The sequence below is a fragment of the Salvelinus alpinus genome, chromosome 14 (genome assembly GCF_045679555.1).
Source record: "Salvelinus alpinus chromosome 14, SLU_Salpinus.1, whole genome shotgun sequence".
NCBI lineage: Eukaryota > Metazoa > Chordata > Actinopteri > Salmoniformes > Salmonidae > Salvelinus > Salvelinus alpinus.
The window spans coordinates 31,738,132-31,860,516 of record NC_092099.1 but is presented as its reverse complement, the minus strand read 5'-3'; the positions used below and the strand labels follow the sequence as shown (position 1 = coordinate 31,860,516).

The 122,385-nt window shown below is 43.0% G+C and overlaps 3 protein-coding genes and 1 pseudogene across 4 annotated transcripts; 2 read left to right on the top strand and 2 right to left on the bottom strand.

The window, feature by feature from the left end:
* Positions 1 to 17,762: 17,762 nt before the first annotated feature.
* Positions 17,763 to 27,528, top strand: LOC139538242 (intraflagellar transport protein 88 homolog; annotated as a pseudogene).
* Positions 27,529 to 27,957: 429 nt separating this feature from the next.
* Positions 27,958 to 29,249, top strand: il17d (interleukin 17d). Its single transcript, XM_071341223.1, has 2 exons — positions 27,958 to 28,507; positions 28,593 to 29,249. The coding sequence occupies exons 1-2, from the start codon at positions 28,209 to 28,211 to the stop codon at positions 28,912 to 28,914; spliced, it is 621 nt and encodes a 206-aa protein (XP_071197324.1). The 5' UTR covers positions 27,958 to 28,208; the 3' UTR covers positions 28,915 to 29,249.
* A 14,430-nt stretch (positions 29,250 to 43,679) lies between these two features.
* Positions 43,680 to 97,492, bottom strand: LOC139538786 (exportin-4). The gene is made up of 22 exons (XM_071341220.1): positions 97,373 to 97,492; positions 96,126 to 96,231; positions 91,533 to 91,674; positions 91,281 to 91,419; positions 85,133 to 85,249; positions 84,830 to 84,982; positions 75,764 to 75,877; positions 72,126 to 72,283; positions 71,197 to 71,371; positions 70,871 to 71,047; positions 70,480 to 70,622; positions 66,307 to 66,452; positions 61,268 to 61,445; positions 59,309 to 59,468; positions 56,606 to 56,775; positions 56,246 to 56,420; positions 47,597 to 47,890; positions 47,261 to 47,440; positions 45,780 to 45,914; positions 45,410 to 45,658; positions 45,211 to 45,303; positions 43,680 to 45,083 (listed from the first exon to the last, which is right to left on the bottom strand). The coding sequence occupies exons 1-22, from the start codon at positions 97,436 to 97,438 to the stop codon at positions 44,886 to 44,888; spliced, it is 3,468 nt and encodes a 1,155-aa protein (XP_071197321.1). The 5' UTR covers positions 97,439 to 97,492; the 3' UTR covers positions 43,680 to 44,885.
* Positions 97,493 to 102,871: 5,379 nt separating this feature from the next.
* Positions 102,872 to 122,006, bottom strand: LOC139538783 (serine/threonine-protein kinase LATS2-like). 2 transcript variants are annotated; one of them, XM_071341214.1, is made up of 10 exons: positions 121,887 to 122,006; positions 121,578 to 121,788; positions 115,864 to 116,544; positions 110,965 to 111,097; positions 108,367 to 109,907; positions 107,764 to 108,006; positions 107,287 to 107,626; positions 106,999 to 107,181; positions 106,787 to 106,893; positions 102,872 to 106,662 (listed from the first exon to the last, which is right to left on the bottom strand). In XM_071341214.1, exons 3-10 carry the CDS (start codon positions 116,215 to 116,217, stop codon positions 106,135 to 106,137), a joined length of 3,429 nt encoding a protein of 1,142 aa, XP_071197315.1. In that variant the 5' UTR covers positions 116,218 to 116,544; positions 121,578 to 121,788; positions 121,887 to 122,006; the 3' UTR covers positions 102,872 to 106,134. The 2 variants fall into 2 exon arrangements, with proteins under 2 accessions (XP_071197315.1, XP_071197316.1); XM_071341215.1 differs by having other exon boundaries at positions 121,578 to 121,756; positions 121,887 to 121,999.
* Between the last annotated feature and the right edge of the window lie 379 nt (positions 122,007 to 122,385).

Genomic DNA, 122,385 nt, shown 5'->3' with positions numbered 1-122,385 from the left:
ATCGTGACACTGCTGCCCAGTTGAAGAGCTTGTGATCTCCATGCAGCACAACAGCACCATGTGCATTTGGAAAAGCACCCCTCAGCCTCAGAAGATGCCCTTCTGGAGGCATGCAGCCATAAAGTCATTATACCCTAATGTAGGCCTATTTGCGTACTAGCCAAATAAAGTGCAGAGCATGCATGATATGTGCAACTCATCATTCCAACATATTTGAACATTTAATTCATCCTTCATTCAATTCAGTCAGTCAGTATGTCATCCATTCAGTCATTTGTCTGAGTTGCAATAGGAACTAAATCAAAGAGAATAGAACAGTCTTATCCATATGTGTATTCAAAATTATCTAAATTCTCCAAAGTTCTTTAGCCTATAACTTTAATAATTCAATGTTTAATTTAGTCCTATCCAAATAAAATATAGGCTTTCAACTTATAGGCATTGCAATTTAGGCTATCATTTTAGGTACTGGTGTCTTGCAGAGTAATTGTAGAACTCTATTTGTGTTTTATAACTGTTTTTATTATAGGGCTCCCTTTAAAAAGAGACCCTAGCTCACAGGCCTCTAAATATATCCTCTAAATAAATGTTAAACAAAATAGTTGAAGAAGCATGTGCAGTGGCTGATCGGGAAAACAGATCTGGCAACAGGAATAGGCTATAGATAGTCTTGAACATTTGGTACCCCTTGGCTATTTCGCTCAGGACAAATTATAGCCAAGACCTTGCAAAAGTATTCATCCCCCTTGGCATTTTTCCTATTTTGTTGCATTACAACCTATCATTTAAATAGATTTTTATTTGGATTTCATGTAATGGACATACACAAAATAATCAAAATTGGTGAAGTGAAATGAAAAAAATTACTTGTTTTAAAAAATTCAAAAACGGAAAAGTGGTGCGTGCATATGTATTCACCCCCTTTGCTATGAAGCCCCTAAATAAGATCTGGTGCAACCAATTACCTTCAGAAGTCTAAGTGTCACATGATCTCAGTATATATACACCTGTTCTGAAAGGCCCCAGAGTCTGCAACACCACAAAGCAAGAGGCACCACCAAGCAAGCGGCACCATGAAGACCAAGGAGCTCTCCAAACAGGTCAGAAACAAAGTTGTGGAGAAGTACAGATCAGGGTTGGGTTATAAAAAAATATCAGAAACTTTGAACATCCCACGGAGCCCCATTAAATCCATTATTAAAAATTGAAAGAATATGGCACCACAACAAACCTGCCAAGAGAGGGCCGCCCACCAAAACTCACGGACCAGGCAAGGAGGGCATTAATCAGAGAGGCAACAAAGAGACCAAAGATAACCCTGAAGGAACTGCAAAGCTCCACAGCGGAGATTGGAGTATCTGTCCATAGGACCACTTTAAGCCGTACACTCCACAGAGCTGGGCTTTACGGAAGAGTGGCCAGAAAAAAAGTCATTCCTTAAAGAAAAAAATAATCAAACATGTTTGATGTTTGCCAAAAGACATGTGGGAGACTCCCCAAACATATGGAAGAAGGTACTCTGGTCAGATAAGACTCAAATGTAGCTTTTTGGCCATCAAGGAAAACGCTATGACTGGCGCAAACCCAACACTTCTCATCACCCCGAGAACAACATCCCCACAGTGAAGCACGGTGGTGGCAGCATCATGCTGTGGGGATGTTTTTCATCGGCAGGGACTGGGAAACTGGTCAGAATTGAAGGATGGCGCTAAATACAAGGAAATTCTTGATTGAAACCTGTTTCAGTCTTCCAAAGATTTGAGACTGGGACAGAGGTTCACCTTCCAGCAGGACAATGACCCTAAGCATACTGATAAAGCAACACTCGAGTGGTTTAAGGGGAAACATTTAAATGTCTTGGAATGGCCTAGTCAAAGCCCAGGCCTCAATCCAATTGAGAATCTGTGGTATGACTTAAAGATTGCTGTACACCAGCGGAACCCATCCAACTTGAAGGATCTGGAGCAGTTTTGCCTTGAAGAATGGGCAAAAATCCCAGTGGCTAGATATGCCAAGCTTATAGAGACATAACCCAAAAGACTTGCAGCTGTAATTGCTGCCAAAGGTGGCTCTACAAAGTATTGACTTTGGGGGGGTGAATAGTTTTCTGTTTTTTTTGTCTTATTTCTTGTTTGTTTCACCCCCAAAAATATTTTGCATCTTCAAAGTGGTAGGCATGTTGTGTAAATCAAATGATACAAACCCCCAACAAATCTATTTTAATTCCAGGTTGTAAGGCAACAAAATAGGAAAAATACCAAGGGGGGTGAATACTTTTGCAAGCCACTGTAGCTTCTGCGTGATGGGGTTGTGCAATCAAATGGCTATAACAAGCCTAGATACAGAGTGGAATTCACTAATACAACAGTCAAAAGGCTTACAGTCCGTTCTCTAAAAATACTGGAAAAGTGTGTTTCATTATGTTACATGATTACCACAGTAGCCCCACGCAGCTATAAAAATAAATTATGCAATTATGGCCATTAAATAACACACACAGCATGGCATATTTAGATAGCATAATAGGCCTAGCCTACATCATATTTACTTTCTATTTTGCAGCTCAGGTGGTTATTCTAGACAAGGCTCTTTATCATTCTCACACAAGTCATTTGCTGAAGGCCCAAGCCTAGACTACGCCATCTACTGGTGTAACGTTGTTATTGAATGCAGTTCTAAAACAAGCTCTAGAATTTTATTTTGGCTATGAAACTAAGGTCTGGGCTAGAGTTGCTTGATTGACTAGCTACGTTCGGTTCATGTCCTTTGAAGATGCCACATTACTGACAAAAGTTTGTATGTATAAAAAATAAATGTGACCGAGTAAAGGGAGACAAAGTAAGACTTGAATGTGTAAATGTTCATTCATATTTTTACGTACGATCCTAATGATACGTACATTCAAACTTTTGGCAGCTATCTTGCTCCATATGAGAAACCTGCCTATTTTCCTCTAAAGTACATAATGTCACAATTCTTAAGCTATATGATATTACAGAGAACAAGTTATCTCACATCACAGAAAATATTTGTAATGTTGTACTTCTTGTTCCGGAAATTCATGCTAATGTTGGGTTTTTGAAATAGTAATTTGTTATCTGTGCCCCACTTTACAGACAACACCCCATCCAACAACTGTGATCTGAGGACCCTTTTTAGCAGCAACTGGTAACGCGCTTGGCCCTAACCGCTTCTCCATAATTGCTGACCATCAACCTCCCTCTCCTCATGGTGGGCCAGTTGGGATTGGTACCATGCCAGCCAGGATGCCTGCATGCCCCAGGTGCCCATGTTTTTCAGCAATGTCCGGTACAGACAGGGATGACAGGGAGGGTAGCTGTTGTTCTATCTAAGGTTCAAGGAGACATGCCATTCCACAAACCTGCCCCGGGGACGGTTCCGTAGCCATTGAAGATCCTCCTCTGTGGGCTCTCGGGACAGAGGGTTGTGGTCTTCGGCCAGGTATCACTCATCGAAGTCTGGTATCCGAGGTAATCTGGTTAATGATTGTATAATTGATTAAGTGGCTCTTTATCCTTGTAAAATGTTGACAGTTGTATAGAACACATTTTATTGCTAAGATGCTCAAACTTAACTTGATAGCTACACTCACCGACAAAGGATACATTTTATCCCTCATGCTGGCCCTGGGCAAACTGGTAAGTTTCCCCTTACTATAGCTGCACATGGCCAGACTTATGGTGGTCTTATCCCCTTTTAATAACGCACTTAACCTTGAAAAATACCATAAGGTCTGAAATAGACACCAACGTCGACATACTGTTCAAACAATTATCTAGGCTAAGTAAAACAAAATTATGTTTTGATCTACTGCTCCGCTAACTAGCTAGCTAAAGTGTAGTCAGTGGCTAGCTAAAACAGAGAAAGGGGATGTAAGAAGTTTTTAATAGATTGAACACAGGTCTCTGATCGCGCTGGTGAACGGTAGCTGACAGTGTCGGCTAGAGATGACGTGCAGTAGCTTCCTGCAGGAATTTGTAGTTTTGCTGAGGTCTGTAAGCCTCCACGAAACACATGCCTTATTTTAAGTGTTTCTAAAATCCCCTATGGGGAAAACTTTATAGTGGAAAAACGATTGGAACAATTTCCCTGTTTGACCACTAGGTTTTATGGGTATTATGACTCATACTGTGGTACTCTATTGTATCATAGCAAGGGAATTGGGTGCTCTTATCCAATTGCATTGCACATTGTTTTATTTAGTATAAGCTTCTGTCTTGTCAATAGGGGGGGCGCTGTTTTCACTTTGGAAAAAATCATGCCCAAATTAAACTGCCTCGTACTCTATTCTAGATCGTACAATATGCATATTATTATTACTATTGGATAGAAAACACTCTCAAGTTTCTAAAACTGTTTGAATTATATCTGTGAGTAAAACAGAACTCATTTTGCAGAAAACTTCCATACAGGAAGTGAAAAATCTGAAAACGATGCTCTGTTCCAGGGCCTGCCTATTCAATTGCCTAATTTTTATCGATATGCATGCACTTCATACGCCTTCCACTAGATGTCAACAGGCAGTGGAAGGTGGAATGGGGTGTCTAGCTTGATCTGAGGCCGAACAAGAGCTTTTGGAGTGACAGGTCTGGAAATTTCTTTGTCTTCTCTGGCGCGCGAAGTACGTCGACATTGGCATCTGAAAAGCGTTCGGTATACACGGCGGATATCTCCGGCTCTGATTTTATTTGATACATGTGATAATAACATCATAAAGTAGTTTTTTTCAACCGAGTTGTATCAGTTTATTCAACGTTTATTGGGACTTTTGGAATTTTCCGTTCTTTGCGTCAAGAGAAGATGGGCATGTTCGCGCCACATGGCTAGCTAAGGTTGCTAATTCGACAGGAGAAAAGGACATTCTAAAACCAAACAACGATTTATTCTGGACCTAGGACTCCTTGTACAAGATTCTGATGGAAGCTCAGCAAAAGTAAGAACAATTTATGATGTTATTTCGTATTTCTGTGGAAAATGTTGATTCCTATTCTCTGCCGTTTTGGTGAGCGCTGTCTCGCAATAACGCAAGCTGTTTGTTATGGTAAAGTTATTTTTTTTTAATCTAACACGGTGGTTGCATTAAGAACCAGTGTATCTTTCATTTGCCATACAGCAAGTATTTTTATGTAAAGTTTATGATGAGTTCTTTGGTCAGATTAGGTGAGTGTCCAAAATAGCTCCGGACATTCTGGTGAATCGATGCTACGTATTCACAACGTATAACCACGGTTTGCAGCTCTAAATATGCACATTTTCGAACAAAACATAAGTGTATTGTATAACCTGATGTTATAAGACTGTCATCTGATGAAGTTGTTCAAGGTTAGTGATTAATTTTATATCTTTTGCTGGTTTTTGCGAATGCTATCTATGCGGTGAATAAATGCGGTTGTGTGTTTGGCTATTGTGGTAAGCTAATATAATGCTATATTGTGTTTTCGCTGTAAAACACTTAAAAAATCTGAAATATTGCCTGGATTCACAAGATGTTTATCTTTCATTTGCTGTACACCATGTATTTTTCATAAATGTTTTATGATGAGTATTTATGTATTTCACGTTGCTCTCTGTAATTATTCTGGCTGCTTTGGTGATATTTTTGATGGTAGCTGCAATGTAAAACTATGATTTATACCTCAAATATGCACATTTTCGAACAAAACATAAATTTATTGTATAACATGTTATAAGACTGTCATCTGATGAAGTTGTTTCTTGGTTAGTGACTAATTATATCTCTATTTGGTCGGTTTTGTGATAGCTACCTATGCGGTAGAATAATGGTGAAAATATGCGGTTGAGTCTTTGGCTATTGTGGTTAGCTAATAGAAATACATATTGTGTTTTCGCTGTAAAACATTTTAAAAATCGGAAATGATGGCTGGATTCACAAGATGTTTATCTTTCATTTGCTGTATTGCACTTGTGATTTCATGATATTTATATGCTATTATTTACTTGTGGCGCTATGCTAGGCTATGCTAGTCAGCTTTTACTGATGAGGATGCTCCCGGATCCGGGATGGGTGTTAAGTAAAGGTTAAGCATCCTAAATAATGCCATAGATTCCGTTTTTGAAAAATAGTCAACTTGAAGGCAACAAAAAAAAGGAAGCATGATGTAAGATGCGAACTTGGTATTGCAACTGATTACAGTATAGACTACTAAAAACTACTAAACAATTTACCGCAGCGATACCTTTTAATATATATTGTTTTATCTGGTTAGCGAAGAAAGTATCAAGACATCTTTTCCATTTCATTTAAGTTAACTGTAAGTAGTCAGTATCTATTCGTAATTTAACTTATTTAATGAGCTAGTTAATGAGCTAGCTAGCTGGCCAACTGGTTGATCTGATGAACTGCCATAGTAGCTAGGCTAACTACTATAGTTTGCCTTGTGAGTCAATGCCATTCTGATTCTTTATAGCTACTGTCTGTCAGTCAGTCAGTGTGCTTTGATGTGTGAGGATCTGTGTTTATTGCACTATAACCCAATACTACATCACGTGATTGAATATTAGCAACTGTTGGCCTGGGTGTCTGTGTGTGTGTGCTGGAAGTAACAGTTAGCCCCAGATAAGTGTGCTGGGAAGCTGTGGTTAGCCTTGAGCGAGAACAGTGTGCTTTCTATGCAGGTGCAAGTGGCTCAAACAATGTTACAGAGCTGTCTGACCTCAGTCTCTGGGGTGTGGGAGCGTAATCTACACAGCAACAGCGCCGGACACCAAGGAGCTCCAAGAGGCTGGGACCAGTCTGAGCGCCGGCGATAGGCTGAGCAAAGTTTAAACCACGCTCAGCCTCTACTGTGACGGGTTGGAACTATGTCTATCACCGTATAAGAACAGCTGTTTACTTACATCCTGCCAGTTCTCTGTTCTATCCTGCGAGGTGATACAGAGGTGATACAGAGAACCCGTATATACAAAAATTGCATTTACCATTTATCGCTTGAGTTTAATAAAAATACTTAAAGTATATTCGGTGACTCTGAATCACATGTTGTCCTGATACCAGATTTGAATTGACGCAAATCCCTTATAGATGCAATGCATCAAATCTAAAACTTATTTTGTTGCCCTCCTTCACATAGCCTGACAGATTCGCAGAGGAGATGGAGCATGTGTATCTTGCTGCTGACGAAGAAGATGACCTATACTCGGGCTACAACAAACAATCAAACATTTGATTCGGAGTTAGTTTTTTATTTTATTTTTATTTTTTTATTTTTTTTAAAATTGGGGGGGGGGGTGGATCAGCTTAATCTTGCGGAAAGAATGTTGCTTCCAATGTAATTGTCTGCATCATTTCCAATCCCCCATATTTTTTGGGGTAAATATATATATCCATACACGCATGCATACATATACACATATATACATACACATACCTATATAGACATACATACTTTTTTAAAGAATATACCTTTATTATTATTCCCCGCACCCTACCACCGATCCCCCAATTGGAGTAAACTAATAAACACTTCTGCTTTTACCTTCAATTTATACATCTTATACCCATCTTACAGACACAGTCCACTTTACAATAGTTCTCTCTTATTTGTTCTTAGTCCTTCCTCTATTTCTGTTGTCCATCCAATTTTATTTCCACTTGTAACTGTGCTATTTCACAAAAGCTCCGCACCTATACACATTTCACAGATCCCGTATGCCCTACATTGTTTATCTTGTTATTAGTCCCACCCTTCAGTTCCACTCAACCCCTCCCATCTATCTTCCAACATCATCCATTTTGGATTTTTATTTGCCATATATTTTTCAACTGTGCTGTGATGCTTCACAAAAGACTTGAACCTTCCTATTCTCATAGCTTCTATAGATTGTAAATTAAAAATAAACATTTTTGCTAAAATAATTATTATATTATTGATTGATTGACTATGGCTTTTCAAATCCCCCAGTATTGCTATCTGTAGCGTTAGTTTTAGGCAAATGTTGCAATTCTTCAGCCATTCCTGGACCTGTGACCAAAAACGAGCTACATATGGACAATACCAAAATAAATGATCTAATGACTCTGCCTCCTCACAACAGAATCTGCAGAGCTGGGAAGATTGTATACCCCATATATATAACATTCTATTAGTTGCAAGAATTTTGTACAGTAATTTAAATTGAAAAATTCGAAGTTTTGAATCCGGCGTTGTTTTGCGTATCAATTCATAAACCATGTGCCATGGAATGGGTACATCGAAAATCTCTTCCCAACTATTTTGCAATTTATATGGCACAGCTGTCAGTTTTTTGGTCCTTAAATGAAATTGGTATATGTTTTTATTTATCACACTTTTCTTTAACCATTTATGTTCTTTAATACAGGGCCGACATACAAGTTCCTTACTTTTTTCCCCTTCTACTTGCCTCTTCCATTTTTGTGGTAATGCTGCAATTAATTGGTTGTAATTTTGGGTAGAGCAGACATTTCCATATGTCTGTGTTAGCTGCATGTGTGACATAACTCCACCAGTCCTATTTATGACATCATTCACAAAAACTATACCTTTTTTAAACATTTCTTCAATAAATACAGTTTTTTTATCAATTACTATATTTGAATTTAACCACAATATTTGTTGTACTATTTGTTCCGTCCTTTCAGGTGGATTAAACTGAAATTGCAACCAACTTTCTAAGGCTTGTTTAAAAAATAAGGATATTTTGGAGATTATTTCCTTTTCAAACAACCGAAAGTGAGCATGTGTAATCTGAATAAAGGGGAAAAGGCCCTTCTTGAATATAGGATGAGACATTCGTACCAATTTACTAGAGAACCAGTTTGGATTTAAGTATAACTTTTGTATGACTGATGCCTTTAGTGAGAGGTCTAATGCTTTAATATTTAATAATTTCTGCCCTCCGAATTCATATTCGTTATATAAATAGGCCCTTTTAATTTTATCTGGCTTGCCGTTCCAAATAAAATGGAATATTTTTTGTTCATATAATTTAAAAAGCAGGTCACTAGGTGTAGGCAAAACCATAAGCAAATAGGTAAACTGTGATATGACTAAAGAGTTAATCAGGGTGATTTTTCCACAAATAGACAGGTATTTTCCTTTCCATGGTAGCAAGATCTTATCTATTTTTGCTAACTTTCTATAAACATTTATTGGAGTGAGATCATTTCTTTCTTTTGGGATTTTTATACCGAGTATGTCCACATCTCCGTCAGACCATTTAATTGGTAAACTACATGGCAATATAAAATGTGTATTTTTTAGTGATCCAATACGTAATATGGTACATTTATCATAATTTGGTTTTAATCCAGAGAGGATAGCAAAGGTATCTAGATCCTCTATGAGGCCCTGGAGAGACTTTAGTTGTGGTTTTAAAAGAAAACATGAATCATCAGCGTACAATGACACCTTAGTTTTTAAGCCACGGATTTCTAATCCCTTAATATTAATGTTTGATCTAATTTTAACAGCTAACATTTCGATGGCAATAATAAATAGATATGCCGATAGTGGACAACCTTGTTTTACTCCTCTAGATAGTTTAAAACTTTCTGAGATGTAGCCATTATTTACTATTTTACACCTAGGGTTACTATACATAATTTTAACCCATTTTATAAGAGATTCCCCAAAATTGAAATATTCTAGGCATTTATATATAAACTCCAGTCGTACTTTATCAAAAGCCTTTTCAAAATCAGCTATGAAAACCAGGCCTGGTGTCCCCGATATTTCATAGTGTTCTATTGTTTCCAGTACTTGCCTTATATTATCTCCAATGTATCGTCCATGTAAAAAACCTGTCTGATTAGGATGAATAATATCTGACAAAACTTTTTTTATTCTATGCGCCAAGCATTTTGCTAGGATTTTTGCATCACAACACTGAAGTGTAAGAGGTCTCCAATTTTTTAATTGAACTGGATCTTTATATATACCACTTGGGTCCTGTTTCAGTAATAACGATATCAGACCTTCTTGTTGCGTGTCTGATAATCTACCATTTATATAGGAGTGGTTAAAACAAGCTAATAATGGTCCTTTGAGTATATCAAAAAAAGTTTTGTATACTTCCACTGGTATGCCATCCAGCCCTGGAGTTTTCCCATCTTTAAAGGCCCCAATTGCATCAAGCAGTTCCTCCTCTGTAATTTGGCCTTCACATGAGTCTTTCTGTACAGATGTTAATTTTACATTATTAATAGGAAAAAAATCCATACAATTAGTTTCAGTTAGTGGAGATGGAGGAGCCTGAAACGAAAACATATTCTTAAAGTACTTTACTTCCTCTTTCAAAATATATTTTGGTGAATCATGCGTGACTCCATCATTTGTAACAAGTTTTAATACATTTTTTTTGGTAGCATTTCTATATTGAAGATTGAAAAAGAATTTGGTGCATTTTTCCCCATATTCCATCCAGTTCGCTTTATTTTTATAATATATTACACTGGATCTTTCTTGAATAAGTTCCTCCATTTCTTTTTGTTTTTCCTCTAACTTATTCTGTGCCTCTATGGTACCGTTTTTATTGCTATCTAACTGTACTGTTAGTCCTTCAATTTCCTTTGTTAATATGGACTCTTTTGATCTAAATTGCTTTTGTTTTATAGATGAGTACTGAATTGCATGGCCTCTAAAGGCACACTTAAAAGTGTCCCATACAATAAGGGGATCTGCTGTACCTATGCTATGTCTGAAAAAGTCAGTTATAAAATCTTCTGTCCTAGTTCTAAACAATTTATCATCTAGTAGACTTTGATTAAATTTCCAATATCCTCGCCCACGTGGAAATTCTGTAAGAGAAATATATATGCCAATTATGTGATGATCCGACCGCATTCTATCCCCTATCAACACTTTTTTAACTTTTGGTGCCAGAGAGAATGGTATAAGAAAGTAGTCAAGACGACTAGCTTGATTCAGCCTCCGCCATGTATATCTCACTAAATCAGGGTATTTAAGTCTCCATATATCCACTAATTCCAATATATCCATGACATTCATGATTTCCTTAAGTGCCTGAGGGTGATAGTTTGTAGTGTGATTTCCTTTCCGGTCTATAGAGGTATTTAAGACCGTATTAAAATCTCCCACTATAATAATAGAGTCTAGTGTTGCTTGTAGAGTTGATAAATTCTTATATATATTTTCAAAGAAGCTTGGATCATCATTATTCGGACCGTATAGCCATATTTGTTTATTGTCCAATAACATGTTTAAAATAATCCATCTACCTTGAGGATCTGTTTGGACAATTTGCACATTTGGATCAAAATTATTGTTAATTAAGACCATCACCCCTTTTGAATTTCTTTGCCCATGGGAGAAATATATTTTGCCCCCCCAGTTCTTTTTCCACAAAACTTCATCTAAAACTGTTGAATGGGTTTCCTGTAAACAATAGATATTATAATCCTTCTCTTTTAGCCAGGTAAATACTGATCGTCTTTTCTTATTATCTGCTAAGCCATTACAATTGTAACTGGCTATACTTATTTCACCACTTACCATAATGAGACACACCTTTCATTCTTTTAATCAGAATATATTTTTGTAAACGTACTATTAAAAAGTAACATAATGATTGAGTGTCTATATAGTTGTACCATGATATTTGCATTTCTACTAAGTAAACCTCCAATTGGTCCCTACTATTCCACCCGCTAAAAGCCCTCCTCAACCCGAGTTGGGTTGTCATCCCAATGCCCGGCAGACCACCCTCGACCCCCTGTATCCCATAGCCCTGAACCGACTGGGATCCATCCCTTGAAAAGAGCATACAGTGCCATTTACCGGATTGTAGTAGATCAATTGCCATATCCATTTCCATCGCCCTCACCTCTTTTTGTATTATATATAGCTGTGGATCATCCTCTATTGTCCCTAACATCTTTTACTTCTTCCTTCGCAACAGTTGTGGGATACACACATACACTCACACACACACACTCAGCCCTTACCCCCACACAACCATAAGCTCACTTTCTCAACAATTGCACCATCCCAGAGCCCAACTCAAGATGGGTCATGATTTACAAATGTTACTGCAGTTGCAGCTGCATGAGAAGGCCTGCAAGACCGCGCAAAATAATGAGCAAAAATTTAGAGATTTATTTACCATTGTCACATCCTAGATAATGGTGGTCAAATGTACACCTTATTCCTGAAACACCCACAATACGGCCACCCGTCATGACCATGTCCCCACGCATCTCCATGCAGTCTGACTTTGATTTTGTGCCGCCAGGGCCACAATAATATACCCCCTCTCTGAATGTCCGAGTGTGACCCCCTCCCCATGGGTTACTGCAGCTAGTGTTGCCAGCACTGCCACTGCCTGGGTGGGGGCACCCCACCGGAATCCCCACCGGCTAGGTACAAGGTCGTCAAGGTTCTCATTAGCAGCTTTGAGAATTTCCTTGTATATTATGCTCTCCCTTTAGGGGGCTTTGGCTTTGCAGGACCAACCCTGCCAAGCAGGCTCAGAATCTTGAGGGGGCAGTGCTGCTCTTGGTCTCTGACCTCATTTTAGCTGCATACAGACCGCTTACAGCGAGCACATAAAACAGTTAGGGACTTCTCCTTAGTATCTGGGTCATTCAGGTGGGTGTCTAGGGTATAGGGCCATGGACCGTACCATTAAAATAGGATAATAAATAATTAGATATAATTAATTAAAAATTAAAAATAAATGTAGTTCTCCATGATAGGACAATAAATAAATAAGACGTATAATTCATTATAAAAGTATATCCATCATCTGAACAACCTTGAAATCCCTCTCATACCCGGCTCACAGCAATACATTGGCTCTGGGATATGCAACCATTTCATTACTCACTCACTCAACTTTCCAAACATAACAAATAAAATAAAAAATAAACACAAACCATACCATCCACACATACTGTGCCTTCTGTTTACTTAGTTTTTATCTTCACTATGTAAAAATAGTGCTTGTGTGTTCAATTAGTTATATGTGAAGATTTATAGAAAAGCTATATATTTTTGTTGTATTGTTACAATCAGTAACCGGGCTTGAATTGTGTTTATTTTCCTCGTCTATGAGAACTTTGTAAATTTTAAAATAACCATGGAGTAGTCTTTGTGTCTCTGAACAACTGGTTTTCAATATATAGTTTATCAACGACGAGAGCTACTCGTTTCGCTTTTAATCTATTTTCTTTGAAAATTGGATACAGAACTTTGCGCCGTTCTGCAATTTCCTTCGGAAACTGATCATTCATGACAATTTTGGTCCCAGCAAGTCTTTTACCCAGGCTTTTAACCATTATTTTATCTTTAAATGAAGCAAATTTGGCAACAATTGGGCGTTCGTACCTCTGCCCTCTCTGTCCGAAGCGGTGAACACGTTCAAGTTGGACCCTGTCGACAACCTCGCGCGGAATCTGAAGCGCTGTAAGGAGGAACTCTCTAACTACAGATTCAGGAACTTCTCCTTCTTTTTCTTGGATACCTGTAAGTACCAAATTCTCTCTCATGGATCTAGTTTGTATGTCCAGTAAGGCTTCCTTCAGAACGGTGTTCTCCTTTTTAATTCCATTCATTTCGGTTTCAATCTTATTGACTGTCCCTTTTAGCTTGTGTGTTTCTTTCTCCAATGTCGCAACTTTTTCATCACTCATCTCTAGGCTTGCCTTCAACTCTTTTATATCCTTACTAACTAATTCAAGAATACCCAGTTTGTCATTTATTGATTTTAACAGATCGGTTTCGACCTTTACCATTCCCGGTGGTGAGAATATTAAATCATCAGTGTCTGTAGAAGAGTCACGTTTACGTTTTGTAATCGGTTCCCCTGTCTTACTCTCCGTCATGTTTGTTTGTTGCCTGTTTTCGTAATATTTGTCGATAAATGTCTCTAGTTTTAGAATTTGTTTTGTGTTATTGTCCAGATTGAAGGTTATCACTCACCAGATTATGTAGTGCTAATATTTTAGTCTAATTTAGCAGATAATTCGAATATTATGTTTTATCTTGAGGTGCTCTACATAAATCCCTTCAGCCCGCCATTACCCTTACGTTACCTTTACGTCATTCACCTAGTAGGTACTAGTTTTAGCAAGCCTCGTGTCTTTGAATTAGAGTACTGCCTCATCTTCACTCTTGTTTCATACTGAATTTGTGATGAATTATAGTATTGTTGAGTTCATATCTTGTGTTTAACAGGAGCTTGACAATGATGCTGGTTTTCAGCAAGCAGTCAGGCCAGCCATGGGAGAAGGCCCCATGTGAGTGTTATAACAGTGTAATTTACAGTTAGTCGAGATATGGCATAATTAAAGCAATGTGCTAATGGCAATAAAAACTGAATTGAGTTCTACATTATTTGTGTTTATTTTCTAAGATGACTGCCAAGTTTCCTGGCATTGCCATTGGAGGACAGGCTTTGGGAACCTCTTTTGGAGTAAGTATGGATTGTGTAAGATTTGGTTTACTTGTTGCAGCATGTTGATTGTAAATCAATGTTTCAGTGATGGGTAGGCTATAAAGTAGGTTTAAGATTGAATTTTGGTACTGTGATTCTAAGTATGGGATGCAATCAAATTGTTCACAGATTAATGAAAAGAAGGCACATAGAGCCAATATCAATTTAGAAGATATAGAGTATTTTATTGCATTTGAGCATGTTTTGAGATTTCAAGAACAAGGTTTGGCAGTGAGAGCGGGCTTCTGAAGGTGAGAACTCGGGTCATGGTATACTTGCCAGCAAGTGAGGTGATGTGAGGTTAAATGTTAGCTAAGTGTTGAGACAGGGTTATATAGCAAACACCTGAACACATAAAGCCATGATTTTAAATATGTTTTTAGAGAAAATACCATGTCTGTAAAAAGTAATCTGATTATTTAGTAATGAGTTGATGGGGTTTTATCTTTTTTTTTAAACCACGCGCTATTGCATAAATGCATGTTCTAATTTGTAAATCTGTCTTTAATGCTGTGACTTGGAGTCTAGGATGCAAATGGCCTCACCTATGGGCAGACCCATGACTGGAGCTGTACAGGTGTGAGCATCAGTATTCAGTTCCTCTAGTTTTCCTACTGCCCACTGGGCACACACTGGTTGAATCAACTTCATTTACACGTCATTTCTATGACGTTGAACTAACGTGGAATAGATGTTGAATTGACGTCTGTCCTCAGTGGGTGGATTCTAATATCTCGTGAACAGACGCATGTAACACTGGTATCGTAGTGTCAGTCAACAGACTGTGGGATAAGACGACTAACAAGGAACTTTATTCCGGTGCAGCTAGGCCTACAGTATGACTGCAGTCAGACTAACAAGGAACTCTTCAGCCATGACCAGAGGGGAGTTTACCAGGGAGGGAGAGGGCTGTGTGTTGGTCACATTCACTAGTTTATTGGAGACCACAAGTATAGAACGTAATATCAAAACCTGTTTCTTATATTTTCAGGTTCTGCATTTGACCCACTGGGTCAGTCCAAAGGACCAGCTTCTCTGTTGGAGGGAAAAAGTGAAGATACGTAAGTGTTTGTTTCTGTCTCTGCTGCTGACCCTCATTTCAATATGCGATTCTCAGGATTTCTCCTGTGATTCTGTAGGATGATGAAGGTATAATGATGGTTAGGATGATTGAGGTATATTGACGGCCATGTTGTTTTCAGGCCAGATAAGAAGGCGAAGGTCCTGAAGAAGGTGAATGACCTGATAGAGGAGAGTTGCCTGGCGCACAGCTGTGGAGTCCTACAGTTGGTCAGTGTACCCCTGCCTCATATCTGTACAGAAGGACTTAGAGACATCACAGACTCAGGAATGTGTAATGCTTTACCTCTAACATCGTTATTTCTACCATTGTTATTACAGTCCCTAGATCAGCGGTTCCCAAACCAGGGGTCACGACCCCATTTGAGAATTTCCAAAATCCTCGTAAAAAAAGATATATATTATAATATCATCTTTGTCTCTCAAAATCATTTAAATGTGGTTAACCTTAAAAATATAAATTAAAATCTAAAAGTAAAAACCAGAGAGCACACTTAGATCAGGGAAATGGTCGCACTTGACGGTTGGACTTGATTCATTCCCACAGTGAATGGCTAAGCCCAGTACGCTATAAAACCACACGCTATTGCAGAGACTGATATGGTGAAAACAATGTGTGGAGAGGCAGAGGCACAGAAACCCACATCAATACCTTTGTCAGATAACACTGTGAAACTAAGAATTGATGCTATAGCTAGCAGTCAGGAGGAAACTCTTGACTGATGGACTCAAACTCCTCACCTTATGCCCTCTAAATTAACGTTAGCTGTGAGGGCCGAGACGCATTGACTTATGTCCGCTACATGTCGGGGGATGCTATTCACAAGGACATATTGTTCTGTCTCAAGATTCTCGAGCATGAAACAGTACAAGGGATGCGTGGCTATATTGACGAAAAACAGATTCCATGGGATCGAATGGTGGGCTTCTGCACAGATGGGGCTCCATCTATCACCGGACGGCGGGCAGGCCTCTGCACTCTAGTTATGAATGTGTCTCCCTCTGCCATGTGAACGCATTGTATGATACACCCACTGAGCTATAATAGATACCCCGAGAGCAACTGGCGGCAGAAGAGCTGAGCGCAGAACTCGGAAATATGCAGTACAGGTAAGTGCGGTTGTAAACTAAATCGCACACGCCTGTTCGCAAAACTATCAGATCATGACAATGTTCTATTTCATACCGAGGCTTGGTGGTTATCGAGGGGGAGTGTTGGAAAGATTTTTCGAATTGAGAGAGAAACTGTTGTCATTCGCATTTTTAAAAAATTAAAAAAATATATAATTAAACAGACTTACACTTTCTGTGTAATGAAAATAAAATGTGTCTCCTTGCCTATCTAACAGATATATTTGGAGAACTGAACGCAAGCATGCAGCGGAAATACAAAATAATTCTACAGATGAGTGACCGAATCAGCAAAATCTGTTTGACTGTGATCCTGGCTCAGTTGACATGCAGGTAAATTAAGTCGATCAGCTGCTCGAGCTGACCGAATGCTGCAGACAACGCATTCACGTGCCACTATTGAGGAGTTTTGGTTCCCGATTCAAGGGAAATACGGTGCTGTCTCCCTCCGAGCATTACAACTCATGGTACGCTGATTCAGTGCTCTTATCTGTATTAAAAACCAATATTGATCAAGGTTGGATGTGACAGGAGAGATGCCCCCCGTACTTCGAGAAGCTCCAACGCGATATGCATCAAGGACACCCATCTCATTAGTGGTGGTGAGATAAGAGAAATTATGTCAGACTAATTTGGAATTGACTGTCATAGCCCCACATTAAAAGTATATGATGGTGAGTTGAGAATACAATCAGAAATACTGTTAGAATGTTTTGCAATTGATTGCCATGGCCCCAATTTAAAAAAGTAATCATTGGCTGTTAATTACATAATTATTTTTCCACATGGTTGGGGTCACGAGAATTTTCAGGTATTAAAATGGGGTCATGGGCCAAAAAAGTTTTAGAACCCCTGCCCTAGATAGAGGCAGGGTGGAAGGACAGAGCATTGGTGAGACAGAGGGAGCAATCAGGCAATGCAGACCACATCAACCTGGACCTTACCTGCTCTGTGAGTACAATAACAACTGTCAATAGAAATACTAATCAGTACACATCACCTGGACCTCACATGCTTGTGAGACGCAATGTATTTTAAGGTAAATTTTGGTCTGATCACAGGGATCAGAGTTGATATTTAGGTATTTTATTAACTTGGAGACTCAATACACTAACAATGACATGTACGCAGAGGCCCTGAACACTTACCAGGTCATCGTAAAGAACAAGATGTTCAGTAATGCAGGTGGGTGGGAGAAGGATGTCATATTTTAGATTAGCCACTGAAATGACAGACCAGCACTGATGAGCATTACTGGGCCAAACACCTGTTTGTCAGAAAACTATTTTTTACTTTCTTTCCAGGAAGGTTAAAAGTGAACATGACCAACATCTACTTCAAGCAGAAGGATAAAGATCATGCAGAACATCAATGTGGTCTTCATCCCCATGGGCAAGTACTCTGACGCCCTGAGCGAGAGCCCCAACAGCTTTAACTTGATCCTGTGTGTTACCACGCCATTGGAGACTTAGAAAGGATGAAGAAGGCTTTTCCGAAGCTCATCTGTGTCTTCTGGGGGATCGACAAGTACATCCCACCCAACGTGAGCACTTCTATTCTATTCTCAAACTGAACATAGTCAGCACAGTGAAGTGTACACTACACTATGAGTCCAGTCTGCACGCTTCAGCACATGGAAAGTTCTAGGCTCTATTGTAGTACGACTTACTGCATGTTATGCTTCTCAAGTCATCTACGTTAGTTTTGTTTTCAGGATGACACCCATGCCAACCTGGTGATTGAAGCCATCAAGAACGACAAGCTTCACCAAATGGAGAGAGAACGATAACAGTCTTATTCATACATTATACAAAACATCACTGTTCATCTGTATGAAATTTTTCAGCCATTGTATTTGGCCGCTGGAATCTGTTCTCTTGACTGCAGGAAAGCCCTGGCTGAGAAATTCATCATGACATGAGCCAAGCTCATCTCCCCAACATTCGCTGCTGGATTTGACTAGTGTTTTTCCAAACCTCAACACTAGAGGGCAATACAGGGTAAATGTGGGCTGGCGTCCCCTTGGTACAGTAATGGCAATACTCTGTGTGGTTGTTTCTGTAGGTGTGTGAACATGGTGAAGAGTTTCCAGTATAACGACCTAGAGATCACCAAAGCCATCACCTACCTGAGACAGAGGGACTTCAACCAGGTTGGTGTGTGTCACCGACTATGAACAGTCTTCCCTTGTACCACATGAAGGAAATTGCATGTTTTTCCTTTTCACTCCATCCTGTCTGTATGTATGTACGTTGTATTTTCTGTCTATGTATCAGTTTCTCCCTTCAGCTGTTTCACCACAGCTTTTCTCCTCTTCACTCCCTCCATTTTGTTTGTTTTCCTTTTCTCCATGACTCTTAAGCTCAAGGTATGTGTTATACTCATTTGTTTGTATGTGTAATGTCCTTGTCAGATGTTGTGAGGTGTGTGTTTGTATGCTATATGACTGTGTAAATGGTATAGTGATGCTAAGTGATTGGGTTCCTTCTACAGGCTGAGGAGACTCTGAAGACGTTTGAGAAGAAAGACAGCAGAGTGAAGAGTGCTGCAGCCACTAAGCTCTCCTTCCTCAACTTCCTGGTAAGACCCTCTCATTCTGATTATCGATATTATATAGTCATATTAGGGAAATACTCCTATATTCAATCATCATTAGCGTACTTCCTTGAACTGTATGACATATGTAGATCTCTTGGTGAGATTACCTCTGACCCATCACAAGAAGGACTATGACCAGGCTGACCGCTATACTGACCTGGCCATGACGGCCGACCGCTACAACCCAGCGGCGCTCATCAACAAGGACGATACAGTGTTTGTGAAGAAGGACTATGAGAAGGCTACAGAGTTCTAAAAGGAGGCTCTCCGGAACGACTTGTCCTGCACTGAGGCCCTACTGTATATAACCTGGGTAAATAAAACAGTCAGGACTCAGCAAGATCATTGGGAGCTCAGGGATCTGTTTAATATGCTATTATTAATCTTGCGCCGTAGTCTTCCTTTTCTCACAGAATGTGCTTTTTCCTCAGGTCTGACCTATAAGCGTCTGGGGCGTCTGGAGGTTTCCTGAAGCTCAAAGCCATCCTGAGGAACAGCGCTCAGGTCATGTGGCAGCTAGCCAATCTGTATCCTCACAGAATACTGGGTCTTTGAGCGTTGCCTAAAAACAATGTTATTTAAGGAGCGCTTGTCTACAACTTAGAGCGTTATTATAATATATAGAGGGCTACATGTTTTGCGTATATGTGATCCTTGACTGCAGCTCAGCTTTGAGATGTTGGAGGACCCCCATCAGACCATAGAGTGGCTGATGCAGCTGATTCGTGTGACACCCACAGACCCCCAGGTGATGGCCGAACTGGGAGAGCTCTACGACAGCGAGGGAGACAAGTCTAAGGCCTTCCAGTACTACTACGAGGTCAATCTCTCTCAACGCAGTACTGGGATTTTCTATCATCAGATAATCATGATATACTTCTAAGTTTCAATGCTTATCACAATGTATCTGTATATTATTTTGATTCACAAGTCTAAATTGTAGGAACTACTGTAGTTGATTACAAAAATCAGTCGCATGAAGACTTTGAGTGAAATCTGAACTGTCTCCATGGTCTTTGTTCTTGTTCAATCCTTGAGGTATTCCCCCTCCAACATTGACGTTATTGAGTGGCTGGGGGCCTACTACATTGACACTCAGTTCTGTGAGAAAGCCGTCCAGTACTTTGAGCCACACTAATCCAGTAAGTCTGTAGTCCTCATCTCACTATAATATTGCTGTGTATGTGTCTTGAGTTTGTACATCATAATGTAACAAGTGATATGCTTTGTTTGTTGTGCCTCTATTCTGGCATATCTGCCCAGTAGCCTGGGGACAAAGTAATGTTGTATCATGCCCCTGCAGTATTGATAACTTGTCAAGTCGTTTCATGCGAACTCAAGTCTTAGGCCTTAGACTCCAGTACTTTGAGCCACACTAATCCAGTAAGTCTGTAGTCCTCATCTCACTATAATATTGCTGTTTCTATTTCGCAACAAAGCCTCCTTCACTCACGCCGCCAAACTTACCCTAGTAAAACTGACTATCCTACCGATCCTCGACTTCGGCGATGTCATCTACAAAATAGCTTCCAATACTCTACTCAGCAAACTGGATGCAGTTTATCACAGTGCCATCCGTTTTGTTACTAAAGCACCTTATACCACCCACCACTGCGACCTGTATGCTCTAGTCGGCTGGCCCTCGCTGCATGTTCGTCGTCAGACCCACTGGCTCCAGGTCATCTACAAGGCTATGCTAGGTAAAGCGCCGCCTTATCTCAGTTCACTGGTCACGATGGCAACACCCACCCGTAGTACGCGCTCCAGCAGGTGTATCTCACTGATCATCCCTAAAGCCAAAACCTCATTTGGCCGCCTTTCCTTCCAGTTCTCTGCTGCCTGCGACTGGAACGAATTGCAAAAATCTCTGAAGTTGGAGACTTTTATCTCCCTCAACAACTTTAAACATCTGCTATCTGAGCAGCTAACCGATCGCTGCAGCTGTACATAGTCCATCGGTATATAGCCCACCCAATTTACCTACCTCATCCCCATACTGTTTTCATTTATTTACTTTTCTGCTCTTTTGCACACCAGTATCTCTATTTGCACATGATCATCTGATGATTTATCACCCCAGTGTTAATCTGCTAAATTGTAATTATTCGCTCCTATGGCCTATTTATTGCCTACCTCCTCATGCCTTTTGCACACATTGTATATAGATTCTCTTTTTTTTTCTTTTTTCCCCCTACTATGTTATTGACTTGTTTATTGTTTACTCCATGTGTAACTCTGTGTTGTTGTCTGTTCACACTGCTATGCTTTATCTTGGCCAGGTCGCAGTTGCAAATGAGAACTTGTTCTCAACTAACCTACCTGGTTAAATAAAGGTGAAATAAATAAATAAATAAAAAGTGAAGTGGCAGTTTATGGTGACCAGCTGCTACAGGAGAAATGGTGAGTTTTTCATCCACGTCAAAGTGAGTTATTATGTAAATAAAACATTTTGTCAGAATGAATTTGTTATCACCCTTACCGAGATAGAAATAATTACATGTGCAATAACTTGAACACTGCTGCTCCTTGTTCCTTCATCCTCAGGAAACTACCAGAAAGCCCTGGAGACTTACAAAGACATCCAACGGAAATTCCTGGAAAACGTTGAATGTAATCCACCCAATCCCTTCTTGCCCTCTCAGCATTACTTCTCTAATGTAATGGTTTATAAACAATTATGTATTGATGCTGACATCTCTATGGGTGTGTGTTTTTCCCATGTCCCCCTACAGGCCTGTGTCTTCTGGTGAGGCTGTGCACAGACATGGGTCTGAAAGAGGTCCAGGACTACGCCACCAAACTGAAGAAGGTGGAGAATATGAAGGAGATCAGGTACTCTACTTACTAACTACACTCTTGTCTAAGCCTACTGACAGTGACACAACACCATTTGAAGGCACTAGAGACTTTGGCTTCACTGTGTCTTTCCTATGGAAAACAGACAGAGAATACCGACATCTCACTGAATCAGAACCATCTGCTCCTAAATCAGCACTGAGATTTTCTTGGATCAGAACGGTCCTTCTAAGGAGCGAAATCTCATTCCTGCTCTGTTGTTAACTGGCCCAAGCTTTGCTGACATGATGTCTGTGGCTGTTTTTGCTCTCTGCAAGTCTCTTTGTTTTCACTATAGAAACCAACAAACAGTTGGATAAATCAGAGAGTGTCTGTGTTGTTGTTTTGGTTGATGGTGGATTTGAACAGAGACATCTCTTTCTCTCTACACTAGCGGGTTAAGTCGCCAAGGGAGGGCAGTGCTAGAGGGGCCCGGAGAGAGGGCAGCGCCAGCAGTGGTGATTGACCCGGCTCCAACAGGACCCTGAACACCTCCATATGTCTACACACATCTCCAACCCTGTTTAGTTATATATGGATAGTATTCAATCATAAAAATTCATTTCACCAATTATCTATTTTCTCTTCACTGCTGTCTTGAAAGTGGGCACCCCGAACCCTGTCCGCACCCCGCCTAAGAAGGCCATTGGTACGAATAGACATTAGATAGTAATAGAAAAAGAGCTGTTTCAGACTTTCAGTATGACATGATGTTTATCTGTCTAATCCCACTGTCGCTAATCCTAACCCAATACATTTCCATTACATCTCTGACCCGGACTTTCTCTTCTGATAGTAACCCTTTCCTACCTATTCAATTAACCTTTTATAATCGCTCTTTGCCCCACTGCTGTACCTGGGTGTGTTTCGACAAGGGGTACTTCTGACCCGGTCCGCACCCCACCTAAGAAGGCCATCGGTACAAGTCTTCTCTGTGTAGATACAGTATGTGCCCCTTTCCAATACTTTTAATCCAGCTGTTCCAACTGCTGTCACTTTTCTGTACTAACTAGAACAAGTTAAAACAACATTGTTATTCTGGCTTGACCATGTGAAAACAATTATTACTACGAAACCGTCATTGGCACATAAAGGGTCAAAGGCGTTTGATTGACTACATACTACTTGCCCAAAGAATCTCTGAAATTTGTCCATGACCAGTGTCACGTTCCTGACCTGTTTTATGTTATTTTTGTATGTGTTTAGTTGGTCAGGGCGTGAGTTGGGGTGGGCATTCTATGTTTTGTGTTTCTATGTTTAGGTCACTTGTAATTAGCCTTATATGGTTCTCAATCAGGGACAGGTGTTTGACGTTTCCTCTGATTGAGAACCATATATAGGTTGGCTGTTCACACTGTTTGTTTGTGGGTGATTGTCTTCTGTGTCTGTGTATGTTGCACCACACGGGACTGTTTCGGTTTGTTTGTTCGTTTGATGTAGTCCGTTCCTGTTCGTGAATTCTTCGTGCATTTATGTAAGTTCCATGTTCAGGTCTGTCTACGTCGTTTTCTTATTTTGTAGTTTGTTGAAGTGTTTTCGGTTTTCGTCAGTACTTTAATAAACTTCATTATGTCCAAATATCACGCTGCACTTTGGTCCAATCCCTACTCCTCCTCTTCGTCTGAAGAGGAGGAGGACACCCGTTACAACCAGACTAGTTATTGTGGTTTCCTACACTAGATATGCTCTGCCATTTTATGTTATAATAGTAATGGCTTAGTTCTACAGTATGCAGTATACTTGCTGATGTTTTCAGTGTTGAAGCAATAATTATCATGCCATATTCCATGTTTTTAAAAAACACAGCTAATCCTCCATCAGCACTCGGTAGTGAAGTGGCCTGTACAAATGTTTACACAAGCTTAGTCTTTCAGTCATTTACTCTTTTTTATTCTCTTATGGCACTTCAGAGATGGATAACAAAGCAGATGAGCAGGACAGTGGTACACTTTGTTTGTGTGGCAGATTGGTCTGGTATTTGGTGTTTTATTAGGATCCTCATTAGATCACACAAACAGTGTGCTAACCCTTTACACAAAGACACACCACACTATTTACTCTCCAACTGCCATTTTAAATTCCCTTTGTGCTCGCTTCATGCTGCTCTAGCTTGATCCTTTAAACTATCCTTGTTCTTCCCTGTCATTCTTCTGTCTTCCTTTGCTCTTTCCACGTTTTTCTTCTGGATCTGTTCTCTCTCTCTCATCCAGGGCCTAAACACAGTCCTCTGCTGTGTTGGGATTAGTTACTTTAAAGTTATTAGTCGTTACATTTAAGGCATTATTTATTTGTGTTACTTTTATGAAAAATATCTGTTTGTTTGACTGCTGGAGGGAGCATGGTGAGCTGCGCGCTCTACCAAACAGGCTACTTACTAACTCAGGTTTGAGCATCAATGTCTTTCATCTGGTGCACTGCTTTCCTGTGATAGCGCAGAACTTGTAGACTATCTCATGGGCTACATAATTAGCCATATATACTGTAAGCCAAACATCTGTACAGATTTCCTATCTTTTCATTCAAAATCTCTCTCGAGCTGCCAGTTCTGGTTATAAACTGCATGTACACGGACTCATAGAGATGTATAGAGGGCACACTTGCCACTAGATGGGGGAAGCCCTCTGTGGGCTTTGCTATCACAGAAGCGATCAATGGCAAAGATCAGAGGTGCACCCTCCTATACATTTCTATGGACAGCAGCTGTCATGACATTTCTCCAAACACCCTTTCTCCGCTCCCCCGAGAGCTAAATGAGGAACAAGTCGAGATTGGATCATGGAAACTTGCCCGGTAGAGATATGATTCTGAAAGTAACGCACGCGTTGTTTGACAAAGTAACTGTAATAATGCTACCCAATTTGAAAAAGTCACGCATTACTTTACGCCATTTCTCATGAAAGTAATCTGACTACATTTTTTTGTCGTTTGTCAAATACACTAAGCCAGGTGAAAGTGTTAAGGTATAAAGTAACTGTTTAGGTAAAAGTAAAGGAATAAACGTTTTCCAGTATGTTAGAAAAAGAAACACAAACATTTGAATTCTCAATTTCAATGACTGAACTACAGTATAGCTCTACATTCCCAATTCACAGCGTCCAAGAAATCTTCTAGCAGGCTGCTGTTAGCTATGTATGCCAGGAATGACTCCCTCCTGTAACTCGCCACCTCAAGAGAATGTTTGCACTGATCACATTGCAAAGAGAGACCTGAAAATACTCTCAGATATTTGAGAGAACCTCCCTTCTTGCATACACCCCTAAGAGTTTCCCCTCTTTTGACCCTCTTGACTACTAACTCGGAATACATAGTGCTTATACATGCACATTTTGGAGTGGTCGTTATTTAGAAACTGGGGTTATTACGGTTATTTTACTTCAGCAAAGTCATCTACTTATGACTACTCTGTAACTGAGGATCCAGTATAGTTTAAAAGCACTTCTCAGACACTTCCAAATCAATGGTGCCCTTTGATCTAAATGTGTAAGCTGCCCTCTTCTTGCGCAGGGAGGTCTGATCACACCAACAGTTGACAGCTGACCCTTTGACAGGGAAATACATAGCTAGACACTCATGGTATGTGCAATACATTTTTTTCTCAGTTTTGAGGCAGAAAAAGGGGTTGCTTTTCCACTAGAAATCTCACTGCATTTTTTTGGTGAGTGGGGCCTTTGAAAGGCTGTGATTTGAGGATTGTGAGGCCCAACGGAATATTGGGCCTCCTCCTCTTCCTGTTTTTGTGGTTGGAATTGTTTCCATGACTACCTGGTTGCCAGATGTGAGTGTCTCTTGCCTGTCCCCCACTTTTCTGGACCGCCATACGGACCTATCATCTGAGCCTAGAGCTGCCACACATTCCCTCTCCCTCCTTCTTTCTCTCAAACACACACAGAGGAAAGAGAAGCATGTGGTATTAAACAGCCTCTCATTGTTTATCCCTCTCTAACAGAGTGTAACAATCATTGCTAAATGTGATCCATGCAGTTACAGGGTAATGAAGGGGCCAGTTCCAACAGTAGGCAAGCAGGTTCATCCTGTGTCATTTTCTCAGACAGTGGGCACCGCAGCCATGGCACCAGCGCCAAGGCTGAGCGCAAAGATGAAGGCACTGCCTGGCACCAACGAACCCTACGAGGTCAGCAGCCAGTGAGACATACACACTGCCTCCCTCCACCTTCAACAGTGAAGATGTGCAGTGTAGGTTTTTTGTCTTCCATTGTACAACTCTACCACAGTCTTTCAATGGTGTTCCAACTCTTTCCTCTCTGCCATCATTTTCACATTAGGCCCCTGATCCATCTTAACACCTTGTGGACAGAAGCATTACAGAGGCCCAGACTAAACAGACAGACTTATAGAGAGAGAAGCAGTATACCATCCATCTGTCTATAGGCAGTGGACCATAGACCACACACTCTACCTCTCTGTCAGCACTAACACAGCTGTCACCTTCATGAAGTAACTTACCCTCTCTTTCCTAACATTGATTTTCAGGGGATTGGTCTTGTGTTCCCCTTACAATATTTTTAGTCTGTGCTGCTACGATAGTTTATAGTGTGGTACACAGTTGTGTGGTACAGAGTGTGGTACACAGTTGCCACATATGGCGAGTGATCATGTGTGCAATATGATGATCAATAGTAACTGAATGTGTTTGTGTGTGTGTAGATGCCTCCTATGTGGATCCACCAAAGACTGCATCCAAGAAGCACATAGAGGATGACGACTTTGCTGATGAAGAGTTGGGAGACGACCTACTACCGGAGTAGCCAGTTCCAAGTTCCCCTGATTTCCTCCTCCCCTCCTTGACAGTAAGGGTGTTTTCACATATGAAATTCGGTACACTGGTTCAGTTTCGTGGAGCGTTTGTGAGAATTCTACAGAATATGTTTCGCTTTCACAAGACCTGAAAATAACAGTTTCAGGGTGCGATTAGCAAGCCGCACATTTTACATGATGTTAGTGAGCTAGCTAGGTAGCTTGTTTACAATGGGCAAAAAGGTTCCATGCGACTCGCGCTGACGCATTACAATACCTGGTACTCTGGTCCTGGATCTTGGACCCGCTACTATAGCATGGATCCGGATCATAAGGTTATTTGTGAACAACAAGTTCAAAGAATCTATACATCACATTCCACCAGAGTGGTGCAAACTGAGATGATTATTTTCCCATATGCTAGCCTGGATGCATTTTATCACCTGGAAACTTTCTGCGAAAATCCATTGTTATTAACTCTATGGTAACCTCAGGACAGTAATACAGTTTTAACCCAGTTTAGAGGCTCTTCATTTAAATGTATACTTTATAAAATATGTTTATATTGCAAAGCACTATTAATTGTAATTCGCAATTCTTCCCTGGCTTTTTGTGTTCTGACTGAGGCAAAGAAGTGCATATATGCATCTGATTTGTCTATTTTCAGATAATAAAAAAAATGTCACCATACATTGTTGCTCTTGTTAATTTTGGATGCATGGGTTTGGGTGTTGAAAATATTAATTATAAACCAGGTTGTTCGAGCCCTGAATGCTGATTTTCTGAAAGCTGTGGTATATCAGACTGTATACCACGGATTTGACAAAACATTTATTTTTACTATTCTAGTTATGTTGGGAACCAGTTTATAATTGCAATAAGGCACCTCTGGGGTCTATGGGCAATATACCACATTTAAGGGCTGTATCCAGGCACTCCGCATTATACAACACAACTCCACCTTTAAAATATTGCATTGTAGATACGGACAGTTGAAAGTATGAACCTTTCCCGAGCGCAGGTGGATGAATTATTGTGATAATCAACCGAACATTTCCTATTACGGCTCTCCGTGCCAGCCAATCTGTTCAACATTCTATCCCGAAAATATTTCAGAGTGGAAAATAGCTGGATGAGTACCTGCAGTTCGGCAACCATTCGAGTGACTCAGAGCGCAGTGCAATGTTTCCATCTGCGCAACAAGAATTACATGGGAGGACCCGACAACAGACTGAAGTTTTCGCAGACGTCAAAAACTATATAAGGGGTTCTAACCCGATGCTGTATAGCCCGACAATACATTTTATTTTTGCAGTAAAAGTTTACTATTTCGTGTCCAACAGAAGTGCGCAACGATGTTTGGTGGAGTATCTTTCGTGTGTTTGCTTCTGGTGCTGTTATGCGATATGGCATCGGTAGCCAAAGTGTCCAAGAAGTCCACCCGGGGTCGGCAGTGTTTGGACTTACCGGAAGAAATCCTCGAGCAAATGTTTGGGCGGCTTTCGGTGGGCGTCCTGAGTGCGTTCCACCACACTCTGCAGCTTGCACCATTGGAGCGGAAGAATCTCACCTGCCCATCAGCGGGACGCCCTGTCCCCGACAGGAAGTCTCGGATCCCCGTCAACCTTCTCAGCCTGTCTCCCTGGGCATACAGGTAGGAATACCTGGGTCTAAATGTCAAGAGGGCCACAGTAATTATGAATGGGTCAATATAATTATCTATGGTTCTCCTTCAACAGGATCTCCCACGACCCCGCCAGGTATCCCAGGTTCATACCCGAGGCATATTGCTTGTGTAAAGGCTGTCTGATAGGACCGTTTGGTCAGGAGAGCGACCAGTACCGCAGCACCCCTGTGTACATGCCCTCCGTCATCCTGCGACGCACAGGGTCCTGCGTTGGGGGGCGCCACTCATACACAGAGAGCTACGTATCTGTGGCCGTGGGGTGCACCTGTGTTCCCCTGCTGGAGAAGGATAGGGATGCGCAGAGCAGCAACCAGAGCCTGGAGAGAGAACACACAAAAGCTGACGAGCTCAGCTCCAACGACAAGAACATATAAAACATCCATGGAAAGCAAGGCAATAGAATAAAGGGCTGTATAATATGTATGAATATGTATGAAAATATATGGTTGGCTGTATAACACAACACGGTGTACCTAGCAGCAGCAGCTTTTGAACAGTAATTTAACTCTAGACACACACTGCCACCTGCTGGTGAATGGAATTATATTTCATGATCATCTAAGCATGTTTCCAGGCCTTCATAACAGTTTTTATTTTCTGTGTGTGTATGAAATATTATTTACACTGAGGTCAAGCATACATGAATACCATTATTCACTTCATAATTCTGTCATAAGGGATAAGAAATCATTAAAAACCATCTCCCGAGTCTTTGTTATCATGGTCCCCAAAATGAAACGTTGGAAGTCTGACAGGCAATGGACATTGCCCAACAAGTTGGCCTTCCTTGCGACAGTCACAGACAACATCAGTCAAGTCAGTTCTGTGGGATGGATGAATGCCAGACATCACGCCAGTAAGGACATTTATAAACAAAGGGTTGTCTCGGGACAGGAGTGCGCTCAGACAAGCTATCCTGGAATATGACATCACAATGTTAGCATGTGTAATTGCGGTCAATGTGCTGCGAACAGCTTAGCTTCCTCCACTGTCCCATACTGGATTCGAACCAGTGATCCTCTGCTTCGCAACATACCTGCCCGCCCTCCTTGACAACGTACCAGACGATTGAGCTAAGAAATAAGGTAGCAATTGGAAAGCCTCTTTGCTCCGTTAGATCTGTACAGAGATCTCCCGTCACTGAAGACGACATTCTGTACCACGAAATATGTTTACCAGTCCTCTGGTTTACCTATTTGAGAAACTTTTCCCGTCACCAAAGGCAAATCTATAATCCGGAATGCCTTACCAGTAGGGTTGGCCGATATTACGATAGTATCGTCTATCGACGATGATTGACAGCCATTGTCGATGGTGACGACATAGTGATGTAACAGATGATGGTTTAGCCTATTTGATCTTTACTGGCGCAGCGCAGTAAAAAACAGAGTCAGCAGTGCACAGCAGGGCAGCACTCGAGTAATTTTCCTATTCCTATTTCAATAAATATGTTATATACAGAACGCAAGAGAGGAATGTAGTCAAGACAGAGCGGATGCATGGGCCTCATAGCCTAAACCTATTACTAATTATATTGTGTCTAGTGGTTTAAAAAAAAACATAGGCTATATTCCCTTCTCTCTCCATTTGATAGGCTTTGTATGACTTTTGGCTGCATGGCTTTCTCCTGATAAAACGATGAATAAAGAATCCATCTCAAAACATTGTTTGAATAGCCTAAAAACATAAGGTAGCCATGGAACTAATAACATTAATAGCCTATAGAAACATTGAATGACAACTTTAATAAAGTTTAAGCTTATTAAGAAATAAATGATCCGTGCGGGGCGGAAAAACCTTGACCCTCCATGCGAGGTTTAAAACTAAATGGCCAATAACCTATCCTCCTACTAGGCCTATCATAAAAGCTTTAAGACAAGTTAAAATTATCAACAATATCAATCAATTAATCAAATGTATTTATAAAGCCCTTTTTACATCAGCAGATGTCACAAAGTGCTATTCAGAAACCCAGCCTAAAACTCCAAACAACGAAGCACGGTGGCTAGGAAAAACTCCCTAGAAAACCAGGAACAAACCAAGAGAGCAACCTGGCTCTGAGGGGTGGCCAGTCCTCTTCTGGCTGTGCCAGGTAGAGATTATAAGAGTACATGCATTAAGGCCAGATTGTTCTTCAAGATGTTCAAACGTTCATAGATGACCAGCAGGGTTGTAGAGGGTGCAACAGATCAGTAACTCAGGAGTAAATGTCAGTTGGCTTTTCATAGCAGAGCATTCAGAGTTAGAGACAGCAAGTGCGGTAGATAGAGAGAGGTTCGAAAACAGCAGGTCCGGGACAAGGTAGTGCGTCCGGTGAATAGGTCAGGGTTCCATAGCCGCAGGCAGAACAGTTGAAACTGGAGCAGCAGCATGACCAGGTGGACTGGGGACAGCCAGGAGTCATCAGGCCAGGTAGTCCTGAGGCATGGTCCTAGGGCTCAGGTCCTCTGGGGGAAGGGGGGTAGACAGGAAGAGAGAGAGAATTAGAGGGAATATTCTTAAATTCACACAGTAGAACAGATAACACAGGAGAAATACACCAGATATAACAGACTGACCCACTTTGCCAAAGCACAGCCCCAACAACACTAGAGGGATATCAACAGACCATCAACTTACTACCCTGAGACAAGGCTGAGAATAGCCCACGAAAGATCTCCTCCACCACACAAGCCCGAGGGGGCACAAAACCAGACAGGAAGATCACGTCTGACTCAACCCACTCAAGTGAAGCACCCCTCCTATTTTATTTATTTTATTTTATTTCACCTTTATTTAACCAGGTAGGCCAGTTGAGAACAAGTTCTCATTTACAACTGCAACCTGGCCAAGATAAAGCAAAACAGTGTGACAAAAACAACAACACAGAGTTACACATAAACAAACGTACAATCAATAACACAGAAAAATCTATGTACAGTGTGTGCAAATGTAGAAAGAGTAGGGAGGTCAGGCAATAAATAGGCCATAGAGGTGAAATATTTACAATTTAGCATTAACACTGGAGTGATAGATGTGCAGATGATGATGTGCAAGTGGAGATACTGGGGTGCAAAAGAGCAAGAGGATAAATAACAATATGGGGAGGAGGTAGTTGGGTGTGCTATTTACAGATTGGCTCTGTACATGTACAGTGATCGGTAAGGTGCTCTGACAGCTGATGCTTAAAGTTAGAGGGGGAGATATAAGACTCCAGGTTCAGTGATTTTTGCAATTCGTTCCAGTCAATGGCAGTAGAGAACTGGGGCTTTACCTAGCAAAAACTTATAGATGACCTGGGGCCAGTGGGTTTGGCAACGAATATGTAGTGAGGGCCAGCCAACGAGACCATAAGGTCGCAGTGGTGGGTAGTATATGGGGTTTTGGTGACAAAACGGGTGGCACTGTGATAGACTACATCTAGTTTGCTGAGTAGAGTGTTGGAGGCTATTTTGTAAATGACATCGCCGAAGTCAAGGATCGGTAGGATAGTCAGTTTTACGAGGGTATGTTTGGCAGCATGAGTAAAGGAGGCTTTGTTTCGAAATAGGAAGCCGATTCTAGATTTAATTTTGGATTGGAGATGCTTAATGTGAGTCTGGAAGGAGAGTTTACATTCTAAACAGACACCTAGGTATTTGTAGTTGTCCACAAGTCAGAACCTTCCAGAGTAGTAATGCTAGCCGAGCGGGCGGGTGCGGGCAACAATTGGTTGAAGAGCATGTATTTAGTTTTACTAGCATTTAAAAGCAGTTGGAGGCCATGGCAGGAGGGTTGTATAGCATTGAAGCTCGTTTGGAGGTTTGTTAACACGGTGTCCAAAGAAGGATCAGATGTATGCAGAATCATGTTGTCTGCGTAGAGGTGGATCACCAGCAGCAAGAGCGACATCATTAATATAAACAGAGAAAAGAGTCGGCCCGAGAATTGAACCCTGTGGCACCCCCATAGAGACTGCCAGAGGTCTGGACAACAGGCCCTCTGATTTGACACACTGAACTCTGTCTGAGAAGTAGTTGGTGAACCAGGCGTGGCAGTCATTTGAGAAACCAAGGCTATTGAGTCTGCCGATAAGAATGCGGTGATTGACAGAGTCGAAAGCCTTGGCCACGTCGATGAAGACTGCACAGTACTGTCTTTTATCGATGGCCGTTATGATATTGATTAGGACCTTGAGCGTGGCTGAGGTGCACCCATGACCTTCACCCATGGAGAAGGTACGGTGGGATTCGAAATGGTCGGTGATCTGTTTGTTAACTTGGCTTTCAAAGATTTTAGAAAGGCAGGGCAGGATGGATATAGGTCTATAACAGTTTGGGTCTAGAGTGTCTCCCCCTTTGAAGAGGGGGATGACTGCTGCAGCTTTCCAATCTTTGGGAATCTCAGACGATACGAAAAAGAGGTGGAACAGGCTAGTAATAGGGGTTGCAACCATTTCGGTGGATCATTTTAGAAAGAGAGGGTCCAGATTATCTAGCCCAGCTGATTTGTAGGGATCCAGATTTTGCAGCTCTTTCAGAACATCAGCTGTCTGGATTTTGGTGAAAGAGAAGCGGGGGGGGGGGGGGGCTTGGGGATGTTGCTGCAGGCGGTGCTGAGCTGTTGGCCGGGGTAGGGGTAGCCAGGTGGAAAGAATGGCCAGCCGTGGAAAAATGCTTATTGAAATTATCGGTTGTGACAGTGTTTCCTAGCCTCAGTGCAGTGGGCAGCTGGGAGGAGGTGCTCTTATTCTCCATGGACTTTACAGTGTCCCAAAACTTTTGGGAATTAATGATACAGGATGCAAATATCTGTTTGAAAAAGCTAGCCTTAGCTTTCCTAACTGACTGAGTATATTGGTTCCTGACTTCCCTGAAAAGTTGCATATCGCGGGGGCTATTCGATGCTAATGCAGAACGCCACATGATGTTTTTGTGCTGGTCAAGGGCAGTCAAGTCTGGGGTGAACCAAGGTCTATATCTGTTCTTAGTTCTACATTTTTTGAATGGGGCATGCTTTTTAAGATGGCGAGGAAAGCACTTTTAAAGAGCAACCAGGCATCCTCTACTGGATGACGTCAATATCCTTCCAGGATACCCGGGCCAGGTCGATTAGAAAGGCCTGCTTGCTGAAGTGTTTTAGGGAGCGTTTGACAGTGATGAGCGGTGGTCGTTTGACCGCGGACCCATCACGCATGCAGGCAATGAGGCAGTGATTGCTGAGATCCTGGTTGAAGACAGCAGAGGTGTATTTAGAGGGCAAGTTGGGACAGGCAAGTAGGGGGCAAGTAGGGACAGTATGGAAGAGCACTAGTAAGCCAGTGACTCAGTCCCTCATAAAAAAGGCAGAGAATCCCAGTGGAGAGAGGGGAGCCGACCAGGCAGGGACAGCAAGGGCGGTTCGTCGCTCCAGTGCCTTGCCGTTCACCGTCGCACCCCTGAGCCTGACTACACTCAATCATAGGACCTACTGAAGAGGTGAGTCTTCAATAAAGACTTAAAGGTCGAGACTGAGTCTGCGTCTCTCACATGGATAGGCAGACCATTCCATAAAAATGGAGCTCTATAGGAGAAAGCACTGCCTCCAGCTGTTTGCTTAGAAATTCTATGGACAATAAGTAGGCCTGCGCCTTGTGACCGTAGCGTAAGGGGATGGTTGCCATTTTACGGGCTCCTAACCAACTGTGCTATTTTGTGTGTTTTTTTCGCAACTTATTTTGTACATAATGTTGCTGCTACCATCTCTTATGACCGAAAACAGCTTCTGGTTATCAGAACAGCAATTACTCACCTCGAACTGAACAAAGATTTTCTTTAAAGAGTCCGATGCAAAGGATATACTGTTTTTCAGAGACCAGGCCCAAGTCCCCGCCATTCACGTGAAGAAAAGACGGAGGTACAGGAGGCAGAGATCGGGGTGCCTTGTGAGAATTTGTCGGCGAGTGGGTAAGCCGCCTCTACCATCCGTTCTATTGGTCATGGTGCAATCACTGGAGAAAAAACTGGATGAGCTCCGTTCGAGACTATCCTACCAACAGGACATTAAAAACTATAATATCTTATATTTCACCGAGTCGTGGCTGAACGATGACACAGATAATATACAGTTGGATTGGGTTTTCCATGCATCGCCAGGACAGAAAAGCTATGTCCGGTAAGACGAGGAGTGGTGGTGTGTGTCTATTTGTCAATAACAGCTGGTGCGCGATGTCTAATATTAAGGAAGTCTCGAGGTAGAGTACCTTATGATAATAATACCACAATATATACCAAAAGAGGTTATCTATATTTTTCGTAGCCGTCTATTTATCACCACAAACCGATGCTGGCACTAAGACCGCACTCAACGAGCTGTATATACAGAAGCGTCGCTCCTAGCGACGGGGACTTTAATGCAGACAAACTTAAATCTGTTTTATATCATTTCTACCAGCATGTCACATGTGCAACCAGAGGACAAAAAACTAGACCACCTTTATGCCACACACAGAAGCATACAAAGCTCTCCCTCGCCCTCCATTTGGCAAATCTGACCATAATTCTATCCGCCTGATTCCTGCTTTAAAGCCAAAAAACGAATGCAGGAAGTACCAGTGATGACGTGGATGCTACACTACAGAACGTTTTTGTTAGCACAGACTGGAATATTCTCTGGGATTCATCCAATGGCATTGAGGAGTATACCACCTCAGTCACCGGCTTCATCAATAACTGCATCGACAACGTCATCCCCACAGTGACCGTACCTACTGTACATATCCCATCCAGAAGCCATGGATTACAGGCAACATCCTCTTCAAGATAAAGGTTAGAGCTGCCGCTTTCAAGGAGCGGGACACTAATCCGGACGCTTATAAGGAATCCCGCTATGCCCTCCGAGGAACCATCAAACAGGCAAAGCGTCAATACAGAACTAAGTTCGAATCTTACTACACCGGCTCCAACGCTAATCGGGTGTGGCAGGACTTGCAAACTATTACGGATAACAAAGGGAAACCCAGCCGTGAGCTTCCCAGTGATGCAAGTCTACCAGACAGGCTGACAGACGTACTACCCCCCCTCAGACACTGAAGCATGCATGAGAGCACCAGCTGTTCTGGGCGACTGTGTGATCACGCTCTCCATAGCCGATGTGAGCAAGACCTTTAAACAGGTCAACATTCACAAGGCCACAGGGCCAGACGGATTACCAGGACGTGTACTCAGAGCATACGGCAAGTGTCTTCACTGACATTTTCAACCTCTCCCTGACCGAGTCTGTAATACCTATCTGTAATACCTACATGTTTCAAACAGACCACCATTGTCCCTGTGCCCAAGAAAGCGAAGGTAACCTGCCTAAATGACTACCGCCTCATATCACTCACGTCGGTAGCCATGAAGTGCTTTTAAAGGCTGGTCATGGCTCACATCAACATTTCTCCTTAATCCCGGAAACCCTAGACCCACTCCAATTCGCATAGCGCCCCAACAGATTCACAGATGACGCAATCTCAATCGCACACTCCAATATGTCCCATAAACATCACAAATGGTCCTTTTGTTCGATTAATTCCGTCGATATATGTCCAAAATGTCCATTTATTTGGCGCGTTTGATCCAGAAAAACACCGGTTCCAACTTGCTCAAACATGACGACAAAATATATCAAAGGTTACCTGTAAACTTTGCCAAAAAATGTCAAACTACTTATGTAATACAACTTTAGGTATTTTTTAACATTAATAATCGATAAAATTGAAGACGGGGTGATATGTGTTCAATACAGGATTAAAACGATATGTAGCATGCCTTCTGTTTGATTGAAACGCATGTCTAGGACACCAGGAGTGCCTCGACTTCAAGATGGCCGTATTTCTTCATTACACAAAGGAATAACCTCAACCTATTTCTCACGACTGTTGACATCCAGTGGAAGCCGTAGGAACTGCAAGCAAGTTGCTTAGAAATCTGGTTTCCCAATGAAATCTCATTGAAAAGACAATGACCTCAAAAAATTAAAATTTCTGGTTTGTCCTCGGGGTTTCACCTGCTAAATAAGTTCTGTTATACTCACAGATATGATTCAAACAGTTTTCGAAAATTCAGAGTGTTTTCTATCCACATCTACTAATAATATGCATATCTTATCTCCTGGCGATGAGTAACTGGCAGTTGAATTTGGGTATGTTTTTCATCCAAACGTGAAAATGCTGCCCCCTACCCTAGAGAAGTTAACAGCTTCTACCCCCAAGCCATAAGACTGCTGAACAATTAATCAAATGGCCACCCTGACTATTTACATTGACCCCTCCCCCCCTTTTGTTTTTACACTGCTGATACTCACTGTTTATTATCTGTGCATAGTCATTTTACCCCACCTATATGTACAAATTACCTCGACTAACCTGTAACCCAGCTAATTGACTCGATACCGGTACCCCCTGTATAAAGCCTCATTATTTTATTGTGTTATTTAACTAAATGTTTTATATTTGTTTATTTAGTAAATATTTTCTTGAACTGCATTGTTGGTTAAGGGCTTGTAAGTAAGCATTTCACGGTAAGGTCTACACCTGTTGAATTTGGGGCATGTGACAAATAAAATTTGATTTGACGAGTAGGTACAGTTGAAGTCGGAAATTTACATACACTTAGGTTGGAGTCATTAAAACTTGTTTTTCAACCACTCCACACATTTCTTGTAAACAAACTATAGTTTTGGCAAGTCGGTTAGGACATCTACTTTGTGCATGACACAAATAATTTTTCCAACAATTGTTTACAGACAGATAATTTCATTTATAATTCACTGTATCACAATTCCAGTGAGTCAGAAGTTTACATACACTAACTTGACTGCCTTTAAACAGCTTGGAAAATTCCAGAAAATTATGTCATGGCTTTAGAAGCATCTGATAGGCTAATTGACATCATTTGAGTCAATTGGAGGTGTACCTGTGGATGTATTTCAAGGCCTACCTTCAAACTCAGTGCCTCTTTGCTTGACATCATGGGAAAATCAAAAGAAATCAGCCAAGACCTCAGAAAAAAAATTGTGGACCTCCACAAGTCTGGTTCATCCTTGGGAGCAATTTCCAAACGTCTGAAGGTACCACGTTCATCTGTACAAACAATAGTACGCAAGTATAAACACCATGGGACCACACAGCCGTCATACCGCTCAGGAAGGAGACGCGTTCTGTCTCCTAGAGATAAATGTACTTTGGTGCGAAAAGTGCAAATCAATCCCAGAACAACAGCAAAGGACCTTGTGAAGATGCTGGAGGAAACAGGTACAAAAGTATCTATATCCACAGTAAAACGAGTCCTATATCGACATAACCTGAAAGGCCGCTCAGCAAGGAAGAAGCCACTGCTCCAAAACCGCCATAAAAAAGCCAGACTACGGTTTGCAACTGCACATTGGGACAAAGATCGTAGTTTTTGGAGAAATGTCCTCTGGTCTGATGAAACAAAAATAAAACTGTTTGGCCATAATGACCATCGTTATGTTTGGAGGAAAAAGGGTGAGACTTGCAAGCCGAAGTTCACCATCCCAACCGTGAAGCACTGGTGTGGCAGCATCATGTTGTGGGGGTGCTTTGCTGCAGGAGGGACTGGTGCACTTCACAAAATAGATGGCATCATGAGGTAGGAAAATTATGTGGATATATTGAAGCAATCTCAAGACATCTGTCAGGATGTGCCAAGAGTGCCAAGTCTAGGACAAAAAGGCTTCTCAACAGTTTTTACCCCCAAGCCATAAGACTCCTGAACAGGTAACCAAATGGTTACCCGGACTATTTGCATTGTGTGCCCCCCCCAACCCCTCTTTTACGCTGCTGCTACTCTCTGTTTATCTTATATGCATAGTCACTTTAACTATACATTCATTTACATACTACCTCAATTGGCCCGACCAACCGGTGCTCCCGCACATTGGCTAATCGTGCTATCTGCATTGTGTCCCTCCACCCGCCAACCCCTCTTTTTACGCTACTGCTACTCTGTTCATCATATATGCATAGTCACTTTAACCATACCTACGTGTACATACTACCTCAATAAGCCTGACTAACCGGTGTCTGTATATAGCCTTGCTACTCTAATTTTCAAACTGTTTTATTTCTTTACTTACACACACACACACACCTTTTTTTCGCACTATTGGTTAGAGCCTGTAAGTGAGCATTTCACTGTAAAGTCTACACCTATTGTATTCGGCGCACGTGACAAATAAACTTTGATTTGAAGTTAAAGATTGGTCGCAAATGGGTCTTACAAATGGACAATGACCCCAAGCATACTTCCAAAGATGTGGCAAAATGGCTTAAGAACAACAAAGTCAAGGTATTGGAGTGGCCATCACAAAGCCCTGACCTCAATCCTATAGAACATTTGTGGGCAGAACTGAAAAAGCATGTGCAAGCAAGGAGGCCTAAAAACCTGACTCAGTTACACCAGCTGTCAGGAGGAATAGGCCAAAATTCACCCAACTTATTGTGGGAAGCTTGTGGAAGGCTACCAGAAACATTTGACCCAAGTTAAACAATTTAAAGGCAATGCTACCAAATACTAATTGAGTGTATGTAAACTTCTGACCCACTGGGAATGTGATGAAAGAAATAAAAGCTGAAATAAATCGTTCTCTCTACTATTATTCCCTACAACTCATCCAGAACGCCGCAGCCCGTCTGGTGTTCAACTTTCCCAAGTTCTCTCACGTCACCCCGCTCCTCCGCTCTCTCCACTGGCTTCCAGTTGAAGCTCGCATCCGCTACAAGACCATGGTGCTTGCCTACGGAGCTGTGAGGGGAACGGCACCTCCGTACCTTCAGGCTCTGATCAGGCCCTACACCCAAACAAGGGCACTGCGTTCATCCACCTCTGGCCTGCTCGCCTCCCTACCTCTGAGGAAGTACAGTTCCCGCTCAGCCCAGTCAAAACTGTTCGCTGCTCTGGCACCCCAATGGTGGAACAAACTCCCTCACGACGCCAGGTCAGCGGAGTCAATCACCACCTTCCGGAGACACCTGAAACCCCACCTCTTTAAGGAATACCTAGGATAGGATAAAGTAATCCTTCTAACCCCCCCCCCCCCCTTAAAAGAGTTAGATGCACTATTGTAAAGTGGTTGTTCCACTGGATATCATAAGGTGAATGCACCAATTTGTAAGTCGCTCTGGATAAGAGCGTCTGCTAAATGACTTAAATGTAAATGTAAATGTAATTCTGACATTTCACATTCTTAAAATAAAGTGGTGATCCTAACTGACCTAAGACAGGAACTTTTTACTATGATTAGATGTCAGGAATTGTGAACAACTGAGTTGAAATGTATTTGGCTAAAGTATATGTAAACTTCCAACTTCAACTATATGTACGGCAGGACCAAATCGGAGAAATGCTTTGTAGGTTAACGCTTTGTAGGTTAGCAGCAAAACCTTGAAATCAGCCCTAACCTTAACAGGAAGACTAGCATTGGAGTAATATGATCACATTTTATCGTTCTAGGAAAGATTCTAGCAACCGTGTTTAGCAGTAACTGAAGTTTATTTAGTGTGTTATCTGGGTAGCCAGAGAGTAGAGCATTGCAGTAGTCTAATCTAGAAGTGACTAAATATTAGCTTTCGTCCATCATTTTTGGACAAAAAGTTAAAGATTTTTGCAATATTCTGAAGATGGAAAAAAGCTGTCCTTGAAATATTCTTAATATGTTTGTCAAAAGAGAGATCAGGGTAACGCAGAGGTCCTTCACAGTTTTATTTGAGACGACTGTACCATCAAGATTGTCAGATCCAACAGCAGATCACTTTGTTTCTTGGAACCAAGAACTAGCATCTCTGTTTTGTCCGAGTTTAAAATAAAAACATTTGCCACCATCCACTTCCTTATGTCTGAAACACAGGCTTCCAGTACAGGCAATTTTAAGGCTTCGCCATGTTTAATCAAAATGTACAGCTGTGTGTCGTCCGCATAGCGGTGAAAGTTCTGTTTCCGAATGACGTTACCAAGAGGTAGAATATATAGTGAAAACAATAGCGGTCCTAAAACGGAACCGTCCACAAAGACGAAATATATCTTTCCGACAGATAAGATCTAAACCAGGCAAGAACTTGTCCATGTAGACCAATTAGGGTTTCCAATCTCTCATTACTGGCTTCTGGGTTTAGCGAGCATTGTGTCAAGAAGCAGTGTGGCATTGGCAGGGTCATATTTTGGAGGATGCATGGCTCCCGACCTTCGCCTCTCCCGAGTCCGTACGGGAGTTGCAGTGATGGGACAAGACTGTAACTACCAATAGGATATCACAAAATTGGGGAGAAAAAGAGGTAGAAAGTAGAAAAATATATATATATAAAAAATACACAAGACAGTCCGTTTGACTGACACTTTGCTCCATCATGGCATGTGCTACATATAATATCTGTAGTAGTAGTAGTAGTAGTAGTCTTCTGTGGACTTTGTCAGTTGGCAACCAACTTTAAGGCACATTACACCCAACTGGACTGGAGTGTGGACCACAGTTCATCTTTCAATCACCCACGTGGGTATATGCTCCTAAAAACCTATGAGATGGGTGTGGTGGGACTTGCAGTGCTCGTTGATGCGCGCGAGCATAATATGGCAAGGGAAGCCAGCGAGCATGAAAGAGACGAGGATGGCATTGGCGTTTCTCTACAAGTAGGTTGAGTCAATATGTTTTTCTACTTGCACGAACGCAGACACATAAATCAGAACCATGGACAGCCACATATTAAGCTTACGTTGATTGGACCAAATTGATTTAGGTTTCTTTGCAAGTCCTGCCTCTCCCATCTCCTCATTGGTTTATAGAAGCAGGTACCCACGTGCCATCTCCTCATTGGTTATACCCACGTGGGTGATTGAAATACGAACTTTGTTGCCGGTCGTTGTGGTAATACTATGAAAGTTTAGATGCCAATCACCATATAAGTTCAAAGATGAAAAAGCCTGGAAGGAGGAGAGATGACTAGAAACGATTCGGTTGACCGTTTTATGTGTTGATTAATTGTCGGAGTAGAGGACCTTGTGCATTTCAGGTAAAATAACAACTCAATGTTTATATCCCAGGACAAATTAGCTAGCAACAGCAAGCTAGCTAAATAAGACAAATTAGCTAGCAAGTGCAAGCTAGCTAGCTAAATTGCCATACATGTTTAATGCTTTTCGACCTATCCCCAAATTAATGTAATTGGTTCAGAGTTTGTTTTGATATTTTAACCTGCGTGTCATGATCACATTTGGTGTAGGGGGACATAAATGTATGCAGGATGGAGCAGCCGGTTTGTGTTCCGTGTTAGACTTATTTATTTGCAAACAGGGACAGTTTTGTTGCAAACAGGACACACTGATTTGGTGTTGGAGATAAGATGAACACAGGCATATCTATGTTCATTCTTAGCCTGTAATTTGTGTGGTATTAAAAAAGTGTAAAATGACTAGAATTGCATTTTTCCACCCTTACTCTTGTTTGTCCATGGTGGTCTGTGAACCAACAACCTTCTGGCCCACAGCGCTATCAAAATTCCTGCGTTGCCATGTAATGCTTACAGGATGAAGAGTTTCTAAAACTTCATATGGCTCTGGTCTGTCCAAGACGTGAGGATAAATGGTAGGCATGTTCTCTATCCACTTAATTATTGTTTAATATATAGGGGAAGTTCACTTTTAAGAGTTCAGGGAGGACTAGGTTAAATATATTTTGCTGAAGGGAGGGCCATACGTTTTCATTTCAGGGAGGTCCGATTTTCTCCATGTAACAATTTTAAATAACTTTCACTTTAAAGGAGTAGTTCACTATTTTACAACTCGATGTTAGATGGTCCCTCCCCCTGAGAAACTGTAGTCCATGGTTCAGTTGTCTTTAAACAGCCACTACAAACTAAAGCTAACATTAGCCATCACATGCTAACAATCAATGGAAGTGATAATGTCCAAATCACTGAAAATCTATTCAAACAAACTCCGTATTTGGTTTGATGTTACTTAAGGTGATTTGGCAACTTTAAAAAAAAACATGCTCATATGCCCCCATCACTTCCATTGATTGCTAGCTTGTGTTGTGGTGGCTAAAGTTTGTAGTGGCTGTTTAAAGAAAACTGAACAATGGATTATAGTTTCTCCTGGCCCATAGACTACTTTCAGGGTGAGGAACCATCTAACATCATTTTAAAATGGTGAACTACACCTTTAACACGTGCAGACGGGCACTGGTACTGATGATTGTCAGTGTGCTTGTAAAACATTTTTGGGATACTACTTATACTTTTCACATTATAACCATATTAGAAATCCCAATGCATTTCAGGGGCCATATACTTTAATGGGGAAAATTCTGGTCGTCACTAGTCTGCAACTGTTGGAAGATGGAAATGCCATTTAAACTATAAAACGTGCAGACTGGTCTGGAATGGTGTGCTTGTATACAGCTTACATTTTTTAGTATAAAGCTACATAAGTATTTGGATTCACCACTTGTGTTGAACTGTTAAGGTACAAACTCCAAACCAACTTTGACATGTACAAACTAACAACTTACATTGAAGGTCAAAAGATTTGATTCCATTATTGAACTATAACTTTCAAATTAGCATAGACGCTCCAGACTTCAAAGGCTAAATTTGTATTCACCATTGATTATTCTTAATGCATTTCACCTACAGAGACCACCTCAATGTTCACATGTGCAGACTGACTCAACTTAATGGCTTCACAGGTTTTCTACCATTCCTACTTCAAACTATAAAGCGTGTTGTATCCCCATTCATTTCAATGGCAGAATGCAAGCTTCAACATTCTAAACCTAAATCACCGCCACAAAACATTCAGAATGTTCAAAATAAAACATTTTGAAAGCTTAAAAACATATGGTTTATGATAGTACTCTCTAGCCTACTATACTAGCCCACTATAACCACCTTAAAGTAGGTCCTATAACAAACAGCCTACAAAAACTATTACTACCATTTCATAACCATAAATACTTCAACACTAGCAAGCACACCACATTTACTATTGTAAATGTCATTTTCTGAAAATAATTTCTAATTTCAAAATGTTTTATTTCAGAGATATTGAAAGCAATTTTGGGTTTCATGTGTGGAACTTGTTTGCATATTCTGTAGAACAGGACATTGAGGAAAAAAACTTTATACAGAAGAGGAAAAACAACTCCATATTTTATATAATAAGTTTATGTACACTTTTACATTTCAATACAATTCAGTCAGGCATTCCAAAATAACCAGGGTAGTGGTCTAAACAGAGGAAGGGCAGCGAGTCCACCTCAAATGTCATGGTTACAACAAGTGGCTCGGTTCCTTTTTTGGTTTGTTATTGCTTCCATTCAGTGTGTTTTGAAATGGAGATAGTGGCTGTGACATAGAAAAATATAACTAGACAGAAGATTGCTAAACTTCAGGGGCCCAAACTTCCTAAGGCCTCCAATTTTCTGGATATTGGCTGTGGGCAGTCCGGACTGAGACAAAAGGGTGGCAGAGAATAAAATTACAATCTAGAACAATAAAGAAATCAAAACAAAATCCAAAGTTTTCAAACTTGCCCCCTTTTTCTTCAAGTGATCATAACCATAAAATTTCAGCTCCTCTGCCATCTTATAAAAACTTTTCAGTCATTGTTTTAAAATTTCCCCCACTTTTTTTGGAAAACATATATACACCCTTGATGACGAAGTGAATCGTTTTTTTGTCCAGTTAACAGGTTCAGCAACCTGAAGGTGGTGGGATCTAGCCTCTCGTGGTCATGGAGATGTGTGTGTGTGTGTGTGTGCTTCCACTGTGTTTTTGGTGTGTGTGACAGGCACAGTTGTTGCTGTAAGACACCTCTCAGCTTGGCCACACAGACACACTGGAGTCGACACAAATAAGAAAACCAAGGCACTCTGGGAGGGGAGAGAGGGTATGGGCATGGGGAGAGAGGGAGGGGCATAGCGTTCTCAGAACAGATTGGCACCTCCTGTGTTCATCCCAACCCTCCCACTGGCAAACGTAAACAATGATTGGATGATGGGACAGAGGGGTAGAGCGGGCAAGTCCATCCCTCTCTGACCCCCCCACCACCAAATCTTAATCCCAGAAGCCACTGTATGTTTGCGCTGGGGGCATTTGAGGAAAAAGGAGGGGTTAGGGGCAGGAGCGGGTGTGAACCTGCCCAAACCACACCCTAGTCCAGGCCACACCACAACTCCCGTCAGTGTCTCAACCTCACCTATTTTTTTCCACACAGTCTAACAGTGCAGCTCATCAGCTCAGTCTGTCCGTCTTCTCAATGGTTTGGCTTGGTCAGATGTGGTCAAGGTAGGTAGGTAGATCATCTGTGAGCGGGTTGGATATAGAGGGGGTAGGAGGGAGGGGAGCTAATAGTTATTTGACACAAAGTAGCCCCCCTACATTGGACACAAACTCCTCCAGACTCTTGAGGAAGGCCACCTTCTGCTTGCGGTCCATGCTGGGCGGCGTGCTGCTGGCTGTCAGCTTGTTGAAGGCGTCGGCCAGTCTCTGGTAGATGACGGCGTCTCTCTGGGTGGCAAGCAGAGACTCCACCAGCTCCTGGTACTCCACCTGGAGAGAGAATAGGAAATTACATCATCATATGAGGCCGACAGGAGGTACAACATCCAGATCACCAGAGCCAATAAAAAGAATGAGATGCATGTGTGCAGGAAGTTTAAAAACAAAGGATACTCACTTGATGCAGGCACACTAGTGTATAGAGAGCTTCTCCCGCTGCCACTGTGATCTCTGTGTTGTGTTTTTGCAGTACCAGCATGTCAAACACCAACTAGAGAGGGAGAGATTTTCCATTACAAAACATTTCCTCTTTTTGAGCATAATGGAATGAAGCAGACCTTGTAGTTAGGAGGAAATCCCAGGAGGGGGTGTCTCACCTTGAGGAAGTGGCGTGTGGCGATGAAGAGGGGCGTGTCTTTCTCCTGGGTCTTGGCACACTGCTCGGCCAGGGGAGACAGAGCCTCCAGACACAGCTGGCTGACCTCTGAACTCATGGATGTCATGCCCAGCTCTAGGGAGTACATGAGACTCTTAAACAGCTCCTCTGGTAACTGGGGGATCTTCTCAGGGAAGATCTCACAGATGAACGTGATAAGCTTGTAATACTGGTTACACAGAGACGGGAACTGAAAACACAGACAAACCAGTTTAACAACAGTTTGTAGTACAGTGACAATGTACATCAGTGATTACTTTGAGGAAGGAAGAAGCATTGTTTAAGTATTGAGACTGGGCCCTGGGTCTTACCTTGAGTAGGTCCTGAGACATGAGAGGCAGAATGATGTTGACCCCAAACAGAACTACGTCTGCAGCCGACACCGACCGACCTGCCGCTCCCGAACCCTGCTCCTGCCCCCGGAAAACCTCATCTGTTCCACCATCAACACACACACAAACCAGAGGATTCTGTAAGTTGACTATAGCTCAGCCTTCAACACCATAGTACCCACCAAGCTCATCAAGCTCAGGGCCTGAAATCCACCCTATGCAACTGGGTCCTGGACTTCCTGACGGGCCGCCCCCAGGTGGTGAAAGTAGGAAACACCTCCAATTAACTTATCCTCAACACGGGCCCGACAAAGGTGCGTGCTCAGCCCCCTTCTGTACTCCCTGTTCACTCTTGACTGCGTGGCCACACACGCCTCCAACTCAAATCATCAAGTTTGCAGACGACACAACAGTAGTACGCCTGATTACCAACAATGACGAGACAGCCTACAGGGAGGCAGAGTGGTGCCAGGAAAACAACCTCTCCCTCAATGTCAAAACAAAGGAGCTGATCGTGGACTTCAGGAAAAAGCAGCGTGAGCACATCCCTATAAACATCGACGGGACCGCAGTGGAGAAGGTGGAAAGCTTCAAGTTCCTCGGTGTACACGTCACTGACAATTTGAAATGATCCACCCACACAGACAATGTGGTGAAGAAGGCGCAACAGCGCCTACAGCTTAGCCCCTAAGACCCTCAGAAACTTTTCCAGATGCACAATTGAGAGCATCCTGTTGGGCTGTATCACCGCCTGGTATTTGCAACTGCGCCGCCCGCAACCGCAGGGCTCTCCAGAGGGTGGTGCGGTCTGCCCAACGCATCACCGGAGGCACACTGCCTGCCCTCCAGGACACCTACAGCACCCGATGTCACAGGAAGGCCAAAAAGATCATCAAGGACAACAACCACCTGAGACACGGCCTGTTCACCCTGCTATCATCCAGAAGGCGAGGTCAGTACAGGTACATCAAAGCTGGGACTGAAAAACAGCTATCTATCAAGGCCATCAGACTGTTAAATAGAAATCACTAGCCGGCTACCACCTGGTTGGTTACTCAGCCCTGCACCTTAGAGGCTGCTGCTCTATGTACATATAATCACTGGCCACTTTAATAATGGAACACTAGTCACTTTAATGTTTACATACTGCTTTACTCATCTCATATGTATATACTGAATTTAGTCAATGCCACTCCAACATTGCTTGTCCTAATTTATATATTTCTTAATTCCATTATTTTACTTTTAGATGTGTGTATTGTTAGATATTACTGCACTGCCTAAGAGCTAGGAACACAGGTATTTCGCTACACCCGCAATAACATCTGCTAAATATGTGTATGTGATCAATAAAATTTGATAAGTATTGATAACTAACTATGAACTTAAAGTATCATACATAAATGCAGACTGATGTCATTGGGGATGGTGGAGATGTACACACACCCACCGTCCACACCTGTGTCTGAGAAGTCAATGAACTCCTTAGAGAGCAGGTTGGTGAGCAGCTCCATGATGAGCAGCAGGTCCTGGTACTGGTCCTCCTCAGCAGCCACATCAGCCCTCTTCCTGCCCAGGTTGTTCTTAGAGTAGACCTGCAGCAGTGTCAGGCACACCTCGTACAGCTTCATAGACTTAGACTGGGGGTCAGAGAGGGAGAAGAGGTGGCTGTTAACTCTTTCCAGTGGAAGCCCCATATTCGATTACATTGCTCTACACATAATACAAGTATAGGGATTTGTAATTCTAAGTGTGTAGTTATTATTAAAGCGATTAAGTGTTTTTGCTATCTTCACCTCTCCAAGGTAGCAGATCTGTTTGTGGGCGACCTCCACGAACACCTCAATGATGAGGTTGATCGTCTCGGGTGTGTTGCGGTACACCTCCATCAGGCCGATGCAACTGGACAGGAAGTCCATGAGGAAGCTGAAGAGAGACGCCACGTTGTCGATCTGCGTTGCCTCGGCGATGCCACATAGAGCCTCCAGGGTGGCAACGATCTCCCGCTTCACACTCTCCTCCTGACAGATCTGAGGAAAGTTCTCCTGGTTGATCAGGTTGAGGAAGCGCTGCTGGAGGGGGTGCAACACCTGGAGGAGGAGAAAGGGAGGGAGGAAGGGGGAGAGAGGTGATCAATCAACAACATTTGTCACAAAGTGCTTTACAGTAACCTGGACCCAACCCCCAAAGAAGGAGAGCAGGGAAGAAGAGACAAAGATCAGTTGCAGGCTATTTTCATTCCCACCTCTTCTTGAATGGGCTACTGTACTGTACACACTGGTCACAGCAGCTGGAAGGCAGGACAGCTGCCGTCTCACTCATACATCTCTACTAATGGCTTTGGAGTCGTCTTGCATTACTATAGAATGGCCTTCAAGATCATTATGAGGATCATTATCTAACCATATACTCTAGGGAGGTCTAATGGTTTTGGCTAAATCATTTGGCTTCGCCGTTTGTTACTACTGAAGTCTATAGGGAGAGTGGTTAAATAGAATCACCATAGTAGGGAAAAGACATTTGATCTCACAACTTGTTACCAACTAAAGTCTATGGGAAAGAGAGCCTATATAGAGAAAATCTGAAGGGAAATTACACTTGAGAGCTTTAAGTTATAGCTCCATTTCTCTGGGTCCTTGGAAAGGCGTGTGTGCGCAAGTTAGTTCCATTCAGGGATTCAGAGTGGGGGGGTTCCATGTAGGGGTGTGACGTTTAAACGAATTTGGGATCGGTAACGCTTAGAAGAAAAAAATGATTTGCCACAGATAGTCGTTAACAGTTGTAAAAATGGAAGAGAGTGAGACAGGGAAGCGGCAGCTGCGAAGTTCTGTATGGCAGTACTTTGAGAAGTTAAATGAGAAGGTGATGAAATGCAAACTTTGCGAGGTAGAATTGAGCTACAGTGGCAGTACAGGTGCAATGCTGAAAGAGGCACTGTGAGAGCCAAACCATTTCTATCAGCAGTGCGATTATGGGCGGAGTGAGAAAATCACAGCGCTGATTACAGAAATGACTGCAGTTGATAATCAGCCATTGTTAAATGGTAGAGGATGTCGGTCTTCAATACCCTAATGCAGGGATCATCAACTAGATTGAGCCGAGGGCCAATTTTTTTCTTGAGCGGATGGTCAGGGGGCCAGAACATACAGTTGAAGTCGGAATTTCACATACACTTAGGTTGGAGTCATTAAAACTCGTTTTCTAACCACTCCACAAATTTCTTGTTAACAAACTACAGTTTTTGCAAGTCAGTTAGGACATCTACTTTGTGCATGACACAAGTCATTTTTCCAACAATTGTTTACAGACAGATTATTTCACTTATACACAATTCCAATGGGTCAAAAGTTTACATACACTAAGTTGACTGCCTTTAAATAGCTTGGAAGATTCCAGAAAATTATGTCATGGCTTTAGAAGCTTCTGATAGGCTAATTGACATCATTTGAGTCAATTGGAGGTGTACCTGTGGATGTATTTCAAGGCCTACCTTCAAACTCATTGCCTCTTTGCTTGACATCATGGGAAAATCAAAAGAAATCAGTCAAAACCCCAGAAAAAATTTTGTAGACCTCCACAAGTCTGGTTCATCCTTGGGAGCAATTTCCAAACGCCTGAAGGTACCACGTTCATCTGTACAAACAATAGTACGCAAGTATAAACACCATGGGACCATGCAGCCGTCAGGAAGGAGACGCGTTCTGTCTCCTAGAGATAAATGTACTTTGGTGCGAAAAGTGCAAATCAATCCCAGAACAACAGCAAAGGACCTTGTGAAGATGCTGGAGGAAACAGGTACAAAAGTATCTATATCCACAGTAAAACAAGTCCTATATCGACATAACCTGAAAGGCCGCTCAGCAAAGAAGAAGCCACTGCTCCAAAACCGCCATAAACAAGCCAGACTACGGTTTGCAACTGCACATGGGGACAAAGATGCTACTTTTTGGAGAAATGTCCTCTGGTCTGATGTTTGGTCAAAATGACCATCGTTATGTTTGGAGGAGAAAGGGGAGGCTTGCAAGCCGAAGAACACCATCCCAACAGTGAAGCACTGGGATGGCAGCATCATGTTTGTGGGGGTGCTTTGCTGCAGGAGGGACTGGTGCACTTCACAAAATAGATTGCGTCATGAGGAAGGAAAATGATGTGGATATATTGAAGCAACATCTCAAGACCTCAGTCAGGAAGTTAAAGCTTGGTCGCAAATGGGTCTTCCAAATGGACAATGACCCCAAGCATACTTCCAAAGTTGTGGCAAAATGGCTTAAGGGCAACAAAGTCAAGGTATTGAAGTGCCCATCACAAAGCTCTGACCTCAATCCTATAGAACATTTTTGGGCAGAACTGAAAAAGCGTGTGCGAGCAAGGAGGTCTACAAACCTGACTCAGTTACACCAGCTCTGTCAGGAGGAATGGGCCCAAATTCACCCAACTTATTGTGGGAAGCTTGTGGAAGGCTAGCCGAAACGTTTGACCCAAGTTAAACAATTTGAAGGCAATGCTACCAAATACTAATAGTGTGTATGTAAACTACTGACCCACTGGGAATGTGATGAAATGAATAAAAGCTGAAATAAATCACTACTATTATTCTGACATTTCACATTCTTAAAATAAAGTGGTGATCCTAACTGACCTAAGACAGAAAATGTTTACTAGGATTAAATGTCAGGAATTGTGAAAAACTGAGTTTAAATGTATTTGGCTAAGGTGTATGTAAATTTCCGACTTCAACAACTCAATTACAAATTGACCGCAAGAAGCCCAAACAGAGATGAATTTCAAACCTTGCTTACATTTGTATACAATCACATATCTCTTGTGTGGGAATACTTTGGAACAAAATTCCAAAATGTAAAAAAAATCACTTGGAGCTGATTTGCTGGTGTTTTTAGTCTACATAAAAAAAGAAAAAATTTGGGGGCTCAAAACAAGGGGGGCCAAATGAAATTGTTAAGTTCATGTTTTAAGTATCCCTATATTTCTGTTATTACGGGGCTATCACTCAGTCAAGAGTGCGCCTGCGCAGGGAGTCTGGTTGTCGATGGACCTAGCCTTGAGTGTAATGGCTGCCTTTGAGTGTGTTCATACGGTATAGTAAACTTTGCTAAACTGGAACCTTGTCGTTGTGTTATTTTGAGTTAACATTGGTAGCAGAGGATGGCTAATAACCACAATGTGCCACCTCGCTTCGACGAGAAGAGGTCGTACGAAAGTTGGAAAAATGAACTTGCAATCTGGACACAGGTTACTAATCTGGACGTGAAAAAGCAAGCACTTGCAGTGGTATTATCGCTCGAGGGAAGAGTGAGAGATACAGCACTGGAAATATCCGTTGAGGATTTGAACAAGGATGACGGTATGGGAACTTTGATCACAGCACTAGATTCTGTATTTCTTAAAGAAGAGAAAGACCGTGCCTACGAGGCATATTCAAACTTTGACAGTGTTACGAGAGATATTTCGGTTGCAATGACGGACTACATCATTGATTTCCAACAGAGGTACAATAGGATGCGCAAGCACGACATGGTTCTCCCGGATGCAGTGTTAGCTTTCAAGTTGCTAGATACTGCCTGTCTAGATGGTAGGGAGAAACAGTTGGCTTTGACTGCTTGTACTGTGCAGACTTTTGCATCAATGAAGTCGGCACTAAAAATTATTTTTGGTGAAAAGACGTCTGTAACAGATGGAATGCAAGTGAGTGACACAGCATATTACACTGAGCAGCAGAGAAAAGGCGCCAACAAGTCACGTTCTCAAGACAACCAGAAGAGGGCGCCATTTCCCGGCACAAATCCACTGGACAAATATGGAAGGAGATCAAAATGTGCTATTTGTCAAAGCACTTACCATTGGGTTAAAGACTGTCCTCATAAAAATGAACAAGTTAAACTAACAGAGGAAAATGTAAACACAGAGATAGAGCAGTGTAACATTACACTGTTTTCAAATGAATCTGCTTCAGATACTGAGATTTTTATAGTTGAATCCTTAGGATCTGCGGTGATTGATACTGCATATACACGGACAGTGTGTGGTGCAAAATGGCTTGATAGCTATGTCAGTGAACTAAATATGAAAGAAGTACAAAATATGATTGACACACCAAGCAACAGAGCTTTCAAATTTGGAGATGGGAGAATTGTCCATTCTACCAAGAGAGTTAAGATACCAGCAAAAGTTGGTCAGACTAAGTGTCACATTGAAACAGAGGTGGTCCCTACAGATATCCCCTTACTATTAAGCAAAGCTTCCCTCAAGAAGGCAGAGGCTGTACTAGACATAAAAAATGACAAGGCAGTGATGTTTAAACAACCAGTGACTCTTGAACTTACTACCTCAGGCCACTATTGTGTAAACATTTTAGACAAAGATATCACACAGAGTCCATGCAAAAATGAGATTCTGACTGACACAGAGCACATGGAGATTCTGACAGTCACAGAGAACATGAAAACTAAAGAAAAACACAACGTATTGTTAAAGCTTTACAAACAGTTTAGACATGCTACAGTTGACAGACTTCAGAAGTTACTCAGCAGTTCAGGGAATAATGATGATAAGTCAGACTGTTTGGCCCTGTCCGGGGGTATCATCGGATGGGGCCACAGTGTCTCTTGACCCCTCCTGTCTCAGCCTCCAGTATTTATGCTGCATTAGTTTATGTGTCGGGGGGCTAGGGTCAGTTTGTTATATCTGGAGTACTTCTGTCTTATCCGGTGTGAATTTAAGTATGCTCTCTCTAATTCTTTCTCTCTTTCTTTCTCTCTCTCGGAGGACCTGAGCCCTAGGACCATGCCTCAGGACTACCTGACATGATGACTCCTTGCTGTCCCCAGTCCACCTGGCCATGCTGCTGCTCCAGTTTCAACTGTTCTGCCTGCGGCTACGGAACCCTGACCTGTTCACCGGACGTGCTACCTGTCCCAGACCTGCTGTTTTCAACTCTCTAGAGACCGCAGGAGCGGTAGAGATACTCTTAATGATCGGCTATGAAAAGCCAACTGACATTTACTCCTGAGGTGCTGCACCCTCGACAACTACTGTGATTATTATTATTTGACCATGCTGGTCATTTATGAACATTTGAACATCTTGGCCATGTTCTGTTATAATCTCCACCCGGCACAGCCAGAAGAGGACTGGCCACCCCTCATAGCCTGGTTCCTCTCTAGGTTTCTTCCTAGGTTTTGGCCTTTCTAGGGAGTTTTTCCTAGCCACCGTGCTTCTACACCTGCATTGCTTGCTGTTTGGGATTTAGGCTGGGTTTCTGTACAGCACTTTGAGATATCAGCTGATGTACGAAGGGCTATATAAATAAATTTGATAAGTACGAAACTGGAAACAAAGTAAACTACAAACAATTTGACTGTCAAGAGTGGAAAGGACCGGGAGTAGTCATTGGTCAAAATGGTGTGGTGATATTTGTGAGGCAAGGAGGCATCACTGTCAGGGTGCATCACTCAAGATTGTGGAAAGTAAATGATCAACAAGATAGAGGGGCTGTTGCTGAGAATCAGTCTCCTAATGAAAATGACAAAAAGGACACAGTAACAGACACAAACCTACCAGATGTCGCATCCAATGATATGGACACCGAAACTGACACAGGAAATGAACCATGCCACAGGTAATACTGTTGAGCGTTCAAATGAGGAAAACATTCAACAACAGCCACATGTGTTAAGAGAACATGGTTGTTCCAATCTGAATACTGGACAAACTGTTAAATACATGGACAGAGAAAGGGGTATTTCACATACAGCAACCGTCATTGGACGAGCAGGAAAAGCAAAACACAAGAACTGGTACATTTTACATTACATTTAAGTCATTTAGCAGACGCTCTTATCCAGAGCGACTTACAAGTTGGTGCATTCACCTTATGATGTCCAGTGGAACAACCACTTTACAATAGTGCATCTAACTCTAAGGGGGGGGGGGGGGGGGGGGGGGGTTAGAAGGATTACTTTGGTACAACTTGCAGTACTCTGAACCAGCTACACTTTCTGGTACAACAGGGTCAGCTGACCTGTCACTTGTAGATAATATCAGAATTGAACCAATGGAAAATCGAGAAAAACAGAATGACATTCAAAATTATGATGTACTTGAAACAAAGGACGTGTCATTTGACTCCGCTAAGCTAGATGAGCTCAGTAATTGAAGGAAAAATTGAGTGTTTGAGGAAGTCAAAGACATTGGCCAAAAATGCGTCTCAACAAGGTGGGTGTGTACCCTTAAAGAATCCTTAACTGGAATAGTGCCTAAAGCACGTCTAGTAGCTAGAGGTTTTGAGGAGCTGGCTGCTAAAGAACTCCCAAAAGACTCACCGACATGCGCCTCAGAGTCACTCAGATTGCTGATGTCAGTGATCTGCCAGAAAAAATGGAAACTTAATTCCATAGACATCAAATCTGCATTTTTGCAGGGAACAGAGCTGTCAAGGGACATTCACATCCGACCTCCGCCTGAAGCTAAAAGCGAAGGAACACTGTGGAAACTAAAAAAGTGTGTGTATGGACTGGCAGATGCATCACTCTACTGGTACAACAAAGTCAAGGCAACAATGCTGAATACAAAAATGTCACAAGTGGATCCTGCAGTCTTCTATTGGCTTGATCAAGACTGCAATGTGACTGGAGTACTTGCCTGTCATGTTGATGACTTTATCTGGGGTGGCTCACAGACCTTTGCTTCAACTGTGATTCCACACCTCAAAGCTGTTTTCTAGGTTGGCCGTGAGGAGCATGATCATTTTTGTTATGTTGGCATAGAGTTTATTACAGTTGATGGAAAAATACTGATGCAACAGGAGAGCTATATCAAGAATCTTCAACCCATCCACATGGATTCTTCAAGAGCCGTACAAAGGAATTCCCCTCTATGTGGAATTGAAGCTGGTCAATTGAGGTCAAAGATAGGACACATTTTATGGGCTGCGAGACAGAGTAGACCTGGTTTGATGGTTGCAACTTGGCATCTAACACAAAACACGCCACTGTACAAACCATTCATGAGGCAAACAAAGTTGTTCGTAAACTGAAATCACTACAAGTGACTTTAAAGTTTCAGCATGTTGGAAAAGATGACTCTTTGAAACTAGTTGTCTTCAGTGATGCTTCGCTAGGGAACCTTACAGATGGAGGCACACAAGGTGGACATCTAATCGTGTTAATGGGTGAAGGAGGAAGATTCTCACCTATCTGTTGATCTGTTGGCAGTCAAAAAGGATCAGAAGGGTCGTCCGAAGCGGACTTGCTGGAGAAACCCTTGCTCTTGCGGATGGAATTGACAATGCTATCTTTCTTGCAACTCTGTTCTCAGAGCTTAACACTGGTGGGACAAAATGGCACTTTCTACCTGTAGTTTGTGTCACTGACAACTACTCATTAGTTGATGCTGTGAAGTCAACCAAGTCTGTCACAGAGAAAAGACTTCAAGATTAACAGCATCTAGGAACTTATTCAAGCACAGAGAATCCAGCGGATTCTGTGGTCGACCACAAAGGAACAGCTTGCTGACTGTCTGACTAAAAAAGGAGCATCCGGTCTTGTGCTCCTACAGGCTCTCAGTAATGGAAAGTGGCAGCTTGAGTAATACAAATAAAAACTGTCACACAACCCATTTGTAATGGGATCTTGAATAATACTTGGACATTTAATTATGTTGTTGATGTTTTATTTGTCTTTAAAGAAAAGGGGGAGATTGTTAAGTTCATGTTTTAAGTATCCCTATATTTCTGTTATTACGGGGCTATCACTCAGTCAAGAGTGCGCCTGCGCAGGGAGTCTGGTTGTCGATGGACCTAGCCTTGAGTGTAATGGCTGCCTTTGAGTGTGTTCATACGGTATAGTAAACTTTGTTAAACTGGAACCTTGTCGTTGTGTCATTTCGAGTTAACAGAAATCACCCGCGGGCCAAATTCGTCCCGCGGGCCACCAGTTGGGGAACCTTGCCCTAATGGCATATCTAGAACCAGAATACAAGATGCCATGTTGAAAAACTGACGGCCCTGATGAAGAAATATTACAATTATTGCTCTGCAAGTACAAAGCGACGTCTGAACACACTGTCATACATTACTGCAACAAGTCATCACATTGATGAGATGTGGGACATGAAGTACATACTGACAACATGGAGGCACACAACAGTACCTAAAACATCATTAATTAATACCATTGTTGCTGAGTGGGTGGGGGACAGCAGTAAGGTGAGCACTGTTTGGTAGGGTTTCCAAGAGTTACCACGGACACAAAATCCAAATTGGCAGATTGTAAAAATTCATGAAAACAATTTGTATTTTTGGTCTTAATTTAAATGTAAGGTTAGGCTTAAGGTTATCAGTATGGTTAGGTTTAAAATCACATTTTAATAAGATACATTTTAGAAATAGGCAGGCTTTGTGTTCTTTGGGGTTCTATAGGATTCCCTACCTCGGTCCAGTATTGCTGCTTGGTGTCTGAGTCCATGTGTGCGAAGCCCCCCAGAACCAGGGCCTTCATCAGGGTCCTTTGTACTGAGCTGGAGAGCAGGTCCAGGGGAGGGCTGCGGCTGGCAAACTGCTTTGCTAAGTTCCACCAGTTCTCACACTGCACCACTATGTTGGCCCTGAGAGAGGAGGGATGGAGAAAGGTTTGTTGGCATGTGATAATCATTGGTGAGATACATTTTCTCATCTACTATCACTCCACCACAAGGGGTAATTGTTTCAAGCACCAACGTTTAGGCTCATTTGCTAACTAGATGTTTGTGTGTGCATTGTTCAAGTTGGGATACATAAGTCAGTGTCGGACCTCTCCCTCTTCTCCACCAGACAGACCAGTAGCTCCACCGTGTCGTTAGCCAGTTCAGGTTCAGAGCTCCACACAGACAGGTTGTTGATCACTTTCTCCAGCAGGTATCCCACAATCCACTGGGCCCCCTCCGTGTCGGCCCCAAACGCAGTGCTCAGGGGTATACTGACCTGAAGGAGGGATGAAAAGAGTGAGAAAGATAGGTGTGAAATGGTTTGAGGCATAGGTGAAAATCACTGCAACACTTGAACAGATCACATCATAAATAGCCATGGCAGCTGATGTCAGTCAACTGCCTGCACGGTCCAGTCCAGTGGTATACTGCACTGCTCCACACCATGCCAAGACCCACAGCGAACCCGGTTTTACAAGACACACTTCCAGAGAGTACACTGGTGTTAAGGTGAAATTACACTGGTGGTGTAAACATGACAGAACTCTACAAGGAGGGCTTTACAGGGATACTTTAAGAACACTCAAGAGAGCTCTCAGAGCTTAGCTACTGTAGACAGTGATGGAGGACAATCCCTGGCATTTTCACCTCAAGTGTCCAGTGGCCGCCTCCTCATCAGTGAATGTCACAAAGACTATTTATGAAGTCATCCGTCAAGCCATCTGTCAAATCCATGCCAAGTCCATTACCATGCCAGTGTTATTGTTTTATTTAAAGGCAAGTCAGTAAAGAACAAATTCTTATTTACAATGACAGCCTAGGAACAATGGGTTAACTGCCTTGTTCAGGGTCAGAATGACAGATTTTTACCTTGTCAGCTTTGGGATTCGATCGAGCAACCTTCCGGTTACTGGCCCAACGCTCTAACCACTAGGCTACCTACCGCACCATGTTATAGGGCCTTCACACTCAGAGGGTTGGAGTGAGAAGTGTTATTATGGACGACCACATTAAGACAAATCAGACGGTGGTGTCTGGTGTTGTGAACGTTTAAAAAAAATTGTGATCTTTAACGTTAAGAAAAAAAATCCCAAACTGTTTTTTGTTTCTGGCCATTTTGAGCCTGTAATCGAACCAACAAATGCTGACGCTCCAGATACTCAACTAGTCTAAAGAAGGCCAGTTTTATTGCTTCTTTAATCAGAACAGTTTTCAACTGTGCTAACATAATTGCAAAAGTGTTTTCTAATGATCAATTAGCCTTTTAAAATGATAAACTTTGATTAGCTAACACAACGTGGCATTGGAACACAGGAGTGGTGGTTGCTGATAAATGACCTCTGTACGCCAATGTAGATATTCCATCAAAAATCTGCCGTTTCCAGCTACAATAGTCATTTTCAACATCTACACTGTGTTTCTGATCAATTTGATGTTATTTTAATGGACGAAAAATGTGCTTTTCTTTCAAAAACAAGGACATTTCTAAGTGACCCCAAACTTTTTAACGGTAGAGTATATATTTTTTATTACCAAATGTAAAATTACAAAACTACCACTAACAGGTACCGATCATCATCATAAAGTGAAAATTAAAATGTTACAAATACCTAATGAAACAATCCTGTAATGTTAGGAGGAAAAAGCTACTTTTAAAAAATTTAGTTTTTAATTTAACCTTTATTTAACTAGGCAAGTCACTTAAGAACAAATTCTTATTTACAATGACTGCCTACTACACCGGCCAAACCCGGACAACGCTGGGCCAATTGTGTGCCGCCCTATGGGACTCCCAATCACGGCCGGTTGTGATACTGCTTGGATTCGAACCAGGGTGTCTGTAGTGATGAGAATTTACCACAAGTTGTAGAAACTTCTCAAGGATGATCAATGGAAACAGGATGCACTGGAGCTCAAATTCGAGTCTCATAGCAAAGGGTCTGAATACTTATGTAAATAAGATATGTTTTTTACTTTTTCTAAATTTGCAAACATTTCTAAACCTATTTTCACTGTCATTATGGATTATTGTTTGTAGATTGAGGGGGAAAAAACGATTTAATCCATTTTAGAATAAGGCTGCAACGTAACAAAATGTGGATAAAGTCAACGGGTCTGAATACTTTCCGAATTACCTGTATTTATTATCTCATCTGATTACATAGTATCTCTGTCTTGACTGCCTCAAATTGAGATGAGCTAGCTAATGTTAGCTAGGCTAATTGAGACTACATAACTTTCTCCCCTCCCGAATCCTACAGTAAATAACAACAAATCCATTCAGATTATTACTACCTGTTGGCTCTTGGTGTTGTAGCTGGTCCTTCTCATTTAACTTTTAGTTCTGCCATTTTAATTCCATCTTCCATTGATTAGCCTAGAAATATCCTAATAACTTGCCACTTGGCAACAGGGACAGGGAGAGTGAAGGAATGATAGAGGTTAAAGAGAAAGAAATGGCAAAAGACAGAGAGAGAAGGAAAAAGGAGAGTGTGATAGCAAGGGAAGTGAGAGGAGGAAAAAGAGGTGGATAAATTGTAGCTCTATGACTGTAGCCTAGTGCCGGTTTGATGACTTGTGATTGGACGACAACAAGCTACACGCGCTACACTCCTGAAAAGAACCAGCAGCATAAATAATGTATTCTCTGTCAGCGGGAAGCGCGATGTAGACCATCTGCATTGTGAATTCACATGGAACTGTGTGAATTTGTCTTATTGTTTTAACGGAAAACCGTTTAAGAAATGGCAGCTTAAATGTTAAGATTTTTTTCTCCATTTGTCACATCCCTAGTCTGGTGGTAGTTGTACCTGTCCGTAGAGTTTCTCGTCCACCAGTAGGTAAGTCTTAGCCCAGCGTTTGAGGAACCAGACAATGTCCTTCCCCATCTGAGGGCTGAGCAGCTCTGTCAGACTGGCCCTGGTGGCCCTGGACTCTACCTCTGATGTCCTCAACACCGCTGACAACAACCTGAGAGAGGGGACAGGGAGAGTGAAGGAATGATAGAGGTTAAAGAGAAAGAAATGGCAAAAGAGAGAGAGAGAAGGAAAAAGGAGAGTGTGATAGCAAGGGAAGTGAGAGGAGGAAAAAGAGGTGGATAAATTGTAATAAGAAGCCAAGGCCAGGATGAGCAAGAGGAGGGAAGGGGAAGAACAAAAGAGAGGTAGGGATTTAGTCTGTTCATTTCAGTAACTCCGACAACAAATGACCACGTTGACCCACACACACGTGACAAAGTCCAGAGAGATAGAGGGCTTAGTGCAGCTTAGTGTTCTGTATGTTAGAGATGGGCCTCAGTACGTGCCCACGCAGCATGACAGTGCACTGTTTCACATTGTTTGCAAAAACAAAAGCCCATTGACATTAACAGAGCCGGGGTCGCACAGTGTTATTAGGAAATCCGATGCCCGGCCTCTTGCCTTTCCATTCCTCTGTCCCTGTGCCCCCTCAAAGAACAATCCAGAGCCCACTATCACGACCCCCACCACCTCAAATTCCCTATATGATTGCCCATGTACCCCCGACCCCAAAAGCACGCGTGCAGACACGCACACACTACCCCAGCCCCCTACTAGTCTTAGCAGCACCTGGCCCTGCCTTAAATGAATGTTGGGGAGTTGTGGTCTGGGGCTGGTGCTGCTCTAAGGCTGGCTAGGCCGCTACGCCATCATGTGTGTGTCCAAGATCCTGTGTGTGTGTGTGTGTGAGCGGCTAGCATGGCTGGGTCTGTGCCAGGGCATTCCCCCTCTGTGGCACTGGCACCACCCCCCCAGGGGGCCACACCCAAATGCGTGCACACACACGGGTGGCTCATTAGCCCTGTACGTAATATTTCCCCTACCATTGTACTGTACTGGTGGTGCGAGGAACCAATACCTAGATCTGTTGCCGCCTAAAAAACCTTCTGGTTGCTTCAATGGACAGTTTCTGTGCCAGATGGCCTGTGTAGTGCTATGTGGACCTTTGTGCCCCGCCTGGAAAATACTATAAGGGAAAGGCTGCTGCCATGCCACGGGACAGTAGGTTTTTACAAGGCACACTCCGGACAGACAGCGCAATGTTGTGAACGTGACAGAGCACTACAACCAGGGCTTAGTTAACAAGTACACCGCTTAGAGCTCAGCTTCTGTAGACAGTGGGGGGAGCTGTTCATTAGATCCCTGACTGAGACAGTGATGGGAGACTGTCCAAGCTGTTCATTAGATCCCTGACTGAGACAGTGATGGGAGACTGTCCAAGCTGTTCATTAGATCACTGACAGACAGTGATGGGAGACTGTCCAAGCTGTTCATTAGATCCCTGACTGAGACAATGACGGGAGACTGTCCAAGCTGTTCATTAGATCACTGACTGAGACAGTGACGGGAGACTGTCCAAGCTGTTCATTAGATCACTGACTGAGACAGTGATGGGAGACTGTCCAAGCTGTTCATTAGATCCCTGACTGAGACAATGACGGGAGACTGTCCAAGCTGTTCATTAGATCCCTGACTGAGACAGTGATGGGAGACTGTCCAAGCTGTTCATTAGATCACTGACTGAGACAGTGATGGGAGACTGTCCAAGCTGTTCATTAGATCACTGACTGAGACAGTGCGTTTTAGACCCATTAATTGATGGATTTATAGCGGAGATGAGCAACTCTGGTCCACTGACGGGGGCCTGGGGGTCTGTTGGTTTTAGTCATTCCTTTCAAACCAGCTATCCAATTTAGATCTGGGAATTTGATACGAAACTAGGTGTTTGCAATGAAGTAGTCCCGCCCTTACCTGATGACGGAGTCTGTCCTGTTGCATCCTGGGATAGAGGAGGCCTTCTCTCCAGGGGAGCCCAGTATCTGCAAGGTGGTGTTGATGTCTACCTCAGTAGAGTGGTTGATAGAATACTCCATCACCTCAGCTGGGATCAGAGGAGTCTCACCCTGAGGGTCATCTGCCAGGAGGTAGCCTGGAACACACGCACACACACAAACCATTTGCATTCACAATTACAACTAGGACTAGCACTAGCCAGAAACAATCCATTATAGAGGCACTTACAGAAGAAAACGTTTTCAAACAGAGCAAACATCATGCTCACTGCAGTGGAGCGGTCCACTAATAAATGACTAACAATGCCATTCTTTATCAGTTGCTAGGATACCCTAGTAAACTCTGAGCACACTAAGAGAACCAACTAGGGTGCAAATTGAGTTACGCGCTGAAGGGGAATTCTGTAGCCAATGGGAATGCTAAAATGCACTATACAGTAAAACAGTTGCACAACTGGTGGCCTGGCCCTCCACGAACCAACATTCCTGCCATGCACCAATACACCAGCGCAGCCTGCCTCCCAGCCTAAATTTAGTCCCTAAAAACAACTAAGGAGATCGAAGGACATAGTCTATGCCCCCCAGAGTGCAGTTAGGTTTAATTTTATGCTAATGGTCAATAAAATGGACTGAATGCTAAAAAGATTTGTTACAAAATAAATCCATGCATAAAACAACAAGGGACCATATATAAATACACACAGTCAACTTTCACTATGTGGACGACACACAGCTGTACATTTGGATGAAACATGGTGAAGCCCAAAATTCCCTATCCTGGAAGCCTGTGTTTCAGACATAAGGATGGGAGAGGGAGGTAGCCTAGTGGTTAGAGCGTTGGGCCAATAACCAAAAGGTTGCTCGATCAAATCCCCGAGCTGACAAGGTCAAAGATCTGTCGTTCTGCCCATGAACGAGGCAGTGCACACTGTTCCTAGGCTGTCATTGTAAATTGTAAATCATTGTAAATAAGAATTTGTTCTTAACTGACTTGCCTGGTTTACATTTTTTATTTTTAAATAAAGTGGATGGCGGCAATTTTTCTCTCGTTTAAACTTGGACAAAACAGAGAAGTTAGTTCTAGGCCCCAAAAAAGAAAGAAATCTGCTTTTGGAGCTGACAAAAATGCAGAACTAAAAACAGATAAAGCCCTTGGTTCACTCCAGACCTGACTGCCCTCAACCAGCACAAAAACATCCTGCGGCGGACTGCACTAGCATCGAATAGTCCCCGCGATATGCAACTTTTCAGGGAAGTCAGGAACCAATACACGCAGTCAGTCAGGAAAGCAAAGGCTAGCTTTTTCAAACAGAAATTTGCATCCTGTAGCACTAATTCCCAAAGGTTTTGGGACACTAAAGTCCATGGAGAATAAGAGCACCTCCTCCCAGCTGCCCACTGCATTGAGGCTAGGTAACACTGTCACCACCGATAAATCCACGATAATTGAGAATTTCAATAAGCACTTCTCTACAGCTGGCCATGCTTTCCTCCTGGCTACCCCAAACCCGACCAACAGCTCCCTCCGCACCCCCCGCAGCTACTTGCCCAAGCCTCCCCAGCTTCTCCTTCACCCAAATCCAGATAGCAGATGTTCTGAAAGAGCTGCAAAACCTGGACCCGTACAAATCAGCTAGGATGGACAATCTGGAACCTCTCTAAAATTATCTACCGTCATTGTTGAAACCCTATTACCAGTCTGTTCAACCTCTCTTTCGTATCGTCCGAGATCCCTAAAGATTGGAAAGCTGCCGTGGTCATCCCCCTCTTCAAAGGGGGTGACACTCTAGACCCAAACTGTTACAGACCTATATCCATCCTGCCTTGCCTTTCTAAAGTTTTCGAAAGCCAAGATAATAAACAGATCACTGACCATTTTGAAATCCACCATACCTTCTCCATTGTGCAATCCGGTTTCCGAGCTGGTCACGGGTGCACCTCAACCACGCTCAAGGTACTAAACGATATCATAACCGCCATCGATAAAAGACAATACTGTGTGCAGCTGTCTTCATCGACCTGGCCAAGGCTTTCGACTCTGTCAATCACCGTATTCTTATCGGCAGACTCAACAGCCTTGGTTTCTCAAATGGCTGCCTCGCCTGGTTCACCAACTACTTCTCAGGCAGAGTTCAGTGTGTCAAATCGGAGGGCCTGTTGTCCGGACCGCTGACAGTCTCTATGGGGGTACCACAGGGTTCAATTCTTGGGCCGACTCTTTTCTCTGTATATATCAACGATGTCGCTCTTGCTGCGAGTGATTCCCTGATCCACCTCTACGCAGACGACACCATTCTGTATACATCTGGCCCTTCTTTGGACACTGCGTTAACCTCCAAACGAGCTTCAATGCCATACAACACTCCTTCCGTGGCCTCCAACTGCTCTTAAACGCTAGTAAAACTAAATGCATGCTTTTCAATCGTTCGCTGCCCGCACCCGCCTGCCCGACTAGCATCACTACTCTGGACGGTTCTGACTTAGAATATGTGGACAACTACAAATACCTAGGTGTCTGGCTAGACTGTAAACTCTCCTTTCAGACTCATATTAAACATCTCCAATCCAAAATTAAATCAAGAATCGACTTCCTAATTTCACAACAAAGCCTCCTTCACTCACAACAAAGCCTCCTTCACTCACGCCGCCAAACATACCCTCGTAAAACTGACTATCCTACCGATCCTCGACTTCGGCGATGTAATTTACAAAATAGCCTCCAACACTCTACTCAGAAAACTGGATGCAGTCTATCACAGTGACATCCGTTTTGTCACCAAAGCCCCATATACCACCCACCACTGCGACCTGTATGCTCTCGTCGGCTAGCCCTCGCTACATATTCGTCGCCAGACCCACTGGCTCCAGGTCATCTATAAGTCTTTGCTAGGTAAAGCTCCGCCTTATCTCAGCTCACTGATCACGATAACACCCACCCGTAGCACTCGCTCCAGCAGGTATATCTCACTGGTCATTCCCAAAGCCAACACCTCCTTTGGCCGCCTTTCCTTCCAGTTCTCTGCTGCCAATGACTGGAACGAATTGCAAAAATTGCTGAAGCTGGAGACTTATATCTCCCTCACTAACTTTAAACATCAGCTATCTGAGCAGCTAACGGATCGTTGCAGCTGTACATAGCCCATCTGTAAATAGCACATCCAATCTACCTACTGCATCCCCATAGTTTTTATTTACATTTCTGCTCTTTTGCACACCAGTATTTCTACTTGCACATCATCATCTGCACATCTATCACTCCAGTGTTAATTTGCTAAATTGTAATTACTTCGCTACTATGGCTTATTTATTGCCTTACCTCCTCACGCCATTTGCACAAGCTGTAAATAGACGTTCTTTTTTTCTATTATGTTATTGACCGTACGCTTGTTTATTCCATGTGTAACTGTGTTGTTGTTTGTCGCATTGCTTTGCTTTAATCTTGGCCAGGTCGCAGTGTGTGACCTGGCCAAGTGTGTGAAATAAATAAGGTGAAAAAAAAATTAAAAAATCTTGATGGTGTCGTCTCAAATAAAACTGAAGGACCTCGGCGTTACTCGGGACCCTGATCTTTCTTTTGACAAACATATCAAGAATATTGCAAAAAATCTGAAACGTTTTGTCCCAAAATTATGCAGAAAAGCTAATCCATGCTTTTGTCACTTCTAGATTAGACCAGTGCAATGCTCCTAACTAATCTCCGATTTGGTCCTGCCGTACGTGCCTACGCGTTCTCTACGGTCACAAGACGCAGGCCTCCTTATTGTCCTTTTCTAAGCAAGCAGCTGGAGGCAGGGCTTTCTCCTATAGAGCTCCATTTTTATGGAATGGTCTGCCTATCCATGTGAGAGACGCAGACTCTGTCTAAACCTTTAAGTCTTTACTGATGAGCATTCAATAGGTCCTATGATTGAGTGTAGTCGAGCCCTGGGGTGTGAAGTTGAACGGCAAGGCACCCTTGCTGTCTCTTCCTTGCTGGCTCCCCTCGGATCTCTGCCTCTGACCCTATTACAGGGGCTGACTCACTAGTGCTCTTCCATACTGTCCCTAGGAGGGGTGCGTTACTTTAGTCACACCGTTCGGTTTTGTGCCCCCTCGGGCTTGTGTGGTGGAGATCTTCGTGGGCTATACTCAGCATTGTCTCAGGGTAGTAAGTTGGTGGTCTGTTGATAACCGTCTAGTGGTGTGGGGACTGTGCTTTGGCAAAGTGGGTGGGGTTATGTCCTGCCTGGTTGGCCCTGTCCGGGGGTATCGTGGGACGGGGCCACAGTGTCCTGACCCCATCCGTCTCAGCCTCCAGTATCTATGCTGCAATATCTCTCTCTCACCCAGAGGACCTGGGCCCTATGACCATGCCTCAGGACTACCTAGCCTGATGACTCCTTGCTGTCCCCAGTCCACCTGGCCGTGCTGCTGCTCCAGTTTCAACTGTTCTGCCTGCGGCTATGGAACCCTGACCTGTTCACCGGACGTGCTACCTTATCTCGGACCTGCTATTTTCAACACGCTCTCTTTCTACCGCACCTGCTGTCTCTAACTCTGAATGCTCAGCTATGAAAAGCTAACTGACATTTATTCCTGAGGTGCTGACCTGTTTCACCCCCTCTACAACCACTGTGATTTTATTTGACCCTGCTGGTCATCTATGAACGTTTGAAAATCTTGAAGAACAATCTGGCCTTAACGCATGTACTCTTATAATCTCCACCCGGCACAGCCAGAAGAGGACTGGCCACCCCTCAGAGCCTGGTTCCACTCTAGGTTCCTGCCTTTCTAGGGAGTTTTTCCTAGCCTCCATGCTTCTACATCTGCATTGCTTGGTGTTTGGGGTTTTAGGCTGGGGTTTTGTACTGTGACATCTGCTGATGTAAAAAAGGCTTTATAAATACATTTGATTGATTGATAGTGCCTTATGTTGGGAATCGTGCCTTATAATTAAACAAATAAAATATTTTCTGAGTGGACTTTTCTGAGTAAATATGATCACAGTGATCCACTGACCTGAGACCAGTATGAGCCAGTGGATGTCTTCGTAGAGGTCATCCAGGACCTTGCGGTCCACTGATCCGGGGTTAGAGGAGTTCATGAGGTGCTGCTGGGTCCTCTGGAGCTGGCCGTGGAGCCGCGTCACCCGCTCCTCCAACAAACTGACCAACCACACACACACACAGGTCAGAATCATGTTTACAGAGCTAGGGGATAGTCTAATAGCAAGAGGTGTGTGTGGAGTTTTTCAACTAATTTGTGGAGTGGTTGAAAAACGAGTTAATGACTCCAACCTAAGTGTATGTAAACTTCCGACTTCAACTGTACATATACATACATATAGAGAGTTGAAGTCGGAAGTTTACATACACTTAGGCTGGAGTCATTAAAACTAGTTTTTCAACCACTCCACAAATGTCTTGTTAACAAACTATAGTTTTGGCAAGTCGGTAAGGACATCTACTTTGTGCATAACAAGTAATTTTTCCAACAATTGTATACAGACAGATTATTTCACTTATAATTCACTGTATCACAATTCCAGTGGGTCAGAAGTTCACATACACTAAGTTGACTGTGCCTTTAAACTAGAGGTCGGCCGATTATGATTTTTCAACGCCGATACCGATTATTGGAGGACCAAAAAAAGCCCATACCGATTATTCGGCCGATTTTTATTTATTTGTAATAATGACAATTACAACAATACTGAATGAACACTTATTTTAACTTAACATAATACATCAATCAAATCAATTTAGCCTCAAATAAATAATGAAAAATGTTTTTTTATTTTTTTTATTTTTTAAATAATGCAAAAACAGTGTTGGAGAAGAAAGTAAAAGTGCAATATGTGCCATGTAACAAAGCTAACGTTTAAGTTCCTTGCTCAGAACATGAGAACATATGAAAGCTGGTGGTTCCTTTTAACATGAGTCTTCAATATTCCCAGGTAAGAAGTTTTAGGTTGTAGTTATTATAGGACTATTTCTCTCTATACCATTTGTATTTCATATACCTTTGACTATTGGATGTTCTTATAGGCACTTTAGTATTGCCAGTGTAACAGTATAGCTTCCGTCCCTCTCCTCGCCCCTACCTGGGCTCGAACCAGGAACACATCGACAACAACCACCCTCGAAGCATCGTTACCCATCGCTCCACAAAAGCTGCGGTCCTTGCAGAGCAAGGGGAACAACTACTTCAAGGTCGCAGAGCGAGTGACGTCACCGATTGAAACGCTATTAGTGCGCACCCCGCTAACTAGCTAGCCATTTCACATCGGTTACACCAGCCTAATCTCGGGAGTTGATAGGCTTGAAGTCATAAACAGCTCAATGCTTGAAGCACAGTGAAGAGCTGCTGTCAAACGCACGAAAGTGCTGTTTGAATGAATGCTTACGAGCCTGCTGCTGCCTACCACCGCTCAGTCAGACTGCTCTATCAAATCATAGACTTAATTATAACATAACACACAGAAATACAAGCCTTAGGTCATTAATATGGTTAAATCCGTAAACTATCATTTCGAAAACAAAATGTTTATTCTTTCAGTGAAATACGGAACCGTTACGTATTTTATTTAACGGGTGGCATCCATAAATCTAAATATTCCAGTTACATTGCACAATCTTCAATGTTATGTCATAATTACGTACAATTCTGGCAAATTAGTTCGCAACGAGCCAGCCGGCCCAAACTGTTGCATATACCCTGACTCTGCGTGCAGTGAACGCAAGAGAAGTGACACAATTTCCCTAGTTTAATATTGCCTGCTAACCTGGATTTCTTTTAGCTAAGTATGCAGGTTAAAATATATACTTCTGTGTATTGATTTTAAGAAAGGCATGGATGTTTATGGTTAGGTACATTCGTGCAACGATTGTGCTTTTTTCGCAAATGCGCTTTTGTTAAATCATCCCCCGTTTGGCAAAGTTGGCTGTCTCTGTTAGGAACAAATAGTCTTCACACAGTTTGCAACGAGCCAGGCGGCCCAAACTGCTGCATATACCCTGACTCTGTTGCACAGAACGCAAGAGAAGTGACACAATTTCCCTAGTTAAAATAAATTCATGTTAGCAGGCAATATTAACTAAATATGCAGGTTTAAAAATATATACTTGTGTATTGATTTTAAGAAAGGCATGGATGTTTATGGTTAGGTACACATTGGTGCAACGACAGTGCTTTTATCGCGAATGCGCTTGTTAAATCACCCGTTTGGCGAAGTAGGCTATGATTCAATGATAAATTAACAGGCACCGCATCGATTATATGCAACGCAGGACAAGCTAGATAAACTAGTAATATCGTCAACCATGTGTAGTTAACTAGTGATTATGTTAAGATTGATTGTTTTTTTAAATAAAATACGTTTAATGCTAGCTAGCACCTTACCTTGGCTCCTTGCTGCACTCACATAACAGGTAGTCAGCCTGCCACGCAGTCTCCTCGTGAAGTGCAATGTAATCGGCCATGATCGGTGTCCAAAAATGCCGATTACCGATTGTTATGAAAACTTGAAATCGGCCCTAATTAAATCGGCCATTCTGATTAATCGGTTGACCTCTAGTGTCAACAGTACAGGCTGGTGGTGTAATTGTTTACAGACAGATTATTTCACTTATACACAATTCCAGTGGGTCAGAAGTTTACATACACTAAGTTGACTTTGCCTTTAAACAGCTTGGAAAATTCCAGAAAATTATGTCATGGCTTTAGAAGCTTCTGATAGGCTAATTGACATCATTTGAGTAAATTGGAGGTATTCATGTGGATGTATTTCAAGGCCTACCTTCAAACTCAGTGCCTCTTTGCTTAACATCAAGGGAAAATCAAAAGAAATCAGCCAAGACCTCAGAAAAAAAATTGTAGACCTCCACAAGTCTGGTTCATCCTTGGCAGCAATTTCCAAACGCCTGAAGGTACCACGTTCATCTGTACAAACAATAGTACGAAAGTATAAACACCATGTGACCACACAGCCGTCATACCGCTCAGGAAGGAGATGCGTTCTGTCTCCTAGAGATGAAAGTACTTTGGTGTGAAAAGTGCAAATCAATCTCAGAACAACAGCAAAGGACCTTGTGAAGATGCTGGAGGAAACGGGTATAAAAGTATCTATATACACAGTAAAACGAGTCCTATAACGACATAACCTGAAAGGCCGCTCAGCAAGGAAGAAGCCTCTGCTTCAAAACCGCCATAGAAAAGCCAGACTACGGTTTGCAACTGCACATTGGGACAAAGACGGTACTTATTTGAGAAATGTCCTCTGTTCTGATGAAACAAAAATAGAACTGTTTGGCCATAATGACCATTGTCATGTTTGGAGGAAAAAGGGGGAGGCTTGCAAGCCGAAGAACACCATCCCAACCGTGAAGCACGGGGGTGGCAGCATCATGTTGTGGGGGTGCTTTGCTGCAGGAGGGACTGGTGCAGTTCACAAAATAGATGGCATCATGAGGGCGGAAAATTATGTGGATATATTGAAGCAACATCTCAAGACATCAGTCAGGAAGTTAAAGCTTGGTCGCAAATGGGTCTTCCAAAATGGACAATGACCCCAAGCATACTTCCGATGTTGTTGCAAAATGGCCTAAGGACAACAAAGTCAAGGTATTGGAGTGCCCATCACAAAGCCCTGACCTCAATCCTTTAGAACATTTGTGGGCAGAACTGAAAAAGCGTGTGCGAGCAAGGAGGTCTACAAACCTGACTCAGTTACACCAGCTCTGTCAGGAGGAATGGGCCAAAATTCACCCAACTTATTGTGGGAAGCTTGTGGAAGGCTAGCCGAAACGTTTGACCCAAGTTAAACCATTTAAAAGCAATGCTACCAAATACTAATTGAGTGCATGTACACTTCTGACCCACTGGGAATGTGATGAAAGAAATAAAAGCTGAAATAAATCATTCTCTCTACTATTATTCTGACATTTCACATTCTTAAAATAAAGTGGTGATCCTAACTGACCTAAGACAGGGAATTGTGAAAAACTGAGTTTAAATGTATTTAGCTAAGGTGTATGTAAACTTCCGACTTCAACTGTACATATACACACACACACATATACGTACACACATATACGTACACAGATATACATATACATACATATATATACACACACACACACACACACACACACACACACACACACACACACACACACGCGTACGTATGCATACCTGGTCAGTAGGGGGATACAGTGGTTGGCTGCTATGCGTCCTAACATGCCGATGCTGGCCAGCTGATCTGAGAACAGCTCTCTGTCATCCTCCTGTAACTCGTTAATCTCATCCTCCTCATGAGATGCCACGCCGTTCACCGTCTGGAGGGAGGGAGAGACCATGACATTAAAGAGGGACCGAGACCAAGGAAGGAGAAGAGTCAGATGAAGAGAGAGCGAGGAAGAAAGAAAACAGAAAGAAAGAGAGTGATGGAATGTATGACAAAGGAGTTAGAAGACGTGGATCATGGTGGATTGACTGTTGAAAGCGCTGACATATCATTTACCCATAAAAACAATTGACTGACTGCTTATTTGAGTCTAGATTGACGTGTGTGTGTGTGTCTCACCAGGTTGCGGGTGCCGTCAGGCGCAGCCAGGTGACACTGGATGTAGGAGTTGAAGACCTGAACAGCGGGCTGGACGAAGCAGCCGCGGGGGAAATGTTCATCATCCTGAACCAGGGTCAGCCATGACTCTAACAGCTTGTCATACGCCTCCATGTATACCATGTCATCCTTATCCAGCTGGAAGAGAGAGAGAAAAAGAGAGAGAGCGAGAGAAGTGGGAGAGTAGAGACTCATTGAATGTGCGTTTTCAACGCAACAGAACGAAAAATAAAAGAATGGATCAACTATGTAATGTTCCTGCAGTAAGGATTGAGTGTAATGCTGACCACTTCCTCCAGGGCGGCGCTGCGTCCAAAAGAGCAGGTGAGGAGGGTGAGACAGTTGATGAAGGAGGTGAAGAGCTCGCTGGGCAGGGCAGTCAGGATGACACGGGGAAATGTGCTGATCAGGTTGGAGATTATGTTAGAGATGCCCACCGCCTCAGAGTCCTCGATCTCTATCCTGGGGGAGGGACACAAACAAAAACACAACCTTAGAGGAATGTTGGCCAATTTCATTCAAAATCTGGAAAATGAATTTAAAAAAAAATCTGAAATATATGTTTGAAACAGGCATGGTATGAAACCAGATGCGGTGCTGCCCAGTGTGTGAGCACTGAGCAGTACCTGTTGCCCGGGTAGGGCCATGTTTCCACAGACCCAGTTTGAGTACTGTCTTGAGGCCTGCCTGCCGTAGCTAGCCTACTGCCTAGAACAGTGCGGCTCGCTAAACCTTATCAGATAGATTTCAATAGCAAGCAGAGCTGTTCAACCACTGCAGATTGGCCATCCTGCCCGCATGGTTTTCCGATGATGTAACTGGAAAAAAGCTCCAGGAATAGGTGATTACGGAGAGAGCGAGCGAGCCCCTAACTCACTCCGCCTACTGAGTCACGAGTTCCGAGCACAAGTGTGGGTGTGTGTGTGTTTTATTTATACATTCGAGCAGAGCCCTGTTGATTCAGATAAGTACTACTTCAACTGAAAGGACACACAAGTCGATTACATACAAATCACATCATTCATGCTACCAGCCTCCAGTCCAAATAATCCCACTAACACACATACAGCCCATCATAATCATCATGCAGTACTGATATACAGGCCCAAGTATCAAATTAGAGCTTCTTGCATGCACAGAGGGCAGCAGTGTTTCTAGCCCTGGATTGGGTCCATTGAAACCAACCAGAATTAGTCTAAGGCTCTGACAGACTCACCCATTGATCATGCTGAGAAGCCCCTCCACCAGGTGGGCCAGGTAGGAGACCTGGGCACTCTCATCAGGGAAGATTGGGCCGTGCATGGAGGCCAGCTGGGCCAGGCACTGCAGGGAGTCCTGGGCCATGTCTGAATCCTCACGGATCTTTATGTGGACCTGAGTGGAGGGGAGCATGGAAGGTTATAATTAAATAGTTGTTCTGTTGAGCAAGGGAGATATAATAACATACAAGCTCTTGCCCATGTTAGTTTTAAAGGACAGAGAATATAATTTTTTCTGATGACGATTATGATGATTGTGTGAGACCATGAATGTAAAATGAGCAGAGCGGTGAAAGCAGCTGGATGAAAACCTATCCAGGTTATTTTATCTACAAAGACTGTGCTGTAATGGAATAGACCCCAAACAGGATTTGCACCTCCCGTACGACATTGTGCATCTCAGACAAAGTAACATGGCTCATACACACACCTGACCAGGGCCGGTTATGCCACGGGTACAACTGACAGAGCAACAACTCTCAATGCAGTTTCAGTAGTTTCTGTTTACAACCAGAAAAAGACAGCATTATGAGACAAACTGAAGTGACAGACTCACCGTCTTCTGAAGCAAAGGGAACAGAGAATGAATGCTCAAAATGCCAGCCACTGTACCCAGACACAGTAACTCTGGATGTCAACACAGACAGTACCAATCAATCACAGAGCCAGTCTGAAACTTGCTGAGGCCGTCTCAATCAAACCCAGAGTGAGTCAGTAGTCAGAGAGAACCTGTAATTCTCTGTCAGAGAAGTTGCATGGTGAATCGGATGCGTAGTGACCGGGCAGTGAGGCGGTTTCAGCTCCACTGTGGAGCAACGTGTGCTTTCACTGACAGGCAGGAATCCTGTCTCTGAATGCTCACTCAGAACTCTGTCTATTCTCTCCGTCTGCTTTTTCTCCCACTCTCTTACTGTTATCGACCCTGAAAAAGCCCAGGTGCTTGCCACACAATCCCTACGCAACCCCAAACAGCTCCAGAACACTCTCCCCACCTCAAGTATCCTTTCTTCCACTGAGAAACTCCTTCTCTCAACCTCCCTGTCTCACTCCCTTTCTGGCTTTCCCTCCCTCCCCCAGCTGTAGTGGTTGTTTGTCGGCCACGGTGTTCCAAGGACTCTGATGCTAATGTAGCGTAGCAAAGAGACCTCTGCTGCTGGTGAGTGCTGCTGCCCTCTCCAGAGTCTGAAGTCATTCTCTGGAGTGGAGGGAAGGAAAGAGGAAAAGAATGCAAGGCCAAAGATCGCACACCGCACGCGCTCTAAAAACAGCTGCACCAACGAACATCCGCGCAACGCTAGCTATGCCAATCGCCTCGAGTACGACTATAGTTAGAGACAGGCAGGGGGTAGAGGGGGGAATCAAAACAAGACTGGGTACTCCTCTGCGGAGAGAATGAATCTCCTATTTATAGCAGGAGACAAAGCCTGGTGTCTATTTCCTCAGGGGGATTGAAGGCTCCCCTTTCTGTTTTTTTAAATTAACTGAGCGCTTCCGTATGATTGTCTCCCTCTCTCTCCTTTTCTCACTCCCTCGTTTGTCAGATTCAGTTACTGCCGCCCAGGGTAGAATCAGCCATCGTCACATCATCATAGGCTCAGCTCTACAGACGCAGCCCTGATTGGGTTTACTGGGCAAACAGAGCTGGAGTGTACGTGTGAGAATGACAAATTAAAGCCACTCTCACAAGCCAAAAACAACGCAAACCACAAACAAAAACAGTCGTAGACCCAAATTACAGCTGGTGGGGAAAATGATAACTTAGAGCTCATTTTGCTAGGTGTCAAAAGAACAGAGGGGATGGATACGATGTATTTTGAGGGTGGCGTCATTCCCATCGCCGATTTATCCTCCCCGGCCTAGACCAATATCTCAGAGTGGAACTGAGAATGCTATTCATTCAAATTACCTCTAACATTTGTTGTTTCTTTCAGATCTGTTAGTCACTGAACTGAAGCTTCAATTTTTCAATGTAAAGGACATAGGTGATTCTATGTACCTGGAGGGAGACCTCTTTCACCAAATTCTGCCACTCTCCAACCCTCCTAGACCACTTCACCTCCAGAGTAGGGTCATTTAAAGGGAGATTGACACCTACACAGGGGGAAATGGACCGGTATGCGAGGCGAGGGGTGTTAACGGGGCCCCCTAATCTAGGGCCCTATAAAATCAGTCTTATTTTGCCCCAAAATTCTGTTTCCACCTGGGTTTCCATTTCTACCTGTTTTTACCTCTCAAAATCATACGTTTTAAAATAGAAAAACAACAGAATTGGATGTTCTAAATCCACAACAATGCTTAAACCACATAAGGAGACCACTTTTTAGGTCTGGGGAAAAATTAAGACATTAGATTTTTGGGTGTAGTTACCCTTTAATGAAAGTGGGCACCAGCCAGATACCATTGATTTGTTAGCTATGTTTCTGTAGCACTCAAGTTATTGCAGAATCATGATACAATTTTGCCAGGTAGGCATAGGCTACTGTGTAGTTAACATTTAATTGAGAAGGTTTTTGGGAAAGCCTTTCCATCTACCAGAAGGTTATCATTAGCATCATCGCTAAAGTGTGGGCACAGGCGCGCACGCACACACATTCCTGTGTCGTTTCAGAAAGTTGCAGGAAAATACAAACCACTGATGCATTTTGTTCATGTCTTATGATAAAAATAAAATAAAATGCTTGAATTCCATTTGTCTGGATTCTGTGATCCCGTCCGCAACGCCGATATTATAGGGCTTTAATAATCCCAGGGTTAGCGTGTAATCCTGCCATCGCTCTGTTTGAACTCTGACCCTGGCGGCACGTGTCTGGACGGCCCCCTCCATGGGCCTTCACCCTCACAGCTGAGGATTGAGGAGCAGCAGCTGAGCACCCACCAAAACACACACACACGACGAACAGTTGCACTACAGCAGTCTTACAATAACAAACACCCCATCCACCACAAATACCACAGAAGGAGGTAAGAGACACTAGCCCTCTGTTAGACCAATATACTGGTCAGTGGTCAGACAATACAATAGATATTCTGGTCTCAAACCACTCCATGAAACGAGAGGGGGTTACACATTTATAACTTTGGAGTGAAGCTGGACAAAAAAAAGACCATAATACAAAAGATATCTTCCAGGGCCAAACCACTCAAAACCTCTATGGGCCTCTCAACCTCAATCATCCAACAACATATCTCATGTCAATTGTAGAAATTGAGAGATGCAGAATAGAGAGAAGCCTCCAGTTGGGGATATTGCCTGGAGGAGAAGGGAGCAGTATTTGGCAGAGAGAGCCTGATGCTGAGGGAGAGTTGACTGATTTGTTCCACACTCAGACACAAACACTTTATAAAAAAGTTTCACTACCATATCTACGCGTCACCCAGGAAAAATACTACTACATTACAGTAACGATAATTTTTAATACGTGCCTCACTATAAAATATGTCATGTTTCACATGCCTCATAAAATACACAGTTCAAACCCTCCCTCTCCTAATCTGTGGTAAGAACTATAAAAGACAAATGGTCAAAGAACAGTCAGCAGGACACAAGGATATTCTAGCTACAGAGAGACGAAGAGGAGAGAAAGATAAGACTCACGGTGAAGAAGAGGTCCATGACGCGGGTGTCAAGCAGGGCTTCTCTCCAGGTCTCTGTGGGCTTCAGCATCACGTTCTGGGTGGACTCGAACATGGCGATGTAGTGGCGCCCCAGTGACCCCCAGGTTAAGGCCAACAACATAAGGAACGCTGACTCTCTCACACGGAGTCCCTGTCACTAGAGCCCTCTCTGTCAGTCACAGTGGAATCTGGTCTCTCAGCCCTCTCTTTCTCCTCTCTGAGGTCTGAGTGCAGTGGAAACTTGTGGTTACTAACTCACTAGTTCTCGCTCATCAAGTCTGCCACGCTCTCCCTCCCCGACCCTCTTGCCCTCTCTCTTACACTCAAGGCTGTCTCTCTCTTTCCTTCACTCTGTCTTTTTCTCTCCCTGTCTGTGCTGAGGCCCAGTGAGGAAACTCCCACAGGAAAGCCAGTCACTGGCACAGACCAAGCATTCCACTGGGCAGGACCAACAGTCACTCCCAAACACACCCTACACAATCGTGCTACCGAGACAGGTGCGTTTCTGTGCCCCTCACCCCACAGCAGCCTTGCCTTTTTGGCCATTTAAACAGCCCTGGTCCACCAGAACGCTAAATGAACAGACCGAGAGAGAGCGTGTGAGAAGCCTCTTGGGAAGAGTGTTGGAAGCATGGTTATTAACTCTAGAGCCCAACCACCACAGTGTTCATATGTGTGAGAGATTTACCTTACTGACAACCTTGTATGTATCAATCAAATAAAAATATGATTTTGGGGTATACACTCGAGCAATTTGGAATGGATCTTAGATCGAATAATGGATACTCTTCACTTTACGTAGTGTAAAGTAAAGAAGGTCATATGTCTGTATGAGCATGAATGTACATGCTTGTGGACGGATGGATGTGCTCAGTCAGGTGACTTTTTCCACATATCACCCATCTCTATCATCACACTGTCCAACCTTCCAGCACGCTCCAGAATAAGCAACAGTACTCTGTTACCTCACCGACAGAGAGAAAGGAAGAGGAGACGTAGAGACAGAGACCTCCTGCTGGGCTCTAAACCCTGCTGCACTAAAACGGGTCTGGATGACAGGTCAAACATCCAGCAACACTTTTAGAGCGTTGTTTTAGTATCAAACATTTACAGTTGTCCATCAACTGTCTCTCGATTTACAGTTCTGTCAACAGTGTTGCAACTCATATGACAACTGTGCCATCTGTAGAAATTAGATGACTGTTTAAGTATCTTAACACTATTGGTGTAAACACACTGTGATGAGTAATATTTTAAGTCTATATAGAAGTGTGTTTACTTATATTGAACTCATCTAGGTATTTTCTGTCCAGATGACTTTGTATTTAGATACTGTACATCAACAGTGGACGTGTTAAGAGTGCAAAGCTATGTTAAGGAGTGGTAGGGTTTAAGCGATACATCCTCCACTAAGTCTTACTTGCAGCCTTGCCATGTGAAATAACACTGGAGGAATGCCCATCACCCCCACCCTCTTCTGCCCTAATGCTCTCCCCAATAGGGTTGGCCCGATAAATTATTAAATCGAATATCGTGATATTTGACATTGACGATACACATCATGAAGCACAGGAGGATTTATTGTGATGTGCAAGACTATACTCTATTTGACTTTACAAATCAAAAATGTGCAGTTTTATAATTTAAGACTATATCAATATGTTGAAAATAAAGCCTAAATCAAGGGTTCTCAAACGTTTTCAGTCTGGGGACGCCTTTTGTGATAGCAAATTCATCAGGTACACTCTCATAAATCAGGAGGGAGATCAAAATAGCATACAAGGACTTTACTAGGACTTCGGCAGTGCATGACAGGACGAACCAAGTCTCGGGACCTGGGAAGGAACATTTTAATTCTACATATTTAATGCGTTTTGTTGTTGCAGTTTTAAAGCTAATATCCTGCATTTCTACAAATATTTCCACGAGGCAGAGAAAACATTGCAGTTTTATAGATTAAATTAGTGCATTTATGTAAAACAAATAAAAATAAGTATTGCGTGTGGCTGCGGTCCGGATTTTCTGGAACCCGAATTGCCGCAGCTATTGATAAGATATCTCTGCGCATGTACAGGAATAAAAAATAAAGTGTAGCTGTTGCCCACTCCGCTCCCTACGTAGTTTATACTCAGTGTTCCCACAGCTCCACTGCCTCTTCATTGACATGGGAGGGGGAAACTTAATGCTGTACACTAAAGACACGACCGACATGTTCGAACTATGCATTCATGCCTCAAGCACGATTTCATGTTATTTATTCATGGTGTACACTACACAAAAAACACGATCGACATGTTCATACAAACTGTTGTCTGTTGTAAGAGTATATTTAGGCAAGCAGAACACAAGCAACACATACAGGCAGTCAACATAGCAATTACTTTCTCATCATTACAAACATTGGCTAGTTCTTTTTTCATCAACTCTCGCTACGATATGGCAGCATGAGGAATAATCGGGTGCCGGGCGATGCAAAACAAACTTGCCCATTGTCAGACTGATTACCGGTCCGGATACACAGCTAGGTAGCCTACTCATGTGTTACTTGCATGATCTTAAGGTGGTTAAAACGCAGATAGTTTTTTGCCCCAATGCAAAACTCAAGTGGGGAGTTGCATTCCTTTCAGTAACTCTGGCTAGTGGCTACGATTTGGCAGCAACTATAAAGATTAGCCTACATTATCACACAAAACATTGATTGTTTTTACTCCAATGCAATGTGTGCACCCTGCTTGTAGTTTTGATGTCTTCACTATTATTCCACAATGTAAAAAATTATAAAAATAAAGAAATCTTTGAATGAGTAAGTGAGTCCAAACTTTTGACTGGTACCGTGTGTGTGTGTGTGTGTGTGTGTGTGTGATACATAAAAAGAAAACTGGCTGCGGACCCCTAGCCGGTCCGTGGATCCCACTTTGAGAACCCCTGATGTTTTATTGTCACATACACCGGATACGTGCAGTGAAATGTGTTGTTTTACAGGGTCAGCCATAAACTAAGCTAAAACATTTTTTCACTAGACAATGTATTTATGAGAATGTGGAAATATGTGGAAATAAGCACACAAATGGCCCAAAACGATTATATCGGATATCGCAATATTTGGAGTAGCATACGGTAGAAGCGGTCTCCCCAAATATTACCCGATTCCCCCTCACCTGTCCATGAGTTGGGACAGCCGTCCCCAAGACAGCATTACTCCCTGTTTGGTGTGTGTGTTTATGTCAAGGTCCCCAGTGGGTCAAGGCAAGGGGCAGGACATAGAGGTTGTGTCATCCACAGTAGCCATTCAGAGCACCTGACCAGCCTTGAGCTTGACCCCATCTCCATCCCGACTCTGGGGTTAACATCAGCGTGGAGAGACGCGCTGTCTTACTAACGCAGGGGCCACATGCTGGGCCCAGAGGGGGGAGTGTGGCGCAGACAGATGATACACATGCCACACGGTTGGTTTGTGAAGGATGGAGCCGCTGTGGTGTTTTAAAAAGAGTCTTTAAAAAGGAGAGGGTTGGGGGGGCTAACAGGCTACAGCTGCCAGGCATGCAATTAAGGAGTGGCCCCTTGATACACATACGGTCACGGACACACACACTCAAATTCAGACAGAGAGACATGCCTGATACACACGGACAGAAGGCCACACCGCTTTACCTTCACAGAAGTCTTCATAAATCTGTTCTCCGTTCAAACAAGCATCCAGACAGCACACACACCAGGGTTTCCGTTAGGAAAATGTGGCGCCGGACAAGTGTCCGGGAAGATTTTAATTTATCGGACATTTGAGAAATGTATCGGTCATCCATGCATGTCCACCCACGCAGCCAGAGCAATCAATAAACAAGGGATGTTGGCCAATTGAGCCACAATTACAAAAACACAATTCCTTGAGTTTCATTTAGCAGACGATCTTAGGCAAAGAGACTTACAGGAGCCATTAGGGTTAAGTGCCTTGATCAAGGGAACAGAGATTTTTCACCTAGTCAACTCAGGGATTCGAACCAGCAACCTTTCGGTTACTGGCCCAACGCTCTTACCGCAAGGATACCTGTGTAAAACTTCATAGCCTACTGTTGTATAGGTTTTACTTTCTTAAAACAATAATTGTCCACCTCACAGTTCAGTTGTCAGAGTATTTGTTGATTTTAAATATATAAAAAGGAAGAGAAGCCTAGGCCTAGCCCCAGAGAGAGAGATATGCCGGTGGTATGCTACAACAACAACATGCATTTCTTTACCCTTGTCAGGCAGGCTACTGCGTCTGTGACACAGATATAGACGTACAGAAAGAGGCTAATTCATTCATTTTCTATCCCAATATTTTTTCTAAACATAAGCATCATATTGTTCGATTATAAAAAAAACTATGGTAGGCCTAAAACATTCTTCCTCACCTCAAGTTCAACTGTTGGGAGTCAGTAGGAGCGCCGTTGCCTGCAGTATAATAGGCTAATAGCCGAATCAACAGCCTAATAATTGTCTGCTCTGTATTTAGTTTAAGATGGGTTATAAGCAGGCCTGTCTTAAAAAAAATATCATTAGCCTATTGCTATCATTTGTTGGGTATGTTAGGTAGTAGTCTTTGTTGGTAATTGCTGCAATATAGACTATTCAAAACTTTTGTGAAGGTTTAAACCAGTTTGCCAGTGTTTTGTTTCATTCTGTTGAGCCATTTTCTTTGGCCAAATTAAGTCTCAACTGTAACGTTGTGTTTGCCACAATATACACGGAAGAAAAATAAACGCAACATACGACAATTTCAAAGATTTTACTGAGTTAATGTTCATATAAGGAAATCAGTCAATTGAAATGAATTCATTAGGCCCTAATCTTTGGATTTCACATGACCGGGAATACAGATATGCATCTGTTAGTCACAGATAACAAAAAAAAAAAAGGTGCGACCACCATTTGCCTCATGCAGCGCGTCACATCTCCTTCACAGGCTATTGATTGTGGCCTGTCAGCTCAATGGCTGAGCGAAGTTGCTGGATAGTGGCGGGAATTGGAATACGCTGTCGTACACATTGATCCATAGCATCCCAAACATGCTCAATGGGTGACATGACTGGTGAGTATGCAGGCCATGGAAGAACTGGGACATTTTCAGCTTCCAGGAATTGTGTACAGATCCTTGCGACATGAACAGCAGATGAATGGCACGACAATGGGTCTCAGGATCTCATCACGTTATCTCTGTGCATTCAAATTACCAGTGATAAAATGCAATTGTGTTCGTTGTCCGTAGCTTATGCCTGCACATACCATAATCCCACCACCACGGGGGACTCTGTTCACAATCTTGACATAAGCAAACTGCTCGCCCACACTACGCCATACACGCCTAGTGCCATCTGCCAGGTACCAGTGAAACCAAGACTCATCTGCCAAGAGCACACTTTTACAGCGTGCCAGTGGCCATCAAAGGTGAGCATTTGCCCACTGAAGTTGGTTACGACGCCGAACTGTAGTCAGGTCAAGACCCTGGTGAGGACGACGAGCACGCAGATGTGCTTCCCTGAGACGGCTTCTGACAGTTTGTCCAGAAATTCTTTGGTTGTGCAAACCCACAGTTTCATTAGCTGTCCAGGTGGCTAGTCTCAGACGATCCCACAGGTGAAAAAGTGAGATGTGGAGGTCCTGGGCTGGCGTTGTTACACATGGTCTGCGGTTGTAAGGCCGGTTGAACGTACAGCCAAATTCTCTAAAATGACATTGGAGGTGGCTTATAGTAGAGAAATGGCATTCAATTATCTGGCAACAGCTCTAGTGGACATACCTGCAGTCAGCATGACAATTGCACACTCCCTCAAAACTTGACACATCTGTGGCATTGTGTTGTCTGACAAAACTGCACATTTTAGAGTAGCCTTCCATTGTCCCCAGCACAAGGTGCACCTGTGTAGTGATCATGCCATTTAATCAGTTTCTTGATATGCCACACCTGTCAGGTGGATGAATTATCTTGGAAAATGAGAAATGCTCACCAACAGGGTTGTACACAAATCAGTGCACAAAATGTGAGAGAAATAAGCTTTTTGTGCATATGGATAATTTCTGGGATCTTCTATTTCAGCTCATGATACATGGGACCAACACTTTACATGTTGCGTTTATATTTTTGTTCAGTGTAATAGCCTGCTCGTATTTTCCCTATAAACACAAGCTTGATTTACTTTTGATATTACCCTAACAAAGTTTAGAAACCTTTGTGAAGGTTTGGTGTGGTGTAGCTATTATTAAGCTTTAGCTACTGACAGTTGAACTTGAGGTAAGGAAGAATGTGAGGTGGACAATTATTGTTTTAGGAAAGTAAAAAACTATTGGTTATAAAGTTTTGCATATGCTACTGGCTGGCAGGTAGCCTAGCGGTTAAGAGCGTTGGGCCAGTAACTGAAAGGTTGTTGGTTTGAATCCCTGAAACGACTAGGTGAAATATCTGTCAATGTGCCCTTGAGCAAATACTACATATCGAAACACAAGGAATAGTGTTTATGTAATTTGTTATATGGCTGTTTTTAGGACATACATTTAGCTCATTTGGCCAATATCCCTCGTTTATTGATGGCGCTAGCTGCGCCAGGTCGGAGGTTTCTTTCTCACACTTTCTACTCACAGATATGAATGCATATGGGCTCCTGAGTGGCGCAGCGGCCTAAGGCACTGCATCTCATTGCAAGAGGCATCACTACAGTCCCTGGTTCGAATCCAGGCTGTATCACATCCGGCATTGGGAGTCCCATAGGGCGGCGCACAATTGGCCGTCATTGTAGAAAAGAATTTGTTCTTTACTGACTTGCCCAGTTAAAAAAAATATATAGATAGATAAATGTCTGGTAAATTTCTCAAATGTTTGGTAAATTAAAATCTTCCCAGTCACGTTGTACGGACACATATTTTCCTAACAGAAACCCTGACACACATACACACACAGGACCATGTCTGGCATTCCAGACGCACACTCAACAAGCTGTGGGGTTTAAAGAGGCTGGCGGCAATCCACCCCCTCGCCTGTCCCCCATTAAAGAGGCCTGGTTATCAGGCTGCTATCTGGTATGGGCACAGACACACAGGGCCTCTTTGAAAGTGATACATAACCCTGGTTTGCAGCGACGCCACCTCAGATCCCTTTAAACACAGAGGCGGGAGAGAGAGGCTGCTAGTCTGAGTAGGATTAACGCTCCAACGAGCCAATGACACACACGTACGCGCACCCACACAGTCTTAGAACACAGCCAAATGAGAGCAACAACTGAAAACAATAAGTGGTACGACCATATGCCACACCCCAAACATTTTGCACTGTACCCAAGACAGCCACATTTTCCTATGACTCACCTAACATACAAGACCAATGTTTCTGATCAAACCAGTCTACAGTGTTTCCTCTAGGATTTTTCAGCAGTGGTGGAAAAGTTAGAGTGGTCAATGGCGCAGTTTTAAAGGCCCCCCTTTTGGCCGCAGAGACAATATTTTACAGTTTTAAAGCTAGTTTCTGCAATTCTACACATTTTGCCATGGGGCTCCATTATGTTTTCTAAATACTTTATATCTGCTTTTAGTCATTTAAGACCACACGGAAAACATTTTACCATCCCTAAAATTACAGTGCATTCGGAAAGTATTCAGACCCCTTGACTTATTCTACATTTTGTTACGTTACAGCCTTATTCTAAAATTTATTAAATAAAAAAAACATTCCCTCAATCTACACACAATACCCCATAAAGCGAAAACAGGTTTAGACAAGGCACACACCAGTCTATATAAGGAACCACAGTTCACAGTGCATGTCAGAGCAAAAACCAAGCCATCAGGTTCAAGGAATTGGCCATAGAGCTCAGAGATAGGATTGTGTCAAGGCACAGATCTGGGGAAGGGTACCAAAACATTTCTGCAGCATTGAAGGTTCCCAAGAACATAGTGGCCTCCATCATTCTTAAATTGAAGTTTGGAAACGCCAAGACTCTTCCTAGAGCTGCCCACCACGGCCAAACTGAGCAATTATGGGAGAAGGCCTTGGTCAGGGAGGTGACCAAGAACCCGATGGTCACTCTGACAGAGCTCCAGAGTTCTGCTGTAGAGATGGGAGAACCTTCCAGAAGAACAACCATCTCTGCAGCACTCTACCAATCAGGCCTTTATGGTAGAGTGGCCAGACGGAAGCAACTCTTCAGTAAAGGAACATGACAGTCTGCTTGGAGTTTGCCAAAAGGCACCTAAAAGGACTCAGACCATGAGAAACATGATTCTCTAGTCTGATGAAACCAAGATTAAACTCTTTGGCCTGAATGCCAAGTGTCACATCTGGAGAAAACCTGGCACCATCCCTATGGTGAAGCATGGTGGTGGCATCATCAGAACCTTGATGAAAACCTGCCCCAGAGCACTCAGGACCTCAGGCTTGGGTGAAGGTTCACCTTCTAACAGGACAACGACCCTAAGCACACAGTCAAGACAACGCAGGAGTGGCTTCGCGACAAGCCTCTGAATGTCCTTGAGTGGCCCAGCCAGAGCCCGGACTTGAACCTGATCGAACATCTCTGCAGACCTAAAAATATCTGTGCAGCGACGCTCCCCATCCAACCTGACAGAGCTTGAGATGATCTGCAGAGATGAATGGGAGAAACTCCCCAAATACAGGTGTGCCAAGCTTGTAGCGTCATACCCAAGAAGACTTGAGGCTGTAATCACTGCCAAAGGTGCTTCAATAAAGTAATGAGTAAAGGGTCTAAATACTTAAGTAAATGTGATTTCATTTTTTATATACATTTGCAAAAATTTCAAACCATCTGTTTTTGCTTTGTCATTATGGGGTATTGTGTGTAGATTGATGAGGGAAAAAAACAATTGAATCCATTTTAGAATAAGGCTGTAATGTAAGAAAATGTGGAAATAGTCAAGAGGTCTGAATACTTTCTGAATGCCCTGTATTTTCAAAAACAATATTTAATACAATTCTTCCATGACCCAAAGGGAATAAACTGCTACCCACCAGTGGGTCCTAACCCACCAATGGGGAAACACTGCGGACGCAAGAAAGGATATGATTGGGGGGCAGGAAGTTCCAGCTAAGGACCTGATTGGCCAGGGCCAGGTATCTCTGGAACACAGAGGACATCTGAGCGTTGAGATTCTCTCTGCGACTGAACTCCTGCAACACCTCCATGGTCAATACGAAGATCTGACGCAGGTTGTCCTCCTGAAAGTGAACACACATCAGAACAAAAACACACGCACAAAAGGTGTCAACACAAACACACACTACTACCAAGCCAGAGAGAGCATAGCATTCAGTTAGAGGGACAGAGGAGAAAGGAGGAAAAAGGAGCAGGAGGAACGGAAGTCTGACCTGAAAGATGCGTTTGCAGCTGCCGTGGAACTCCATGTTGAGGCCGATATTACTGGTCTTACTGGAGCTGGAGAACTCACTGATGAGGGCCGTCAGGATGGAGCAGGCCAGTGTCTGCTGCAGGGGCACACACACAGGTCTGATGTCATATGTCACATTGAGGGTAGCTGACAGAGGACAGCAGCCGGCTTACTAAAGAGGACAGATCTAAATAGACCCAAGCCATGAAACCCTCCCTGGCCTCCTGAAGAATGACTGCCATCTAGTGGAGACAGTTATACATTTACATTACATTTAAGTCATTTAGCAGACGCTCTTATCCAGAGCGACTTACAAATTGGTGCATTCACCTTATGATATCCAGTGGAACAACCACTTTACAATAGTGCATCTAACTCTTTTAAGGGGGGGGGGGGTTAGAAGGATTACTTTATCCTATCCTAGGTATTCCTTAAAGAGGTGGGGTTTCAGGTGTCTCCGGAAGGTGGTGATTGACTCCGCTGACCTGGCGTCGTGAGGGAGTTTGTTCCACCATTGGGGTGCCAGAGCAGCGAACAGTTTTGACTGGGCTGAGCGGGAACTGTACTTCCTCAGAGGTAGGGAGGCGAGCAGGCCAGAGGTGGATGAACGCAGTGCCCTTGTTTGGGTGTAGGGCCTGATCAGAGCCTGAAGGTACGGAGGTGCCGTTCCCCTCACAGCTCCGTAGGCAAGCACCATGGTCTTGTAGCGGATGCGAGCTTCAACTGGAAGCCAGTGGAGAGAGCGGAGGAGCGGGGTGACGTGAGAGAACTTGGGAAAGTTGAACACCAGACGGGCTGCGGCGTTCTGGATGAGTTGTAGGGGTTTAATGGCACAGGCAGGGAGCCCAGCCAACAGCGAGTTGCAGTAATCCAGACGGGAGATGACAAGTGCCTGGATTAGGACCTGCGCCGCTTCCTGCGTGAGGCAGGGTCGTACTCTGCGAATGTTGTAGAGCATGAACCTACAGGAACGGGTCACCGCCTTGATGTTAGTTGAGAACGACAGGGTGTTGTCCAGGATCACGCCAAGGTTCTTAGCACTCTGGGAGGAGGACACAATGGAGTTGTCAACCGTGATGGCGAGATCATGGAACGGGCAGTCCTTTCCCGGGAGGAAGAGCAGCTCCGTCTTGCCGAGGTTCAGCTTGAGGTGGTGATCCGTCATCCACACTGATATGTCTGCCAGACATGCAGAGATGCGATTCACCACCTGGTTATCAGAGGGGGGAAAGGAGAAGATTAATTGTGTGTCGTCTGCATAGCAATGATAGGAGAGACCATGTGAGGATATGACAGAGCCAAGTGACTTGGTGTATAGCGAGAATAGGAGAGGGCCTAGAACAGAGCCCTGGGGGACACCAGTGGTGAGAGCACGTGGTGCGGAGACAGATTCTCGCCACGCCACCTGGTAGGAGCGACCTGTCAGGTAGGACGCAATCCAAGCGTGGGCCGCGCCGGAGATGCCCAGCTCGGAGAGGGTGGAGAGGAGGATCTGATGGTTCACAGTATCAAAGGCAGCCGATAGGTCTAGAAGGATGAGAGCAGAGGAGAGAGAGTTAGCTTTAGCAGTGCGGAGCGCCTCCGTGACACAGAGAAGAGCAGTCTCAGTTGAATGACTAGTCTTGAAACCTGACTGATTTGGATCAAGAAGGTCATTCTGAGAGAGATAGCAGGAGAGCTGGCCAAGGACGGCACGTTCAAGAGTTTTGGAGAGAAAAGAAAGAAGGGATACTGGTCTGTAGTTGTTGACATCGGAGGGATCGAGTGTAGGTTTTTTCAGAAGGGGTGCAACTCTCGCTCTCTTGAAGACGGAAGGGACGTAGCCAGCGGTCAAGGATGAGTTGATGAGCGAGGTGAGGTAAGGGAGAAGGTCTCCGGAAATGGTCTGGAGAAGAGAGGAGGGGATAGGGTCAAGCGGGCAGGTTGTTGGGCGGCCGGCCGTCACAAGACGCGAGATTTCATCTGGAGAGAGAGGGGAGAAAGAGGTCAAAGCACAGGGTAGGGCAGTGTGAGCAGAACCAGCGGTGTCGTTTGACTTAGCAAACGAGGATCGGATGTCGTCGACCTTCTTTTCAAAATGGTTGACGAAGTCATCAGCAGAGAGGGAGGAGGGGGGAGGAGGGGGAGGAGGATTCAGGAGGGAGGAGAAGGTGGCAAAGAGCTTCCTAGGGTTAGAGGCAGATGCTTGGAATTTAGAGTGGTAGAAATTGGCTTTTTTTTTATACTACTGGGAGAGCTCATATCAGGTTGGTGAGGCCAGAAATCTCAAAGGAACAGTGGGTACCGCATGGGCATTTAACTCCCCTGTTTTGGGGACCTGCATGGTTCTGGTACTGGCTCCGACCAACATTTTAGCTTATAAATCAACCTGTGTGAAGCAGAATGTGAAATCTGACATCATTTTAAGCTGGGATGTCCCTCCTACCATTTCATTCGCTCTTCCGACTGTCCAACTCCTGGCTGAACCCTACGTCACAGCCCCTAACATCATAATGCAGCAGGACTGAGTGGTTTCGTCACTGTGGCACATTCAGAGATATTTTAGATTACTAGCTATAAATCATTCATAGATTTTAAACAAAAACATTGTCATAAATGGACAAGATTAATATAAGATGAAAGGTGAGTTCCTAACAAGTTCAGGAAGACACGCTAGAGTTCTGTGAGACATTCACAGAAATGGGGGCAGACGTTTTGATCAAGAAAGACCTTAAGAAAATATGCAAATGTTTTAACACTAAACATACAAATATGTATTTTACAGTTATAAGGAAGGTGAAATCATATAGTTAGTTGTTTTATAATTTGATTATAGTACTTTTTAGAAAGCATATAATTAATTTCAAGCCATATTCATACAGCTGTGTTGAATAGAAAATATAGTTCGGAAAGTACTGACCCCTTGACTTTACCCACATTTTGTTAAGTTACATCCTTATTCTAAAATGGATCAAATAAAATCCTCAATCTACACACAATAACCCATAATGACAAAGTGAAAAAAGGTTTTAACCTCTCTTGGGTACGTGAGACGTTAGCGTCCCACCTCTTCAACAGCCAGTGAAATTGCTGGGCGCCAAATTCAAATACATAAATACTCATTATAAAAATTCAGAAAGCAAAACATATTTTACATAGGTTTAAAGATGAACTTCTTGTGAATCCAACCACAGTGTCAGATTTAAAAAATACTTTACGCCGAAAGCATACCTTACGATTATTTGCAAACAGTAACCAGCCAAGAAGAACAGTTACACAAGTCAGAAATAGAGATAAGATTAATCCCTTACCTTTGATGATCTTCATATGGTTGCACTCAGCAGACATTCATTTACTCAATAAATGTTCCTTTTGTTCGATAAAGTCTCTTTATATCCAAAAACCTCAGTTTTGTTCGCACGTTTTCTTCAGTAATCCACAGGCTCAAACGCAGTCAAACCAGGAAGACAAAAAAATCCAAATTGTATCCGTAAAGTTCATAGAAACATGTCAAACGTTGTTTATATTCAAACCTCAGGTTGTTTTTAGCCTAAATAATCGATAATATTTCAACCGGACAATAACGTCGTCAATTTAAAAGGTAAACAAGAAACGCACTCTCTCCGTCTCGCGCATGAAAAAGCTCTGTGACACTTTAGGGTCCACTCATTCAGACTGCTCTTACTTCCAAATTTTTCAGAATACAAGCCTGAAACAATTTCTAAAGACTGTTGACATCTAGTGGGAGGCATAGAAACTGCAATTTGAGTCCTAAGTCAATGGGTACTGTAAAGCCACTGAATAGAAAAATACAAAACAAAAAAAATACTTCCTGAATGAATTTTTCTCCGGTTTTCGCCTGCCAAATCAGTTCTGTTATACTCACAGACACTATTTTAACAGTTTTGGAAACGTTAGAGTGTTTTCTATCCAAATCTGCCAGTTAAATGCATATCATATCCTCTGGGCCCGAGAAGCAGGCAGTTTAATTTGGGCATGCATTTCATCCAAAATTCCGAATGCTGCCCCCTACCCTAGAGAAGTTAAGACATTCAAAATAAAAAACAAATACCTTATTTACATAAGTATTCAGACCCTTGGCTATGAGACTTGAAATTGAGCTCAGGTGCATCCTATTTCCATGGATCATCCTTGAGATGTTTCTACAATTTGGAATCCACCTGTGGTCAATTCAATTGATTGTACATGATTTGAAAATGTACATACCTGTCTATATAAGGTCCCACAGTTGACAGTGCATGTCAGAGCAAAAACCAAGCCATGAGGTCGAAGGAATTGTCTGTAGAGACCTGAGACAGGATTGTGTCGTAGCACAGATCTGTGGAAACGTACCAAAAAACATCTGCAGCATTGAAGGTCCCCAAGAACACAGTGGCCTCAATCATTCTTAAATGGAAGAAGTTTGGAAACACCAAGACTCTTCCTAGAGCTACCCACCCAGCCAAACTGAGTATTGTGGGAGAAGGGCCTTGGTCAGGGAGGTGAACAATAAACTGATGGTCACTCTGATAGAGCTCCAGAATTCCTCTGTGGAGATAGGATAACCTTCCAAAAGGACAACCATCTCTGCAGCACTCCACCAATCAGGCCTTTATGGTAGAGTGGCCAGACGGAAGCCACTCCTCAGTAAAGGAACATGACAGGCCGCTTGGAGTTTGCCAAAAGGCACCTAAAGACTCTCAGACCATGAGAAACAAGATTCTCTGGTCTGATGAAACCAAGACTGAAGTATTTTGCCTGAATACCAAGCATCACGTCTAGAGGAAACCTGGCACCATCCCTACGGTGAAGCATGGTGGTGGCAGCATCATGCTATGGCGATGTTTTTCAGCGACAGAGACTGAGAGACTAGTCAGGATCGAGGGAAAGAAGAACAGAGCAAAGTACAGAGAGAACCTTGATGAAAACCTGCTACAGCGCGCTCAGGATCTCAGACTGGGGTGAAAGTTCACATTCCAACAGGACAATGACCCTAAGCACACAGCCAAGACAATGCACGAGTGACTTCGGAACAAGTCTCTGAATATCCTTGAGTGGACCAGCCAGAGCCCAGACTTGAACCTGATCGAATATCCCTGGAGACCTGAAAATAGCTGTGCAGCGACACTCCCCATCCAACCTGACAGAGCTTAAGAGGATCTGTAGAGAAGAATGGGAGAAACTCCCCATATACAGGAGTGCCAAGCTTGCAGCGTCATACCTAAGAAGACTCATTGCTGTAATCGCTGCCAAAGGTGCTTGAATATAGTACTGAGTAAAGAGTCTGAATACTTAAGTAAATGTATTATTTCAGTTGTTTTATTTTTAATACATTTGCAAAAAATATCTAAAAACCTGTTTTTGCTTTGTCATTATGGGGCATTGTGTGTAGATTGATGAGCAAAAAAACCCAACTGAATCAACTGTAGAATAAGGCTGTAATGTAGTAAAATGTGGAAAAAGTCAAGGTGTAAATACTTTCCGAAGGCACTGTACATCATAAAATATTTGTACTGTGTACTTGAGCTTGTGTCCTCAAAAGTGACTACTCCTCAGCAATGTATAGATATTTTTACCAGAAAGGTGAGATTTTAACCTTTTTTTGGAGTATGCAGCATTACTAGTTATTGTTTATGGCCCTCTCGTGATAAATAATTACTTTTGGGGATAATGTAGATTACATAGATTTTCAATTACATTTAGTTACATTTAACTGGTTTTAAACCCAGAAGCAAAGTGAACATCTGTGGGATTTGAGGGAGTGGACTCTTTTCCCATATCACTAACGAGTGTACTCCTTTCACATCTTTGATAATTATGACATTCTGATGTTTTTTCCATTAATTGATCATTTGCCCAATCACATCGGATCTTTTCACATCAGATCTTTTTCAGAGTGGACTTGTTGATCTGAAAAAAGATCAGAATTGGGCTGCGGAGTCAAGTAGGCTGCGTTTACCTAGGAAGCCCAATTCTTTTGACCAATAAGATCAGCTCTGAAAAATATATTACATGAAAAGATAGGATGTAATTGGTTAACATAACATTTAGTGAGAAAAATATGAGAATTTGGCTGCCTGTGTAAACACTGCCTTATACATGTGTCTCGTGTCTGTGATAAGTGTAAGAATTAGACCGGTGTTTCTTACCACTGTGGGGTTGCCGCTGCTGATGAGCTGGCTGACTTCGTGGAAGATACCTTTACAGTTAATGGACTTGTCCAGAGAGCCTCTCTTCACTATGACCGCTACAGCCAGCAGGATCTGCTCCCGGACATACTTCTGTAGACTGGGGGGGGAGAGAGGAGAGACACATTTTTAAACTGCATTACAGGCCTGCATGAAGTGAGATTGATAGATCCTTGAGAATCTAATTCATGCTGCCGCTACACACACGCCTACTTGGGTCTCTGTAAAACGTAGGTGAGGAGGAATGTCCGTAGCGATTCGATGCTGGCCTTCTCCAGCAGGATCCACTCCCGTACCACCGCCTCCATGACGGCCGTGGCTGCCTGGAACAGCACATAGTCCACCTTACTGGTCTCTGTGGAGGGTGACAGATGCACATTAATCACAGAGTAGCGTTAAGATTTCCCTTCACTGGAACTCAGGGGCCTAGCCCAAACCCAGAACATTATTCCTCCTCCACCAAACTTTACAGTTGGCACTATGCTTTGGGGCAGGTAGCGTTCTCCTGGCATCCACCACACTCAGATTTGTGTCGGACTTGCCAGATGGTGAAGTGTGATTCATCACACCAGAGAACGCATTTCCACTGCTCCAGAGTCCATGGGCGGAGAGCTTTACACCACTCCAGTCCAGTCGACGCTTGGCATTCATTGCAAATGGCGATCTTAGGCTTGTGTGCAGCTGTCCGATTATGGAAACCCATTTCAGGAAGCTCCTGACGAACAGTTATTGTGCTGACGTTGCTTCCAGAGGCAGTTTAAAACTCGGTAGTGAGTGTTGCAAACGAGGACAGGCAAATTTTACTTGCTACGCTCTTCAGCACTTGGCGTCCCGTTTTGTGAGCTTGTGTGGCCTACCACTTTGCGGCTGAGACATTGTTACTCATAGATACTTCCACCTCACAATAAAAGCACTTACAGGGCATACATTTTATGAACTGACTTGTTGGAAAGGTGGCATCCTATGACAATGCCACATTGAAAGTCACTGAGCTCTTCAGTAAGGCCATTCTACTGCCAATGTTTGTCTATGGAGATTGCATGGCTGTGTGCTCAATTTTATACACCTGTCAGCAATGGGTGTGGCTGAAATAGCCGAATCCACTAATGTGTGTCCACATACTTTTGTGTATATATAGTGTATTTCCATCCATTAATAGGCTAAAACGCATTATTTCGCAATGGGATTTTTTTCTTTCTTCTCCCAGACAATTGGTCGGCGCCAATTTGAATTAAATCGGCTTTTCTCTCATTTATTTTTAAAATCGGCCAAACGCTGGCTAAAGGAAACACTGTTATGGGCACACCTGCACACACACAGTATCATATATCACCCTCACAAACTTTTACAGATGCACAATTGAGAGTAGAGGTCGACCAATTATGATTTTTCAACGCCGATACTGATTATTGGAGGACCAAAAAAAGCCGATACCGATTAATCGTCCGATTTATATATATATATATATATTTGTAATAATGACAATTACAACAATACTGAATGAACACTTATTTTAACTTAACTTCACTAGGGAGGGGGCAGCATTCGGAATTTTGGATGAAAAGCGAGCCCAAATTAAACTGCCTGCTACTCAGGCCCAGAAGATAGGATATGCATATAATTAGTACATTTGGATAGAAAACACCCTAAAGTTTCCAAAACTGTTAAAATAATGTATGTGAGTATAACAGAACTGATATGGCAGGCGAAAACCCGAGGAAAATCCAACCAGGAAGTACTATTATTTTGAAAGTCTGTTTTTCCATTGAAAGCATAACCACCATACAAAGACTTAAGACCCAGTTCACGAGCCCTGTGGCTTCCTCTACATGTGGCCAGTCTTTAGGCATTGTTTCAGGCTTTTACTTTGAAAAATTAGGGAGATACAGCACTTTCAATCAGCCATGCGCCTGATCGGGAACGCGCCTTTCTTATTTCTCCTTTCCTATTGACGAAGCTTTTGTCTGGTTGAAATATTATTGATTATTTATGACAAAAACAACCGGAGGATTGATTTTAAACATTGTTTGGCATGTTTCTACTAACTTTTATTGTACTTTTGAAAAACTTTGTCTGGACTTAGCGAACGCGCCTTAAGCATTCGGATTACTGGACAAAACACGTGAACAAAAAGGACGTTTTTGGTCATAAAGAGAGGGACATTATCGAACAAAACGAACATTTGTCTAACATGGAGACCTGGGAGTGCCACCAGATGAAGATCATCAAAGGTAAGTGATTCATTTTAATGCTATTTCTGACTTTTGTGACACTCTCCTTGGCTGGAAAATGGCTGTATGGGTTTCTGTGGCTAGGTGCTGACCTAACATAATGGCAAAGTGTGCTTTCTCCATAAAGCCTTTTTGAAATCTGACACAGCGGTTGCATTAAGGAGAAGTTTATCTTTATTCGTATGTTTAACACTTGTATCGTTTATGATGAGTATTTCTGTAATTTGATGTGGCTCTCTGCACTTTCACCGGATGTTTGTTTGAGACAATGCATTTCTGAACTTAACGCGCCAATGTAAACTGAGATTTTTGGATATAAATATGAACTTTATCGAACAAAACATACATGTATTGTGTAACATGAAGTCCTATGAGTGCCATCTGATGAAGATCAAAGGTTAGTGATTAATTGAATCGCTCTTTCGGACGTGTCCTTGGCTGGAAAATGGCTGTATGGTTTTCTGTGACTAAGTGCTGACCTAACATAATCACATGGTGTGCTTTCGCAGTAAAGCCTTTTTGAAATCGGACACTGTGGTTGTGATTTACAAGAAGTTTATATTTAAAATGGTGGATAATACTTCTATGTTTGAGGAATTTTAATTATGGGGTTTCTGTTCTGAATTTGGCACCCTGCAATTTCACTGGCTGTTGTCGATGTGGGACGCTAGCGTAATTTTTGTTTTGTTTGTAATAATGACAATTACAACAATACTGAATGAACACTTTTATTTTAACTTAATATAATACATCAATAAAATCAATTTAGTCTCAAATAAATAATGAAACATGTTCAATTTGGTTTAAATAATGCAAAAACAAAGCGTTGGAGAAGAAAGCGGGTGGCATCCATAAGTCTAAATATTGCTGTTACATTGCACAACCTTCAATGTTATGTCATAGTTATGTACAATTCTGGCAAATTAGTTGAGCCAGGCGGCCCAAACTGTTGCATATACCCTGACTCTGCGTGCAATGAACGCAAGAGAAGTGACAAAATTTCCCTAGTTTAATATTGCCTGCTAACATGAATTTATTTTAACTAAATATGCAGGTTTAAAAATATATACTTCTGTGTGTTGATTTTAAGAAAGGCATTGATGTTTATGGTTAGGTACGTTCGTGCAATGATTGTGCTTTTTTGCAAATGTGCTTTTGTTAAATCATCCCCCGTTTGGCGAAGTTGGCTGTCTTTGTTAGGAAGAAATGGTCTTCACACAGTTCGCAATGAGCCAGGCGGCCCAAACTGCTGCATATACCCTGACTCTGTTGCACAGAACGCAAGAGAAGCGACACAATTTCCCTAGTTATAATAAATTCATGTTAGCAGGCAATATCAACTAAATATGCAGGTTTAAAAATATATACTTGTGTATTGATTTTAAGAAAGGCATTTATGTTAATGGTTAGGTACACTTTGGTGCAACAACAGTGCTTTTATTACAAATGCGCTTGTTAAATCACCCGTTTGGCGAAGTAGGCTATGATTCAATGATAAATTAACATACACCGTGTCGATTATATGCAACGCAGGACAAGCTAGATAAACTTGTAATATCATCAACCATGTGTAGTTAACTAGTGATTATGTTAAGATTGATTGTTTTTTATAAGATAAGTTTAATGCTAGCTAGCACCTTACCTTGGCTCCTTGCTGCACTCACATAACAGGTAGTCACAGCCTGCCACGCAGTCTACTCGTGGAGTGCAATGTAATCGGCCACAATCGGTAATGCCGATTACCGATTGCTATGAAAACTTGAAATCGGCCCTAATTAAATCGGCCATTCCGATTAATCGGTCGACCTCTAATTGAGAACATCCTGTCGAGCTGTATCACCGCCTGGTACAGCAACTGCACAGCCCTCAACCGCAAGGCTCTCCAGAGGGTGGTGCGGTCTGCACAATGCATCACCAGGGGCAAACTACCTGCCCTCCAGGAGACCTACAGCACCCGATGTCACAGGAAGGCCAAAAAGATCATCAAGGACAACAACCACCCGAGCCAATGCCTGTTAACCCCGCTACCATCCAGGAGACGAGGTCAGTACAGGTGCATCAAAGCTGGGACCGAGAGACTGAAAAACAGCTTATATCTCAAGGCCTTCAGACTGTTAAACAGCCATCACTAACACAGATAGGCTGCTTCCCACATACAGATCAAATCATAAGCAACTTTAATAAATGGATCACTAGTCACTTAAAAAAATGCCACTTTAATAATGTTTACATATCTTACATTACTCATGTCATATGTATATACTGTATTTTATACCATCTATTGCATCTTGCCTACGCCGCTCGGCCATCGCTCATCCATATATTTATATGTACATATTCTTATTCATCCCTTTACATTTGTGTATATTAGGTAGTTGTTGTGAATTTGTTAGATTACTTGTTAGATATTACTGCACTGTCAGAACTAGAAGCACAAGCATTTCGCTACACTCGCATTAACATCTGCTAACCATGTGTATGTGACCAATAACATTTGATTTGATTAAGGCCTAACACACACAAACAAACATAATTGAGGAGTGTTTTGAAGCTTTTTTGTTAGAGGGACACTTACCTAATATGTGCTTGCAGACAGCGAAGGGTGATTTGGACTTCCGGAAGGAGAGGAATACGTGTTCTGCGTGCTGCCTCTGTTCTGTATTGACCATGGACGGCGGTGCCTAAACACACACACCATTTGTGTACAGTCAATTACACCAAATCTCAACTAAGTAAAGTCACACACACACACACACACACACACACACACACACACACACACACACACACACACACACCTTAAAAGACCCCCAAAATATACACAACTAAACACACATACGCGGTAAACCAAGGAGTATGGCTAGAATGGGTCTCTGCAGAAAAATCCCAATCCAGGTCTAATTGAAGTAAAATAAGCTCTCTGACTCACGTCACGGTGGCCAGGAATGAGGCGAGAAAGACCATTTTTTCTCACCTGACCACAGGCACGACAGGGGCTTCCTTCCCCTGAACATACTACACACGTCACACACATTTAGGATCTATTGGACCAGAATCTGTTAACTAGCTAACCTCTTATTCAACACAGTTACATAATTATGTGGCTAAAACAATAGCAAGGATAGAATAAACTCAAACATGAAGAATGTTATTCGAAGTAACTGGCACGAGCTCCCCAGAGTACTTCAATCACCAAGCATGGTGCTTAATCAAGTATGTGATCGATAACTTTTAGCCAACTAACGTTACTGTACTAGCAAGCCAACCCTTCCTGATGGTTAAGCTAAGCGTTTGCAATATATGACTTTTCCTTTACTAAAAGCTGTGCTTTGTGATATATTCGGGTAATTGAGACACTGCCCTCCTTGACTGTTGCATAACGTTGGTGACAAATAGACGGTAAAGTCAGTAGCTAGCTAGCTAACGTTAGGTGGAACATGGTGAATCAACAGCGTGTCTAACGACGTGGGCTGCAATGGGGATGTTCACCGAACTGTCTAGTGTTGAAGAAATACAACTTGAGTATTGAATCAAACTAACTAGCTAAACAAGTGTGTGGTTCCCTGTAAACATGAGTGTTCTACTAGTGAAGTAAAAAAACAAACATCGTCACAACAGACACTGTCACACATAGCTAGCGGCTTTTGGGGATGATGGCTATGCTAGATTTTTGCAGGATGGAGACAGCACTGCGCCACGCATCAGTATCCTTCTCCGATAAATAACTGTGCCCGCTAAATCGCTCGCCGTCAAATAACTCTCAATAAAACCAGGAACCAAACACATACCAAAAAACTTTAAAAAATAGATTATATTTCTCACCATTAAAACTTTGGCAGCGCTTTCCAGCTGTGAAATCACTTCTGGTGCACCAACCGCCGCCATCATTGTCTCTCTTCAATGACGCGCCATGCGCTGAATTGTGGGATTAGGGGTACTCTGGCCAATTTGATAGTGGAGACTTTTTGCAGGGAATTTCAGAACAGCGCGTGGCTCTATGGACGATATGTAATAAAAAAACATAGCAATAAAATATTGAACATAAGGTCTTAATTTTTACAAGCCAAGACGCTTGCAAACGTCATATGTTGTGATACCTGAATGTTTATAGATGATTCCTACCACCAGGAGAGCGCACCAAAAAAGTCACAAAATCATTTGAATCCTTTTGTCAAAATGGCTTTTTGAAAGATTTGCACTCGTGGGCCTTTCTGGAAAGTCTTTTTTACAATATTGATAAAGGTGGTCATTATTACTACTAAAATAAACCCCCATTATGCCTATTTATTAAGAATGTCTAAATGACATATTACCAGAGATCTATGTTATTACCTTTACCTTATCATAACCCCCAGAGGACCTATTCTGTTCATAATGTTATGGTTGTCATAGCATAGAACACAAATTATACCTATTAAAAAAAGTGATGTTGCTCTCATGAAATGTAATTCCTTGCCCCACTAGCCTATCATAGAAAATATGTTGTTTTACATGTGATTTTATAGCTTCAAATTATGATGTAAATGACTTTAAAGAGATATGTCAGTTCTGAAAAAATATGCAGCCACATTTCTTAGAACTACGTGACAGCTAAAAGCCTACCAGTTATGTCTAAATGGTGTGTGAGTGTCCTTCAAATCTGAGCCCACAATATCATCTGTTGTCATTTGATTTCATCTGTTGTATGTTGCACTTCTGATTGTTCTATCTCATTGTTTCCTTCTGTAAGATAAATATTTGACACTTCATGGTAGGGTTAACATATTTATTTTTGAAAATGTCATCAATTCGGACATAATTATTGGTGACGTGATAACTAGTTCTTCCTGAATACATACAATGCCTGTGCTGTGTAGGATAGATTGTGTGCTGGACTTCCTCCACTGGTAAAAAGTTTATCAGAATCTACATGTTCATCCATCTACCACACATAAACCTCTTTCAACCAAGATGAATAACCTGCATAGATTTAAGTTGTAATCAACCCCCATTTGAATATTTGACTGTATTGCTCATCTTACCATTGATTAAATGGAACCCATGTTTCAGTTCACGTGTGCATCAAAAAATCTTCTTCAACCTTTTTAACACCTTCAGAGAGGTAGCACACACAGTGAAATTACAGACTTGAGAAAAATTACAATTTATGTCAAAACACCTTCTAAGTGTGTCTTGTTGCATTTCAATAGAATACTGAATAAAAAGATGTCCAGGTCTATATTTGAACACCCTTGTCCTTATACTGCTTTCTAAATAAATATTATGGTAAGACAAAATGTATGTCACATTCTATGTCTCCATCTGATGGAAATTAACAGTTTAATTGGCATCTGAATTCATTAATGTTATGAAAATGATCTTGTATCAGTACCGTTGAAAATCAGGCTAAATAATATTGGGTACGGCCAGAATGCTGATATTGGTATAGCTCACTGTATACAATTTCAAACTCTCAGGGGACAATCTTCTAATTATCCAAAGCAAAGCAACCCACAAATATCCACAATGCCCAAAACAACCACCCAAAACAACACTAGCTACCCAAAACAACACAACTACCCCCAAAATACCCCAAACTACCCCACAATGAACAACTACCCAAAACAGCTACCTCAAACCTACCAAAAACAACCCATAACTACCCACAATGCCCAAAACAACCCCACAAATACCACCCAAAACAACACGACTACCCCCAAAATACCCCAAACTACCCCACAATGGACAACTACCCAAAATAGCTACCTCAAACCTACCAAAAACAACCCACAATGCCCAAAACGACCCTACAAACTAGTCTGGCTGACACCAAACTCGAAGTCTTGATGTTGTAGGCACAAAGTGTGGATAATGAAGGGGGATTTTTAACAGATTGGTTGTCCTATGTGTCTTTCTCACAAAAACACCCACATGGACAGCCACACACCGCCCCCTACCAACACAACTGTTGGATTTTTAAATCCAAAGGACAGGTCAAACCCCCTGGGAAAAAAGAGAGAACCAAACAAAGCTCAAGCAACTTTTGTGTGAACATTGCACCAAGAACGGATTCTTGTACAGACCAATGTTTCACAGCTCTCCCTCGCTGTGTACCATGTGAGTCGTGTCAGCCAGGCTACTACAAAACCCCAAACTCTTCACTTTAAAGGTATGGGGTTAAGGTCTGACTACAACCTACTCTGAATATTGTCCTCTTTTCTTTGGCACATATGGCCTGTTGATCTTGCTGATGTGTGTGGACCTGTCAGATTATGCAGGAACTGCAGAACTAGTCCTATTTTCCCTATGTCCACAGCTAGTACAAACAGCACTGAACTATTTTGTTCACAGAAGCATTACAATGCTTAACATGCACTCAGCAGTTTAAAGAAGACTGTGATTAAAAGAAGAGTCCTGTGGACATTGCGATGTTGCACTGTATTAATCATGATCATGTATTTTGCAATAACTATTCTTATAACTATGCAAAGAATAGTTATAAAATTGCAAAGAATAACTATTCTTTGCAATTTTGGAAGTATGCTTGGGGTCATTGTCCATTTGGAAGACCCATTTGCGACCAAGCTTTAACTTCCTGACTGATGTCTTGAGATGTTGCTTCAATATATCCACATAATTTTCCGCCCTTATGATGCCATCTATTTTGTGAAGTGCACCAGTCCCTCCTGCAGCAAAGCACCCCCACAACATGATGCTGCCACCCCCATGCTTCACGGTTGGGATGGTGTTCTTCGGCTTGCAAGCCTCCCGTTTCCTCCAAACATAACAATGGTCATTATGGCCAAACAGTTCTATTTTTGTTTCATCAGACCAGAGGATATTTCTCCAAAAGTATGATCTTTGTCCCCATGTGCAGTTGCAAACCGTAGTCTGGCTTGTTTATGGCGGTTTTGGAGCAGTTGCTTCTTCCTTGCTGAGCGGCCTTTCAGGTTATGTCGATAGGACTCGTTTTACTGTGTATATAGATACTTTTGTGACCGTTTCTTCCAGCATCTTCACAAGGTCATTTGCTGTTGTTCTGGGATTGATTTGCACTTTTCGCACCAGAGTACGTTCATCTCCAGGAGACAGAACGTGTCTCCTTCCTGAGCGGTATGACAGCTGCATGGTCCCATGGTGTTTATACTTGCGTACTATTGTTTGTACAGATGAACGTGGTACCTTCAGGCATTTGGAAATTGCTCCCAAGGTTGAACCAGACAGATTTCTTTTGATTTTCCCATGATGTAAAGCAAAGAGGCACTGAGTTTGAAGGTAGGCCTTGAAATACATCCACAGGTACACCTCCAATTGACTCAATGATGTCAATTAGCCTATCAGAAGGTCTAAAGCCATGACATAATTTTCTGGAATTTTCCAAGCTATTTAAAGGCACAGTCAACTTAGTGTATGTCAACTTCTGACCCATTGGAATTGTGATACAGTGAATTATAAGTGAAATAATCTGTCTGTAAACAATTTTTGGAAAAATTACTTGTGTCATGCATAAAGTCGATGTCCTAACCGACTTGCCAAAACTATAGTTTGTTAACAAGAAATTTGTGGAGTGGTTGAAAAACTAGTTTTAATGACTCCAACATAAGTGTATGTAAACCTCCGACTTCAACTGTATATACAGTGCATTCAGAAAGTATGCAGAACCCTTCACTTTCTCCACATTGTTGCATTACAGCCTTATTGTAAAATGGATTAAATAGTCCCCCCCCCCCCCTCAACCTACACACAATACCCCTTAATGACAAAGCAAAAACAGGTTTATTAAAAATAAACTGAAATATCACATTTACATAAGTATTCAGACCCTTACTCAGTACTTTGTTGAAGAACCTAAGGTAGCGAATACAGCCTCGAGTCTTCTAGGGTATGATGCTACAAGCTTGGCACACCTGTATTTGGGGAGTTTCTCCCATTCTTCTCTGAAGATGCTCTCAAGCTCTGTCAGGTTCGATGGGGAGCATTGCTGCACAGCTATTTTCATGTCTCTCCAGAGATGTTAGATCGGATTCAAGTCCGGGCTCTGGCTGGGCCACTCAATTACATTCAGAGACTTGTCCCGAAGTCACTTGTGCATTGTCTTGGCTGTGTGCTTAGGGTCATTGCCCTGTTGGAAGGTAAAGCTTCGCCCCAGTCCGAGGTCATGAGCGCTCTGGATCAAGGATCATCAAGGATCTCTCTGTACTTTGCTCTGTTCATCTTTCCCTCGATCCTGACTAGTCTCCCAGCCCCTGCCGCTGAAAAACATCCCCACAGCATGATGCTGCCACCACCATGCTTCATCGTAGGGATGGTGCCAGGTTTCCTCCAGACGTGATGCTTGGCATTCAGGCCAAATAGTTCAACTTGGTTTCATCAGACAAGAGAATCTTGTTTCTTATGATCTGAGAGTCTTTAGGTGCCTTTTGTCAACTCCAAGCGGGCTGTCGTATGCCTTTTACTGAGTAGTGGCTTCTGAGCTCTGTCAGAGTTACCATTGGATTATTGGTCACCTCCCTGACCAAGGCCCTTCTCCCCAATTGCTCAGTTTGGCCGGGCAGCCAGCTCTAGGAAGAGTATTGGTGGTTCCAAACTTCTTCCATTCTTCAATGCTGCGGGATATTTTTGGTACCCTTCCCAAGATCTGTGCCTCGACACAATCCTGTCTCGGAGCTCTACGGACAATTCCTTCGAGCTCGTGGCTTGGTTTTTGCTCTGACATGCACTGTCAACTGTGGGACCTTATATAGACAGGTGTGTGCCTTTACAAATAATGTCCAATCAATTGAATTTATCACAGGTGGACTCCAATCAAGTTGTAGAAACATCTCCAGTATGATCAATGGAATCAGGATGCACCTGAGCTCAATTTCAATTCTCATAGCAAAAGGTCTGAATACTTATGTAAATAAGGTATCATTTCTTAACATATTGAATACATTTGCAAACATTTCTACAGCCTGATTTCGCTTTGTCATCATGGGGTAATGTGTGACATTTTTAATTAATCCATTTTAGAATAAAGGCTGTAATGTAACAAAATTTGGAAAAAGTGAAAGGGTCTGAATATTTTCCAAATGTACTGTAGCTCTCTGTTTGTGGGTGTCATCTGTCATGTCTGTGAATGATGATGATTTAATGTTGTCTAAACTCAGTGCTCTTCAATGCCAGGCAAGTTCCTGTTGAAGTCCAAATAAATTAACTGAATTGATCACATCAACAGACAAGACTTCTCAATTTTCTGCTAAAATTGGTTAAGTCTAATATTCAAAGCCAACAAGAGTCAATCATATTATTCATCCAGACATAACATGGTTTGAGGCTTTGGAATTACAACACAAGTCAAAGCTGGTTAATTTAAATTTATACATATATTTTACACGTGAGGACAGTGAAAGCATTTTTTCAAATTCTCAATTCATACATACGTAAAAAAAGGTGATATGCTGTCCAAATTATATTGTCTATAATATTGTAGACAAAGAGGTTCGAACATTAGCTCAGAGGAAATGAAAAAGAATATAGATACAAAAAAATATGTATATCTGTATAAATATATATTCAAGAGTAACAAAATTGTATTATACATTAAGGAGGATCAAAGACATGAGAAACTCCCGAGAGTAAAAATACAAAAAGGTACATAGATAAAAAAGTCCAATCATGAGTCATTACATAAGATCTCAAATCAGTCAAAGATTGTCAGTCATCACTTTCAAAACTCAGATACAGGGAAACCACACGTCATCCACAGCACACCTAATACAAAACACTCATACACACTAGAAAACTGACTCGGTGAGCAGTTTCTTTTTAAAGCTATTTTTCACTGAGTAGTTCATCCTGGTGGATTGGCAATCCCACTTGCGCTGACAATGATGATCAAATTAAGTGAATTTGCTGCCCAATCCTGAAGACATGAGGCATATTATAAAAACATGTCCATTTCAATTTTGTCATGCAAGTGAGCAAAAACATTATTGGCACGTTTAAACAATTGTCATTGTTTAAAATATTCCCCTCATATTTTGTCACAAATCTGATCTTTGAGATACATATTGGTGCACTTAGAATGTCTGGGAATTGACATACGGCAGAACTTGCAACTTCTTGACCCTTCCGTCAGTATGCAATCACATTTTGAATACTGTTATTCAGTTGGACATACAAGACTGCGTCAATGGTTGATTGTCAATAAGCATATGGAGATATTGGAGAAAATAAAGCATTTCCTGCTTTGAGCAGTGCTCCACTGCATAACAACAATTCTGTAACACAAGCATAATATTAATGGTCAAATTAACCTGTGGTCATTAGGATGCATTAAAATGTACCAATAATAGTCTGTCATTTACCATACTTGTTCTTGTAATACAAAGGAGGCTATTTATTCATTTATTCATATATTTTACACTTTATAACCAATCCTGCCCTGCTTTCCTTTTGTCTCTGAAACGCATCTTTCTCTATCACTGTCTGTCTCTCTCCCTCTTCCGCCCTACTCTCCTACACACAGGGCCAGCCCAGTTGCAGAGAGCAGGAACGCTGCTGTCGTTATTCTGCACAAACACTGATCATCATCATCATCATCATCTTGTGGTGGATAGATACGCACCAACATTCATCTAAAAAAGCACACCGTTCGTCAATTTCAAATTCAAACACACTGGCAATCAAACCCACACTTTTCTTTTCACACAAAAAGGAAAGAAGTACGTATACATGAAATAATGATAAAAATGTAAATAATAATATTAATCACAATAATAAGCAGCATTGGGTCATGTAACTATACGGAAAATATATAAACCAATATAATATATATTTGTACATAGCGTGCTTCAGTATTAAAAGATCAAAAGGATAATTGTAAGTGTTTACAAAACGATATATTGTATTTTCTGTATTGCACATAGTCATACTATTATATGTTTCTGCCATGTCTCCTTACGGACCGAGGAGACTGTGTGGATACTTGGATGTGTTAACTGTATAATACTGTGTGTGTGGAAGTGGTGCACTAGCAGGTTGGACTTTGAAATGTCAATGTGGCTAAAAAGCACGGCATCAGTAATGTCACAGTACATGACAGTCTTAGAGCAGGTGTACTGTACGTGTTGTGTTGAGACATGGATAGGCGTGACTGCTTACCAAACATGTATGTAATCACGAGATCCATATCCACAACAAAGCAATGATTCACACTTGTAGTTCACCTTCCTCAGAACTAGCTCAATAAAACATAGTCATCATAATAATACCGAGAGAGGAATTGATTGACTCGAATAACAATGTCATCCATGTATCTGGCAGCTGGCACTTCAACCAAAGGAATTTGTTGTTGTTCCTACGAGTATTTCCCCATCACATCCATTCCCCTGGGTCTGACACTCGAAACAGAATCATTTAGGGGTGGTAAGGGAACAACATAGTGGCTCTCTAACCATTTTACATTTACATTTAAGTCATTTAGCAGACGCTCTTATCCAGAGCGACTTACAAATTGGTGCATTCACCTTATGATATCCAGTGGAACAACCACTTTACAATAGTGCATCTAACTCTTTTAAGGGTTTTAATCTAACTCTTTTAAGTTAGATAACCACAAGATGGCGGCATTCCACATCACCTATTTGGAGAAAAAAAATGTGTGTGAAGCTGAAGGTAGGAGACACACAGCTAGTTAACCTTGGGGGAATCTCTAGACTGCCATGTCAGACCCTCTACCTTTGAAAAACATCCAAACAACATTGATAGAAATGCGTAAGATAACCCTGTGGTTTTAGAGGACTTAGGGTGGTTAGCTGCAGAGGACAACCTAATTTCCCCCTCCTAGATTGTGTAGTTCAACCATCCTGCAAAGTGTGCATGTGTATTTTGGTAGCTTATTTTGTCATAGCTGTGTGAGAAGTGTCGTGTTTTGATTCTTCCCGCTAGTTAATTCAGTCCTGTCCAACCTAAAGTCCAGCTCAGTGTCCAAAGCACACACTGGTTCTAGTCCCTATGTCTCAGAAAGGAAGAGACAAGCAACCCGTGAAACAGCAAGGGTTTGTGTTTACTTCATGGGGTAAGGTCAACCTGGAAGAAGTGATCTCTGTAAGACCCAGGGTGGAAGGAATGGGATAGAGCACTATGACCACGAGAAACACGCATGGTCACGGTCCGAGTGTCAAACTCTTATCTGAACACTTTTGTAAACCTCCACAGTACAATGGAGCCTTTTAGAAGAACTACCTGTTCTGATTAGTCTTTTTTCATAACAGTCCTCTGGCATCATTATCCCATGCCTAGCCCTTGTACAGTTAGTTGTTTCTTGGTCCCAGATCAGGGGTTCTTATTGTAGTCTCTGCTCACGCTGTAGATTCCACACAGTAGTGCTTGAATTGTTGAACAGATGTCAGGCCGTCCTGTTCTCAATATCTCACTCGCTCTCAAGTCTCTCAAAACCGCATGTACAGAGGCACGCACACACACATGAACATACATTCACAGTGGTAGATGGGAGGTTGGCAGACAGGGTCCCAGGTGCTGAGTGTTGATTTGCTGGAGAGAGAGAGCGAGAGAGAAAGAGAGGGGGGCCATGGTTTAGAAAGCCAACAGTCTGGGCTCTTCTACACATACACAGGCTCACAGCCCTCCCCCTGCTCTTCCTCCTCCTCCTCTTCCTCCTCAGGGCCCATGCTGCTGGCTCCGCTGTTGCTGGGAGGCCCATGGCTGTGGCTGGTCTCTGGGGGCTTGGGGTAGCGGAAGGGGCAGCCGTTGTCGTCAAAGAACCTGCGGAAGGTGAACTCGTAGAAGGCGTGCTCCGGGTGTTTCCCGTGTGGGGTGCAGAGGGTCTCCCAGGCCCGGGTGCTGTCTCCGCTATCACTCCACGCCCCGGGACCACCTTCCTCCTCCACTGGGTCAAAGTTGGAAGTGTCCATGGGGTGGGCAATTTTGGGCCGGTAGGGGGCGGGCTGGGTGCGCAGGTTGCTGGAGAAGTCCATCTGGTCGAAGAAGGGATGAGTTTTGATCTCGCCGGCGCCGTTGCTCCCAAGACGTTCCTCTGGGGAGCAGCAGAGACGGCCGATGATGTCGACAGCCTCAGGGCTGAGCTTGATCTGCGGGGGCACCTGCAGTGTGCTCTCCCAGTTTATCACCTGAAGAGGAAAGGGAAGGGGGAGACCGTGAGGATACAGTATGTTTCAGAGCTGCAATTGAGGAGTGATATGGTATTTCCACATTCAGTAGTTTTACTGAGCCGTGAGTCGACTGACTACTAACCTTAATCTGTGTCTCGGTGGGTGTCGGGGCCAGGAAGGGGGGCTGTCCCACCAGCATCTCAAACAAGATCACTCCCACACTCCACCAGTCACACAGCTGGGTGTACCCTGCAAGGACAACACCACAACCTCTCACTAACAAGATCACAATAGGCTACTTTATTTCATATATCAAACATACAACTACTCCACCATGCCCGGTCTTGCCCTCACCTTTGCGCAACAGCACCTCAGGGGCGATGTAGTTGGGCGTGCCCACCAGGGAGTGTGCCAGGCAGCGCTGGTGTTGCCGTGTCGCCCGCTGCTCTAGGGTCTGCAGCCTGTCGCCACAACGACAGTTGGACACGTCATCCCAGAAGTCACTGGGCTCCATGCTGTCCTGTCTGATGTGGCTCCCTGGAGAGGAGAGGATATTACATATCGATCATATCAAGGGGAAGCCGTCTATACAAAAGCATCTACGCAGTGAAAGAACTTGTCCTTTGTCTTTCCCCTGCTCACCTTTCTGATAGTACTTGGAGTTGTGCGTCCAGCGGAAGCCAGTGCAGAGGCCAAAGTCGGTCAACTTGATGTGTCCGTCCAGGTCGATGAGGATGTTGTCAGGCTTGATGTCGCGGTGGATGAAGCCCATCTTGTGGACACTCTCGATGGCCAGGGTCAGCTCAGCCACGTAGAAGCATGCCAGCGGCTCGGGAAAGATGCCCATGCGGATCAGCAGGCTCATCATGTCTCCCCCGGGGATGTAGTCCATGACGAAGTAGAGGCTGTCACGATCCTGGAACGAGTAGTACAGACGCACCACCCACTCGTTGTCTGCCTCCGCCAGGATGTCACGCTCAGCCTTAGGGTTAGAAAGAATAAGAAAAAACTTTATTGTCCATTCCACACCAAACGCTGAAATGTGCTTTTGGCATCACAATAACATGGAAACATCACCAGGTGCAACGTGTCATCATGATAATTTGCCTTCAGCTTTACCTTGACGTGGGCCACCTGGTTGCGGTTGAGCACATCCTTCTTGCGCAGCGTTTTCATGGCGTACAGGGCTCCCGTGTCCACCTTGCGGGTCAGGCACACCTCACCGAAGGCCCCGATCCCCAACGTCTTGATCTTGATAAACATGGCCTTGTCCATCTTGGCACGGCGCAGCCGGTTGTAGTTGGACTCCTTCTGGTTAAGCATCTTCCTCATCTGCTCTTGCTCCGCCTCTGATAGGCCAGCCTGGAGGAAGGGGGAGGGGAAGAATAAAAAAGGTTAAGTTGCCTTGGTAAAATACTGTATACATGCCTTACTACGATTATTTTATATTTGATGTTTCTAATGTCTCAATCAACTGTGAATGTAGGGGAAAAAATGTAATAATGTATTACTTGACTAGTAAACCCCATTTTTTTGTTTGTATGATTTCATAACATTCTATCAAAAGGACTGAACCCTGAGTAATTGTTTTTCTAAATGTTTTGGACAAGCTGTTACAAATAAAGCCATGAACTCATTGACTCCCATTCTAGGCATGTAGGGTCTTCGATGTGTTGTCTACAACACAGGTCCTCAAAACCTTTAGGTCTCTCTCTGTCTCACCTTGGACATCTCCTGCTCTAGCTGCAGCCTGCGGTTCAGTTTCTGCTGGTGGGTCTTCATCACATTCTCCACATGCTGCTCCATGTAGAACTTGAAGGCGAAGGGCGAGTAGCTTTTAATGCGCGACTCCCTCTTCTCCTGATCACGTCCGTTCTTCCTCACCGGCACCGGCGATGTCTGGATCTGCTTCTTGTTTTTCACTGCCTTCTCTCCTTTCCCAGACTTGGTCTTCTCTTTCACCTGGCTCTCCTCTGCCTTTCCTCCTCCTCCTCCACTACCACCATGTGGCCTAGAAGGGGTGTTGAGGTCTGGGGCTCCACACATAGCTCCTCCTGGTCCCTCCAGGAGCCCTGCCTCTGAAGCAGCCCCAGACATGTGCAGGGTTTTGGGGTAGGGAGGTGGTGGACAGCGGGTCTCCTGGGCATGCTCCAGAGAGTAGGCCTCTTCAGGCATGTAGGCGAGGGGCTCAGATGCTTCCTGAGCAGCCAACCAGCCAGGGTGACATGGCCCCACAGCAGTCTTCGGCTCGGGCCTCATTACTCGGATGCTCTTCACCGGCTGCTGGATGGGGGGTGAAGTCACCGCTGTGATGGTGTTGGGTTGTCCCAGGGACGGGTCCTGCTTGCCGGGAGCTGGGGTGACCAGGGTGGGTCGGACGTTGTTTGGGGGCACTGACCGGTTGTTGAAGGAGTTGGTCCTGCTAGGGACCCGCACCTCTCCCCGGAAGGGCCCCTGAGGCTGGGGCTGCCTGGCTGGAGGGGCCCCCTCAGGCCCCTGGGAACCGGCCCAGTGGTGCTGGTGCTGCTCGTACAGGTCCAGGTTAAGGCTGGCTCTAGAGGGTGTGAGCAGGTCAGAGAAATCTGGCCCCATGGCAGCGGCGGCTCCACCGGGTGAGCGGGACATCATGTGGACCTGGTGTGAGGTTGGGCTGGACTGCTGGGGGTGGGGCGGTATGTACATGTTAGGAGGGTACCCTCCCCCGTTCTGGCCCATGGCCCCTTTCCCCTGCATGTTGACGTAGTTGTCGGGTGCCAGCGGTGGCATCTTGTTCTGGAAGGAGGCACTCCTTTGCACGCCGTAGCTTGAGGGCTCCATCATGTGAGGCCGGACGTGGCCATAGTCGTAGTGGGGTCCGGTGACAGGGACTCCTGGTGCCTGGGGCTGAAGCTGCAGGGGCTGGCTGGGGACGCTGTAGCCCATCATGGCCTGCTCCATACTGCCTGGGTAGGCATTCTGCGTGGTGCCTGGGGTGTACATGGGGTTCCCTGGATTGGCTGGAGGGTAGGCTGCCATGGCTGGAGTGTAGGCTCCCATGCTGAGGGGGCGTCCCATGGGGTTACCTATGGCAGGGCCCTGTACCGCGACCGAGGGGGGCATCATGTAGTTCATGACAGGAGGGGCGCCCATGTAGGCACCCTCTGGCCCATAACCAGCACCCTCATACATCGGCGCCACCATCTGGTGGTAGGAAGGCATGGCGCCCTCACTTGTTCCCTCCAATGGTGGTCTGTGGTCCATTGAGTTTGGAATGCCCCCTTTGCCTGTGGACAGAAATCATAGTGGGGAGTGAGTTCATATCCTTACTGCATTTCAAACTTTATGTGCATATATTTAGAATGTACAGTGCATTCGGAAAGTATTCAGACCCCTTCACTTTTCCCACATTTTGCTACATTACAGCCTTATTCTAAAATGGATTAAATAAAACATTTTCCTCATGAATCTACACACAATAACCCATAATGACAAAGTGAAATCAGGTTTTTAGACCTTTTTGCAAGTGTATTACAAATAAAAACTGGAAATATTTTATTAACATACGTATTCAGACCCTTTGCTATGAGATTCGAAAATGAGCTCAGGTGCATCCTGTTTTCATTGATCATCCTTGAGATGTTTCTACAACTTAATTGCAGTCCACTTGTGGTAAATTCAATTGATTGGACACGATTTGGAAAGGCACACACCTGTCTAAATAAGATCCCACAGTTGACAGTGCATGTCAGAACAAAAACCAAGTCATGAGGTCGAAGGAATTGTCCGTAGAGCTCCGAGACAGGATTGTGTTGAGGCACAGATTTTTATTTTTTATTTAACCTTTATTTAAGATCTGGGGTAGGGTACCAAAAAATGTCTGCAGCATTGAAGGTCCCCAAGAACACAGTGGCCTCCATCATTCTTAAATGGAAGAAGTTTGGGACCACCAAGACTCTTCCAAGAGCTGGACGCCCCGCCAAACTGAGCAATAGGGTAGAAGGGCCTTGGTCAGGGAGGTGACCAAGAACCCCATGGTCACGCCGACAGAGATCCAGAGTTCCTCTGTGTAGACGAGAGAACTTTCCAGAAGGACCAACATCACTGCAGCACTCCACCAATCAGGCCTTTATGGTAGAGTGGCCAGACAAAAGCCACTCCTCAGTAAAAGGCACATGACAGCCCACTTGGAGTTTGCAAAAGGCACCTAAAGGACTCTCAACCTGTTGTTGCTTTGTCACCAATTTAATCATTTTTAGAATAAGACTGTACATTTATGAAATGTGGAACAAGTAAAGGGGTCTGAATACTTCCCGAATGCACTATGTGCATGAGTTGTGTTACCTGGTGAGGTCTGTTTGATGACCTGGACGATGAGTTCATTGCGGGGGTCCAGGTATCCCATCTTACTGATGTACTCCAGAGCAGCCTCAATGTTTCTGCTGCCCGTCTGCTTCAGAGCCCGCACCGCCATTTCCTGGTGGAAAAACAACGGTGTTGAAAAGACACTGATAAATCATTGAGAGACTGTGACTGATGACACTCATCCATCTCATTTTGTGGAACAGATTGCATTATTTTAGTGCCAGATAGTGTATAGCCTTTTCTGTTGTCATTGTCTCTTCTATTGTCAACCATGCACACATAAGGACATGATGATTTAAACAGCCCCCCAGCAGGCCTTGCACCTGCATCCTCTTCTCCTGGGGTCATGCACCAGCCATTTCCTGAGCCAGCCTCACACACACACAACAACATAAAACACAGAGAACATAGAACCTTCCCTTTTACATTCTTTCAAAATTTCAACAGCACGCTATTCTTATGACAAGGACCTCTACGGTGACAGTTCTGTACCATACTGTAGTACATATTTTAGGATTTATATAAAGATAATGCAGGTTATCCTACTATTTTCATACTGGCTGATAGGCAGAGTACAAACAACAACAGCCATTAAACATCAGTGAGTGAGACATGAAAATAAACACGACACAAGCTGTGACCGTTCTTTAACTAGGCGACCCACACCTACATGAGGAAATACCCCTTAATGTCATATGACCTCACTCTAAAGACATTCAACCCATACCTCAGTGTGGCCCTCAGTCAACACAGGCATTCAACCCCACACTGCCTCCGCTGGTCAGTTAGAGAACTTCAACCAAATACTACTGCTCATCTGAAATAACCACTGGAGGTTGTTGTTAAAACAAAGAATCAAGACGATGTTGTGTATGAATATTACATTTTACAGGAAATAAACTAGGGCTAGGGTTGTGGCGGTCATGAATCTTTGTCAGCCGGTTATTGTCATGCATAAGACTGCCGGTCTCAAGGTAATTGACCGTAAATTAACATAAACAAGTTTAGCATCACCAGACCTCCACGCATACAAGCTGCTGATGTGCGCCTTTGGAACGTCTGCATGAAAAAAAAAGTTAGAAATCAATTGAATATATACCATCACCAATTTATGTATTTTCAGCAGGTCTAAAGAAACATTATTATTTGAAGAAAATGTATTTCAGAAGAACAAAATGTGAGTTGGCCTACTGTATGTTATCTGGCTATGTGCCATGCCATAGGCTGTAGGCTTGTTAATTTAGCAGACAAGATATGCTTATGAGTCATGTTCCATTATTTTATATTGTTTTATAGTAATAAGAATATAATTGAACAGCTGAATAAAATAGAAAGTATATTTTTTGCATTCCTGGCGTGAGAGTGCACATGTTGAGTGTAAAAGTAATCATTTGAAACAGGTCCTATTCACTAGATTTAGACTTATTTGTCAACTTTAGTTGAGAATGATACAAACCTTAAAATGTCTTAGAAATCAAAAGATATGGGCTGCATGATGAAACTATAGGATATTGATGACTTTAGAAAGTCGCAAAAATATTTTCTAATTTGAACCCATCAGACTATTCTAAATTTAATCTTGTCTTCACTAATATGTAAAATTAGTTTTGTTTTGGGCAAAAATTGAGGCCACTTTCCCGCTGGTTTGTTTAGGCTACTCCGGTTATTTCACAACGCGCAACTGGTGATATTCCGCCCAAACTCTGTATGCCATGGGCTCTGTTCCCACCCTGTTTCTACAGCTACTCAGTGCTTCAGTTGGGTAACCAAGTGAAATCTGTTCGGGAACATCGATAGTAACATGTTTTCACACCTAAACATTTCATTAAAAACTGTTGCCACCCCCTTTCTCTGTGCGCTGGAGAAAGGAATGAAGAAGAGAGGGGAGGAGATGGAAATGCACAGTGGTGAGATATTCTCTAGCTATAAGGTCATGTGTCAGCCTATTAACTATGAAAATAAATAAAATGCCCTATTACTAGGCTATTCAAAATCAAATTCACTACAAACTGTAGGCTAACTCAATTTAGGATAGACCAATTATATACCAAAGATATCTTAAATCAGTATTTTTGTGTAATATGCAGTAGGCTATGTATTGTATAACAGCACAATCATTTTAATTCCGTTTTTGGGGGGGGGGGGGGGGGCTTCGGCTCATTATGGCTTGGGCCTATGAATATGTATATGTTCTAATATGCTTATGGATGTTTTGAATTAATCATTACCTTAGAAAGTGCTGTCTATTTCTTTGTATTAGGCTTTGAAACAATATCCACAACGACCATGTTTTCCACTCAGTTTCAACCTGTTGTTGAATTTCTTTCTTCAAATTGATCATCACAGTGAGGTGAGTTTTAAAAGCAGATACTGTTTTGATTTTAGATTGCGTTTATGTCAGAGTGGTTAGAGGGTCAATAGAGCCCTGACTACCAGGCCATTAGCGACCTGATGATCGTTAGTGAGTTGGGTACTACTAACGCATGTACAGAGTGCATAAGAGATTACAGATGACTCAACGTTCACTTAGAATTTTACTGCAGTCATGGCAGTCACCGCAACAACCCTAACTAGGGCTAAACACATTTTAAGGACTGAAGTGGACTTTAAAACTAGTTTAAAGAGACGAATGCAGCCATTGTGTGTCCACAGGTTCTGACACAGACTGGGTGCTTCCATTTGCAGGGAGGAAACTTAAGGGTTTAAAAACAGGGCTGCATAGCGAGAGAGCACAATCAGCTCTCAGAACCAGGAAACAACGGAGCCACAGATATTCTACACAATGTGTGTGTACATCAGAGTGGGCATGCCCATATCACTGAACCAAAACACACTCTTTCCCTCCCTCCCTCTCCCTCACACATAACACACACACACACTAGCGTACACGCACAGGAACCCGAAAATAAACACTCACTTCCACAGGCCAGGAAGTAAAGAATTCCAGCTATTTGGAAATCTGTGTTTTGGGTGTCTTTTCCTCCCATTGCTCTCCCTCCCTCTCGCATACTCTCTCCTTCTCCCTCTGTTTCTCTACTAGACTCATGTGACTTCCAGCCTAAAATATCCACTACCACATTTGCACCCTTGTTATAATGGTTACAGCCACAAGCCAGGGAGTTATCCCAAACACACACACACACACTCCTTAGAAGGCTGGGAGTTCGTAAATATCATCACACACACCCACCTCCCCCCAAGTGAACAACAAAATACACACTCCTGGACGTAGTGACAGTTTCTGTGCCACTGTTCTAAGTTCTGAAAGACCTTTATGGAGCCGAGTCTGGATGGACAGGCTGAGAGGGAGGGACATCAATAGGTATGTGGAACAAAAGATAGTGCGCCACCATATTCTCCTTCTCTTAATCTCACACACACACACAAGGCCTCTGTCACATCCTGTTAACCTCATCATTACATAAAGGCGGCGACCACATCATTTCATATGTCAGAGGTTTAATATGCTTAGTGTGCATAAGATTCCTGTCTCCCCTCCACTCCGCCTGGCCCGCCCCTCATACAGTAATAGTGCAGCCGCTGTACACATGAAGGAAGGTGGAGGAGAGGAAAAGAGCTCATCCACACTCCACCCCTCCTCGCTCCCCACCAAAACATTTCCTCTTTTACTGTGATTATGTAACTTGCCGCAGCGCTGTGTAATTTGTGGCTGGAGGAGAGGCTGCTGATAAGAATAAGGCCAGAGGGCCCTTGGGGATGGAGGGGGGTTGAGACTAGAGAGGCCACTCACTACAGTGGCCATTATGGCTGTGGAATGTGTAGGAAAATATGGGCCCACACTCAATGGTCTGTTCAGTGGCTCCTAGGTCACAGTCGCCTAAAAATACCAGGACCATCCATCATACGACACGCCTGGTGGCTGGTCCAGAAAACTAAAAGCATTTATGTAAAGGGCTGAGGACTGATTAAGTTGCTAAATGGTCGTAATGTTGTTGTTAATGTCTTTACTGGACCCGTACCTCGGTCCGGCTGGGTTAACTTGAGGAGGCAGCCCTAGGACAAACACAGCGACAGGTGACTGCAGCTTTGCTCATTGAGACACCATATCTACAATCCATCACTATGATGGTAAAAGCCAGACGACAGACAGTCAAAGTCAGTAGGCAGGAAAAGAGTTGCATCTATCTGGCTTGTGTCTTTCTTCCCTCCCTCTCGCCCCACTATCTCTAATTCTACTGTGCTGAGGTCTGAGGAGCGGTTGTTCCCTAGCACAGACTTGAGTTAAGCATTCTTTAAAATGAGGAGTGCCGCCATCACAGGGCCTGTCCTCAGGCCTGTCCTGAAGACTTCAACCACAGTACTGAGTCTGATTATAGTAACTGGTCTCTGGCCAATCCAAGTGCTTCGAACACACAGAGCCCTTTAAAATGCCCTGATCTTAGGCCAGTTATGAGTGTTTAAAGAGACTGAACTCTGCTGAACAGCCTGACCCTTATTACTCGGAAATACTCCGATAAATTGTATCCCTGTAATAAGGCTATCCATATCTGAAATATAGTATGCTTTATTTCTTTAGGCGAAAGGTGAGCATGTGTGAGCTGACAATTTCCTGCAGAAACGTTTGCTCTCCTCTTCTCTCTCTCTCTGGAGTGGACAAGATGTTCACTCGTTCCGAAAGAGGATGAAGAAACCAACTGATATTTTAACATTTCTGCGTTCCACATTATGTAACCATTGTACTGTACTCTGGATATTATGACATTGAATGGCGCTTTCAACATCCACATTTGTGAGTTACGTTAGGCGCTTACAGGACATGATTATAGAACCAGCATTTAAGCTGAGACATTGATTCAGACGAGAGCAGATTCTCCCACTTGAAAGCACACAGACACTCACTCACTCTCCAGTCCTCACCTGGTCACAGCCAGCATTGACCAACTCCTGCAGCATCTGTCGGTTGACGTCTCCAGCAGGGTGGGCGGAGCCAGAGGGGCCAGACTCATTGGCAAAGGGCATGAGGGACTTGCGGATCTCTCTCAAAGCGTTCTGGTAGTTGTTGAACTTCTGAGGGGGCCGGAGCGGCTGCTGGCGACTCCCGGGGTCTTTGCCCTTGCTTTCGGTCCCGCGGCCCCCCTCACCCCAGGAGCTGCCCCCATGGAGGGCCTGGCTCACCAGCTTGGCTGGCTGCTTCAGCCCCTCCTTGATCTCCTGGAGGCGCTGGCGCGTGTTGCCCACATACGGAGCAGCGGGGAACGTCTTGGGCCTCATGACACTCCCCTGTTTTAGTATCTAGCCTAGGGAACTCACACCAAAACAGACACCCACAACTGACACACTGACACAAACACTCGTATGCTTGCTCTGGAACTCTGTGACCTAAATAGATAAGGCCCTCCAGTAGGAGAGATTATGTTTCCTCCTCTCCTTCTCTTGGTCAAGGTGTTTGTTTGTCTCTGTGTTGCTGGCTCCTACTGATAGGATTCCAACTGGCGTTCCATGTTGTGTGTTTTAGGGATCACACTCGTTCCTATTCCAAGTCATGTGAGGGGTCACAAGGATGCCCTTGGCCCAAACCACTCTGGCTCCCTTCTGTACCTGTGGAGCAAGACCAGAGCAGAAAACGTTACTAAAATGTCACTGTATGGTTAAGGTCAAGATGTGTGTGTGGTCGGGTTGTGGTCATGGTGGCGTAGGGTTACATTAGTTACACACATCTCATCAACTGTGTGTGAACGTCTCCTGTGTGATCCAATATCAACACCCCTTTGCAGTTGTATCTCCAAGAACATTGTCTACATTCTATAGTGGCAGTGCTACTCTCTGGGGCATAATAGGTGTGAAGGAAGCATATTTATCTGTGCACACGTGGAATAGTCACATAGCAACAACAATGTATTATTGCGGTGTAATTGTGTAACATAGCTTTTGTGGTGTAAAACCCTATTATTGAAGTATGATCGTGTATAACATTTTATTAATGTATTGGACCTGTGTAACTTAGGCATGTTCAATTATGACAACTATTAAAATATAGGTGGTTAGCTTTATTTCAATTCAGTGGCTATAGAACAGGGCTGAGAGACCATCAGACCAGTACTTGGTAGGTGTTCCTTTAGGCCTGGGATAGCCTCAAACAGCTTGAGATCAACAGCATCCACTGGGCCCATTTAAATCAGGACACTACCATCAATACCACCCTCTGTTACCATCTCTTTCTCTCCATCTCTGTGTGCTATGTCCCATCATGGGTTGAAAAGGGCATTTTTGGGGTTTGGGTGTTTGAGGCGTTTTCTGACACAAACACAGCACTCACTGTGAGTGTAGTTTTTCTAAACAAACACATATTTAGGATGGTAGTGCCAAGCGCCATAGCAATCTCCAGAATATTTAGCCTCAGCTCCCATTCCTGTAATGCTTTGCGTGCCACATCTGACCCATAGCATTCCATTCCACAAGTGACGACAAGAAAACTCATACCATTGCATCACGGGGCAGAGCGGACCAAAATAAACAACAGAAAAATAGATTTCCACTGAAAAACAACAGAGAGGAGAGTAGAGACAGGGTCTCCTACTTACAAGGCTCATACATGTTTTAAACCCACTAGTAGGAACAGTGGGCTGGCCTGCAGTTGACAGAGTGTACTGATGTGTATAGTGTACAGATGAATCAGTGATCGCTTTTCTACCTGTATAATGTCATGTTCTATGCTTGATTGTGTGTTATGTATACCCTAAGCCACAACCAACATTTTCCCAAGGGATAATAAAGTAATTATCTTATCAGCCTATCTGACTGATTGGAGACTACTGTACTGTTAATAACACAAGATCTATGGTGCCTATTGGCCTGTATTTTCTAATGAGGGCCTCAGTCTGCAATGCATAATAAGGCTGCATGATCTCGGCAAAAGATCTAATTGTGATTTTTTTTTTAGATTTGACTTGCAAAATATATAAAGAACTGGAATGATTTTTATTAAGATGCAAAGTGGAACACAGCATCGTTCTTGTTTGGAACAATCTGTTGACTGCATTTGACCCAACAGAACATCATGCACACTTATAATGATTCTAACAGCAAGGAGGAAGTGAGCCCGGCCATTTTAGCAAAAAAACTAACAACAAAAAAAGCCTTTTTTTGGCTTGTTATTTTGGCATTAATTTGTGTCACCTCTCAGTTTGAGAACTATGTCCCCCCCCAAAGAAATTCCTTGAGTTAAAAGCTGCATACAAACATGGTCTCTTTCTTGAGTAAGGCAGCTCCAAAATGCAGGTGTTTCAGCCTAGCTCAGTGCTTTCTGTGGTGGAGGGACAGCCAGCGGAAAATACAGAGTGTAGGCATTGGTAATCGACTCCAGTTGCGCCGTGATTGGCTCAGTGTTGTGTCACTCATGGGGACATTACGTCACCACAAATCTACAGGGACAGCTAGACAGTTCAGGCCCCCTTGGGTGCTGCCATAGATTTACATGAGAAGTGCCTGTTCAAGAACGCTCAAGGTCATTGGCCACAGATAAAATGGCTTCAAATCACGTTATATCTACCGTAGCTTTGATTGGACTGATCACATCAACATCATACTTTCACAATCTTAGCTAGCAAGCAGTCATCCTCATGAATTATGACAATCTACTGGCAAATCCATTTCAATCCTTGTCATATGAAGAGAAATTATAGATAAAACCTATCGGTGCTCATCGGGCCATTGGACAAAACATTGCTCAACAAGTCTGAAAAAGCATATTCAACAATGAGTGGTTTGGAAGGAATCGATGGCTAACTGCAAGAGTTGAGAAGCAATCACTATTTTGCTTCCCATGCCTGCTATTAGGTGGAGAGGGTGTGTGGTCCAAGTCTGGGTTTATGGATTTAAAATATCGGTCTGAAAGGGTCTCTTTTCCAAGTTTAAAAGGATGAACATTCACACGCAACACCATGGGCCAAAAAAGGTTGAATTACATTGGTGTGTTCAAGACAACTGAGAACTTGGAACTCTGGCCTCTTTCTAGAGCTCCGACCTTAAGATCACTGACATCATGACTCAACCTTGTTTTTTTCTGAGTTACCAGTTGTCTTGAAAGCACCATAAATCCAGAGATTGCCAGACTTTGATGACAAAGTTTGCACACAAGAAGGACCGCCGCACCACGTTCAAGTGATCACAGCAATGGTGAGTCCAAAAATATGTCTTGTATACTGCTGCATAAATGTAATATGCCAGGGAGATCCACTACATGACCAAAAGTATGTGGACACCTCGTCAAACATCTCATTCCAAAATCAAGAGCATTCAAATGTAGTTGGTCCCCCTTTGCTGCTATAACAGCTTCTACTCTTCTGTGAAGGCTTTCCACTAGATGATGATGGAACATTGCTGCGGGGACTTGCTTCTATTCAGCCACAAGAGCATTAGTGAGGTCGGGCACGGATGTTGGGCAATTAGGCCTGGCTCGCATTCGGCGTTCCAATTCATCCTAAAGGTGTTCGATTGGGTTGAGGTCTGGGCTGTGCAGGCCAGTCAAGTTCTTCCACACTGATCTCGACAAACCATTTCTGTATGGACATTGCTTTGTGCAAAGGGGCATTGCCATGCTGAAACAGGAAAGGGCCTTCCCTAAACTGTTGCCACAAAGTTAGAGGCACAGAATCCTGTAGTATGTCATTGTATGCTATAGAGATAAGATTTCCCTACACTGAAACTAAAGGGCCTAGCCTGAACCATGAAAAAACAGCCACAGACCATTATTTCTCATCCACCAAACTTTACAGTTAGCTAGCACTATGCAGTCGGGAAGGTAGCGTTCTCCTGGCATCCACCAAACCCAGATTCGTCCGTTGGACTACCAGATGGTGTACTACTGCTCATAAGTCCAATGGCGGCGAGCTTTACACCACTCCAGCCGACACTTGGCATTGCACATTGTGATCTTAGGCTTGTGTGCGGCTGCTCGGCCATGGAAACCCATTTCATGAAGCTCCCGACAAACAGTTATTGCACTGCTGATGCTTCCAGAAGCAGCTTGGAACTCAGTAGTGAGTGTTGCAGAGGACAGACGGTTTTTACTCGCTACGCACTTTAGCGGTCCCATTTTGTGAGCTTGTGTGGACTACCACTTCGCGGCTGTTGCTCCTAGACGACTCCATGTCACAATAACAGCCCTTACAGTTGACCGGGCCAGCTCTAGACTTGTTGGAAAGGTGGCATCCTATGACGGTGGCACGTTGAAAGTCACAGAGCTCTTCAATAAGGCCACTCTACTGCCAATGTTTGTCTATGGAGATTGCATGGCTGTGTGCCCGATTTTATACACCTGTCAGCAACGGGTGTGACTGAAATAACCAAATCCAGTCATTTGAAGGGGTATTGTTGCCTCTACCTTCTTGACCTTTGTGCTGTTGTCTGTGCTCAATAATGTCCGTACCATGTTTTATGCTGCTACCATGTTGTTGTCATGTTGTGTTGCTACCATGCTGTGTTGTCAAGTGTTTCTGCCTTTCTCTGTTGTTGTCTTAGTTCTCTCTTTATGTAGTGTTGTCTCTCTTGTCGTGATGTGTGTTTTGTCCTATATTTATATATTAATTTTTAATCCCAGCCCCCGTCCCCGCAGGAGGCCTTTTGCCTTTTGGTAGGCAGTCATTGTAAATAAAAATGTGTTCTTATTAACTGACTTGCCTAGTTAAATAAAAAAATAAAAAATCCACATACACTATATATACAAAAGTATGTCAGTAGCTAATAACGTTATCTTAAGTGTATGATGTGTCTCACCCTAATTATTTGGTCCTTCTCCCCCTCAGAACTAAGCCTACTGTTCTGACTTGGTGGTGCACATGTAGCCTATTGCCTGTTGTAGAGAAATGTCATCATTGAATATTGTAAGAGCTTTCATTGTCTGCTTATTTATCCTACGGTTCTGACTTGGTGTATTGGGAGCATATTGTAATAACTGCCCATGTTCTCTGAATTCTGTCGCTGTACATTTCAAAAGTGCTGAACAAATAGTTGACTACTTGCTCATTGTCTTAATCGAAATTATGGCTTGCCTCTTATATGCTCATCCTTCCTTTATGCGATAGTTTGTACATATCAATTGTTGTATTGCTTATATAGGACTCATTAGTATCTTATTCATCATTTTTGGCAGTGTCAGAATGATTTCATTGTTTTGCTTACTTTGTGTATTATAATAAGCTGATGTCCTTTTCTTCACGATGACGGGATACTATATAATGTTGTTGGGTCTGTAACCATGTTTGCCAGTGACAGTCTCTTCCCATTCAAATATTTTTTTTAAACAAAAAGTTCAGTAATAGACCCATGTAATTCCAGCTGATATTGCGAGGGTTGTTTTGTTTGCGCAATGCGTTGTCTGCGCGTCGGTATATTGTCTATAAAAGTGGACCCTCTTGGTTGTATTTCCCTTACTTTTTAGACCACATAGGCATTATAAAATGTTGTGTAGTGGCTTTGCTGGCATACATCAACAAAAAAAAAGAAGAAGAATTGGTCGAGTTTGTCCCACCAAGATGTACATGCTAAAATCGCCACTGTATGAACCCCATCCATCACAGGCTTTAGTGAAAACTAAACTCAGCCGTTAAAAAGAGTTGTTTCAATATTCTTACCATATTGATCACTTCGTGGGTTTTCTTGTCGAGGTTGTGATTAGTTTAACATTTGGAGTGAAAGAACGTGGGGCCTTCTCAATTTAGCGCTGGAAGCAACGCAACTCCACAGCCTGGAGCAGCCCGACATTCCAATGAAGGGAGAATTTCAGTCCCCGCAGTCTTTCTCTGGCCAAAAGCTGGTCGCGTTGGAAGAAATCCGAGGCTTTATCTTCAATTTAAATAAAATGGAGTACTAATAATAACTTTTATTTCTGTGTCTTCATCAAAATAGTTAGGCTTTCCCAAAATATGAAGTTGTTAACTTACCATGAGATAGATGTATCATTCAAATTTAATCCGATAAAGAATCCAACCAAATACACTTTTCGGAAAACTTTAAATCCAATAATTTGTTGCACAACACATACGACAATTTATCGAACTTTCTCTTAACGGTAGGCCCGAGTAAATATCATGAAGAGACTCCATTTTCTCCCAACTCCAGGCAGAATTAGAATTCAGTACAAAATTGGACGACACTTACTGCATTGTTAACATTCCAGGAGTCACGTGAGGAACAAATGCACGTCAGCGCCAAACATATTATAGGCGGTGCTTCCTACATGCATTTAGCTATATAATAATACAACTTGGCAGTGATTCTTGCATTTAGCAAAACCAAAAAAATGTGTTCTGTACAAGAATAATATGAACCACACTCAATATATTAATATTTGGTTTATATTCATGGACAAATAATGAACACAACCAATAACCCTTGACAATAATTTGCATCATGGAATAGGGTAGGCTATGGGTCTTAAAT

Bases quoted from the DNA above. Each gene is read 5' to 3' on its own strand.
- LOC139538783 (XM_071341214.1), bottom strand. From the start codon at position 116,217: ATGAGGCCCAAGACGTTCCCCGCTGCTCCGTATGTGGGCAACACGCGC. The intron at 111,098-115,863 runs GTGAGGACTGGA...TTTTTCCACCAG, and splicing joins TCAATGCTGGCTGTGACCAG to GAAATGGCGGTGCGGGCTCT. The intron at 106,894-106,998 runs GTGAGGGCAAGA...TTGTCCTTGCAG, and splicing joins TGAGGTGCTGTTGCGCAAAG to GGTACACCCAGCTGTGTGAC.
- il17d (XM_071341223.1), top strand. From the start codon at position 28,209: ATGTTTGGTGGAGTATCTTTCGTGTGTTTGCTTCTGGTGCTGTTATGC. The intron at 28,508-28,592 runs GTAGGAATACCT...CTCCTTCAACAG, and splicing joins CTGTCTCCCTGGGCATACAG to GATCTCCCACGACCCCGCCA.
- LOC139538786 (XM_071341220.1), bottom strand. From the start codon at position 97,438: ATGATGGCGGCGGTTGGTGCACCAGAAGTGATTTCACAGCTGGAAAGC. The intron at 47,891-56,245 runs GTAGGGAATCCT...CTCCTCCTCCAG, and splicing joins AGCAGCAATACTGGACCGAG to GTGTTGCACCCCCTCCAGCA. The intron at 45,084-45,210 runs GTGAGTATCCTT...TTCTCTCTCCAG, and splicing joins CACTAGTGTGCCTGCATCAA to GTGGAGTACCAGGAGCTGGT.